The following is a 116,433-nucleotide window of genomic DNA, read 5'->3' as shown; positions in this document are numbered from 1 at the left end:
TTGGATAGCTGCACCTTTACTGATAATTACTGCTGCTGGATAGAAGTTGGCTGCTCTTGGTCTGATGATAGCTGCTACTTCAGTAGCTAATGACTGCAATTTGGAGGATATTTTCTGGTCAGAGTACCCACCTACTTTCTACCTTTTGTTTTTCCGTTTGCTAGACAATTTGCTACTCCTTGAGAGCCCCCAGGACATTGCCTAAATGAATTCTGTTAATTGGTGATGCACTGTAGTATAACCTAATCCCAGAACAGAGACCCCAAAATCAAGTGGGCACTCCCCTTTTAATTCATCCCACTTTGTCTGAGGGAGAATGAATGTCATTATTCTCTTTTACCCTGATAATATAACTTGCTGTCAATTGTAATGTTTCACAGATGACCACCAATCACACACAAAGCCAAGCAGTAATGACATAAATAAAAGATGAAACACATTAAATAAAACAGTCTGTAGGTGTACTGCCAGGTCATAGTATCTAACGTGCACAATATTTTGACAATCAGATGTGTTGTTATTGTCAGGTACAGTGATGAACAGAGCTCCTGGGTATATGTGGCTGACTTACACCCTGGCCCCGTGAGCCACCCTCTGCGTGTTCCGTGCCCAAGAGCACGTGTTGGCAGCTGTGGAGTTAGTAGCTTCACTGTCTGTGGTAACATATGTAGTTACTCTGTCAGATGGTTGTATGCCAAGTGTCTTCTTAAGTAGACCCAGTGTTAGTTCCCAAGTCTTGCCTAGATTATAGCCACAGTAGTGGTTGATTAGACTGTCCATGGTAAGAATTTAGATGGCTTCTCTAATAATGCTGTTCCTATATTTTGAAATCTGTGCTAAAAAGCCAGAATGTTTGTATTCCATCAGATGATTGTTGTACAAACATTGATTTGCAACTGCTGACTTGTTGGGATACATTAGTCGGTGTGCCACTGTTATTTTTAGCATCGCTCTTAAATGGTGTGCAATGTTTGTCCAATGTGTCTCACCACAATGGCACAGAATATGATATATCCTGGTTTTCTGCAGACTAGAGTTGCCCTTAGTGCTCCCCAATAACACTAGTGTTTTATTGGGTGGGAAAAACAGTTCTTACAAGGTGCTTCAGTGTGTGTGTGTGTGTGTGTGTGTGTGTGTGTGTGTGCGTGCGTGCGTGCGTGCGTGAGCGGTATAAATGCAGTGGCTTCCTCTTTCTCCACAACTTCTTCCATCCCCAAGTTGAACTGTACTGGTTGAGTGGAGAATGAGCCTAATCTGCCACTCTGAGTAAATTTTTTTGCACTGTTAGGAAGTTTACCATCTGAGACAGTGCACACTTTGTATCAGGGTTTTTAACCCCCCTTTTGCTGTGTAGGGTGGGGGCATCTGCATGCAAACACAGGTCAGTGTGAGTTCCAGTGCACACTGTGACCTAAGGTGCCATCAGCTCTTCTCTTAACTGTTATGTTCAGGAGTGATAGCCCTCTTCCTGCTTCATTCTCCATAATGAATTTGTTGTAGGGTTGTATGGAGTTCACATGTTTAAGCAATTCAAGGAGTTTGTCCCTTCCTTGATGCAGATGACAGACGTGTCATCCACATAAGGAAGAAGGGGGTAGGTTTCCAGTTGGATCACGTCACGGCTTCTTTCTTGATGTGATCCACATACAAATTTGCAACCACAGGTGTATTTGGGCCACCCATTGCTAATGCTTCCTTTGGTCATAGTATTATCCATTAAAAAGGTTATACGTGGGCAGAACATCCATGTATATGTTGTTAATCTTCCTGTTGAATTTCTGACCGGTGAGTTCTAATGGCTTGCATTGAGGTATCCTGGTGGACAACAAAATGTCGAAGCTCACCGGTATTTGTCAGATATTTTCCCACCAAATATATGGGAGCCCTGATGCGGAGTGTAGCAGCATCCATCTTTGTGGACTGTAGTGTGCCCACAAAATCTTGGCTGTACATGTCCTTGTGTAACACTCTCGACGACCCCTTCGGTAAATCAGAGACCTTGAGAAGCATCTTGGTCCTGTTTTCTACTTTCTTGACTGAGTCAGTTTTGATCTTCCCGTAAGAGTTGTTATGTAGCAGGCTCTGCAGTGCTTGTGGGAGAGAACAGCAACATTGCCTTTGTCAGCAAGAAACACAACAATCTAGGGACACTGTCTCAGGTCCCAAATGGTTGCCCTCTCTCTGGTGGTAACATTTGAATTTTTGGTGTTGGTTTCCATTAGACCACAAAAAGTTTCACAATGTACTTTTAAGCATTTTCAACTCTTCTGATATATGCAACTAGTTTAAAATTAGTGGTGGGAACAAAGCCTAATTTCTGATTGCAGACCTGAGACTTCATTGCCACTCACCTACATATTAGATTGATGACAATCTTGCACGTGGCCTCCAGTAATTGTTTGTCAGCGAGATATAAAAATTTTGATGTCCGGTAGCGTTTCTATGTGTGGAATTGGCTGCCACCAAAGTAACACTATCAATCCAGTCCCAGATCTAGATTTTAAAATGATTGGCCTGTTGTCTATGTAGTTTAAATTGTTCCTGGGTGCTGTACTCAAGGTTTGTACGGGTGAAGTACAGCGTCTCATATACCAAGGTAAGGCAGGTTCACTTCTCGAGTCTCCTGGCTGCCACTGAATCAAGGTGATGCATGACCTTAACAAAGATTGGCACAACATGCTCAGCATGATCTCTCTTCAGAAATGCAAGATCACTCAGCAGGTGGCATCTGCGGTAGTTCAATTTATTGAATTTCTTCATTCTGCGGTACATCTCCACCATAGAGGCTTGTTTGATTCTTCAGTTTCTCCTGGTGTATTTGTTAACAGTCTACGGGTGTACTAGAGAAATGAATCTACCTGAGCAGCACTTGCAGCCCATCAATTGTCACATGCATTGCAGAATCATAAGGCTGGCAGTTTCTGCACTCGGGTTAGCACACTGTGTACACTTGCTGGTTGGTGGGTACTCAGGGAGTGGCCCTGCCATTCAGCTAAGAAACAGGTCTCTGGTACAGCTTCATCACATTGTAACGACACTAATGGGACTGGTAAGTGTTGGAATGCATTGGAATTGTAATTGTTTTGTAGCTCTCAATTTCCCACGTTTTCTGCGAGAAAGTGGACGCTATATACTTAAGATTCATCAAATGTTATCATAGGTACTGAGTATGATTATGCATAATAAAAACTAGAAACAATCAAATATTGAATGTTACTGAAGGTCATTGATTTAGCTGTAGAACTGTAAATTGGCAGGAATGAACAGCTGATGAAATAATACTCCCATTGTTTGCAGGTAAAATCTGACACTGTGACATATTTTGTGAAGAACAAATGAAAAAGCTTTGTGTTGAGGTGGTGATACCTTTTGCAGTTGTCAACTTTGTTCATAATTAACATAAAACTTTGATAAAGCTACATTGGTGGATGGTTGTCATGAGTAAATCAAGAAAATGAACTAATAGAACTCTGCAGTTGATATTAACTGTACAACCAGAAAGTAGTAGTGCATACAAGAATTAGCAGGAAGCAGAGATGGGCATTATCCTTTGTAACTTAAATAAAGATTAACATAAAAGTCACTGTATTTTCTTTGTTTACTCTTTGTACAGAATACTGAAATTGCTAGACACAATCACAGGCATGTGTGGAGTATGCGGATAGGCCAAGGGCTCTAAGATTTACTGTCAGTTTATACCATCCAACAGGGAACAGTATTTCAGTAGAGAGAGGTGTTGCCATCATCAGGTTTGCTAATGAACTGAGGTCCTGTCCTCATTGTCTTCTAGAGGTTTCCTAACATCGGTGTTTTGCAGGTTGTAGCAGTATGACGGCTGTTCTTCTTTCTTGGTTTGATGTTTGTTTGTAATCTCTTGCATTGTCCTCTTCTCATTGCACTTGTGTGTTTTTCGGCTTTTGTTGTGTGATGTGTTCTTGGATACTTGTGCGGCAGGTTTCACAAACTTCAATGCTTTGGGGTTTTGAAAGTGTATGTGAGCTGGCTTCGTTGTTTTCGTACTTCTTTGGTATACTTAGATTCCGAGGAAGCGAAGGATCATCAACTTGTGAAGGTTTTTCTTTTAAACACAATTCCCAATTCTACTGGGTTCATAGCATGGCAGTAAAGACGTAACAAGAAATAAGTCTTGAATTGTAACATTGACTCATGGTAGTTTGCACATTTGTAGCCTGCCTCTGTTTTGTCCTCTGCAGAAAATGTTTTAAAAAAACTCTAGAAGTTCTTCAAAGTTTTTCAATATTTTCAAGATGATAGAAGCTCGCATAGTCCATCGAGCTGGGCAAAGGGGTCGTAGACCAGCTTGGTCGTTCACACTCTCACAGCGTACGCTTCTGAAAAGTCCCATCCTTTTGTTGGATTCCCTTATGGTGTTTATTAAGTCCTTGGCTAAAGCTTGGCAGATACTGTCTACAATTGCCAAGTTTAAATTGTGAACAGTGCAGTGCACATAATGTGCTTTTGGTTGTATATCCAAAACTAACTATTTTAGTCCTTTGAACTTACCTCTCATATTCGAGCCACAATCATAACACTGTCCTCTTTAAGTTATCAATTGACAAATCAGTATGAGCAAAAACATCTTTTAAAATACTAAACAGAGTTTATGATTCAGAGTTGGGGGTGACGTATAAGCCAATACAATCTTAGTTTATGATTAAGGAATCAACAGTACGAATACAAAAGACACTTGTTTCTGAATCAAAGAATCACTTGTTTCATCAACCATAATAGAAAAATATCCAGTCTTCTTGACTGAAGCCAATACCTTTCTCAACAGACTTCCCTAGTAGACCAATGATTTCGTTTTGAATATTGTGGAACGTCCACTTATACCCCGAATATCCAAACCAATCTTTAAGCTCAGGTATGTCATTGTTTTGGAGTTCCAAAAATTGAAAAAAAATTCAGTTTACATCTTTGTGCTCTCTAATTGCTAGTCCTTGTCAGCATAGAAATTGCATGGTAGTAAAAATTGTCTAGAGCTAAATGACCTTTCTTCATATCAGTATCTAACTGTTCATTCAATTGGGAGGCCACACTTTGGTTAGCGATAGAATTTAGTTTCAGAACACCTTCGTGTAAATGTATTTTCGTGAAGACAGAATTTTTCCGAAGCCTTTTTCCAGTTAGAAAACCCTATAGAAGTAAATGCATCTTCTTTTCTTGAAGAAAATTGTAATAGATTTTTAGCATCTGCCTCTTTGCAGATTTTACAAAAAAAAATTTCGGTAGATGCTCCATATTCTAGCCATGTATATTTGATCAACCAAGACTTCTGAAATTATCTTCCCTTACCAGACTGTCCAGGTTTTGACTGTGAACAGTTCTTGCATGAAGACGACAAAGTAATTGATGACACAATTGTAGGAGGTTGACTTGCAGTATCAACAATTTCCAAGCACGCCCTTTTGGCAACAAATTTATCCATTGCAAACTTAACTCACAATACACTAAGAGACTAAAGTAAACATATAAAATAGTCGTATAAAATAGTCCACTAGACAGTCAGAACACTAAACAAGTCTGCAGCATGCACTGAACGAAACTGTCCACACTGAATGACTGCGGCGGCAGGGTGGGCTTTATTTAGCTGCAGCATCGTAATGTCTCGAAGCGTTAAGGCAACATGAGGCAGAGGGTTCCAGTCGCTTCTGCTCCAGTCCTTTTGATGTCACCACGGCCACAGCACTGGCGCCCGACTTTACCTGAAAGTTCGCGCACCAGTACAAATTCTAGGTGTGCCCACAGCACCATAACACTATCATGATTGACACCACTGGTTTTTAATTAACCTGCTTACTACCGTAATTATTTGTTGTAATGCATTACTGAATGTATTTCAAAAAGTAACTATTGTCAAACAAGGAAAAAAATTCAAACATAATTTTGTGATTTTACGAAGCACAATATAACATAATTTTCTTAAAATAATTTGGCGTGGGGTTGGGGGTGGGGCGGGCCTTCCCCCCCCCCCCCCCCACAACCCCCACCCCCCGAAACGAATTTTTGCTGTGGCTCGGGCCCCCTCAGGTCCCATGGAGTCAATGCCTATGTGGGGCACGTACCTCTTCTCTGTAATCTCCTGGAGTCTGCTTTCAGCACTTGCTACAGCAACTTTCCAGATGGGTTTTTGAACCCTTCACCACCTTGCCTTCAAGAAGTGGCCCATGTTAAACTTGGCCCTCATTCGCTTCCTATGGATGCTACTCCAGCCTTGCTCTATTGCCTTCAGTTTCATGACCTTCGCATGGAACTTCGCAATAGTATCTTTGTATACACTGATGGCTCTTGGACTGACCATGTGGTCGGGTGTGCCTTCGTCATTGGCACACATGTCTTTCAATACTGCTTCCGGCACACTGCTCAGTATTTACAGCCAAGCTCTTCGCCCTGTATCAGACCATGGAGTACGTCCAGCGACACAGACTTTTCAATTGTGTTTTCTGCTCACTCGCTCAGCGCACTTCAAAGTCTATGTGCACTGTACACTGCCCGCTAGTTCCTCTATTCCCTCTGATTATCTCTGTGTTGCTGTCTGTCAGGAGGTGGTGTCCCTTTGGCATCACTGGTGGTCCTCCCTTTACGGGAATAAGCTCCAGCTTATTAAGCCTCTCCCAGCGGCTTGGACGACCTCTCTTTGGCCCTCCTGCTGGGAGGAGGTCATTTTAACTAGGCTGCGTATTGGGCACTGCCTTTTTAGCCAGTGCCATTTGATAAGTGGCGCCACCCCACCACTTTGTACACATTGCGCCCAAGTTTTAAATGTCTGATGGAACTTTTTTTTTAACTGTTGACGTTCCCGCTAGTGTTTGCCATTTTAGCAAATGAAGGCAGGCTGTTGACCGCGTTTTACTTTTTATCTGCCGAAGCAATAAGGCGAAGGTCATTTAATTTTTAGTTTTGGGTCTCCGTTTCTGTATGGTGTCTTTTTTAGCCCTTTCTCCACGTCACTTTTTAGCTGTCTTCTCTTGTGTCAATTGGGACTGACGTATAGTCGTTTTTTAACTCCTCCATGTTCGTGATCTATAGTTTTGAATTGAGTGCGCATGGACCCAGTTGTTTTTTGTGCCCTAAAGCAAACCAAAACCAGTGGACCTCTCACTCACCTGGCGCTCTGTCATTTATACACCACCAATGCCAAGTATCAGATAGTGAGAAACACCCCAGTCATGCCCTGCATTCCACCAACCACAGCACAGCTGGTCAAGTGCAGCTGCACATTCTCTCTATGATCAGTGACACCTGACAAGCATCACTACACTATGCACAGTGCTCCACATTGAGGGGGAAGGGGGGGGGGGGGGGTCTGTAAGATCATCGATGTTAGCAACACTGCTGATCAGGAGTGTGTCTGCAGCAGCATGGAATATCTGCAAGGAACAGAGCAAAGACAGTTTGATCTAGGACCTCATCTAATGCAGATGTGCTGTTTTGTGCTTTGTCATAATAAAGTGTTGTTAACTTAATATCGCCTTGTTTGCATTTTTGGTACTTATCCCTATACTGATTTGGAAAATCTGCCATCAGTTATGCCAGCCAGAGTCCCAGCCACACCTCTACAAAGTGCATCAATTGCAAGAGCTCTGAGATCCATACTGACTCCAGCTGGAACACAATAACTCTAGCTCTTCCTTCAAAGTGCCGTCACTGGTCTGGCAATCACTGACAATATGTACAGGTAAACGAGGAAGTGATCTTGTATTCTACTTGGAAACTGAAGACATTAACATGGAGCTACTTCTGGAGAAAGACTGCATCAACTGAGGGGACTGCAGATGTGATTCTTATGGCTACTGGATGTAAACATGAAACCATTTCTGAAATCAGTATTCTGGAACAGTGAGGTAATTCGTATGTAATGCTAGTATTGGCACAAGATGCACACAGAAAGGACTCAACAGAATTTCTCTTGATCTCAAAGTCGAGACTCCAGCCCCACAAGATGCATTCAGTGTTGCTCATCTATGCGAACATATAATTGCAGTGAGAACAAATACAAATGTTTTTGCCTGATTCTCAATGCAGTTCATGTGTTTCAGGAATAGTAGTTTTTAGATAACACTGTGAGCTGGAGTTTCGTTTTTTCATTTTTATTTTGGGCTCTGCTGTTTTATCTGGTCATACTGCATGATGTGCAGTGCACTAGTTTGCGGGACAGGACTGTGAGGTAGACTAGGAAAGAAGCTGCACAGTGGGTCAATGACTAGCTAGTGCACCTGCCAGACTGTGATAATTTTTTTTTTTTTTTTTTTTTTTTTTTTTTTTTTTTTTTTCAACACAATTCACAACTAGGTACCATAACTGACGATTGCAGTAATAGGAAACGCATCCAGCTGTGAAGTTAAATACAGATAAATTTGTCAAATTTTGAGTACAGTGGAGCTTGTAGCTAGACGGGGTAAACACACAAATAAAAAAACTCTGCCTTGTTATGCTACTGGGTTTTCAAGTATACCCCCTTCCAGACGTTTACCTACACTACCACTTAGAACAGTGGTGCTTGTATTTGGACTTCACTCAGTGATCACCACTTTCAATCATTTGAAGATGTTCAACTAATATGTGACAAATGGTTAAAACATCTACAACTGTGGATGATCGTTAAGATACCAGTTGTCCACAGCTCATAGAAACATGTGGCAGTATGGAAACACCTTCAATGAGCATTGCAAACAGCACAAGCCCAAAATAGTCACAGCTGCTTTTATGAAAGTTATTTATATGTATGCAAACCCAAAGACTGTCTCATTATGTGACGACATAGTGACACTGTACATGGAAAGTACAGGGGGGTGGGCCTCAATAAAATGAATGTTTTGTTTTTTGATAAGTCGCACTTTAGGGCTAGCACGCAACATTATTATAGCCACTGTTACAAAAAATTGAATAGGGCTAGCATGCAAAGTGATTTTTGTTACTGTGACAAAAAAAGTTTCACTGTCATGTCACATCTTCACAGTGGAATACACTCATGAAGGATGATGGTCACTAAACCTTTTTTTGAAACAAGTCATTTGTCGATATGGAGTTTTAACAGACTGTCATTATTTGCAACTACATGCAAGGTAGAAAAAATCACGAAAAAGAACAGTGGGCACATCCCCTCTGGAGTGACAGGCAGCTAAGTAGAAAGTTTTACAGTGTTTCATAAACTTCAACAAAATCCAAAGAAACATTTCCCATATTTTCACATGAGTGTTGATAGTTTTGACAAATTACTTCACATTTTACCTGCATTAACACACACAAATACAAATGTGAGATTGCTTGTCCCAGCTGAACCCAAATTGTCCAAAGCACCTGAAAATATTGTATTATTGAATGATTTATTCCAATTTTTTGTGAGATGACAGTTGGAAAGCAAATAGGGAGAAGAGACTGTATGGAGAGTAATGATTTTTGTCATCAGTGTGCACAGCTACCAGAACATAGTTGCACAGTGCAGTTTTGTCACAGGTCAGCAGACAAAAGTGTCATCTGGCTGTAACTTTGTAGCATGAGCACACATATGTAAAGACTGAACAAGAGTGCTGAAAGTCACGGTGCCAAAAGTCAACCATGCATGCTAGCCCGTAGTGTTGATCCTGACAACCGACATGTTTAAATATGCAGTTAGTGTGGAGTGCGAATTCACATTTGTGTGTGAAACATACCAGTGTACCAATTGCAAGCTACTGGTCTGACCTGGAGAAATGAATGGCAGCTAAACTATCCACATCTTCTGAAAAGATTCTTTGAAAACTTATCGATAAGGATCGATATTTTTCGATCCTTTGTTCTGCCGCATAATTGGAACTTAAATGTCTATAAATGGAAATTGTCTTGCCTAGTCTGCAGACAGTACTCAGTAATATAGCTGTATTTTTCCATTATCAAATACATGCAAACAGTAAATCAAAATAGATTTCATTTTTCACGTGAGTATGAACCAATATGTCTCTCTTCCTACTTCTCAAAGACAGTAACTTGCACACAACACAGGTCAATGTACTATTCTGTTTCTTGAACAAAATCAACTGCTTGGTACCAGTACAACATTTTACTTCCTCCTCAATGATCTGCAGCAGCAGCATTTATTAGATACCTACTTTTTCCAATCCAGTCTCAAATTTTCTTGCTGTTACGTAACTTTTCATTAAATTGAGGCCCATATTGATTTTAGATAGCAAAAACTTTGGCCCTCATACATTATCAAACTTGTTTGTCAAATTTGCTTTTTTCTATCCAGGGGTTTGTAAACCAATAAAGTTTGTCAGTACAGCCTCACTTTTTTGAAGCATATGCTGTTTGCGCAATGAAGTAAAAAAGAAGTGTGTGTTTAATGTCCTTTTGACAATGTCATTAGAGAAAGTGCAAAAGTAGCTAGGGGTATATCAAGGATGGGGAAGGAAATCGGCCACACCCTTTCAAAGGAACCATGCTGGCATTTGCTTTAGGCCGCATTCGCAGTGGCAGCCTATAACAAGTCTTTCACACTGTAGCCAGAGGTGATCCAATAACATCGGTCAATTGCTTGATCACAGTGCATCCGATCCGCATTATAGGTCATTGGCAGCCGTAGGCTGTGTTCAGTGGCATCAACAATGGGCATTAGAATTTGCCTGACAACATTGGCTGATAGCTTGGTCACAATGCATCTGACCCCCTTTGCCAGTTTTGGGTGTCAAGGTGATTACGTAATGCTGGGTTAGAATCAATTCTATGTATGTAATAAGTTAAGATTTTAAACTCCTAGGGTGAGACGGATACCATGAAGCCTCTCTGCTTGGAGACAAGTGCTATTAAAAAGACACTGAATGTGTGACAGCTATATCTGTCTTGAAAACGATGTTGCAAGTAGGCACACTTTTCCAAGTTTTGCAAATATGTGAGAGGAGGGGAGAAACATTCTTTTACATACTCAAGATAATTCTTGGTTACCTAGAAAAACAGGATTACAAACACACTGTTTTGCTGTATTTGTTTGAAGTTGTTAAGATGTACATGAATCAACCTAATGACTATCATTTGGTATATGTGTAAAAGAAAAGCATAAAGTTTAGAATAAGATGCTCTAAACATCTAAAACACTGAAAAGTGAGGGAAAGTGGAAACATGCTCACAAATTTGTCAAAACATTCATATAACACAATCACCACCCTACTGTCATAAAAACGCCTATAGTGGCAACAATAACTTGTAGACATTTAAAACCCACTTACAACAACCCAAAAATGAGATTCAGTACAGTAACTATACATAAGATACGCCACCATTCTCACTTGAACAGTTTATTGAGGTTATAATTTGCCTATATGCTCAGAATTTCCGGTAAAGATTTGTCTGCTCGCAGTTGCCAACAAACCTTACCCTCAAGACACTTTCTTGGACTAAACTTGGCAGTTCTCACGGTTCATATTTCATGTGTAAGAACGTTGGTTCATTCGACCGAAGAAAACAAATTTGAATTTCACCTACTGCTGACTGAAGTATTTAATAGCGCAGGGTAAGTTGACCTCAGCGTGCTGAGTAGTGTACGGTTGCTCATTCGATAAGAATTAAAGAGTTAGAATGTCATCTGTTTAGGCGGTAGGAAATGTGAGAGAGTTAATGGTTGCTTAAGAATAATATGTATTACTTGCTGAAATTTTCTTGGTACAAATTACTTATTGTAGTAGCCACAAAATATCTATATGGAAGTGTAATGAGGCAGATGCGGTACATACAACAGAGGTTTACTGTCGATTTTTACTTGCGTTAGAACTTCTTCATATAGAAACAACATACAATGTGTGAATCAAACAAGAAACTATATGAAGCCTACAAAACTTAGTCAACTTTAAAACAATAAAATTTATGTCGTCAATGGCTGCCTCAATTACACCATCACTCGTCCAATACCCTTTCTCCAATTGTACCACGTTCCGGCAGTAACCTACCCAGTGCTCTTAAATTACTGACGAGAGAATCGTCTGTGAGTTTATGGAGATTTTCCCCAGTGACTCTGTGTTCCCGGAAAACACTTTTTCTTCCACTCACACAAGTTCGACTGGACAGGTTTATGACGTAATGCGTGGACAAAGACTTCAAACATGCACTTGGTTGGTGTGGAGGGAGTAAATGAGCGGGGCTTGTGCCGTGTCCGGGGCTGTCGCTAACGTTTCCTGGTTTATGTAGCCAAGTTAACGAGCAAAGATGGTTCTTTCTCATGGTGTCCTCGCTATCCTTAGTATTTCTTTTTCTTCCGTATCCTCTTGAGGATATGTGGGAAATATGTCAATCTACCCACTGTGGTAAGGTACATTGTCTAAGGCTATAACTGAGTTAGGTGGAAGACTTGGTAAAACTTTTTCAAAGTTATTCGAGTTCATCTGACTATGGTAATCACTTTGGTACAATTTCACAGAGAAGTTAAGCTCAGCTGCCCTCACAAAATCGTTCTTTGAACTGACAGATGCTAGTATCAATCTTTTGCAAACTCTTCTGCAAGCTACATCTTTGTTTTGCCAACGTTTTCTCCAAGTGCAAGGTAGCTGAAATGGGAATTCCTAATAAGTACTTTTGGTACCGAACTTCACACTAATCACCCACTGCAGTCCACGCAGGTTCTTAGGTCTTGATTTGGCAGCAAATGGCATTCCCAACAAAAATCTAAGCAACTTTGAATGGTACTTAATTTGAGGATTAAGTCACGTCATGTAAGACTAGCACGATTCAAAACACTACTTCCTTCGCTTGTCTCTATTACACTAGCGCCAGTATACGCTGAATTGTGAAGGAAACTCTACTGGGAAAAGTCACAATTCTCTACCAGTGTCATAATGTAACTAGCTTTCCGCTCATGACGTGGCGATTCTCACTGTCAGAATCTGGCTGTCTTACAGTCTCACCTTCGATATATATGTCGTGCAATTGTTCTTCCAAACTATCAGGAAGACCTTCGCGGTCTGAAGATCATTTAAATGCATTAATCCCCAAAGATCCACTTCAGTGCACTGGAGAACTGGCAAATGTGATGAACTGTGATCATTCCACCATTATGCGACATTTGCGTCCAATGGAGAGGGTTGAAAAATCGGGTGTATAGGTACCGCATGTTCTAAATCAAACTCTCAGAAGTCAGCAGGTGCATCTCTGCTTACCATTCCTATCTTGTATTGTTACTGGTGATGACAAATGGTGTGTTTATGCTAATAAAAGGAAAAGAAAGGAAAGATTTACCCCAAACAAGCAGTAACCCCGCTTACAAAGACTTGCTTGGATCCACAAAAGATAATGTTATGCATTTTGTGGAACATTTGCGGTGTAGTGTACTACGAATTGCTAGCTTGAGATGTAACCATCACTGCTGACATTTATTGTCAACAACTGAGGCATCTTGCAGATGCATTCGAAGAACAACGACCAGAAAAACTCCATGAAGGACGCTACACCATGATAAAGCCCGCCCATATTCTGCTAGAGTGGCAAAAAACACTATACAGAAGTTGGGTAGGAAAGTCTTTCTGCACCCACCTTAATCACCTGATCTTGCGCCCTCAGTTTTTTCCACCCTCTATCGAACAGTCTTCAAGGACTTCCTTTCCAGATGAAAATGAGTCAGAACGTGACTTGACAAGTTCTTTGCCTCGAAACCATGTGATTTCTACAGTCGCAGAAACGAAAAGTTACCCCCATGTTGACAGACTGTTGTAAGTAGTGAAGGAGAATATATTATTGATGACTAAAGTCTTTTTTATGTGTACCTGTTGTGTTTATTAAAGTTATGGATAAACGCTACGCATTTATGCACCAACCCAATACAGTAAATGCTACACTACTGGCCATTAAAATTGCTACACCACGATGATGACGTGCTACAGACGCGAAATTTAACCGACAGGAAGAAGACGCTGTGATATGCAAATGATGAGCTTTTCAGAGCATTCACACAAGGTTGGCGCCTGTGGCGACACCTTCAACATGCTGACATGAGGAACGTTTCCAACCGATTAATCGTACACAAACAGCAGTTGACCGGCGTTGCCTGGTGAAACGTTGTTGTGATGCCTCGTGTAAGGAGGAGAAAAGCATACCATCACGTTTCCGACTTTGATAAAGGTCGGATTGTAGCCTATCGCGTTTGCGGTTTATTGTATCGCGACATTGCTGCTCGCGTTGGTCGAGATCCAATGACTGTTATCGGAATATGGAATCGGTGGGTTCAGGAGGGTAATACGGAAAGCCGTGCTGGATCCCAACGGCCTCGTAGCACTAGCAGTCGAGATGATAGGCATCTTATCCGCATGGCTGTAACGGATCGTGCAGCCACGTTTCGATCCCTGAGTCAACAGATGGGGACGTTTGTAAGACGACAACCATCTGCACGAACAGTTCGACGACGTTTGCAGCAGCATGGACTATCAGCTCGGAGACCGTGACTGCGGTTACCCTTGACGCTGCATCACAGACAGCAGCGCCTGAGATAGTGTACTCAAAGACGAACCTGGGTGCACGAATGGCAAAACGTCATTTTTTCGGATGAATCCAGGTTCTGTTTACAGCATCATGATGGTCGCATCCGAGCGCGAACGGACATTGGAAGCGTGTATTGGTCATTGCAATACTTGCGTATCACCAGGCGTGATGGTATGGGGTGCCATTGGTTACATGTTTCGGTCACCTCTTGTTCGCATTGACAGCACTTTGAACAGTGGACGTTACATTTCAGATGTGTTATGACCCGTGGCTCTACCCTTCATTCAATCCCTGTGAAACCCTACATTTCAGCAGGATAATGCACGACCGCATGTTGCAGGTCCTGTATGGGCCTTTTTGGATACAGAAAATGTTCGACTGCTGCCCTGGCCAGCACATTCTCCAGATGTCTCACCAATAGAAAACATCTGGTCAATGGTGGCCGAGCAACTGGCTCGTCACAATACACCAGTCACTACTCTTGGTGAACTGTGGTATTGTGTTGTTTGACTCAATGTCCAGGCATATCAAGGTCGTTATTACAGCCAGAGGTGTTGGTTCTGGGTACTGATTTCTCAGTATCTATGCACCCAAATTGTGTGAAAATGTAATCACATGTCAGTTCTAGTATAATATATGTGTCTAATGAATACCCATTTATCATCTGCATTTCTTCTTGGTGTAGCAATTTTAATGGCCAGTAGTGTATATTTTTCCCATTCAAGAAATATTTTGTAGAGACAAAATGTGCATGCAACTCTTTGGACAGCCCCTCTTAGTCTACAGCCCAACAGGTGCCACTAACCCTCAATGTGGAATTTTTCGTCAGTTTCTCACAGTCGATGTACCTTGTTTTGTTGGCCAACATCATTTGAACTTCACCTATTATCATCCAAAGCCCGTATGTTCGAGCAAGGAGATTGACTACATTGTGACTGCGCACATAGTGGCATACTGATTTGAAAAGTTCCAACATCTTCCGCTGATGTCGATCGTTGGCAGAATCCACCAGTATCGGTACTACTTAGGGAAATCATAGGAAACATAAATCAGGATAATCGGAAGGGTATTTGACGTAGTCCTCCCGAATGTGAGTCCAGTCTGCTAACCACTGCACTACCTCACTAGGTGTGTTGTGAAGCATTTTGATTATCTTGAATGCTAGTGATGAAGGAAACGAAGCCTTCCTTGCATTGACTTTAGCACTGTGTACAGAGAAGAAAAAGAAAATAAGACGCTTACCCAGGAAATGATTGAAATCGAGAGTGAAATATACCGATGAAAATCTGTTAACAGGAAATATTACATCCAGAACTTGATGATTACATCAACTTTTTCCGAATGGACAGTGAAATTTTTAATAACCGAGTTACCTAGTCCTCGCATTCGGAAAAGAAGACAAAGGTATATGAAAAATTGTTCTCTTCTACTTCGTCGTTTAACGGGAGTTCATTAAAATACCACAACATACGAACATACACATCGTGTGTGGATGAGCTGGAGGGCTCAGACTTTTTTTATTTTGTTTTATTGGACATCCACTTGCATGTTGTGTATAGAATGTTGATTTTCTTCCTAACCTCTTAATATATGGCCAGGAACAAAGAAATACCTCTACCATTTTGATAACTGCCAGAGCTATTTTGCTCTGAACAGTGTTCACTGTTTCCATATTTGTAGAGACCCGCATTACAGTGAGATAAGTTGTGACATAACATTTTTCCTTAAACATCAACCAAACAACACCTGACATCTTGTCAAATCTGCTGTCAATCAAATTTCCTCTCAAAGGCGCTCTATGATCGACAAACATGGTAAACAGTCAAGTTTCACAAACTGTTTGATCGTGAATGGGGTCTTTAATGAGTTAAGATCTCTTTAAACCGAAGCGAACGCGCAACAGCGAATGAGAACTGTCTCTGGTGTAAATGGTTGGCATGTGGTGTTCAGTCGCAAATGGGTCAGATTCACAAGTTTTGGGTGTCGGTTTTAGAGCGAAACATCAAAGGAAGTTCGCGTCCTCTCTGCTTCGGCGCTAACTCTGATGATAGACACAGTGCACTCGCTTTCCCGCAGAGTGCTGTCGTTAGTGTGCGAACAGTTATTAGTGTTGCTTATTGAAAGTCTTTTATTTGGTGATGGAGATGTCGTATTAGTGTGTAACCTACTTCTGTTGATAGAAGACTACAGATCCCATAGGCGCGTTTGGGATCCTAAAGATCCACACCACAAAATGACCAACAACAAAAAAGATGCTTGGCAAGAAATTGCCGAAGTGCCGGCAGTCCACAAAAGAAGTTTAAGTTGTTTCATGTAATTGATGCAAGAGAAATAAATGTCATCAAAATAAACAGATAACGTAGATTAATGTAAAATAAAAAAGCATGTAAGAGCTTATCATTCTCGTGGCTTACATTCAAGGTATCTGTCTTAATGTCATAGTTTAACTGTTATTTTACGGAATTTAAATACAGTAGCAGAAAACCTGAGAACTGTTTTCCCTCCAATAAAGATGTGGCTGGGCTTTCGTATTTTTTTTACATTACATTACTCATTTTAATTACTGTATCTCCTTTGAATTTACATTTATAAAATCCACAAGTGTTTCGCATATGACACTGCATACTTCAGTTATTTGGAAACGGATGATATACGAAACAGATATTTGAGGCTAGCGTAGTTGTCGCCCATTGCTAAGAATTGCAGCGTTAGTGCAAACCTCTCTCCTGCTGATATAGATCGTCGATAATTGGTGTCTTACTTTCAAATCTTGGGCTCCATCTGAGGCATAACAAGATGAAAATAGCTTTGGAATGAAGTAAGCGATGGTTGCAGCTGCAGAGCGCCATTCAGATCCAAGGCACCACTTCTTAAATGCCTGCAAAAAAATTTAAACACCCACATTTTTCTGTGTCAAGCCGTTTTGCTTTCATGACCAATAATACGCTCGCTACACAAAATAAACCAAATTGTATGTTTCGTTTCTTCTTCACGCTATAATGAAATGGGTTAAACAATTTTGCCACGACATTTTTGCGCCAAAAGGCAAAACGCATCATATGCTTCCTCTTCCTTTCGCTCTAGTGCAGATGCTTATATTCGCAATTATATGTGGACGCCCATACCGGTTCTCCCCCACGAGCTTTCAGGCCAAAAAAAAAAAAAAAAAAAAAGATGTAGTGTAGTCAGGTGTTCTTCTTTCAAAGAATTGATTTAAACGTCGATATTACGCAGGGTTTTAACAGGATCAGAACTAGAGCTTATTTATAGTTGCTTAATAGCCACTCGTATTCCAAAGTACTAAAAATACCCCATACCCCTCAGGTCTGTCCCCTCCACACACACACACACACACACACACACACACGAGCGCGCGCGCTTGTCCCATCAATGATGTCGTTACACTTACAAGTCACTAGAGCACGCAACAGAAACACCTGTTCATTGCGTGCCACTCCGCATTTGATTGTGTTCGCTCGTATTCGCGTTGGTGTAAAGGGGGCTTTACAGCTGCCTCTCACTGTATATATTCTTTTGTGGCCTATTACTATCGTTTGTGGGACGTACCCAAATCTCTATTTAGTTCCTCCAACGTATTGTCGGGTGAATCACCGAACTGTGGTGCCCTGTTATTCCCCAAAATCTATGGCCTGTGTCAAGCCCTTTCATGCACGAGAATACTAGAGTAATTTCTGAACACATTCAGTCTTGCGTGGACAAACGCCTTGGTGTTGTTAAGAGTTTCATGAAAACGATCCGCGAATTATCAATCATACCACATATTCGATATATGCTGTCGACTATTCGATTGTTAATACTTGTGGATACCTTGTTCGCGGGAAGTCGTCTGCTATTGAATAGGGTGAGAGTGTGCTGATGTTCTATGTTAATCCCCGAATTGTCAATCATACGACATATTCGATATATGTAGTCGATTATTCGCTCGTTAATACTTGTGAGTTGTGAATTGTGATACGTTGTTCGCAGGAAGTCTTCTGCTATTGAAGTGGGTGAGAGTGCCCTGATGTTATATATTAGTGACGTCTGTTGATTATTGTTGAAATTTGCGCACTTTATTTAGCGTCTGTTGTGAATCGTAACTGAGATGATAATTTCTCACTGCCTTTGATATATCGTACCTTTGCTGGGTGGTTGACAGAAGGGCAGACGTTCATGTTGCTACGTGAAACACGTCAGTTGAATGTGAACAGTTGTCATTCATTGCTACTGATTAAATTTGTTGATACTGAAAAACAGAAATTAATAACGTTATGTAAATGAATAGTTCGTGATCTAAAATGATTCACCTGCATCTATTTTCATCAACAATGAAATAACTTGTTTTTCCATGTCTCAGTAAACTTTATCTACTGAGATGGTATTAGTGATCTCGATAAAGTACTAGTACAGGAGCGAACATTGGGTGGTATTCAACTGTACACCTTCGGGAGTAACAAGATTTTGAGAATCACCCATTTGTTATGCAGAACTGTCGGTATAGATAGCAATTAAGTTGGCCAAGGATCATTTTACAATGATACAGATTTTGTTTATTACAATATTCCGTGAAGACGGCAATTTTAATTTCATAAATGACTAGCTTCCGCTGTTATCATCAAACTCAACTTTACATACTTAGATTCGGTTAAGTTATATCCTCCCAGATGCTGGCCTCCATACCATAGAGAAGTGTGACATTGATGACAATAAGTAGTTATTAATGAAATAAAATTGCATCTTGACAGAATGTAGAAATAAAAAATGATAATGGGCTCTTAATCAGTCTGTACATTTTTGTTTGTATTAAATTGATACACCCTGTGCGGTGAGTTTAATACAAGTAAAGCATGTCACATAAACACATATGTAAATATATACACAAGAATGCATTTGGAAGGATGACAGTTCAAAACCATGTCCGGCCAGCCTGATTTGGGTTTTCCTTGATTTCCCTAAATCGCTTCAGGCAAATGCCAGAATGGTTTCTTTAAAAGGGCACAGCCTGATTTCCTGCCCAATCCTTACGCCATCTGATGGGACCGATGATCTAGCTGTTTGGTCCCCTCCCCCTAATCGACCTACCAACCCAACATATTTATGTAACAGGAAGAGGACAGGTGATCTGCAATAGCCTTGTTGAAAGAACCATCACAGCATTTGCTTCAAGTGATTTATGTAAACCACAAAAAAACCTAAATCACCATAACCAGACAGAGAAGCAGCGTCCTTATATTATGCACTAAAAATCTTGGATGTATAATTTCTTGTAAAAAAAAAACAAAAAAAAAACCTTTTTTGAATTTATATGACAGTATCTGTCACTGTCACTTTTGTATTAATCCCGACTTTGAATACTGTTAATGATCTTGTGTAGTGTGTATTATTAAGAGGCATCAGTATGTTTAGGCTGCCTTTCCAAATAACTGTGTTGTTCTCATTTTCATCTCCTTGTATATTTTTTTTTTGCTAACTACTTCTTGTGGTTACTATTCTCATGACCATTTTCTGCTGTCGGAAAATTGCCTCTCTGTTTTGTAAATTGATCCTCAGAATAGAAACCCATAGCTAAGAACTGTGTGTGGCTGTTACACACAAACACCCTAACAGGTCATAACATGCTGATGAATTCAATTTGGTGGTATCTTGATGTGTTCAATCAATTGTCAGTCACTATTAATCACAAAAAACTTTGTGTTTGCTACACAGCATATAAATATGTTATTTATGTTTAAAATGCTTTAAGCTGACAGTCATGCTATTTGTTTTATTTATGTTCATGTAAGTGCTCAGCCAGTAACATTTCCCTGTGCTGTTATTTTATCTCCTCTGTCATTTTACCTATGTTTTAATCCCAGGTATGGCACCTTTCGCCCTTTCTCATGTGTCTTACAGTATAATACTCTCTCTCTCTCTCTCTCTCTCTCTCTCTCTCTCTCTCTCTCTCTCTATGTTCAGTATTAATTTATTAAATGTTGTCCAACTGTGAACATCCTTGGGGGTTTCATTTCATTTTCAACTAGCAGCTCTGGTTTTTAAATGTTTCTGCCTTCAGTAAAGAGAATTTATTCTCAATCTCTTATATTGTCTGGAAAAATATTGATTTACACCGGTCTGCAAAGCTTAAGAACGAAATTAACTCTCACATGATGTGCCACTGCCAGCTAACTGAAAGAAATACACAATGAGCTATCTACATTGTACTCCACAAGACACCTAACGGTGTGTGGTGGAGGGTACTTCTGGTAACACCAACTGATCCCCTCCTTCCCTGCTCAGCTTGCAAATGGTGCATGGGAAGAATGTTGATGAACATCAGTTTCAGCTCTTATTTCTCGAATTTTCTCATTGTGATTGTTTTGTGAGACATATGTGGGAGGAAGTAATATGTTGTCCTTCTCTCCTCCCTAAAGAACACTCTCGAAATTTCACTAGTAAGCACATCTGTGATGCGTGGCACCTATTGTAATGCCTGCTACTGGAGTTTCTTGAGCATCTCTGTAGCACTCTTACACGGACTAAATGACCTGCTTTTCATTGGATCTTCTCCAACTCTTCTGTCAGTTATACCTGGTAAGGGTCCCAGATTGATGAAACATTACTTGGGAATTGATCGAACAAGTCTCTTGTAAGCCTCTTCCATCATGGATGAGTTAAATTGTCTCCAGATTTTTCCTATGAATCTCAAGCTGGCGTCTGATTTTACTACTCTTTGTTTTGTATGGTCATCCCACTCGAGATCACTTAATGGATAGTTACTCCTAGATATTTTATGGCAGATACGGTTTGCACCAATTTGTCAACAGTAGTGTAGCTGTACAGTAGTGGATTTCTTTTCCCATGTAAGTGCAATATGTTACATTTATTTATGTCTAGGGTCAACTGCCAGAGACTACAGTGTTCATCAGTCCTCTGCGGGTGATACTGCAAATCAGTACTGTCTTCCGGCACTGCTACTTGTAGAAAATTGCATCATCCACAAACAGTCTTAATGAACTTCCAATGCCTTCTACTAGATCATTTATGTACATTGTAAACAGTAATGGTCTTATGACACTTCGTTGAGGTACTCTGGAAATTACTTTTATGTCTGTTGATTTTGTTCCATTAAGAACGACACTTTGAGTTCTGTTTGCATGGAATTATTGACTCAACCCACAAACCTGGTCTGGTACTTGGTAAATAAACAGCAAATGACACATTTATTCAAAGATAACAATTACACTGAAGTCACTGCAATTCACGGTGGTCCCCTGGGTGTTACAAAAGATGGGACATGCTTCTTAATAGCGTGTGTGATCACAACAAATGACAATGCATGCCGTGTAAGGTGCTCCCATATTGGCCACCTGTCTGTAAGGAGTAATTGGCGTAGGATGTTCCATTCCTCCACCAGCACAGTTTACAACTGCTAGATGGCCATTGGTGCATGTGGACATGCTGCAATACATCTCCTCAATGCATCCCACATACGCTCAGTGGGATTTTATCAGGGGAATGAATGGATGGGCCAGTACATTTGCCAAATATCATCTTATTCGAAGAGCTCCTCTACCTGCACTAGTTGATGCAGCTGTGCAGTGTCATCCATAAAAATGAAGTCTGGGCTGAATTCATCCGTGAAAAAAGATGTTCATTGGGAAGGAGTACAATATCACAATATCATTGACTGTCGAGTGTACTATCTTCAAAGATTTGAAGTTCAGTATCTCCATGCAACATTTTCCCTCCTCATATCATATAACATCTGGACCACCAAAACAATCATGTTCAGCATTGTTCCCGGGTGCATTAAGTGTTCTCACATCTTGCCAGATGAGGATACATCCAACATTGATGAACATGATCAAATGAAAGAAATATGACAGACTTCTGAATTTGGCTCCAGTGGCATGTGTAATGCTCCATAGAGAAAGGTGGTCACTGCAGAGAAAGGAGGTTAGTTTTTGATGACTACTACACTATCAGGCGTCAACTGTTGTGGTAGTTCTATTCACAGCAATCAGTTGCAGGTTATAGTTGATCTGTAAGGCAAAGCCCATTGCTGTACTCTGGTTGAGGTCACTCCCCGACAGACTGCAACCATTCCCTGTCACTGTACAGATGTACTAGCCACTTGTCTAGCTGCTGACTTAGGAAAACTAAGCGAGGCGACTATTCATTGAAGTGAGGCTGCCACACATGACTGTGGAAGGTAAGTGCTCCAGATTGACAAACCTGGAAGAAGCACTTAACAGATTGCTCTGGATAGTTCTTTGCCCGTGAAGATGTTGTTATCTTGCCCTCATTGAGTTAAGTTACACCTGGAAGCAATGCCGCAAGTTGTGGTGGGTGCAGTGTGCCGTGATGGTTGAATTTGCTGGCAGGTATACTGCAGATTGCCAGTTCAAAACTGACTACCAGTAATTATTTATTATTTATCATTTACAGAATAGCCTTGAAATATCTTAGGTTTTTAATGTTTGTTTATTCTGGAATATTTGATGTTTATATAAATACGATATATAAAATGCGTAATATTCAAAGATGTGTATATAACTGTGCTCTCTGTTGAGGAATTCGGTTCTGTTCTGGCTGTGCGGTGGTGTTTGTAATAGCTGTGTTTTCAGTGCTAAGTTTTGCATTTCATTGACAATCCTGTTTTCGAATTTGGACTTGTGTATGGTTACAGCATGTCAGTATGCATGTAACACAGTTGTCTCTGTTGAGGACTTAAAGGACCACTTGTGTAAACCCTGTTGTGATCAGTACTGTACCTTTGGTACCGTAGAAACCAAACTGTGCTGTGTTAAGAAGGTTGTGTTTATAACTTATTGGTCTGTCTTCCATAAACTTAAAGAATGGTGAGTCCAGGAAAATTGGCTTGTTGTTTACAATATTTTCTGTGTTCCTTTTGTTTGGTAGGAAAACTTGTGCATGCCTTAGAAACTCTGGAGAAAAAGCTTGAATTAACAGATTCTTATATTACATTTGCTCACTAGTTAGTCTTATGTTCCATGTATAATTAGTATGATTAATTGTAATAATGTGAAATGAACCATTTTGTGTTCTTATGTAAATATGGCTGCAAGCTGAGCATTTATAAGTTCTAGGCAGGCACAACAAAAAGGCTGTTACACACTGAGCTTTTGTCCAAAGCCTTCACCAGAAAGAAAAAGAAAAACACCCACACGTTCACACAAGCAAGCACATCTCATGCACACATGCCCACTCTCTCCGGCCATTACGGCCGGTTGCTGGCTATGACATAGCGGCTGGAGAGAACGTCCTTTCTGAAGAAAGATTTGGCTGAAAGCTCAATTTATAACAGATATGTTGTTGCGCCTCTTACAACACAATGTGTCATCTTAATGTTAAATAGCAATCTATTTGTTTCATAATATAGTTTATATTCCAATCTGGACTTTCTGTAGTTTCAATCCCTCACTCACTCACTCACTCACTCCCTCCCATAATTGCAGATTGCTTGAAAATGGCAATGTAACCAAAATAAGCTTATTGCCTACCTTAACAACTCCTGAATAAAGGTTGAAAAAATTACAGCGTCCGGGTTATAAAATACATAACGTGTCCTTGCAAGAGATCTCCTGTGCTGCAGACATTGAAGAACACAACAACTGTTGTAAGAGTTATGTACATATTCCTTTCCCCCGCTCCCCCTCCCTCCAGTTGAATTTTTCGTAGTTTATGTGTGTTGTATGTACATAATATACACTAAAACACCATTGAATTTCCGATCCATGGCCACATCGACGGAAGTGATCCATAGTGTCACTTCTACCATTGTTGCAGCAGCTGAATTGGCAATCACTCATTCCTCAGGTTGCCTGCAGCGGAAGTCAGTGCCTTGATGGTCACTGGAAATTGCTGTGGCCATTTAAGACCATAGGCAGGCCCTCTAACATCATAAGCACAACCTGTCCATGGAGAACCTCATTGCCTAGGTCCGCTTACTCATCAAACGATGGAAGCAGGAGTGTTGGGAACAATATGTCTCCATCACTGGAACGCGAACCACTCCTTCCTGGGTTTGGACCTAGCTCCATTGACTTTACGGCTATCAGACCCCTGCAGGTGTACCTGGAATTCCCACACATGGAGTTATGTCTTCTGATCCCAACATAATCACAGAGTGTCTTGCCGAGCATTATGCTCGGACCTCTGTGACTGAGAATTACCACCCCGCCTTTCGCATCCTCAAACAGCAGGTAGAACAACGACACCTGTCTTCTGCTCCATGCCCCACTGAGCCATATGATGATCCCTTCAGTGAGTGGGAATTTCTCAGTGCTCTTGCCGACTGTTCTGACACATCCCCTGACTCAGATCGTTTCCATTCTCAAATGATTAAGCATCTCTCAACAAGTAACCATTGCCACCTCCTTGCCGTCTTCAGCCGCATCTGGAGTGATGGCAAATTCCCATTGCAGTGGCAGGAAAGTATCGTCGTTCCTGTGGTAAAGCGTGGTAAGAACCTGCTAGATGTGGATAGCTATCATCCTATCGGCCTCACCAATGTTCTGTGCAAGATATTCAAACGTATGATGAGCCGGCAGTTTTGTTGGCTCCTTGAGTTTCGGGGCTTTCTGGCTCCATTCCAAGGCAGTTTTCAACACCACCACCACCAGCTTGGTCCACCTGGAGTCTGCCATTCAATCAACCTTTTCCTGGTGACAACACGTTATTGTCGTCTTTTTTGACCTGACAAATGCCTACGACACCAATTGACAACACCACATCCTCACTACTCTGCATGAATGGGGGTTGCTCCACACTTTCCAAATTCGTGTTGGTGCTTCCCGCAGTTCACCCCATATCCAAGAGAATGAGGTCTCGCAGGGCTCTGTCCTGAGTGTCCCACTCTTTTTAATTACTATTAATGGTCTCGCACTAGCAGTAGGGTCCTCAGTATCTCCTCCCTTATAAGCCGACAATTTTTGTATTTCCTTCTGTTCCTCTTCTATTGGTGTGCCTGAACACTGTTTTCAGGGAGCCATACAGAAGGTGCAGTCGTGGGCCCATACTCACAGAGTAGTGGTTCTGCCTGCTTTTATTTCTTCGTTTGTTGCCCTCTGTGTCAAAGTACTGCATTGCTACACTGGCTGAAAAATGTGTTGTCGATTCTGACACTGACTACTGTAAATCATGTAGCCAACAGGTGCACAGTTACATTTCACAGTACTTTAATTTTACTGCTTACAACCTCCTAATAATATACAGGTATATATGTATGGCCAGTACACTATTGTGTAAACTTTCGATAAGCCTCATTAATAGTTAGCTAGCAAACCATCCACATACTGCTACAATAGTTTACAGTTGAACATCTGTGAGCAGTAAAAGCTAACAACAAAGTTCAAAGTTCTTGAAGAATAATCAGGTACGTATGGAGCAGACACTGTCATTGTTTTTACGCATGGCCTAGTGGTGTATCACTTATTTCACTGTTAAGTTGATCATTGTTGTCATTCTAAGCAACACAGGTTCCTCATCTGAGACTCGGCCGTGGACGGACTGTCTTGTGACCAAAAGTCGGGCCCTTATATATCATCACAATAATATGTACTGAAACTACAAAGTGTTTAAAGTTAAATTTATGGAAATTGCAATTAAAAATTAGCCCATTAAATTAACTGAATACATCGAAAAATCGGTTCTTGTTAACAGTTTCTTCCACTACAAGAGTTAGGCCGAATTATCTGTTTAAATAGTGAAATTAACAAATATAGTTATGCAAACAATACTTTGGACAAAACTGTTAATTATTTTGGAACTAATGTGTTTTTGAAGAGAGCTAAATAGATACTTTAAGATTACTAGTATTTTGTCTTCCAAATGTTTATAATTAGTACAGAATTTATATTTGTTTATACGTCAACAATAGAATTTAAGTTACAAAACAATTACTGATTTCACCCCATAATGAAAGATACTAACAGGAATAGTCAAAATAAATTAGAAAATCAATTACATACATAAAACTAAGCACAAAATTAGATCTGGTGTTATATTCTTTAAAACTAAGGGCCAACATTTCTCTTTTATGTAAATGCAGATAATATTCATGTATGTTAATGGTAAATAGTTAAAAGTAACAAAATGAATTTAAGGAGGCAGATGGCAAAACAAGAGGGGAATTAAAATTATTCCAGCTTGCTTCGTCACAACGGCTTCCAGGTTTGGCCACCAATGCTTGTGTTATGTAGTTCTGTTGTCATATTACTGTCCACCCCCAACCAGAACTTTACCTAAATGACCAACTACTTGATGTAGTGGAGACTTAACACTTTTTGGGACTAGTCTTTGACACCCACTTAACTGGACTTCTGCATCTCCGTCAGATTACGGAAAAGTGCTGGTGGCTTCTTAATATTATTCGATGCCTGAGCCACACCGACTGGGATGCTGATTGCCCTACACTGCTACAGCTGTACAAAGCCCTCGTGCAGTCCCGTTTTGACTATGGGAGCCTGGTGTATGGTTCAGCATCGCCCTCCACGCTGCAGCTGTTAGGCCCTATCCACCACTGTGGAGTTCGGCTTGCGACGGGAGCTTTCCGAACAAGCGCAATGAACAGCCTCCTCTTGGAAGCTGGTGTTCCTCCATTGTGGCTACGGGACAAACTACTGCTTGCAAATCACACTGCCCACATTCACAGTCTGCTTCACTACCCCAGTTACTGTGTCATTTTTCCTCACTTCTTACTGAACTTGACACTTTCCCTCTCCCACCTTTCCTGCAGGCCCTCCGCTGACAAATATTCTCTATTCTCGGCGAGTTTCAGGGCTCAGAAATAGTCTACCCTGATGGATCAATGGTTGACGATCTTGTGGGCTTCGCATATGCTCACATTGGACATACTGAACAGTGCTCTTTGCCGGCTAGCTGCAGTGTTTTCACTGCAGAGTTGATAGCCATCTATCGTGCGCTCGAGCTTATCTGCTCCTGCACTAGGAAGTCCTTTATCATCTGTAGTGACTCCCTAGATAGCCTACGAGCTCTCGACCAGTGCTTCCCTCATCGTCCTTTGATACTGACTGTCTCAGAGTCTCTTTGTGCCCTCGACAACAGTGGACATTCAGTGACCCTAATTTGGGCCCCAGGACGTGTTGGGATCCCAAGCAATGAACTCTGTGTTTGCCTGGCCAAACAGGTTACCGGTAAACCAACTCTGGAGATAGGCCTGCTGGAGACTGATCTTGGATTGGTCTTCTCCCACAAAGTTTTCACGATCAGGGATACTGAATGGCACACCTTCAGTACACCAAATAAACTACGTGTTATTAAGGATACAACACATGCATGGTGGTCATCCATGCAAGCCACTCGCAGGGACTCCATTGTCCTTTGTCGGCTCCGCATCGGCCATACTTGGCTAACGATCACCACCTCTGTCGCGAGGACCCACCTCGGTATTGCTGTGGCTCTCATATCACTGTTGTCCACATCTTGTTGGATCTGTTGTAGCCACTCTGCAGTGGCCTTTTAACCTTCCCAGCACCTTGCCTCCAGTGTTGGGTGACAATGCCTCAATGGCAGGTAGTGTTTAACATTTTATTTGTAAGGAGGATTTTTATCACAGGGAGCCTGGCCTTCTCTCCCAGGCCCACACCCTCCCTCCATTTTAACTCTTCCTCACTCTTTCTTTGCTGTTTGTTTGCCTTGGTGTTCTTCTTGTCCCTATGTGTGTTCATCTCACCTTCTCTTTTAGGCTGGAGATTTTAGTGTGTTGCAGAGTGGGTGGCTCATTCTTTTTTATTCTTGTAATCAGCCAGCCTCAGCCATCTGCTATATTATTTTAATACCTTCCACTACTTTTCCTTTTAGTGTATGTTTTCCCCTTTTGGTTAGCTTCTTTCATTTTTGCTCTCCATGTGGTTCCCCATTAGTTTTCTGCTCTTTTCCTTTCCCTGACTCCTTGTGGGAACTGTTTTAACTTGAGCCCTGTTTGCATGAGGAAAAAGGGACTAATGGCCTTGTAGTTTGGTCCCTTTATACCCCAAACAAACCAATCGACCAACTCATTGGAACTAGTCTGTTATGCAACCAACATTTTCTGTATTTACCATACACTTTCCGTTTTATAACAATAACTGTGTTGAATATGAAAAAGAGTGCTAAAAAGTCGTGTACAAAATACGTTGGGCTATGCTACAGATCAGTCTGTTTCCACAACCTTTATTTCACATTCACATGTATTGGATTCACCAACTAACAACCAAACTGTCGTCCTCCACCTAATGTAGACAGTGGTAATGAAGCATTCTAAACTAGTCAGTGGGTTATGTTACAGAACAATCGTGCACAACAACTAGATTTGAACGGGGACACACTATCCCACTCTATGTACTCTGTAATAGGCCTTATTTAAAAAGTAGTCATTCCTCCACCTAATCTAGACAGTGGTAATGTAGCAGTCTAAACTAGTCAGTGGGTTATGTTACAGATCAGTCTTGCACAACTAGATTGAAGGGGGACACACTATCCCACACTATGTACTCTGTAATTAGCCTTATTTTAAAAGTAGTCGTTTACAAAATTTGCTAGGTCCTGCGAATTTTGCATTAATCTATGTCCATCTTTTATTTTTATGTTATCCTTGTTTTTTTCTTAGCTACTGCTGTTGATGTGGCCAATTTTATAAATGTATCCCCAAAAATTAATGTGAAGAATGTAGAAAATATTGCATCATCTGTTTTTTCTTAATATGCTTCACCCTAAGTTTAGTTTGCCACTGCATTTGGGGGAAAGAAGTGTATTTCTATTTTTAGAGACAATCTTTATTAGGGATGCAGTTTTGTAGCCAGTCATGACTAATATTCAGGTGAAATGCTCCCGTGACACTTAGTCATAGAAACAGCCTATGCTTTAGGACACTTATTGCACAGACATCATTGTGAAAACATGATGTAAATTATAATTTTAACAGAAACTTTCATAGTTACTTTCTATTGGAAAAACTTTTGAAAAATGTAGGGAATACTTCTAGGGGAAAAAAATTATTCATATTACATTTGATATGAGAAAATACTGACAATAGTATGACCCGAAACTTTTATATTCCCAAACTTGCATTTTCATTCATTAATGTTGTTTATTCTAGTCAAATACAGCATAGGTAATTTTCCCACCACTTTTCATTTGTGAATGAAATGAGACGTTTAGGGTAGTTGTGATATGATGATGATGATAAATCCATGCTGCTGTTTCGCACACACTGCTATAAGTGCAGCTTCAAAGAAAAATAATAGTTAATATTTATTTCTTCAAGTCACAGTCAAGATTTTTTGTTGTCCTGGTCACTAATTTATAATACGAGGTTAGTCAAAAAGGGCTTTCCAACTGTGGAATGATACAGAATTGTTTTGAGATTACTTACAGAATCAGTAGGCATGTCATTTTCTATCAGACAACCTTAAGTTTAATTCATTATTGCATCAGTACCCAATTCCACCACCAGGACTGCCAGCATAGTGCACAGTTGAAATTTTAATTCCGCAGATCAGTGAAGATGCCTGAGATGGGATAGTTTACTACCAGAAAGATTGTGCATCACCTCATTTTCTCATGGAAATTCGATTTCCTTGACAATTGCTTCCCAAGTCAGTGAACTGGCTGTGGAGGGCAAATTGCATGGCCACCTTGCTCCCCAGACGTGGCACCATTGGATTTCTTTCTCTGAGGTTTCATTAAGGACCTTGTGTATGTTCCTCCCTGACAAACAATTTACCCAATCTGAAAAATCGAATTTACACTTCCATTGCACAAGTTATGCCCAATTTGCTGCAACGAGTGTGGGAAGAAAACGGCACCTATTTCTACTCGGCTGTGCGGCCCTATTTTGCTAATGCGCCACTCCGAGTGACCTACACATAACACCTAGGTTGGCCAGTGGCCCCCTTCTGCCTGTGACTTGCGCCGTGAAAACAGCTGTGTGCCCTCTCCGGCAGTTCTATGCCCCCGTGGCCTCTATTTGCCTTCGCAACTGCTGTGGGATGTTTGCCGCATCACAAATGGTAGTCACATTTAACCAAAATGACACTTGAGACTTGTATGTGAAACTTGAGGTTGTTTGCTACAAAATGATACATCTAACAATTCTGTAAGTTATCTCAGTAAATTTCCATGTCATTCTAAAGTTGTAAAGTCCTTTTTGATTCAATCTGCACATGGCTGTATGAGTCAGAATTTTTATAAGCAGTAGAGTTGATTTTTGTTTAATGCTTCTACTAATAATGACAATAGTTCATATAATGTAATACTGTATCTCGTAGTCAATGTGCCGCACTACTGTTGAGTGATCTGCTGTAGGATGACTGAGAGATACGATGTGAGACAGAACGATGAATCATACGGGGATGTGCAGAGATACACAGGCAAGTTTGTCATTGACTTTATACATGCAAAGGCTACACAGTGCCACTACTGATCCAGGAGACAGTGGCGCAGCATGTGTATGTTTGTCAGTGCAAATGCCAGCACTGGAATCTGCTGCTACACCACCAGGCTGCTCTGTCCTTGCAGACATAATGACCCCTGTCCTCAGCTGGTGGCATGGCCAGCAGGGTGTGTCAACCAAGCTGGAAGTCCGCTCTTGCCCTCTGAAGTGCAGCTGGCTATTCCCTCAAGCACTGCTCTCTTGGTCACCATGTAGAGGGCAAAGGAAAACAAACCAGAAGCTGTCATTGTAGTAGAGCCACAGCAGCTCCAGTCACTCACCCAGGGCAGCTCAGTTGGTGATTGAGTACAGCCTTGTACCCGGGAGGCTGCAGGATCACACCCATCCTTGCAGACAGCAGCTTGCAGTCTGTCAGAATATGTAACACAGAGAGCAGAGACAGGCCTCTCCCTGCTCTCTGCAACTGTGCAGTGCCAAATTTCAGACCCACCTTGCCACGGCTGGCTGCTGAAATTCATCACCAGTTGGTCGTCATGGCTGGCCTACAGCTGAAACAATCATTATTCTCTCTGGTTCGAGACTCATACAGAATGTGGCAACATGACTGCTTGCCTTGAATCTCTGGGTTCCCTTATTTATACTCCTGTTCCTATGCCTCTGACTTAGTCCCTCTAGAAGAGACGAGTGGAGTGTTCCTTAATAATTATAACATCAGCTTTTTCTGACTCACTTTGGCCCCCACATAACAGGTTGCTACGTTCTATTGTAATTGCAACATACACTTTTTTCGTAATGTGTTAGTGCCCCGTGCTGCACCTGATTACTCCGCACCCATCTCCTCACTTGTTTATAGTGCCTGCCAGGTCGTTCTTCCTGACCTATGAGTGATGTCGTAAACCTGCCTCACGGAACCATTTGCTTAATGTCAAAATCACCAGCGCTTACTATCCAATGTGCCCATCAGTCCCTTCACTTCTACCTTCTGGTCATAGCTGTGCAAAATTTTCAAGAATTCTCCAAATCTATGTATATACTTGTTTGTGACGCAGCAGTAATTTAGGAAAACTATGCAAAACTGAATGGTTAGAAAGGTTTTTGAAGTTTGGTCCTCCCCCATGTGAAAGCCCTGTCAGGATTAGTTAACACCGGAAATACCATACCAATAGACCAATGACTTCATTAACGTGGCAGAGAGATGACTCTTAGAAACAATGAATGGTTGAGTTACTAACAATACAAAAATATTAGGAAAATAAAATCTGACAAACTAATGAGACTTACATGGGAATATGGACTTTTGGGTAGGGTATTTTCTTGTTATTAATGCTGTTAAACATATTAAAAACTAGAAAATATCGGACTGCAGTGGGAAAATAGGGATTCTCAATCAGTGACATAAATGTAAATATGGAATGGGCAATGTACATATAAAAAAACATAGAAACATTTGTTGACAACCCATCACCTTTCAACCTAATTTGGACCTGAAGCTACACTGCAGTTCAGTTTCTCACAGGACAGGAGGGGGGGGGGGGGGGGGGGGGGTTAATCACCACTGCATAAACAATTACTGTAAAGGACTCGATCATGGCATGTATTTTCGAAGAGTTTGTTTCACAATATATCTAGTGGTCTACGGAGTATATTTTTCTTCTAAGAAGTCAGATGCCGCCCCACTAAATCTATCTCATAGCTGTGAGAGGGTTGTTGTTTTTCAGAGTCACTGATTTTTCCAGTAATTTTTAGGTAGTAATACCATCCGTTTGAGTTGCCCCTGAAGAATGTGATGGAGAGTTCATATTGTCGTAATTAATGACAAAAAAAACCCTGCACAAGCCCTGTCCGCTGTGGTATTGGATCACATAAGGCAGAACTGCATCTGCTACTATATTCACAATCTCAAACAATAGAAACTCACAAGTAGGAATATCAACAATGTAAGGAAAGACAGATTGCTACTTACCATAAAGAAGACGCATTAAGTTGCATACAGGCCTCGAGATACTGGAGTTGGTGGTTGTGTAAGCTTTATATAAGTGTTTGTCTACAACTTAACATGTCTTCTTTATGGTAAGTAGAATCTGTGTTTTCCTACTTTGTTGATATTCACAATCTCAAAATTCATATACCTACAAGAAAGAAAACTGCAGACTCAAGGCCAATTAGACCTTCAACATTTCATCCCTGTGTGCTTCGCTCTACCTCCTCAGGAGAGGACTCCAGCTCAGGAAAGTGTAATGATGCTCAACAGAGAAATTTCCCATGACATACCCACACTACTCGTCCTTCCCGGAGCAGACATATTACAACTTATTGCCCAGCTTACAGTTCCTCTATTGCTGCTCGGCAACTGCAGTGCACACCATCCAATTTGGGGATCTCCCAGTGCCTGTGCAATGGGCACATTCCGATCAGATATTCTGGAGCAGCTTAACATTGTTTCCCTTAACACAGGCAGTGCACCGTTCCCCACCATCTAGAATGGTCCATTGTCTCAAACACACACTCAAGCGGCCATTTCCTGTGCATACTTCACTTGCTGAACCTTGTACAATCCATGCGTAAGATGACTTGGCAATTTTCTAGAGCTGCAGGAAACTCTACTTCTTATTGGCAACCTTTGACAAATAATTCTACTGCAGTGAGCACCAGAAAGAGTACTGTATGGACATCATCCTCTCCCTGAATGTACCATACCCCGAATGTCTTCTCTCGTGCAATAAACTCCAGTCCTCTAGTGGACTGAGGAATGCAAAGAAGCAGTTCACATGCTGAGAGATGCTCTATGTGTCCTTAAATACCACCACATAGTGGAGAACTCTCCGATTAAAACAGATGTGTGTAAAGAGCTGTTGAATTATCAGAGCTCGCAAAAAAGCTTCTTGGACCTGTTAACTCTCTCAATTATTTTGCACCCTCTTCCATCATTTAGGATAAACATCTTCATGTTGCTGGCAGAAAGATCTGTCTTTTAATACCTAGTCTGACCATTGCAAATAATATTGTAGTGGATCCCATTGACATCTCCAGTATCTTGGACTGGCACTTTGCAGAGATCTTGATCTTGGTTCCCATTACCATTCCGCCTTCCTATTTCGGAAGTGAGTGTCTCATTTTCATGAAGGCTACAATACTGTTTTTACTGTGAAGAAGCTGAAGCACGCCCTTCCATTACTACATTTCTCTGTTCTGGGACTGGATGACATTTACATTTAGATATTGCAGCACCTTTCTCATAATGACAAGTATTTTCTCCTCTATACATAAAACCGTACCTGGAAGAATGACACACTTCCTACATGGTGCCAGAAAACCACCATAACCCCTATACTTAAGCCTGGTAAAGGCAGAGAGTTTCCTTCCAGCTACCATTCAGTTTCCCTCACCAGTATATTTAAAAGGTGATGGAATGAATGAGCAAAATACAGCTAGTAAGGTGCCTCAAGTCATAAAAACTGTTAACAAATGTTCAGTGTGGATTTTGTTGGTGTTACTCTGCAGTCAACCATCTTATCATCCTGTTGACCCACATCATGGACAACTTTCTGCGTAAGAGCCATATTATGGCCATATTTTTTGATTTAGAGAAGGCATATGACACTTCTAGAGGACGGGAATCCTCCATAAGTTGCAAAGATGGAGCTTCTGAGGCCACCTGCCCCAATTTATTGTAGAATTTTTGAACGACTTGGTTTCTAATATACACATCAGTCCGACTTTATTGAACCTTTCCATTCAGGTGAATGGGTTACCTCAGGGCTCCTGTGTTCAGCATGACCTATTTGCTATAGCATTCAAACATGTTATTTTTGTCTCCAACCGGGCATCTTAGGTGCCTCTCTTTGTTGATAATTTTGCAGTCTGTTGCAGCTCTCGGCAAACTCAAGTGGCAATCTCAGTGTTGCCTCAACAATGTCTTTCCGTGGAGCATAGACAGTGCCTTCCAATTTTCCACTGGGTATGGGGGAGGGAATCATCCATTTTACTTTACTTTAACACTATTCACCATTGCAGAATCTGTTTAGCTACTGGTGTACTCCCCACCAATCCAGTTATGAGCCCCTGTGTGACGTACTCTGCAAATATGCTTGCCAATGGTCCTCTGTGCCTAGCCACCTATCTGATACTTCCTCTTTTGTTTATTCCATCCTCCGCCAGTATGAGGCAAGCTCTGCTTCCTGGTTGCCTCGTGGAGATTGCTTTCATATTCTACTTTGAAAGCTTAATCTCATGTTATCTGCTTTGTTCCCAGGATTGAGAGTCTTTTCCTCATTTGATCTGTGCCCATCTACTTTGCTTCCAAGGAACACTACTCTGGGCTTATATCATTTGCTCGACATTTCTGGAGCTTTGTATGAGTTTGGGGACAGCAACTCCATTTACACTGATGGGTCTAAGGATGACCATGGCATGGGATGTGCCTCTGTTGTCAGTGAAGAGGTTTTTACGAAATGCCTTTCAGACCAATGCTCAATTTTTATTGTAGAGTTGCTTGGCCTTTATCAAGCCTTGTTGCACATCTGGCGATACTTAATCTCTCAATCTCTTGTATGCTCTGATTCCTTCAGTGTCCTCCAGAACCTCTGTGCAATGTACACATACCACCCTGTAGTTTAATGTATTCAAAAAGGCTGACACTCACTCTTCAATGCAGGCACTAATGTGTTGTTTATATGGATTCCTGGACATGTCGGCGTATGGGGGGAATGAAGCTGCTGATGCCGGTGCCAAGGTTGCATTTTTACTATCCAGCCTTATAGCAGTTCTGTCCCCCTGGATGATCTCAGCGTTGCTGCATGTCATCATTCTGGCACGAACAGAGTTCATCTCTCCATGGGAACGAATTCTGGGAGAATAAACCCCTCTCTATGGCTTGTGCAACTACATCTTGTCCATATTGTGCGTGGAGGTAATTTAACCAGATTACTTATTGGGCACTGTCTTCTCAGCCATTGTTACCTGCTAAGCAGTGACCGTGCACTACTTTGCTGTCACTGTAACAAACCACTGGCAGCACACCACATTCTAATCCAATGTCAGTTTTTTAACACCTTACACTTTCATGTACATTTGACATCTGAGCTATCTAAAGTTTTAGCAGGCACAGCACAGGCTGTAGAACATGTTCTACTCTTTACTCACTGTAGCAATTTGCAAAGATTTAATTTTCGATTGTGGACTACAGTTATTCTAGAGACTTATACTGAGTGGATTCTTAAAGGATGGTCATTGTAGTAGTTCATTTTACGTTTGTGCTTTGTTGCAAAGAAAGGATATGGTACATCAGGATCAAAGGTAAATACAGAAACATCTCATTAGTAAGTGTCCATGCCCCAACCGAGGACAAGGAGGAAGACATAAAAGATGAATTCTATGACACCTTAGACCATATGGACTCCATATCACCACAGTGTGACATAGAAATTGTGCGGGAGACTTAAATGCCAAAATAGGACAAGAATGCCAATGGCAATCATATACAGGCATGTTCAGCTTGCACTCTGAATAAAATTATAGTGGTATAAAAGGCTCATCAACTTTGCCACAGCTAGAGATATGAACGTAGTCTGTATAAAGAGACATACACAAAGCAACGTGGACATTACGAGATGGGCTAACTAGGAACCAAATAGACCATGTGTTCATAGAGAAAAAACATAAAAAGACAGTAACAGATGTTAGGACAATGAGAGGGGCTGTGATAGGAATGGATAATTCTCTCATGCTAAAAACGATGAAACAATCATTACCAAAAAAACCAAGTAAGAGCAACACTGGCAAAATAACCCAAAGAGTATGTGAGTAGGCTAAAAGAAGAGGAGGTGAATAGGCATTTAAGATTAAGCTTAGAAATAGATTCACAGAATTAGAGAACAAAAGCGGTAGGAAAGAAGTTGAAGATATCAATACAAAATGGAACAATAACAACAGTTATAAAGATGACAGCACAGGTGCTATTAGGAGATAACAATAATGGCAATATCAAGTGCAAACCATGGTTCAATGAAACATGTAGAAAAGCTGTTCAGGCCAGGAAGACAGCCAGACTGGCTATGATGAGCAATAACAAACATGAAAATCAAATAAAATACAGGACAGCCATGAGATAAATGAAGAGAACAGTTAGGCGAGAGAAAAGATCATTTATAAATAAACAGATGAGAAGGCAGAGGAGGACTGGACCCAGAACAATAGTAAATAGTTTCACAGAACAATGAGAAGCTATAGAAAGGAGTATAGAGCTAATCCTGTGGTAATGAAGGATGAGAATGGAAAACGGATCTCTACAAATGAAGGGAATCTAGAGAACTGGAGGAGATACTTAGAGAACTGCTGTACAACCCGGTAGCCACCTATAGGAATGAAAACGGAGTAGAAAACAACAAAAACGTTCAACCATTAGTCAAAGAACCAACTCTGATGAAGGTGAAGGAGGCAGTGAGAAGACTGAAAAATGGGAAGGCCCCAGGCATAGATGCGATATCAGCAGAGCTCATCAAAGAAGGGGGAGACAAGACATATGAATGCTTAGCCAAATTGATAAAAGAGGTGTGGAAGAAAGAAATAGTGCAGAGGAATGGAAAACTGCTGCTGTATGTCCCATGTACAAGAACGAGACAAAATGTTGACACAGAACCGTAGAGAAATATCTCTACTATGGGTGTGCCATAAACTAACATCAAAAATTATACTGAAAAGCCTCAACCCATACCCTGAAGAAATATTAGACACAGCGCCACAAGCAGGTTTCAGAATGGATAAGTCAACAACCAACCAAATGTTCAAACTAATACAAATACTAGATTAGAACTGGGAGCATAGTCAGGCTACCTTTGGTATGTTTATAGACTTCAGCAAAGCATAGGACAGCATAGTGAGAGAGGAGATGTGGAGGGGTAATGGCAGAGGGTGCAATACTGGACAAGCTGATAAAGCTAATTAAAATGTGTGTGGTGGAATCAAAATGTACAGAGAAAGTACAGGGGGTGTACATTTAAGGCAAAAACAGGAGTGAGGCAGGGAGACATTATATCGCAAACCGTTTTCAATTTGGCACTCAACAACACGCTGAGGCGAGTAACACAAGAATGTGCAGGAGTCACAATAGAGAAAAAGATATGTGTTCTGGCTTTCACAAATAATATTGTGGTGATAGGAAAGAGCATGGAAGACCTGGAGAACTGATGGAAGAAGCTAAGACCATAGATCTAAGTATCAATAAAAATAAAACAAAGTTCATGATATAGGAAGAAGAGCTCAGGTAGGACCAAACCATCTGACAATCCGGAACCTAACAATACTGAAGACAGACACATTCGTATACCTCATGTCAACATCAACCAGCAAAATCTTATAGAACAAGAGATTATAATGAAAATTCAAGCCAAGGGAAGATGTCTAGTAGCTATACATAACATCCTAAGATTGAAGTTACTATCCAGGCAGGCAAAAATAAGAATATAACAAACTATTGTCAAACAAAAAGTGTGCTTCACAAGTGAGACATGGACCCTGACAAAAAAGTAGAAAATGAACAGTGGAGAATAAGGAAAGACAGGGAACTCAGACAATAATACACTATTTTACATAGCAACGTGTGGAAACTAAAAGACTCATGTGGTACAGACCTGTGAGGAGGAGAGGGGAAAACACGGTAATAAAGGCAATGATGGGTGGAGAAGCTGCAGGTACAGGACCACTAAGATGGCTGAGAACAAAAAATACCATGGGAGGCATACTGATACTGGGTCTGGGAGATAAAGATGCAGCTGACAGGAAGGCTGGCATGAATGGGGCCAAGGGATGGATGCAGTTTGTGTGGCCAGTATAAGTAAGTAAGTTGCTGCTTTTTAACAAGTGTTCCACATTCATTGTCTATATATTTTATCCACCTACTAATGCTGTTTAGGCTTCTATGTGTCATTTAACTTCGAGACTCACTAAGTGCTTTCCCTAGAAAATGGCCCATATTAAATCCTTATCTGGGCAATTTTAACCTCAGCTGTTTAGTGGCCTTTAAAATAAGTGCCATTGTTGCATCATTAGCATGACAGAGCACATATTCCTGTTGTAGTCTGTACTGCAGTTATTACCATTTCAATGACACACTTGAGCTTTTCATTCACTTGAGATTTTCCCTATGGGGTCACAACTCTTGGTGGCCAGACAGTAGATCTGCTGAGGTGATAACATGCTTTGCGTCTCCATGTTACTATTATCACATTTGTAGCATTGTTTACAAGACTTTGTCTAAGTGTGGAACACTATTCTTTGACTGTGGGCTAGGTTTAAAACAAAGTCCAAATGATAATGTTAGGGGCATTTACTTTCAGTATTAATACAGTGTTTCTTAAAAGATAAGACATTGAGAACTATTCCCAGGTATTTGCAGTTAGCACTGAGGTGTTTAAATTCAACTTTTGGATTGATAATAGCTTTACTTTTATTATAGGGTAGCTTGATAACATGACTGTCAGTTTTCTTTTGGGTATGTGCTGATACAGATGATTAACATGAACTTCATTGTGCCTGTAGCACTTGGCGAGGTGTTGGAGTAATGTTTCCATTAATTTGTTTTCTGATAGTTCGAATCTTCAGCTGAGAGCAGCTAAAATTAGATTTTTAGCACAAATGAGAGGTCTGAGTTACTTGTTGAACAGATGATCATTTGTAGACATGAAAATTGTCAAGTTTTACAGAACTGCAGGTATTACAAAACCGACAGACCAGAGCAGGAGGAGTGAACCACATTTCTTATGGGCTGGTCTTTTGTAACACTGTAGTCTTCAAACTAACTTTCATCGTGAAGAGCGTTTTATGGCACGAAGGACTATGTCCAGAAGCTGCTTATTTTTTTAGAGAATTGTTTTTCCATTGTGATATGTTGGTCAAGAGAACTCTTTTTTTCATACAGTTTGCAGTTGTGTTTTGGTTCTGCCTCCAGTATTTTATTTGACAAGGATGTTCACAGTTAGGTGAAATGATGAGGCTGTAGTATTTCTACAAAAGAGTGAGCTGATCCTAAGGAATATTCCACACGGATTTTCAGTTAAAGCTTTTAGGTAGTATAAATAATGGAAGGAGTAATCATAAACCATCAATGTATAATTGAGTCATTGGGCAGTTGGCAGACACATAAATTGTTTCCAAGTTTTTGGACAAAATGCACATCTTTGGAGCTGCACACACACACACACACACACACACACACACACACACACACACAGAGAGAGAGAGAGAGAGAGAGAGAGAGAGAGAGAGAGAGGTTGCACTGTCAATGCTTTGAGGGGTTGGGCTATATGTTTGTTTCAGAACGTTACCGTAAGTATTGATATCTCCTCATTTACATTATATTTAGAATTGTTGCTAATGTAATTTGCTTTTATGCTGTGATTTATACCACTTTTATATTCTCATTTCTTTAAAAGTTTACCATGTACCAACAGTGTGGAGTTTCATTACTGAAGGTCATATTTTTTTATTTGTTGAAGGATTACTCTTAATTTTTTGCTGGAAATATAGGTGTGAAAATTAACAAAATTTATTAAATACATCCTGCTTGTAGAGATATAGAGCATTTACAACAGTTTCTTGATCAGTATTTCACTAATTTGCGTTGTTTGCAGTTAAAAAAAAAAATTCATGTAAATTTCAGGAGAGAAACAATGTACGAAGAGAATACAGTCAACCACTCTGTTTTAGGTGAAATGGTTTATACAGGCAGTTGCATGTACATACACATATAACTAGGTTTTCAGCCCCACCACCATCATGGGAACATTTACAGTTGTAACATGGATTTCAAACCATGATATGTCTTAGCATACGCAAAACTTTGCCAGAGGTACTTATTTTAGTAGAGCTCATAATCTGGTAAAAGCATTTGATAGGATATTTCGTAAAGTGGCATGTGTTCACCTTGTCAAATGGCCAGCTGTATATTATCTGTGACTGTGATGAGTTCTTGTACTGTGTAATAGGAGAAGTCAGTAAATTAAAGTCAAAACCCAGTGCTGGCATTCAGCATTTCCCTCTCAAATATCAAAAGAGGGTGTTCAAGCTAAACATTGCCACCCAAGTAAAAGGCCCACCATTGAGAGCATCTTATGCTCTCACTCCTCTAGGCACTGTAGAACTCTTGAAATTTACTGTTGGAGACAGTCAGTGTTGTTAAGAAGAACTACTTGCAACCATATGTTCATCTCTGCTGATGAATTCTTCCACCACCAGCAGTCAGATGAGCTAGCGGAGGGACATTTTACTATCCATTTATGTGCTTAGCCATTGGTTTGGATTTATCTAAAAATGATAGCCTTTTTTAAGTTTTTGGGATAATGTCTTAGAGGGATTTGCGAATATTAAATATTAGCAGATGATGATGGGGGGGGGGGGGGGGGACACAAAGAGGTAAGAGAAGGACATTAAAATTGGACTGTTGTCTGTTGTCAGATTTTAACTATTTTATTGATCTTTGCAAAAATAAACCATGGCTGGATGTGATCAGATTGCGGTCTAGTCTTCTGTGAAAAATTTTTGTGTGTGTTCTAAAAATTTGCAATGAATCTAAGTTCATAGCTTGTAGAGATAGTAACCAGTCCATGTTGATTTCATAGGCCTTTTATTTGTTGTCCTAATAACCTGCAACGGCAGTGCATATTTCCAATTTCAGGATAGTAATGGAGAGCCTTGAAGAGATGGGAAAGAAAGCATACCAGAAACAAGTTTTTGAATTGTATCGCGAAGCCATAGATATCTATTCTGTGGCTATAAAGAAACATGGGGAAGATAAACGGTTTTTAAATAACAGATGCATGTGCTACATCAAACTTAAGGACTATGCAAAGTGAGTAAGAATTCTTTTAAAATATTGTTGGTAAGTTCCATGCATTTTCCTTTTGAAATTCTGTTCATATTCCGTGGGAAAAAGGCAAAAATGAAATATGTGGGAATGTGATGGGCCAAGACATTCACAACTTGACATTGTTGCTGTATTTGGAAATACTTTCTGTGGTGACACGGCACTATGCTTCAATTTCAGTGCAATGAAGGATGCTGAGAAATTAGTTAAATATCATCCCAAATACAAAAAATCGTTTTATCGCCAAGGTGAAATTATGAAATTGTTGAAGGTGAGTTGCATAATACTAAGTTCAGAATGTAGAATATTTTGTAACTATGGCAAGGGTGGCATAATGAATCTTATAATATAGTGTCTAAGTTAACAGCAGTATATACAATAATTTTGATGATATTTTAGTAAAGTAATGTAACTGTTTGTTTTACACAAGGCTGAATGTTGGTGGTACCTACAACATAAGATGCATGCTTGTGTAGGATATATTTGTGAATGTTTTTCAGTTTATAAAGAAATTATCTTTTCTAACTGATCTCTATATTTTTAATATGTGGAGAAATTGCAGAGAAAGTAAGTTCAGAAACAGAAATATCGTGAAAGTAAATGATATATGATTGATTTAATGGAAGTAATCTGTGGCAGAGCAGTACTGATGCAGGGGGGGGAAAAAAAAAACAGCCCATGGGCATAGAGCTTGATAAGAAATGAGCAGATCAGGATTTCCAGTGAAACTTTGTGTTATTTCAATTTTAATTGGACACAACTGCTAAACCTAAGAAATTACAAAGAATGCAAAATGATAGTTCATAAACTATGGGAGACTGAAAAGATATTTCTCTACAGTTTCATTAATTTATTGTTCTGTAGGGGCAAATGGCGAAAAATGCTTACTATTTCTGTAATGCATTAAGCCAGAGCCCCCATCCTGGTGGTTTCAAACAGCGAGTACTTCAGGGAATTCTGACATTGATGGTGGATTGTGAGTTCGCTGGACAGGATCCCCCCTGAACATTTAACACCTGAAGTGCCTTACACTGTAAAGGCCCCACACATCAAGAGCACTCAGGAATGGTCTCTGCCATGGCTCAGAGCCTGTGTGGAGGGTGCAGTCAGTAGGAAAGGTGTACTTACTGCCCCCCCCCCCTTTCCCCTGACCCTGTGAAGCTGAAACTGTCATAGCAACCACTTTTCCTATTAGTGTTCTGAAATTAATAACAATAGATATGATTAGTCATGGAAATCCGATTTCTCTGTTTTGGGAGGAGTAATTTTTGTTTATCCATATGGATTGACATCCACAGTGTCTCGTACGTCACAAAATATCCAATCAGTTCTACTAAGAAGTATAACATCCAGTTTTATTAATAATGTTTTATTATACACTCTTTACGCAGCTCATTAAAAGTAGATAGAAACAAAGCATACAGAGAGCTGTTAAGCTGGGATTAAAAACAATGTACAAAGTTGTGTAAGTTTAAAAAGTTTTAGAAATATTCAGCAATAGTTCATGTACTATAACATGTTTTTACTGTGAAGGTGAGTGACAGTGCAAAGAAGGAAGCACTTTGAGCAAATTGTTAAGTTACTCACATTATAGTGTATATGCCAAGCTATTTTCATGTGAACCTCTCATAAAATCGTGTATGTTTACACTTGCACAAAATTTATTTCCAAGGGGGAATTGTGTAGTCAAGAGAAGAAGTTTGCCTTTGAAACAAAATGAATTATCGAATCCTGGGTATGGCGGGATATTTAGAGAGACAGTTCAGGAAAATGGGTCAGAACTTTGTTACTTTTTCACGCGCACTTGACAAAAATACACACATGTGAGACTGTGCTCAGCTTTCAATATTTGGGTGTGGTGTTGATGATGTGAAGCTGCTTGTAACCAATACACATTAATAGCTCTGGTCAGGCATACTGGCAGATGCCTGCAGTGGTGCTGATGCCGCACTTGTGCCTAGCCTTGTGTAGCACTCTCACTCTTAACATGAAAGAAATAGCAATGCTGAGCGTCTGTAGTTGCCTAGATTGAGTGCCAGTGAGCATCAATATCGAGACGGTGTGTTGATTTGTGCCATTCTTGTTTTCCATTCCTTATTTGACAATTTGACTCGAAGTGAAGAGTCTACTTTATGTTATTATTAGTGCAATTTATTTACTGAGTGGAAGTGTTTGTGTTAAGTTGAAAATGAAAAAGCCTGTAAGTCGGGTTTACAAACAAATCGGACAAGACAGACTTTGACAACAGAAAGAATGCAGTTGAGAAAGGCAACTGTGTTTTGGCGGTGAAGCAAATCCATAAACAGTGATGGCGAAGTGTCAGTATTCACATGCACACTCATTAGGAAATATTTGCAGAATGTAGACATAATCAGTAGTGGCATATTAACAAATACAGTGATATCTTACCAATAAAAGCAACCACTGTAAGAAAAAAAAATGTGGGTAACATACAGGCTATCTGTGCTGCAGCTTGTGGCATTGGATTAAGAACTATCCAGAGCATGTGCCATGAGGAGAAAATCCCCAACATTTGATTCTCTTCGGAAAAATATTCTACAACACAACTTTTTAACCAAACTAAACTAGTTTGAGAAAGACATTTTCAGGCGTACGATCTATGAATTTTATGATACTGGCAAGTGCACATCAGAAAAACTGAAAAAAAGCCCATTGAACAAATAAATTTTACTGGATCTGTTAAATCTGTGAGACACATGTTAAATGATACAGGATTTAAATATAAGTGTCCAAATGATGGTAGGTTAAAGTGTAGTTGAACACAGCAACATAGTGTCTTCCAGAATCAAGCTTTTGTGGATGATGAATTCACTGCATACTTAAAGGTGTCATGCAACCTATATTCTGTTTGGATGAAACTGGTTACTCACACCCACTCACTAAAGCATATGTGGCAGTTTTTGAGCCAAACTGGGGGCATGTAAGGTACCTGTTTGGAAATGTGCCAGGCTGATTATTATGCAAAGGGGGTCAGTGATTATTATGCAAAGGGGGTCAGTGAAGACTGGTTTCCTTAATGAAGAAAATTAGTTTTCAGATAAAGAAAAACTAAAACTTAGGTGCTCGTCGTTCTAAAACTAACACAGGAACACAGATAAGTGTATAAATCAGTTTGAGGCCAATTTTTTGTATTTAGTGGATGAAGGTTCCATCACCACCATCAACAACACTATATGTCATTTGGTAGTCATGAACCGAGCTCCAACAGCAGGAGCTGAAATGTTGGATTACTTATTTATGGGTTAGAAGTACTGGTAAATGAAAAGGGTCACCAAGTAGTACACTTAACAGCCTTATCATTGCCACTACAATTCGACTGATCTCATATGGGCCCAAATCAAGAGAGAAGTAACCACAAGAAACAAGTTTCAAATCGAAGATGTTGGGTGCTTACTTTATGAGGCCTTGGAAAATTCAGAAATGAACAGTGTCATAAATGTGTTCAGCATGCAGAAAATGTACAGAAAGAACTTATGAGAGACACTGTAAGGAAGCTTATAATCATCAACTGCAATGATCACTCAACAACCATGGGTGATGAGAACAGCAAGGAAGAAGAATAAGAAAAATGCCATTGAGGAGAACTTGAGCGAAGACAATTGAGGTGGGACATCTGTTAGATTTTACACTTTTCTCTCAATTTACTGTGCAGTTACAATGTTAATATTTTGTGAGTAATAACATAATAAATTATTGTATTGTAAACAAATTAAATCATTAGTGTTTTGTATTCCTTCACAACTAAAACCCATTTATATGACACTGGATTCCAAAGTGAACTGGTGTGCTCAGTGCCTGTACAACAATTTACAATTTGGAAAACAAGGTGGGTGTTTACAACAACCAGTTTGTTAGTAGACTGGAAATAAGGAACTGAATGAGAAGGCGTTAATTTTTTTTTTTTTTTTTTTTTTTAAATTAAAATATTATACACTTACATTGCTCTGAAAATGATGTGACTGACAAATCCTAAATCAATATTTCGCTGCAAAAAATGTAATTATATAATTACATTGATTTTTACATTTGAAGAAACCTTTACAGTGAGTAACAGAGGCGCATGTGACTATCAAGTACATGTGAATCACAATCTGGCAACAGCATGTCAACAGCCACCTGTTAGTACACCTGGCCAGAGCTATATACTACTCAGTTACATTCAGTATTACTTTATATTTTTGAAACTGTTCGTAAATTGGTGGATAACAGGGAACACTTCATGCTGTAGCTCCAGATGGTGCACTGAGAATAAAAAAAAGAAAAACTCAGAAGTGAGTTTTGAAAGATGGTTTGAGCCATTATTGCTTCATTCATCGACAGTCATTGTGTGCTGTAACAGAGGATCTCAGCTGTTGTTCTACTTTACAATAATGGACGTAGACACAACAAAAATTCTACAGATTTGTCAGCCTCCTCTGTAATGTACAAGATGTTCACTGAACTTATCACCGACTATATAGGATGAATTACCACTTCACCCGGGATTCCTAGATTTTGAGAAAGCTTTTGATTCAATTTCTACAAAATCTGTGTTGACAGTCTTTGACAGACAAGGCACTGACTCAGTTTGTCTTTGTATACTTGCTAACATGTAAATTAATGCTATAGCTTCCATCAGACTTTATCGGAGCAGAGCAGTTCATAATTGAAAGTGATGTGAGACAAGCAGATTTTATATCACCAATACTCTTCTCGGTAGCCCTGAAGGAAGCCTCCAGGTTCATGTACTGGAATAAAAGACACACAGTACTTATTAAGAAGTGCATATGTATTTAATTTTATCAAAAGGAAAATCACTTGAGAAAGCTGTAAAACTACACACACACACACACACGCACAGAGAGAGAGAGAGAGAGAGAGAGAGAGAGAGAGAGAGAGAGAATGGTTGGCCAGTGCTTTCCTCCAGGAGGTAAACTTCTGGTACTGCTGATAGACACATTTAAAAGTGAAGACTCTAATCCCAGTTTTCTAAACTATTAATTGGTCCCAAACTATTAATTCCTCCCAGACTATTAATTCTTCCCAAACTATTAGTTCTTTCCTCAGGGAGGAAAGAGAGAGATGTTGGGGAAGGTTAAAAAGAAGTAGTAAATCATCCAGACTCCAGGATGAATGGGCCTACACATTGTGAGCAGGAAAAGAAACAAAGTTCCAACAGTGGGGATTAGTTTTTTGTGTTCAAAATGTGTCAGTACCGGAATTTTGCCTCCTGGAGTAAATGTTGGCCAGACATTTTGCCTCTTTGTAATTTTATATCTAATTTTGTACTTTCCCATTCGTTCTTGAATAGGCCTACATACTGTACAAATAAAATGTTACTCAACTACATTTTAAACATTGCTTCTTTCTTCCTTCACAGCGGTACCCATTAGCAGAGAAAGCATTTCTTGAGGTTTTAAAACTAGACCCTTCTTGTGAAGAGGCTCGCCAACAGTTACTGGAAACACAAATTTTAGAGATATGTTCAAACCATCCGTTTACGGAGCTTCAAGCTGCTGATGCACTTAATGCAACAGGGACAGTTGAGGTACTGTAGTACGTAGGAAATCAATCTCTAATTAATTATAATACATGAGTACCTAACTTTAGGCTATAGTGTCTGTGTAATATTTCATGTCTTAAATGAAGGCAGTTTTAAATGAAGATAATGACGTAATTTGATTCTACTTGTAGAGTAAAACATTCGTACAGAATTTGGTGTTGCAAGAATTAATTTGAGGGAAGTATAGTACTTCTCTAACAAAAGTGAAATTTTTGTGTACTACTACATTGATACAAAAGCAATGAGTGCTCATTTTAGAAAGGAACAATTTGACTTGGCATATAACAAGTTTCACCAAGATTGATCAACTCATTGGCAGTAGGTGAACAGTGTACTACAGACTTGAAGTTGCTCTCTGTCATAAAAATTTAGTGTAAGAGGTTTGACACAAAAGTTATTAAACTCAAGTTGCTAATTTGTGTACCTTCCAAATATGTTAAATTAATGATGTCTTTCTACAAAGCAGAATCTATTCCAGACCACACACATCTGTGTTAATTCCTTTGATGGCCTAAAACATTTCTTTTAGTCATTTTTCTGTAAGCTTACTTATGAATTCCACCATTTTCCAGCTCCAGAGGATACAAAAACATATATGTGGTAAACTGCTTGTCCACTGCCTGAATTTGGTGAAACGTCCCGCAGTTAAAGAGGGGGGGGGGGGGGGGGAGACTGAACATCTATTGTTATATTGATTACTGGTTTTTCTCTATTGAATGATTATGTTGATATTGAAAAATAGTTTGCAAAGTGCAGTGTGAAAGAACACCGACCGAAGTCACAGAAGACATATTATCTTCGATTATGAAACTTGAACACCATTTAAAACACTTGTACACCAATAAGCCATGACAAATAGCTGTTCAGTATTTTGAGCAGTCTCATTTGTTTAAGTTGAAGTAGTGTATTCTGTTGCCTGCAAAATGAACTTCTGTAGAAATGGTGATAAACCAAAGTGTCTGCTGCAAACTGTTGAGATTTTAGTCAGGAGAGAATAGCAAGAATCACGTAAGATTGAATGCTTTCACAGCTGTTGTCAGTTACCATTAAATTTTGAGCACCTATTAGTTCATTGCTTCTATCATTGTATTCTCCCAATGTTTCAAATCTGTGGTGAAGTCATTTTCCAGAATTGGGTAAGGCATATGGTAATTAGAACACTTGGACAAAAACAGAAAAATGGCGAAAATTATTATTTAACGAGTAGTTGCTTCCTATGCAACAGGAGGAGAGATACAAGAAAGGGAAGGGTTTTGTAAACAGATAAAGTTGTAGCAATGAGAATTCTACTCTCAGACATTTTCACAAAGTACAAGGGGGTATAAAAAAAGGAATTATTTTTTAAAAGCTATATATTTTCAAATTGTTTACAAAATAACCTTGTCTGCTTCAAAATACTCTCAATTACAACTAATGGATTTGTCTCACCTGTGCTTCCACTGTTCGAAAAATTTTTTTGTAATCATCTTTAGAAATGGCTGACAGCTCCTGCCTCATTTTTTCCCCCTTGACTTCTTCAGTATTGTCAAATCATTGTCGTTTCACGCCCCTTTTCATACTAGGAAATAAGAAAAAGTCACATGGAGTAGGTCGGGCAAGTAAGGTGTGTGAGCAGAACCCTGCCATTTTTAGCGAAAAACTGTCCAACAGAGATGGCTGTGTGAGCAGGTGTGTTGTCGTGGTGGAAGAAACAGTCTCCTGTCTGCCACAAATTTGCTGAACCGAACTCCAAGATAAACCACTAATCTCTGACTGTTGATCATTTGTCTGTTGACTGTCTGTGAGCACAAGCTCTCAAATTTTTTCCATATTTCCATTGATTTGGCAGTAAATTGGCAGCAAGGGGGATGTTTTCTGTCAGCTACTTGATGAAAATTAAAGTGAACATAACCTCTTTTGTTCATTTCTAAATGTCAATTCTTGAAATGTGTATACCAGAAGAGCAACATTTATTGATAATATTTTTGTTATTTGAAGATGTGAACCCGCCCAAAATAAGCTCAAGAATGTTGGAACAGTCAGAATTGTATATGCTAAGAAGATGTGTATAACTGATTAAGGCTTAGCAGTTCATTGGCAAAAGTGCAAGAGTGTGAAACGTAACCAGCTTTTGTTCTGTATTTAAATTATTAACTTGCTGATTGTTGTAGAGATGATTGAGGTGTGTAACTAAGATTTAATGTAGTTATTCCACTTAAAATGGCATCTGGGTTCAGTTTTGTATAATGTAAGGCAGTTTGCAACGGGTTTGCCAAAAACGGTAGTTGAAACATACAAAATGCTTTTAAAATATGTTTCTTGCATGACAACACAGATAAAAGTGACATGGGTTTATTGCAAAAAAACTGACATTAGACTGATTCTCCACGGCTACTGCTGTAGCTGCTTGTATAAGAGGCAACAATTACCTGATCATGTTATGTATTGTTTAAACTGAACACAGTTGAATTTACAATTGCTATTTATATGTTTTCATAGAACTGGTTATGGATTTTTAACTTTACAAATCATGACAATATCTGTAATAGTTAGTTTAGTTAAATATTCACTAGTAACAATGCCTTAATTATTTCTGTTAATTACTTTACAATTACAGCACAAATTTTGTTCCTAATATGAATATTGCATCTATACAGTGTCTCTATTGTAATTACTATTTCTCTTCTGTGCATTAATTTTACAAAGAATAATTTAGGGCTTTGTTTACATTATGTTTGACATATTTTTGGCTTGTAATAGAATCTTTTTATAAATAGGTCAGAATTGGATATTACTTGTTTAATTGCATGATAAGTCTACTAGTTTTCATAGATACAGTAAGCTGTAAATGTTACAGCTTAAACTTCTGCACATATACAATTTCCCGTAAACATCATGTGATAGTGTCACAATCTCCAGTATGTGTGAAACCACACTTCTTGTTTGATATTGTTCTATTCTGCTACATTACAAATCCCCCACTAAATGTATCACATTTAAGGATTATTAGCGAGACTTTGTCATGGCCTACATGCACCAGAATGGGAATTTTGCTTTTCAAAGTGACTGTAGCGTCTGTATCTGTTTGTGAAATAAAATATTGAAAAATTCTAACCTATTGCTTACATTACATTGACATTTTATTCAAAGTTCAGATTTAACATTACAAGGGTGGTTTGATAAATCTGGTAAAATAGCAAGAAAACTGTTTCTTCAGTAAACAACTCATATTACTTCTCAACAACTCCCTTTGAGGTATATACACTTGGTCTAGTGAGCCTCCATCTTTTTCATCCCATCAGAAAAATAGGTTCTGTCAAACTCTGCAAATACTCCTTGAATGCAACTAACACTTCCTCATTTGATGAAAATTTAATCCTGACAAATCAAAGTTTCAAATTAGGGAACAGGAAGAAGTGCTTGGGGGTTAAGTCTGTTGAACTGCGTGGATGAGGAACCAATTCAAAGCCCAGTCATGCATTTTCACCATTGTTGTCACTGATGTGTTGGATAGTGCATTATTCTAGTGAAAGAGCACTTTTTGCATGCTAGCCTTGGTCTTTTTTAGGCCAACGTAATTTTCAAATGATACAACAATAAAGTGTAACGGGGTACTGTTATGGTTCTGTCTTTTTCGAATAATCTTTGAAGATTATTCTTAGAGAATCCCAAAACACAGTGGTTATCAACTTAGCAGCTGACAAAATGGTCTTTGTCCTCTTCGGTGCACTTTCACTGGCTTTTATTTTGACTGTGGTGTGTAATCATGAATCCAAGTTTCACAAATGGGCACAAAAAGTCTAGCACATTATGATTAAACATTGCCAGACACTGTGTTGAAATGTTATGCTGGAAGCACATTTGGTCAACTGTGAGCAGTTGTGGCACCCACTTCACAAACAGCTTCTTCGTAGCCAATTCCCCATGCAGGATGTTACGCACTCACTCATTTGAGATGCCTACACCTTCAGAAATCTCACAAATTTTTATTCGGTGATCTTGCATTATCATATCAAATATTTCGTCAGTGGTTTCCTTTGTGGGGACCTCAACTGGATGGCTGAGGCACACTTCATATTCAGTGCTTGTCCAACCATGTTTAAATTCATTAATCCAAAAGTGACCTTGGGGAAGATCAGTTTGGATTCCGTAGAAATGTTGGAACACGTGAGGCAATACTGACCCTGAGACATATCTTAGAAGCTAGATTAAGGAAGGGCAAACCTACGTTTCTAGCATTTGTAGACTTAGAGAAAGCTTTTGACAATGTTGACTGGAATACTCTCTTTCAAATTCTGAAGGTGGCAGATGTAAAATACAGGGAGCGAAAGGCTATTTACAATTTGTACAGAAACCAGATGGCAGTTATAAGAGACGAGGGGCATGAAAGGGAAGCAGTGGTTGGGAAAGGAGTGAGACAGGGTTGTAGCCCCTCCCCAATGCTATTCAATCTGTATATTGAGCAAGCTATAAAGGAAACAAAAGAAAAGTTCAGAGTAGGTATTAAAATCCATGGAGAAGAAATAAAAACTTTGAGGATCGCCGATGGCATTGTAATTCTGTCAGAGACAGCAAAGGACTTGGAAGAGCAGTTGAACGGAATGGATAGGGTCTTGAAAGGAGGATATAAGATGAACATCAACAAAAGCAAAACGAGGATAATGGAATGTAGTCAAATTAAGTCGGGTGATGCTGAGGGAATTAGACTAGGAAATTAGACACTTAAAGTAGTAAATGAGTTTTGCTATTTGGGAAGCAAAATAACTGATGATGGCTAGGAAAGCGTTTTTGAAGAAGAGAAATTTGTTAACACCGAGTATTGATTTGAGTGTCAGGAAGTCGTTTCTGAAAGTATGGATAGTGTCTTGAAAGGAGGATATAAGATGAACATCAACAAAAGCAAAACGAGGATAATGGAATGTAGTCAAATTAAGTCGGGTGATGCTGAGGGAATTAGATTAGGAAATTAGACACTTAAAGTAGTAAAGGAGTTTTGCTATTTGGGAAGCAAAATAACTGATGATGGTCGAAGTAGAGAGGATATAAAATGTAGACTGGCAATGCCAAGGAAAGCGTTTCTGAAGAAGAAAAATTTGTTAATATCGAGTATAGATTTAAATGTCGGAAGTCGCTTCTTAAAGTATTTGTTTGGAGTGTAGCCATGTATGGAAATGAAACATGGATGATAAATAATTTGGACAAGAAGAGAATAGAAGCTTTTGAAATGTGGTGCTACAGAAGAATGTTGAAGATTAGATGGGTAGATCACATAACTAATGAGGAGGTATTGAATAGGATTGGGGAGAAGAGAAGTTTGTGGCACAACTTGACTAGAAGAAGGGATCGGTTGGTAGGACATGTTCTGAGGCATCAAGGGATCACCAATTTAGTATTGGAGGGCAGTGTGGAGGGTAAAAATCGTAGAGGGAGACCAAGAGACTGAATACACTAAGCAGATTCAGAAGGATGTAGGTTGCAGTAGGTACTGGGAGATGAAGAAGCTTTCACAGGATAGAATAGCATGGAGAGCTGCATCAAACCAGTCTCACGACTGAAGACCACAACAACAACAATCCAAAAGTAAATTGTCTTCAGTTGGTGCAGTGTCAGCATGAACTTCATCCATTTCCATTTTGATTTGTGCGACAGTCCAACCCTTCAAATGAAAATGTTTAATAACAATATCAAACTTGGTTTTCTCCATTTTCAATTGCAATCGACACATTGACCAATTCCAGACTGTCGTCAATAATGAACTGTATACTGTACATTTTTGAAATTCATTGTATGATCTTTGGAACAATCAGGCTTATCAGCCATGAAAACACAACAAAAATGTTCCATTCTTTCATGGAAATTAACCAGACTTATCAAACCCCTCTCATCAATGTAAAAATTATTAACGTATATTTTTCTTTTATAAATTCCTTGTGAACGCCCTTCCTCCACATCCTGAACTCATAAGCACATTCAAAACTTGTATTTGAAGAATCATCACTCAGTATCCCACTTATTCTGAACTTCATTCAGGTATTGGTCTTTCTCTTAAATAACACACAAGTCTCTTTCGTTGACAGTTGAGTCAGAGCTCAACTGCAGTAAAATACAATTCTGAATGATCAGTACACATAGTTAAGCTTTGCTGTTTCTAATACTATCCAGTTAAAAGTTAAAGAAGAGTTCTCAAGCGCATGATCTCCAGTGTTTTGATAGATATTTACAATTTCGTTTTTGCTGTGTGTAGCTAGAGTCAGCCCAAACAAATGCTGTCCACTTTCCTATGACATCTAGTGACAATGGAAAACCTCTGTTTGTTTCTTCTTATAATTAAAATTATTTTCAAAGTGAAATTTAACAAGCCCATTTGATAGAGTGGTCACAAATTGGTCTAGTCTGATATTCGGTTTGTGCCTGTCTGCAGGTTAATGTGTCTCTTTACAGTAAGTACCAATCTATCTTTTCCTTGCATTGTTGACATTCCAACCTAGAGTTTCCCTTGTTTTATTCTCTTCATTAGTCTAGACTTGTTACAAGAGGCACTTAGTTGGTACTGAATATTAGGCTGCAATATCAGTTTATTCCAAACATTTCCCACAAAATGAGCACTTGCCCGTGAAAGGCAAAGGTCCCGAGTTCGAGTCTCGGTCTGCCACACAGTTTTAATCTGCCAGGAAGTTTCATATCAGCACACACTCTGCTGCAGAGTGAAAATTTCACTCTGGAAACATCCCCCAGCCTTTGGCAAAGCCATGTCTCTGAAATGTCCTTTCCTTCAGAAGTGCTAGTTCTACAAGTTTCGCAGGAGAGCTTCTGTGAAGTTTGGAAGGTAGGAGATGAGGTTCTGGCATAAGTAAGGCTGTGAGTATGGGTCGTGAGTTGTGCTTGGGTATCTCAGATGGTAGAGCACTTGCCCGCAAAAGGCAAAGATCCCGAGTTCAAGTCTTGGTCCGGCACACAGTTTTAATCTGCCAGGAAGTTTCATTTTCTACAAATAACTATTCTACTATTTTCTTAATTTCAAGATGTACCATTATGAACTCATCAGATATTGTCAGCATAGTTCTTCGTATTGTCATCACACACACACACACACACACACACACACACACACACACACACACACTAAATTCATTAAAGACATTCATGATTTTCCCAGGTACACACACATACTACATGACACAACTGATCATCACACATATCACAGTGCAGAATAAACTTCCGTAATACATAGCAACCTTACCTTATTCATCATCTCCAAAATACTATAATACAACCTATACTTCATCAGCATCTCATTAAAATGTGAATGAAGTCCCTTGTCCATTCAAAACTAGACTATGGGTGTTTCGTTTATGCATCTACACATCTGTCCCTCTTACACCGTCTCAATACTGTCTACAATCGTGGCATCCATTTGGTCACTGGCGCCTTTTACACTAGCCCAGTTGAGAGTTTATGCAGAAGCTGCCAAACTACCTCTGTCCTACTGCCGTGACTTTCTCCTCACCAGATATGCATGCCATTTGTCTGCCTACCAATCCTATGCCTCCTTCTTAGATGACTCCTTTGATCACCAGTATGGGGTGCATCCCTCTTCTCTGTTACCTCCTGGTTTTCGCTTTCGGCTCTTGCTCCAGCAGCTTAACTTCGCGCTACCTGCAACTTTACCGGTGGGTGTGAACCTTTCACCACCTTGGCTTTGTGTGGCTGCTTGGCCTTCCTTCACTTCCTAAGGACACTCCTCCAGCCTTGCTGTATTGCCTTCAGTTTCATGACTACGCATGGAACTTCATGACTTTGCGTATGCCGATGGCTCTTGGAGTCACCGTGGTATTGAGTGTGCCTTCATTATTGGTTCCGACGTTTTTCGGTATCGGCTTCTGGAACACTGCTCAGTATTTATAGCAGAGCTCTTTGCCATGTATCAGGCCACGCAATACATCTGGCAACACAGGTTTCTCAACTGCATCATCTACTCAGACTCTCTTAGTGCCCTTAAAAGCCTCTGTGTGCTGTACACCATTCACTCCTTAGTGCAATGGGTCCAGGAAAGCTGTCACTTGCTCACTCTTGATGGAGCCACTGTGATGTTTATGTGGCTCCTGGTCACGTCAGTCTGACAGGAAACGAGGCCACTGACACTGCTGCCAAGGCTGCAGTCCTCATACCTGAGCCTACTAGGTCTTACATTCCCTCCAACGATCTCTGTGTTGCAGTCTGTCAGCAAGTGGTGTCACTTTGGCATCACCACTGGTCCTCTCTTCATGGAAACAAGCTCCGGGTTATTAAGCCTCTCCCAGCGACTTGGATGACCTCTTCTTAGTCCTCACGCCGCAAGGAGATCATTTTAACTAGGTTGCGTATTGGGCACTGTCTTTTTAGCCATTGCCATTTGTTAAGTGGTGCTCCCGCACCACTCTGCAACTGACGTGTGGGCTGTCGACTTCGTTTTACTTTTTATCTGTCATAGCAATATGACAAATGCCATTTAATTTTTATTTCTGGACCTCCCATCTCTCTATGACGTATTTTATAGACCTTTCTTCACATCCCTGTTTTTAGCTGTCTTCTCTTCAGTTGACTGAGATTGATGTGTAGTCGTTTTCAACTCCTCTCTTTGTCTTCCTGTTCTATGGTTTTGACATGGGCGTGTATGACCATAGTTGTTTTTGTGCCCTAAAACAAAACAAAACAAATCTGCCATTACCCTTAGCAAACCATCACATAGAGGTATTGATGCGGCTGTCCAGAGCACGACTGCAGCGATTCTGTCACCAACAAACTTAGCGATACCCTACTCTTTGGGATACCCCCGTCAGAAGACAGTACCTAGGTGGACCTCCACAATCACTGTGGCCATTTGAGATGACAAATGGTCTCTCCAATGCCATAAGCAACATCCATCAATAGAACACCTTACCACCTTTATAAATGACTCTGTGCCTAGGTCCATCACCTATTAGAACAACAGAAACATGAATGCTGGGAATGGTGTGGGACTGCCATTGGACTGCATATCCTCCTTGTCACATTTGGGAAAAGATTTGATGCCTCTGTGGACACCAGTCCCCCACAGGTGTACCTAGAATCTCCCTGAATGATGTTGTCTACACTGACCCAGATGCTGTCACCTAACATTTTGCTCTGTGTTTTGCCTGCATTTCGTGTCCTGAAATAGCGCGTGGAGAGAATTCACTACACGCACCTGGAGCCATTTAATGCTCCATTCAGTGTGTGTGTGAATTCCTCAGTGCCCTAGCTCTTTGCCCTGACACGTCTCCACTGCTACATTGCGTCCCTAGGCAAATGCTTGAATACCTGTTTGTGGATTGCTAACATTGCACGCTAGCAATTTTCACCGTATCTGGAGCGAGGGTGACTCCCCGTCTCAGTGGCAAGAAAACATGATCGTTCCAGTGCTGCAAGCAGGTAAACACCACCTTGAGATTGAGGTCTATTGCCCAGCTACTTTCACTAATATTCTCTGCAAGTTGTTCAGACATATGGTGGAGCTGGTGGCTGTGTTCGTATGTTGAATCTCGGAGCCTTTTTGTTCCGACCCAAGGCAGTTTTCACCACGGCAGGTCTACCACTGACAGTTTGGTCTGTCTGGAGTTTGCTATCCAGATTACTTTCACCTGCCGACATCTTATCACTGTCTTCTGTGACTGGCCAAGGGTTTAAGGTATAGCATGGTGTTATCACATCCTCGTTATCCTACGTGAGGGGGTCTCTGGCACCCACTCCAGATTTTTGTCTGGAAATGCTTATCACACCTTACTTTCCTGATTCAGGTTGTCGCTTCCTATAGTAACTCCTCCCCTCCCCTCCCTCCCTTGCTCCTTCCAAAACAAGAGAAGGTGGTTCTACAGGGCTCCCAATTGGGTGTGCCCTTTTCCTAGTGGTTATCAATGATCTAGCTACAGCTGGGGGGCCTACAGTGTCATCCTCTTCATATGCTGATGATTTTGCTTTTACCATTGCTCCTCAACTGGATATTGCTGAATGCTGACTGCAGGCTGCCATGTGAAGGGCCCAGTCTTAGGCTCTCACCTATCGGCCACTAAGACACAAGTCATGCACTTTTGTCACCATTGTACTGTACATCCACAACCAGAACTATCTCGATGATCGGTTGCTCAATGTGGTGGAATCTTACCAATTTTTGGGACTGGTTGCTGATGCCCAGTTGATGTGGCTGCCCCATCTTCACCAACATGAGCAAAAGTGTTGGTCACATCTTAATATTCTTCGCTGCCTCAGTAATGCCTTCTGGGATGCAGATTGTGCAACCCTTCTGTGGCTTCACCAAGCTCTGATCCTGCCGCTTCTTAACTATGGGAGTCTGACACAAGGCCTGACATCGCTTTCAGTGTTGCAGGTGCTGTACCCGTTACGCCATTGTGGGGTGCAACTTACAACAGGTACCTTTCAGCCCAGCCATGTGACTAGCATACTGGTGAAGGCTGGGATCCCTCTGCTACATCTCAGATGCCAACAAATGCTGCTCAAACAAATGATACCATTCGCTGCTCCCCTGAGCGTCTGAATTACTGTGTTTTTTTCCTGGTAGGGAATTCCATCCCCTGCAACAGAGAACCCCGGACTGGAGTCTCAATCACAGTTTGTGATCAGTGTATCTGCTCTGAACTACACCTACCCCCACTGTTTCCTCTTGTCAGGGAGTGACCACATATGCCCCATGGTGTGTACCCCATCCTTGGATCTGTCTTGACATACCCTTTGGACTGAAAGACTTTGCTGACCCCATGGTGTTTTACCACCCATTCCCAGCCATCCTTGATGCATTTACGGATTTAAAGTGTAATACACTGGTGACTTAACGGTTGACGGATGAACCAGTTTTGCTTACAAGGTACACAGATGCAAGGTGCTGTGCTTTATGCTCCCTGTTGAACAGATGCAGTGTATTCACTGCTGAATTGGTGGCCACCAATAAAGCCCTCAGTCACATTAGTTCTTGCACTGGAGAAATGTTATTGATGAGCAGTAACACATCGAGTAGTCTTCGTCCACGGCTACTGTTAACACCCATTGGTTGACAATATCCAGGATCTCATTTCCGATCTCTGCCAAGCTGGATGACCAGTCATCTTCATCTTGGCGGTTGGTCATCTTCATCTGGACCCCTGGTCACATTGGATCCCAGGTAATGAATATGCTGACCCTTTGGCCAAGTTGGCTACCAGGATGCCGACTTACGAGATTGGGGTACAGGAAGTGCACCTTCGGTTGACTCTATGCCATCAGTTTTTGGAAGCTTGGAACACAGAATGGTGTGCCCTGGTTTCTCAGAACAAATTGCAATAAAGGGGGCCATGATCATATGACAGTCTCCAGCCTTCCTTTTGTGCTCTCCACATGAATCCACCACTCTGTTGGATTTGCATTAAAAGCACTAGGCCAACCAATGGCTACATCCTACAACATGAGGATCCCCTCCACTGTCAGTGTGATGCCCATCTGATGGTGGCCCACATTCAAGTGGATTGCCCTAATTTGGCTTCTTTATGACAAAATCATAAAATTGCTGACATGCTGCCTCCGGTGCTAGTGGACAATGTCAAAGCAACTGATCTTGTTACAGGTTTTGCTCATGAAGGCGATTTCTACCTTTCAGTGAGGTAGGGCACTTTGGCCTCGCTGACTTCTTAAGGAATTGGACGGGTGCCCATTACCTGCTCTAACTTAGTGGGCCCTATATTTGCCTCTTTTCAGTGACCTGGCATGGCTTTTGCCCTTCCCATCTTTGCATTTTTCTTATTCTTTTACATTTGTCATTGTTTTAATTTCTTCTTCTTCTTCTTCTTCTTCTTCTTCTTCTTCTCTTTCCTGATATTTTATCAGCTTGTCTGCATTGCTAGTCTTTCTTTTATTAATGGAGGGTGAGGAAACACTGGTCAGATGCAGAGGATTCCTCTCCCCCTGTGTAACATGTCCTGGTGGCTTCAATCTGCTTTCTGGATGGAGTAACTCACCCACCTTACTTCTTCTCACACCTCCCTCACTTCTACTTGCTTCAGTCTCTTGGTTCTATTGCTTCTCGGATCAGGTTCTTCAAAATTTATCTTCTGTATCCTTCATCTCGGAGGACTCATTGCAGCTTGATGCATGTAGGATGGAGGGATCAGTGACCTTGTAGTTTGGTCCATTTAACCCATCAATCCAATCCAGACCAACCCAATCCAAATCCCCACATTTCATTGTCACAGCATATATAGACCTACCTCGACATAACATCGCTATACTCATAGACAACTTCTCTTATTTTAACATAAACGTTAAACCTTACTGTCTCTTCATTATAGAATGTTCCTATATGAGTTAAAAAAAAAGAGATCAGAACCAAGGGCTGGTGCAAAAGATGAGCACAAGGTGATAACACTGGTGCAGGAATACCATCAGAAGAAACTCCGAGCAAAGAGAGTAGTAAAAGAAGGAAAGGAGAAGAGTTGCGAAATATTCACACAGAAAGTAGACGAAGACAGCAAGGGAAACCAAAAACTGGTGTTGAAAAGTAAAAGATGTGATGACAGAGAAGATATACAACTGATTGAAGCAGATGACTGGAATATTGTATGGCATGTGGAAGACATCAGGGAAGTGATGAAGAATTATTTTGAGACCTTACTGTTTGGGGACAATGAACAAGAAAGTGACATCAAAGTCAAGTAGAGGAAGAGCAGCATCCAATTTTCTGGGCAGAAACTGAAAATGCCCCAAAATAAGATGAAAGAGGGGAAGGCAACAATAATAGATTAGTTGATTAAGGCAGCTGGAACCCAAGGAATACAGTGGTTACATCAGATGCTGGAGGTGATAGGGAAAGAGAAAAAAGTGTGAGATGATTGGAAAAAGGGAATTACAATACCATTGTTTAAGAAAGGAAGCAAAAATAATTGCACCAACTACTGACAAATCACACCGCTGTCACATTACCTTAAAATAATGGAAGAGATCATAGAAAAGAGACCGGGAAAAATCCTAGAACATTAGTTTGAGGAACAACAGCATGGTTTCAGGAATTCTAGACCTTGTTTTTTCCATGAATCAGTTGACGGGGAAGTACTGGAAAAAAGCAAAGGATCTGATGATAGTGTACCTGGATTTGGAAAAAGCATATGACAATGTACCAAGCGGTAAAATGCGGAAGTGGTTGAGAATATACAATGTTCCTGAATCAGTAATTTGAAAGGTTCAGATAGTATATGAAGGTTATGAAAAACAGTGTACAAGTAGGGAGTGGACGATCAAAATGATTTAACACAAAGAGAGATGTTCAGCAAGGCAGTTCATGTTCCCCATTACTCTTCATTACACTTATGAACACAATCATGTAAGCAATCAAGGAAGTAGAAAATGAACATCTCAGTGCTTTTGATTTTGCTGATTACATTGTCGTTTGGAGAGGGATGTAAATGGATGGTTCAGAGGAGGCTAGATAATTGGAATAAAAAATTTAAAGAATTCAAGTTTGATTGTGAGTAAGAGCAAGACAGTGGCAATGATGGTTGGTATGAGACCTACACCGTGAAAGATACTGGAAAGAGAGAAGGTCGAATCTGTGAAAAGTTTCAGTTATCTGGGTAGTGCCAAACAGGAAGTTTTAAACAGAGTAGCAAAAGGGTCCAGTTTCTTCCACCAAGTATGAAACCTAATCTGGAACAAAGGAGCCCCTTTAAGTGCTGAACAGACCCCATATAAAATGTTCCTCCTGCCAATCAAGACATATAGTCTGGAGAACTGTATCATAAATGAGAGAGAAGAGAGAAGAGAGTCGATACAGGCATGTGAAATGAAGTTTCCTAGGGCAGCTCTTAAAAATGGGAGAGACACAGTCAGGAACAGATATGTAAGGAGAGACCTGCAGGTGACCTTGACCTTGGAGGAAAGAATGAGTGCTGCAAGATTGAAGGAATTAGGTCATCTGAAACAGATGCACCTGACTTGAACATCATGTCAGAATTTGGTGATGGAGGTACCAGGAAAAAGACTGATTGGGCAGCCTAGGAAGACATGGACAGACCAGATTAATGAAGATCTCAAGAGGAGAGGAGTAATGTGGGATGCAGTGGAGAGAAATCAATGGAGGCATATAGTTCACAAAGTTCGTACCCGGCTCGCTGGAAAAATATCCTGATGATGATGTTGATGAAGAATAATGCATCAACTCTTAAATCATAATCATCCAGCACATATACTTTTAAAAATGACAAAACCTCTTCTCCAAGATATTTTAAACATTAATCCAGTCCACTTATAAAATTACTCATATAAGACATAGATCTCACCTGTTACAGTTTTCAGAAATGACATATATGGTCTGAAAAATAATCTCCTCAGTCTGAGCATCATCTACAGTAAGATGTACTGAGATAATGCACAAAAGTTGTCATAGTTTGAAATCGCCATTTAGTATAATCATCTGATAACAAAATCCTTATCAATGCTTTCATTATAGTAACCACATTCAAATGCTGACTACAGATATTGAAAATGACAATAGCAAACCAACAAGTCTAACTTTCTATTTTTCAGTTACAAATATAGTAAAGAAATTTCCCAAATAGATCCAAAATTTGTTTATGCAGTTTCCATAAAATTATAGTACAACAGCCCAAAGCATATCTAATGTCATCAAATACAAAAATATTTCTACTTAAAAAAAAAGATCCTTGTCAAAATGCAAGACTATTCGCCACTCTACAGGTGTAAATATGAATATCTTTCAGCCACAGCAGTGTGAAGTACCATTAGTGTAACCATGTTGCAAAATTTCTCTAATTTAACCAATTGCACACAAACTTCATTAAAAAATTGCTGTTGGAGGACTTACCATTAATTCTGTAGTGAAACTTCATTTGAAAAATTCTACAATATCCACATCTAACATCTAATGAATAAGGACAGCATGATAGTAGGAGATAACTTGAACGATTTACAGAATAATCTGAGTGTGAATGTGGCTTTGGAAACCAAAATTTTTAAAGTAAGTTCCACATTAGCTCAGTCACATAATTTACAATTGGGCGTACATCCCTTTCATTATTTGAAGTTTTAGTGTGCATAATTTGCTGTTATTTTCAAAATCATCTGCATCAATTTTTCAAGTGAATTTTTTTTGAAAGCACTCACTTCGACAATACATTACAAATGATCATAAAAAAACACAAATGCGGCTTGGAATATACTTTTGACTTCAAATATTTCTTAGTATAATGATACACTACATAGCTACTATTCAGTTTTGCACTACACAAATCCGAGACACTTTTAGATTCTCTCGGCTCAGTAATATTATTTCATTTACAAATGCTACAGCATCTTCTTGCAAAAATTGTTAAATACACATTTGCAAATATCTCACATTTGTTTAAATATTCTCATTTCATTTTAATTCTATAATATTTTAACTTCTTTTCATTGCTTTTACTTCAACTTTTGCACCAATCTGTGTAAATTTTGGGTGCAACATCAGGACAAAAAATTTCATTTTTGACGTACGTAACATTTTGTTAACAAATAACATCCACTACGAATGTTTTCAGTTATATATATGTAATTATACATTTACAGTATTATTTCCTACTAGACCGAGCCCTGCATCCAATTGTTTATGCTCTCATTCCACTTCAAGTTCTTTTTATAGTTCTGTGGCCTTTTTACTAAAGTTTGATACCTCGTTTCTCAAATTTTTTACTTCATTGTTCATAATATCAAATTGACCACCAGTCATGTTGTAGTCCACTAAATGACTGTCCTAAACTATTACTTGCCTTGATTGTACCATGCAAGACTCTATTTTGACCAATTCTTTTGTTTGACAATCAGATTGTTCCAGCATAAAATGTTTTAGCTGTTCAACAAAATAGTAATGAAGTCCTACACATTGTTTAGCTCCCTTGTTTTACTATTCTATGTTGAACAGTTTTTCACTATGCACAAAAAAAAAGTTCATATTTCACACAACCTAACCACCGTTATTTGCAACGGCATAATAAAAATGTAATTATTACAGTATTAATTTTTTGTTGTCCATGACGTGATGCTCCATGTAATCGATTTCCTTTTGCCACATTTCCTTGTTTATCCATTTGTTTCAATTTTAGTCAATAATGCTGTCGACACTGTCCATGTCCATAATTTAGAATTTTCTTTTTGTGATGCATAGGTACGTGAAAGTCAAAAGATTGGTTAACACATCTGTGCTGACTTTGTCAGCGTATCCCAGCTCCAAACACCAGGGTGATCCTCATTACCAACAAACACTGTCTGCCTGTGTCCATTCATGCGAATGGACAGTTTGTTGCTGGTCATTCCCACATAGAAAGCGTCACAGTGTAGGCAGGTCAGTTGGTAAATCACGTGGGTGCTTTCACACGTGGCTCTGCCTTTGATTGTGTACACCTTCCGGGTTACAGGACTGGAGTAGGTGGTGGTGGGAGGGCGCATGGGACAGGTTTTACACCGGGGGCGGTTACAAGGGTAGGAGCCAGAGGGTAGGGAAGGTGGTTTGGGGATTTCATAGGGATGAACTAAGAGGTTTCGAAGGTTAGGTGGACGGCGGAAAGACACTCTTGGTGGAGTGGGGAGGATTTCATGAAGGATGGATCTCATTTCAGGGCAGGATTTGAGGAAGTCCTATCCCTGCTGGAGAGCCACATTCAGAGTCTGATCCCCGGAAAGTATCCTGTCACAAGTGGGGCACTTTTGTGGTTCTTCTGTGGGAGGTTCTGGGCTTGAGGGTATGAGGAAGTGGCGCTGGTTATTTGCTTCTGTACCAGGTCGGGAGGGTAGCTGCGGGATGCGAAAGCTGTTTTCAGATTGTTGGTGTAATGGTTCAGGGATTCCGGACTGGAGCAGATTCGTTTGCCACGAAGACCTAGGCTTTAGGGAAGGGGCCGTTTGATGTGGAATGGGTGGCAGCTGTCATAATGGAGGTACTGTTGCCTGTTGGTGGGTTTGATGTGGACGGACGTGTGAAGCTGGCCATTGGACAGATGGAGGTCAACGTCAAGGAAAGTAGCATGGGATCTGGAGTAGGACCAGGTGAATCTGATGGAACCAAAGGAGTCGAGGTTGGAGAGGAAATTCTGGAGTTCTTCTTCACTTTGAGTCCAGATCATGAAGATGTCATCAGTAGATCTGTACCAAACTTTGGGTTGGCAGGCCTGGGTAACCAAGAAGGCTTCCTCTAAGCGACCCATGAATAGGTTGGCGTACGAGGGGGCCATCCTGGTACCCATGGCTGTTCCCTTTAATTGTTGGTATGTCTGGCCTTCAAAAGTGAAGAAGTTGTAGGTCAGGATGAAGCTGGCTATGGTAAGGAGGAAAGAGGTTTTAGGTAGGGTGGCAGATGATCGGCGTGAAAGGAAGTGCTTCATCGCAGTGAGGCCCTGGACGTGCAGAATATTTGTCTATAAGGAAGTGGCATCAATGGTTACAAGGATGGTTTCTGGGGGTAACAGATTGGGTAAGGATTCCAGGTGTTCGAGAAAGTGGTTGGTGTCTTTGATGAAGGTTGGGAGACTGCATGTAATGGGTTGAAGGTGTTGATCTTGAAGGTGTTGATCTACGAAGGCAGAGATACGTTCTGTGGGGGCTTGGTAACCAGCTACAATGGGGCGGCCGGGATGCTTGGGTTTGTGAATTTTAGGAAGAAGGTAGAAGGTAGGGGTGCGGGGTGTCGGTGGGGTCAGGAGGTTGATGGAGTCAGGTGAGAGGTTTTATATGCGGCTTAAGGTTCTGAGGATTCCTTGAAGCTCCGCCTGGACATTAGGAATGGTATTACCTTGGCAAACTTTATATATATATATAATAGAGGGAAACATTCCACATGGGAAAAATATATCTAAAAACAAAGATGATGAGACTTACAAAAACAAAAGCGCTGGCAGGTCGATAGACACACAAACAAACACAAACATACACACAAAAATCTAGCTTTCGCAACCAACGGCTGCTTCGTCAGGAAAGAGGGAAGGAGAGGGAAAGACGAAAGGATGTGGGTTTTAAGGGAAAGGGTAAGGAGTCATTCCAATCCCGGGAGCGGAAAGACTTACCTTAGGGGGAAAAGAGGACAGGTATACACTCGCGCGCGCGCCCACACACACACACACACACACACACACACACACACACACACACACAAAATCCATCCGCACATACACAGACACAAGCAGACATAAGAAACTAAAACTATGAGTTAAGGAAAACCCTGGCAGTGAAAGACTGTTGTTGGATATTAAGCTCGAGAATTGGATACATATTCCACCACCGTGAAATATATTCCAAACAGTTGAAACAGTAAATCGTCTTTGGCACCAGATGGTGGTGTGCAAATTCCACAATATTTCCTCAGAGCAACTATCCGACATCTTCAGGTGGTTCAATCTTGCTGGTGGCTAAGTACGACTGACGGTATCCGCATGTCAGTGCCCTGTTTATAGAACACGGTCACGAAGAAAGTGCAGGGGCAGAAATCACGCTTGCACAGTGATTAGCAGATTGGTTGTGCCATACTAAAATGCCATCTACTGAAAATCACAGAGCGACCCTTCTGTTTGTAAACATAGCGTAGAGTGCACGTGCAGGAGGGTCATTCTCTGATTTTTGGCAGAGGACAAATCATTGTGCACACGTGATTTCCGTTCCTGTGCATTCCATATACAGGGCATAAAAGTGTGGATACCATCAGTTGTACCTAGTCCCCAGTAAGGTTGAACTACATCAAGATGTCGGACAGTTGCTCCGAGGAAATATTGTGGAATTTGCACGGCGTCATCAGGTGGAAAAACCGTGGAGACTATTTACAACATATCTGCTGGGAAAGCTTGAAGAGTCAAATCAAAACATTTTATGACAGCACAAGCAGGGCCAGTGTTAGGGGGGAGGGGATAAGTGGGGCAAAGGTACCCCGGGCGCAGGTCCACAAATGGGGCTCATTGGCCCAAGTGCCCAAATCAATATGCAAGAAACGCAAGTTTAGTATCTGCACTATGATTTTCAACCAAAATCTGGGGGAAGAGGCCCTCACTGAGCCTGCTGGATTGTTTAAAATACACATATACATGCATAACTTGTGATTAAATTGATGTAAAATACTGTTGAATTTATGTAAACTGTGAGCATTAAGAAGGACGTTGTTTGATTTTTTTGCATTGAAATTTGCCGAGTTTATCCAAAAAACCAAAGTTTAAAATGAAAAATTTTGGGAAGGGGCCCAAGAACACTTTCCCAGGGCCCGTAGGTCCTAGCGGCCCCCCTGAGCACAAGATGGTCACCAGCCAATATGTTAGGGGAGTAGTGTGAGAAAGAGGATGAAGAGATGAATAAATTCTTGTGTAATGATTCAAGTAGGAAATTGTTTATTACCAGTTAATATTACTAAAAAATAAAATGAATATCTTAAATGACTTAAATTTAAGGGAAATTAGTAAAAACATAATCTTCACAGACTTTTTGTAAATTTCTGCTACATTTTGTCAATGAAAACTTCTTTATTGTCAAAAATTAATATTCTGCAGATGCCCATCATTGCTGGGCCATTGAGATGACTTTCTACCATCATGCTTCTCAACGAAGTTTTCATTCGTCTTAAACTGCTAATAGACTGTTCGGCAGTGCATGTTGTACAAGGGAGAGTAATCAAAATTTTCAAAGCTGTTTATGTTTCTGGAAAGAAGTTTTTCGTTTCTATAATTATATCACAAATAGTTAGCTCCTCTTGGTTCTGTGTATTCCACCATGTTTTTTTCCAGTTTCACTTCTAATGTTTGACAAATCATAAAATTGGGCAAAGGTTTCACAGGCTCCTATAATTTCATCAACTGATATGGTTTTAATTTGTGTTGGATGTAATTTTGGTAAAGTGAATTATGGAGTGTTTTCATTAGCAAAACGCACTTCGAGAGAGGTAATAATGGAGTGCAAATAAGGTATTATAAATGACCTTCTCCAAAACTCCAATCAATTTTTTGCAGGAGGGTTGCTTTGATGTTGCTGACTTCCAGCAATGCGTGGCATTGGTTTTATGTTTTCAAGACCGATTTTTTCTGCAGTGCCCATAGCTTCTTTCAAAATCTTGTCTGTTACTTTTTCTGCATTGTCACAGTGAATTTTCAGCAACTGTAAAATTAATTTTGTGTGTTGCGAGGCCTTGACTGTGTCTAAAGTTATGGACTGCAGGATATGAACCACAGTTTCCATCAAAGCAGAATATTTGGCAATTAAAATTATGCTAACAATAAACGGTAAGCCAGAAGCAACCGCATGGCACTGAAAAGCGTATTTTCAGGTCAAACTGTTTCCTTCACTTGATAAGATTTCTAAGGCTTCTGTTATAGTAGGAAAATACTCCTTGAAAGTCTGATGTTTTTGTGCTTTTCACTCCATCTTGTTTCACACAACAATGAAATATTGGATATAAGCTTCCTCCTGGGCACTGATTCATGAAAAAAATTAATAATGTCTTTGATGGTTCCCATGGCGTTCCAAATACCAGGAAATTTGTTGAGATCATTGATCACTAGATTAAGTTTGTACGAAGAGCAGTGAAAGAATAAAGCTTTCGCATATTTTTTGCATAAGATTGCTTGAACCGCTGTGTGTTTACTGGCCATTGTTGAACAGTCATCAAATCCCAAACCAACACATTTTGACGGGTCAAGATTTACTTTTGACACAAATTTGTCGATGATCTGTGCAATGGATTTAGCATCTAGAGCTTTCAGCTTGACAAAGTCAAAAACATTTCTTCAACTTTGTTTGATTCTTCATTGAAATACCGAACACCAATAGATAACTGTTGGCTTCCAGAAATATCAGCTGTTTCATATTGTAATATACTGAACAATTCAGCCTTTTTTCACATTCACTTTAATATTAGCCTAGAACATCCCCACATATTCCGATAATTTCATTTTGGATATGGACTGATCGATAGCTTGAATTTTTTTCCCTGTTCTCAATATGGTATTTCAGAACTATGTCTCCTGCTTCAGTCTGTTCCTTATATAACCCTTCAATAACTCCTTCACCATAGTACTTACCTCTAAGAGCAGTGGAACATTTCCAGACTGGCTAAAATATGCTGAAGTTAAGCCTCTTTACAAGAAGGGGGATAAAGAGATACCATCAAACCATTGATCAATTTCACTTTTGCCGGCTTTCTCAAAAATATTTGAAAAGGTTGTCTTCAAGTGTCTCCTTAAGCATCCGACTGCAAATAATGTATCGTCCAAGTCACAGTGTGGACTTCTTAAGGGTTCTGATATAGAGAAAGCTATTTACACTTACAGTGAGAATGTACTTAATTCATTAGATAATAAATTAGAGGCTACTGGCATTTTCTGTGACCTGTCAAAAGCCTTTGATTGTGTGAACCACAGCATTCTCTTGAGTAAATTAGAATATTATAGTGTCACTGGCAATGCTGTGAAATGGTTTGAGTCTTATCTATCTAACAGGAAACAAAGGGTGTCATTGTGACATACCTGTGCAGTAAACAGTCAGTCTTCATCTGACTGGGAGTTAATTACATGTGGCGTTCCTCAGGGTTCCATCTCGGGTCCATTGCTTTTTCTTGTGTACATTAATGACCTCTCATCTGTTACATTGCCAGATGCTAAGTTTGTTTTGTTTGCAGGTGATACAAACATTGCAATAAGTAGCAAGTCAAGTACAGATTTAGAAACAGCTGCTAATCAAATTTTCACCAACATTAGTAACTGATTCAAAGGTAAGTCACTGTCACTAAACTTTGAGAAGATCCACTATATGCAGTTCAGAAACTGCAAGAGATTTTCTTCCAGCATGTGTATAACACATGAAGACATGCAGATCGAAGAGGTTGACAGTGTTAAATTTCTGGGATTACAACTTGATAATAAATTCAGTTGGGAAGGGCATATCACAGAATTGCTTAAGTACCTAAACAAGTCTGTATTTGCAGTGATAATGATGTCAGATGTAGGAGATATAAATATAAAAAAACCAACATATGTTGCTTACTTTCATTCTATTGTGTCATGTGGGATCATATTCTGGGGCAACTCATCAAACCGAGCAAAAGTTTTTAGGGTGCAAAATCATATGATAAGAATCATTTGTGGTTTAAATTCAAGAACATCATGTAGAAACCTGTTCAAGGAAATTTTGTATTCTAGTCACTGCTTCTCAGTATATTTATTCCTTAATGAAATTTGTTGCAAGTAATACATCTCTATTTCCAACCACTAGTTCAATACATAGCTTCAATACTAGGAATAAGAACAATCTACACTCCTGGAAATGGAAAACAGAACACATTGACACCGGTGTGTCAGACCCACCATACTTGCTCCGGACACTGCGAGAGGGCTGTACAAGCAATGATCACACGCACGGCACAGCGGACACACCAGGAACCGCGGTGTTGGCCGTCGAATGGCGCTAGCTGCGCAGCATTTGTGCACCGCCGCCGTCAGTGTCAGCCAGTTTGCCGTGGCATACGGAGCTCCATCGCAGTCTTTAACACTGGTAGCATGCCGCGACAGCGTGGACGTGAACCGTATGTGCAGTTGACGGACTTTGAGCGAGGGCGTATAGAGGGCATGCGGGAGGCCGGGTGGACGTACCGCCGAATTGCTCAACACGTGGGGCGTGAGGTCTCCACAGTACATCGATGTTGTCGCCAGTGGTCGGCGGAAGGTGCACGTGCCCGTCGACCTGGGACCGGACCGCAGCGACGCACGGATGCACGCCAAGACCGTAGGATCCTACGCAGTGCCGTAGGGGACCGCACCGCCACTTCCCAGCAAATTAGGGACACTGTTGCTCCTGGGGTATCGGCGAGGACCATTCGCAACCGTCTCCATGAAGCTGGGCTACGGTCCCGCACACCGTTGGGCCGTCTTTCGCTCACGCCCCAACATCGTGCAGCCCGCCTCCAGTGGTGTCGCGACAGGCGTGAATGGAGGGACGAATGGAGACGTGTCGTCTTCAGCGATGAGAGTCGCTTCTGCCTTGGTGCCAATGATGGTCGTATGCGTGTTTGGCGCCGTGCAGGTGAGCGCCACAATCAGGACTGCATACGACCGAGGCACACAGGGCCAACACCCGGCATCATGGTGTGGGGAGCGATCTCCTACACTGGCCGTACACCACTGGTGATCGTCGAGGGGACACTGAATAGTGCACGGTACATCCAAACCGTCATCGAACCCATCGTTCTACCATTCCTAGACCGGCAAGGGAACTTGCTGTTCCAACAGGGCAATGCACGTCCGCATGTATCCCGTGCCACCCAACGTGCTCTAGAAGGTGTAAGTCAACTACCCTGGCCAGCAAGATCTCCGGATCTGTCCCCCATTGAGCATGTTTGGGACTGGATGAAGCGTCGTCTCACGCGGTCTGCACGTCCAGCACGAACGCTGGTCCAACTGAGGCGCCAGGTGGAAATGGCATGGCAAGCCGTTCCACAGGACTACATCCAGCATCTCTACGATCGTCTCCATGGGAGAATAGCAGCCTGCATTGCTGCGAAAGGTGGATATATACTGTACTAGTGCCAACATTGTGCATGCTCTGTTGCCTGTGTCTATGTGCCTGTGGTTCTGTCAGTGTGATCGTGTGATGTATCTGACCCCAGGAATGTGTCAATAAAGTTTCCCCTTCCTGGGACAATGAATTCACGGTGTTCTTATTTCAATTTCCAGGAGTGTACATAAAGACCTAAAATCACTTACCGTGGTCCAAAAAAGGGTCCAATATTCAGAAACACACATTTTTAATAAATTGCCAGCAACCACCAAACACTTTGTTTCAGATGAACCACGGTTCAAACAGAGTTTGAAAGACTTTTTGATAGGCAGCTCCTTCTACTCTATAGATGAATATCTTAACAGAGACTGTTAAGCCAGCTTAAGTAAAAATGTCTGTTAGATTTCAGTTTTGACAGCACTTGGTCACAACATTCAAGATTAGGTATTTTGTGTATGTTAAATTTATTAATAGTGTATAACAGTGTTAATCGGGCAGGTAGGTTAGAAAATTTAAAAAGGGAAATGGATAGGTTAAAGTTAGATATAGTGGGAATTAGTGAAGTTCGGTGGCAGGAGGAACAAGACTTCTGATCAGGTGACTATAGGGCTATAAACACAAAATCAAATAGGGGTAATGCAGGAGTAGCTTTAATAATGAATAGGAAAATAGGAATGCGGGTAAGCTACTACAAACAGCATAGTGAACGCATTATTGTGGCCAAGATAGATACGAAGCCCACGCCTACCGCAGTAGTACAAGTGTATATGCCAACTAGCTCTGCAGATGACGAAGAAATTGAAGAAATGTATGACGAAATAAAAGAAATTATTCAGATAGCGAAGGGAGACGAAAATTTAATAGTCATGGGTGACTGGAATTCGTCAGTAGGAAAAGGGTGAGAAGGAAATTTAGTAGGTGAATGTGGATTGGGGGTAAGAAACGAAAGAGGAAGCTGCCTGGTAGAATTTTGCGCCGAGCACAACTTAATCATAGCTAACACTTGCTTCAAGAATCATAAAAGAAGACTGTGTACATCGAAGAAGCCTGGAGATACTGACAGGTTTCAGATAGGTTATATAATGGTAAGATAGAGATTTAGGAACCAGGTTTTAAATTGTAAGACATTTCCAGGGGCAGACGTGGACTCTGACCACAATCTATTGGTTATGAACTGTAGATTAAAACTGAAGAAACTGCGAAAAGGTGGGAATTTAAGGAGATGGGACCTGGATAAACTGAAAGAACCAGAGGTTGTAGAGTGTTTCAGGGAGAGCATAAGGGAACAATTGACAGGAATGGGGGAGAGAAATATAGTAGAAGAAGAATGGGTAGCTTTAAGGGATGAAATAGTGAAGGCAGCAGAGGATCAAGTAGGTAAAAAGACAAGGGCTAGTAGAAATCCTGGGTAACAGAAGAAATATTGAATTTAGTTGATGAAAGGAGAAAATATAAAAATGCAGTAAATGAAGCAGCCAAAAAGGAATACAAACATCTCAAAAATGAGATCGACAGGAAGTGCAAAATGGCTAAGCAGGGATGGCTAGAGGACAAATGTAAGGATGTAGAGCCTTATCTCACTTGGGGTAAGATAGATACTGCCTACAGGAAAATTAGAGAGACCATTGGAGAAAGGAGAACCACTTGCATGAATATCAAGAGCTTTGATGGAAACCCAGTTCTAAGAAAAGAAGGGAAAGCAGAAAGGTGGAAGGAGTATATAGAGGGTCTATACAAGGGCGATGTACTTGAGGACAATATTTTGGAAATGGAAGAGGATGTAGATGAAGATGAAATGGGAGATATGATACTGCGTGAAGAGTTCGACAGAGCACTGAAAGACCTGAGTCGAAACAAAGCCCCAATAGTAGACAACTTTCCATTAGAACTACTGACAGCCTTGGGAGAGCCAGTCCTGACAAAACTCTACCATCTGGTGAACAAATGTATGAGACAGGCGAAATATCCTCAGACTTCAAGAAGAATATAATAATTCCAATCCCAAAGAAAGCAGGTGTTGACAGATGTGAAAATTACCGAACTATCAGTTTAATAAGTCACGGCTGCAAAATACTAATGCGAATTCTTTACAGACGAATGGAAAAACTAGTAGAAGCCGACCTCGGGGAAGATCAGTTTGGATTCTGTAGAAATATCAGAACACGTGAGGCAATACTGAACCTATGACTTATCTTAGAAGCTAGATTAAGGAAAGGCAAACCTACATTTCTAGCATTTGTAGACTTAGAGAAAGCTTTTGACAATGTTGACTGGAATACTCTCTTTCAAATTCTGAAGGTGGCAGGGGTAAAATACAGGGAGCAAAAAGCTATTTACAATTTGTACAGAAACCAGATGGCAGTTATAAGAGTTGAGGGACATGAAAGGGAAGCAGTGGGTGGGAAGGGACTGAGACAGGGTTGTAGCCTCTCCCCGGTGTTATTCAATCTATATATTGAGCAAGCAGTGAAGGAAACAAAAGAAAAATTCGGAGTAGGTATTAAAATCCATGGAGAAGAAATAAAAACTTTGAGGTTTGCCAATGACATTGTAATTCTGTGAGAAACAGCAAAGGACTTGGAAGAGCAGTTGAACGGAATGGATAGTGTGTTGAAAGGAGGATATAAGATGAACATCAACAAAAGCAAAACGAGGATAATGGAATGTAGTCGAATTAAGTCAGGTGATGGTGAGGGAATTAAATTAGGAAATGAGACACTTAAAGTAGTAAAGGAGTTTTGCTATTTGGGGAGCAAAATAACTGATGATGATGGTTGAAGTAGAGAGGATATAAAATGTAGATTGGCAATGGCAAGGAAAGCATTTCTGAAGAAGAGAAATTTGTTAACATCGAGTATAGATTTAAATGTCAGGAAGTCGTTTCTGAAAGTATTTGTATGGAGTGTAGCCATGTATGGAAGTGAAACATGGACAATAAATAGTTTGGACAAGAAGAGAATAGAAGCTTTCGAAATGTGGTGCTACAGAAGAATGTTGAAGATAAGGTGGGTAGATCACGTAACTAATGAGGAGGTATTAAATATGATTGGGGAGAAGAGAAGTTTGTGGCACAACTTGACTAGAACAAGGGATCGGTTGGTAGGACATGTTTTCAGGCATCAAGGGATCACAAATTTAGCATTGGAGGGCAGCGTGGAGGGTAAAAATCGTAGAGGGACACCAAGAGACGAATACACTAAGCAGATTCAGGAGGGTGTAGGTTGCAGTAGGTACTGGGAGATGAAGAATCTAGCACAGAATAGAGTAGCATGGAGAGCTGCATCAAACCACTCTCAGGACTGAAGACCACAACAACAACAACAACAATAACAACAACAATGTTTCATTCTGACGGCGTGTTAATTCTGTAAATATAAGCTGTTGCAGTTTACCGCGTTGTATTCACCATTGTATTCTCCTTGACAAATGATCAGGGTAGTAAGTATTATATTCAAATGTTTTATGTTTTTATGTTATACTTTCTGACATGTTCCACACCCACGAGAATTATCTCATATTTTGGGTGGGCCTATGGAACAAAAACTGAATCTAACCTAATCTATGTTGTAAGTCCCACAAAATGTAATGCAAGAAATAATGGATTTAATAATTTTCCTGTTTTCTTCAAATGTTTTCTGAGAATGTGTGTGGATTTGCACATTCACTGGCACACTTGCAACAAATGCCCTAACAGCTTCCAAAGCCAATTTTTGGGAAGTGAGTTTCTATGTGCTTTTTGCACCGCTCATGTACATCTTTAAACTTACAGAATGGGCTAACAATGAAATGATCCCTATACACCCCTGACACATTTAGGATTTGGAGGAAACAATACACAGTATTTGTAGGAGGTTCCTTTTTTGAACAGGAATGTACAAGCCATGGCGAGTAAGTCTCCAACCGAGAATAACTGAATTTCCGTTTTAAATACGTTGCGTCTTTCATAAAGTCATAAGACACTGGAGGGTCCAACAATTATCAAGCAGTTCTCTCTTCAGTTTGGTCGTTATAATTGACGCTCAATTGACATATTGGCCAATGTCATTTTGGTTGCAGTCGTTCATTCCAAAATTGGCATCTGGGTCCATTTCCAGATCTGTAGAAAAGGATTTATATTAAGGATTGGCATTGAGTACCGTAGGAAAAGTACATAAGGCTAGTTACTTTGTGCACTTTGGAGATGCTGTTGAATTGTATCTGACTATCAGATTGTGGGGAAACCAGAAAAGTCAACAGTTTCCAAAGTTTTCCCCCTGACTCCATGAAAAACATACATCTTGAAGTGCTGGATTTTGACATAACGACACCCACATAATCATTACAAGGTAGAGCATCACTTTCAGGCTTTTGAAATAGTTTCCTAGATTGAGAATCTCAGACTGCGAAATCCAGTTCTTTCTCGTTCTTTATCCCTTCATCCTACTGATTGCAATCTTTATCTGGCTTCTCACTATCAATGTTTCTGTCTTCTGCCCTTTTTCTCTTTAAACTTACTGCAGAATTATTGTAGAAACATACTATAGCATTGAAATTTTATTTATCTATTGATAAAATTTGTTGATTTGCTTACCATAGAGACGATACATTTTCTTAGTAAGTTTGCAAGGAAGTTTGTTGTACTACATTATAGCAACCGGTATGTTGAGGAAGTTTAATGAAATAAATTCACCAGTCAGAACTCATAAATTGATAACTAAGCCCAAGTGAAATTCAGAAAGGAAAAAACGGGAAGAAGCAAATACCAGCATTAAATTTATCATTATATAGGTCGCCAAGAAGTTATTTTTAGATTAGTTGCTGAAAAGCATGCTGGTTACCGAATCAGAATCAATTATTGTTTTTTTCTCCAAATCTATGAGAATTTTCAGAAGTCTCTTTTATTCTATTTTTTAAAATTAATATTTATTTATTTATTTATTTTTATATGAGCAAATGAAGTGAGATAGTAACAAAAGGCGCCGTTGACCCAATTATTGAAGACCCTAGTTCATCCAAAGGGGTGGCCTTCAGATTTGTGCATCCTTAGCTGTTGATCCAAGAGCAACTCCATCAAAGCAAGATAAGCATTTCCTTAACTGACAATTTTCAAACAGCTGTTGAAATATGGAATTGTTAGCAATAAATATGCAAATTCTCTTTCATGATATGTCATCTACATGTATAACTAAAATTGTAATTGGCAATGTCTATACATAGGAGATATTTAAGAAAACTTAAAATGAGCGGTCATTGTAACAGAAATAGGCAACAAAACAATTACTTTAGACTTTTTGTCTGTCTGTTAGTATGTTAATAGGTGCTTGATGCAAAAACTAAATAATCTGGTACATGTTTCATCTTGGTACATGTTCCATCTTGCTACACAGCCTAGAAGTTGAGTTATCACATTTTTGCCATAAAAGCGTGCGTAGTTGCACACCGTAGGGCATTGTCTCCTTACGTGAACAATGAAATGTGCCTGCATGCAAAGCTTTGATTATTGTAGGTCGCACCAGCTCTTCACTCGCGTGGAAGGTCACAATAAAAAGCTAGTTAATAATAAATAGCAAGATGCTTGAATGAAACCTTCCATCTACAGTAATAGTAAAGACTCTATTTATTACACACTTTTTGATAGGAAGAAGTTTGTATTAGAAACAATAGAAACATATCTAAATACAAAGATGATGTAACTTACCAACCGAAAGCGCTGGCATGTTGATAGACACACAAACATACACACAAAATTAAAGCTTTTGCAACCAATGGTTGCTTCATCAAGAAAGAGGGAAGGAGAGGGAAAGACGAAAGGATGGACGAAAGGATGTGGGTTTTTTCCTCCTAAGGTAAGTCTTTCCGCTCCCGGGATTGGAATGACTCCTTACCCTCTCCCTTTAAACCCACTTCCTTTCGTCTTTCCCTCTCCTTCCCTCTTTCCTGATGAAGCAACCATGGGTTGCGAAAGCTTGAATTTTGTGTGTATGTTTGTGTTTGTTCGTGTGTCTATCAACATGCCAGCACTTTCGGTTGGTAAGTTACATCATCTTTGTTTTTTGATATATTTTTCCCATGTGGAATGTTTTCCTCTATTATAAACAATAGAAACAATCACTTAAAAACAATCATTTAGGCCTACTGAGGACCAGTGAGGTGCGACATTGCAGCTCTAATTTTAATTAATGTTGAGATCAGGTATCGTCAGTATGTTTTGCTGTGGGTCTAAGTCAAGTAAAATGCATTGAGAAATTGGTTAGAATGTCTTAGTAACAGTACTTATTTTTCGAACAAAGAATTAGGTTTTATTAATTTTAATTACCACAGAAATTGTGTTGGTTCTGTGCCAAAACACATTACTTTCAATTTGAGCTCTATTGTATTGCACCGCAGCAATGTCCTACTATCCATATAGTTGTCATTGCAAGTATTCTACAGTCTCACGTATTCGTAGAATATAGAATTCCAATCCAGCAGAAAAATTAAGTCACTGTGTAGATGCATAATGGGCAAGTTCCTGTTAAATCAAGAGGTTCCCTCTGATTCTGGCCATTCTGTATGCATGGATTCGGGTATTGGCTTAACCACAATAATAAGAGGTTTACTTTGGACACATCTGACATGTTTGTGAGCTGTGAGATACTCTCAGTCCTCACCCATTTGTTCTTTTATTCACTGCTTTTATAGCCGATCCTTAGTTAGAGAGTGAAACTGCGAATTCGTATGACTATTGTTTAGAGCAAAAAATTGAATTAGATGTATCATTACATGAAGTCAGCAGGGATCACACCTATTTTCTATACCTGCTCCTTCCAGATGGTTTAATGCTGCTCTGCTTGTGAGCAACTTAAAGGGCTTAATCAAAGCCCCAATTTCGAACAGAATTATAAATATGGTCTCAAAATATTAATGACTATTTTCTCAAATTAACAGTACACAAAAACTGACGTTTATATCAACACTAATAAGTAATAATAAATAGATGTATATAAAAACTGAAAGCAGTCACTCACCAAAAAAGTTTCTGATATCCATGTTGTGTGGCTGTACGTCTGTCTGCAGCTCTGTACTTCCATCAAGCTGTTGCTGTCCTAGGTGTGGTCTCATGGCCCACTAGCATTTATTGCTAGTCTGTTGCCAATACTTAGTGTTAGGGTAAGGTTTAGAGCATTTTCTGGTCTTTCTTCCCAAACAAATATTCATTTTCTTCGCCAGTAGCCACTTAAAGGGATTTAGAGCACTACCTGCCTCAGACCTGGGCCCTGCCTAACGGTTTCAGTGTCCTGTTGTTCACTTGCCGTTTGTCTCACCGGGTACAGACTTGAAGGGTACTATTTACAAATGGTTCGATAGCATTTCAGAATGCAATGTCGCATCAGATAGTGCATCCATTTATTGGGTATTCGGTGTAACAGAGCAAAGCCTGTCGGTTGTGACAATGCAAAATCTACGCAAGAGGGATATGCTGTGTGTTGAATGCTCTACTGCATGAGTCATGACAACTTTTATTGAATATATATAGAGCTCAGTCACTCAATCACAGATAGAGGCTAGAGTGTCTGTGTGTATCACATGGATGTTGTAATGACTGTATACACTTCATGGTTTTCAATGTCCTGTTGAGTCTTGAATTAAACACATTTTTAATTTATTATTCTTAAATCTCGTATTGCTTGCTGCACATCAAATGGTCATTTTCTACACCGAGCCTCACTCCAATCAATGGTTTGGTTTTTACGTTTTTGAGGTGTTACTATATTGTGAAACATATGTTCAAAAATATGAAACGTTACTTGCATTTGTGCTAGATCTATAGCACCTTGACAAACAACATTCAATGGGCAAAATTAGTGTAATTTAGAGCTACAAAAATCAAGTAAAAGCGAACAAACCACACTACACAGTTCAACAGTGCATCTTGCCAGTTGTGTCCTTTTTCAGATACAGAATTAATTAATTTTCAGCTGTTCTTCAAATGAAGGCAGCCATGACCAGGATGTCTGACTTTTGTCACCAACTGGGCGAACAGTACGAATTGAAAAAAAATCTTCGGATCTATAGGGGAGGCAGCTGTCCCTCCTGGTGATGCCCTTGTCTGTAATCATAAACATAGTTGATGAAAATGGTCTAACACATGAGAACAGACATGTATATATATTATAAAGTCCTCCCCCAATGCTCCATCCAATCCCAACGCCCTTGTTTTTCTGTTTGTATGGAAGGTTAATTTCAGGAACTACTGTAGCAATTCTGATAGAATTCAAGAGGAAGGTTTGTGTATATACTTTATTACTGCTATGCTAGCAAGTCATCCAGCTGTAGATGCTTAGTAGTACTGAGTAAAAATAAGTACTGAAATGGCTCATTGTGAAATTCTTGAAAGTGTGGTAATCTTTTCCATTTCAAGAAAATAAAATGCTTTTCACAGAAACATACATAGGTCCTATTCCTGACACCATGTTATTATTTGTCATGTTTTTTGTATCTATTCATTATTATGCTGTCATCCTCATTGTCAGTTACTGTAATTGGCATAAATTTCTTCATTTTCCATTCCAAATTAAAGGTTTAATCTCTTTTTGTTTCCCTCTTTTTCAGGATGCTGTAGCATTGCTGAAGTTAGGGGAATTTGATATTTCCTGCTACGACACTGACTTACAGGATGATGATGTGTACCACTCTGATGATGAAACTCCAGTGTCCACTGTCACCGAGAATAAGGCATATGATCCACTGACAGAGTAAGCAGAAGTTTTGACCATTTTTGTGTAGCTGTGATTTTTTGGAAGCACTTGACAAAGTTGTAACAGATACTAAAGAATTTGGTTTATTTTGTTGATGGTACTTTCACCAATTTTTCAGTTCATACTACCTCCATTCACTAATGTACCATTTCAGATTTCGATTTTCTATGTGTTTTCCTTCTTTTAATCCCCCCCCCCTCCCCTGCCCCCCCCCCTCTCTCTCTCTCTCTCTCTCTCTCTCTCTCTCTCTCTCTCTCTCTCTCTCTCTCTCTGTCCCCCTCCCTCCCCCCCTCTCTTTGCCCTCCCCTTTCTTTATTGTCCGTTGAAAAGTTGAATGCCTCCACTGCATAGAATTTTGCAGCATGTTTGTTTATTCCTTACTGTATCTCTGTATACTATTGTGATACCCCATACACTTGATCTATTTTATCTCAGTTCTATGACATTGTGCTGTTAGCTTTGAAGATAGCTTGCTTACATATAGAATTGTATGGGATCCTATATCCTCACAAGTCATACTATTTTACTGCATGACTTTGTGACCCATCGATATGCAGCATGTGTTTGAATTGTGTTATAACTTCAATGCTTCAATGCTGTGTAGTTTTGTTATTGTGCTTTTAGTTTGGTCGCATGCTTTCATTTGGAAGTAAGCAGCAATTAATTTGTGTGTGTGTGTGTGTGTGTGTGTGTGTGTGTGTGTGTGTGTGTGTGTGTGCACGCGTGCATCTCACTTTTTTGCATTTCTACATTGGTGTTTCTTTTATTCACCAGAGGCAGGTTCTCGTGCATTGACATAGTAGTATAAATGAATGCTGCTGTTATTGCTACTATTGTCTGATATAATTTGAGTCAGTAACTATTAAATAACAGTGGTGCCTCAGATCTTGTGATATCAGCATTAGGTGCAGCAGCTCTTGCAGCACCTTGCATTGCTCTTGCTTTCGTTTTTATGCGAGCACAACCTAGGCTTGAAATTAATTCCTCTGTTTATTTCTGACTTGTTGAAAGAAGTGTGTTCACATATAGATATGTCTGTGGATTGTGCCCAAAGCAGGATTGTGATGAAGGAGGTGACTGCCATTCACAAACAGCTGAAGCTGCATTGGTCACTGTTGATTGACTTCATATGGCCTGTAAGCTCTCACCCTGTAATTTCCAACAGTCTCACTGTGATCCTAATGGTTGGCTCTTGGATTATAGGGAGATAGACTTACGTCAGCCTTGATCACATAGAAAACTGAACTGCAGCCTAACCGTGCTGGATGTGATTGTTGTCATGTACAACAAAATTGATTGTAAAAGATACAATGTTCATCGGAAATAAAAGTTGATGCTCTTTAACATAGTTTATTCAACTTACAGGCAATAAAAAATATGCATAACTTTGTTGCACCCATTCACTTTGATTAACGTGACAAAGTCCAAGAATCGTTCATCCGTAAAAAAAACCACAGACAACTCGACATTCCTGTTTCAATGAAATACTCTACTCATTCCACTATTAATCACTTTTATCTTAATTCTACATATTTCTGACCCTCTTCTCTTTCCATAAGTGTTCACTCGAATGAGTCTGCCCCTCTCTACTGCCTTCGTGAGCTCGCTACTGAAGTACATTGTCAATGTGACATGACAGTGCCCTGTCTACCAGGAAATTACAGAACATTCTAGAAGCTAAGGCTCACCAGATAGCACCTGCTACTAGATAGTTCACTGGCAAGGATCCTGATCATGGTATCCTTACAGGCTACTGCAGATTACATTGGTGGCAGGTGGCATGGGGTCTCCCATTGCAAGGACTCTGCAGAGCTTGCCAGCTATTCCTTTTGCCAATTCTGATCCACAGAGGATCCCCATCTGTCACCTGATGGTGGCTGGCAGGATGTGTCCTGATGTGGAGCTGTTTCACAAGGAATGTTGTATGTAGCTAATGGTGAGAAGGCTAGTCTCATAACTAAGCAGTTTTAAGGCATTGCCTCCCACTAATCATGAGACGCAACCAGTGGCCCTTCACCCCATTGCTTGTTCAGCAGTCACTCCCTGGTCATACTCAGGGAACCCATAGAGGCTAAAGGAGGAGCTTTTACCGTATTTACTCGAATCTAAGCCGCACTTTTTTCCGGTTTTTGTAATCCAAAAAATCGCCTGCGGCTTAGAATCAAGTGCAAAGCAAGCGGAAGTTCTGAAAAATGTTGGTAGGTGCCGCCACAACTGACTTCTGCCGTCGAATATATGTAGCGCTACACAGGCATGCTTTGTAGGCACAAAGATAAATACTGGCGCCAAAACCTCTGCATCAGTAAATAAATTTTTTAAAAAAAGGTGGAAGACTAGCTTTTTTTCTCCGCCCCGAGTTTCGACCACTGCATTTTCATACATTATCCAACAAAGTAAATACAAATTCCGTACTGTTCATCTTCGAATGTAGCAGAATTTCAATGTACTACGAAAAACTGACTGGCAAGATTGTTTGGGATGTTTGTCAGTGTGGCCAACTCGACGTTCTGAATTTTTTTCCTACCTGTGAGAAGAGATGGTTGCTAATAGGAACCTGATGAAATGTGTCTCACATGCAGTATTCTCTTCACCATAAGAATAATACGAATATAAACATTTTGCCATGTATTCTTTCGTGTTTGCTGCTATCTCATTTAAATCCTGTCTGCCTAATAAACTACGAAACTAGAGTGAGACAACAGCAAACGCGGAAGAATATACGTATCGTGTCATGTTTATATTCGTATTATTCTTATGCCTAATAGTGATACAGTCAGAAATGAAGCACGGCAACTGACTAGATTTTTAAATCTAAGATGACTCTAATTTCTGTACAGAATTTGATGTACTAAAGAAGCGGCCGCAAAGATTTTCAAACGGAGAAAAATTTTCGCCTAACTCTCATTCAGAACATGTTCTATCATATGCAGTCTATTATTTGGTTCTTGTTGATCATTATGAAAGAAAGCAGCAGTGTAAGTAACAACAAATAGCAGTCTCTTGCCATTGTTTCACTAATGAGACGATTCCTCTCTCTCTCTCTCTCTCTCTCTCTCTCTCTCTCTCTCTCTCTCTCTCTCTCTTTTTTTTTTTTTTTTTTTTTTTTTTTTTTTTTTTTTTTTTCTTTTTTTTTAATTGTAGGCGGCAGTAGCGCGTACAAAAGCAAGCCATGCCGCGAGCGGTGACAGGTCGTAAACATGCACTATCAGAATGTGACGAACAATGCATGACACAGTACAGTAATGCATTTTCAGCTTAGAGTGACGTAAACACCTATAACAAAAAAAACAGCACTTATCAGATCAAAGCAAAATAAGCAATCGATTCAAACCAGACGAAGCACGTGAAAAAGGAAGGGTACCCGTATAAATAAGGACGGAGCACCTGACGCGTAGCAATGGCTACCTGGTAAAGCTTAACTGCTAAGATTACGACTCGAACCAAACTACTGTAGCTGTATCGTCGTTCATTCGACCTAAATTGTCTCATATTACAATGGACGAACTTTGTTTCGATTTGGAGGTGCGGCCTAAAACATTTCTCTCCCCATGAATTTCGAGTCTCAAATTTCAGGTGCGGCTTAGATTCGGGAAATTTTTTTTTCCTTTATTTCGAGTCTCATTTTTCGGGTGCGGCTTAGATTCGAGTGCTGCTTAGATTTGAGTAAATACGGTAGTTGTGTGCAGTTCCAGTGTTAAGAGTGTGATGGCCCTTCTTTGGGAAATAGAGTCACAGGAGGAAAACTATACAAATGCACTTTCGGTGTGCTTCCTAGTGGAAATTTTCTGTGAGGGGGAATAGGCAATCCTAGATTGTGAGTAGCTGCGGATTGTCAATCAAGTCAGCATAAACTGTTTGTCACTTGTTTTCTGAGAGGCTTACATTTGTAAACTGCAGTTGTTTTGAAGATAGCTAGCCTCACCTAGTGATGTCTCTACATGGCTTTTGATTTTAAGCATCATTCTGAGGTCTGATCGTGGCACTCTGGTGTGGAGCCGAGTGCAGGTTCTTAACCAGAGACCTCGTCATGTGTCACAAGCTTGGATGAAGATTCCTTGGCTTATGCTATGCAGTGGAAACTTGTTATGTTGCCCTGCCTAGGTTAGATGTGCCCTGTTCACTTGAAACAGTCACTAGGCAGAGAATATGTGGAATTCAGAGTAAGTTTTTTTGATTAGGCAAAAATTTGTCATGTCCAGTAGAGAAACCAGCATCATTTAAGCAACTATTTCAGCAGATTAGATATCAAGTTGTAACGCGCACGCGTGGTACACAATACTCATTAAAGCCTGTACTATGGTAAGTTGACGGGCTTCACCTTATGAGAAAGGATTTTTGTATAGATATTGACCGCGTGTACCTGAATGGAGGCAAATCAGACTTACACCCATTCTGTAATAACAATGATACGTCAAGCAAGTCCGAAATGCAACTACACGTCAGGACGGACAAAAAGCAACACAGCAGATGCTACCAATTTGTTAATAATATGGTTGCCAGCCTAATTAGGCATTAACTGAGTTTCTTCTCTGTACAAGTTGGCAGATATTCGTGCAAAGCAACAAGTAGTAACACTGCATAATATGGTAAATTTTAGAACTAGAAAATCTATTGAACTGATAGTTTCACTTTCTGTACTGATAGGGAAAAACCATAAATACATAACACTACACTATAATGTTTACTACAAAACTTCGTACTGTCTATTGATCTGATTAAAATCGGGCATAGGTTACCCTAGAAATAGCAATTTCGAGCCACAAACAAAATGTCAATTTTAATAAAGATAAAACACTGATAAATTTTGGTTTTTATGTTGACTTTAGCTTTGCTGGTCAAATCAGTTTGGAACACTTCAGAATTCAAATGAATAAAAAGGGGGGCGGGGACCATGAAACTGTTATGATCACTGTATTAAAAAATTTGATTACTGAAATCATTATGTGCTCAAGATTTCCAATATATGAGTCACTACTCTTTTTATCTTATTTCCTGCTCATTTAAATACTATTATATCTGTCTCGAAATAATTAAACTTCATTACTAGATCAATATCAAAGTTATCTTCCAACTTTGTCAGACCTTCGTTATTCCTCTATTGGTTCATTAACAAAACAGTTCTTTAAACATCATTCTAACATAGCTAGGTCTGCAGGTAATTATTATTAACACAAACTTTAATTTTTCATTTCGGAACACTCGGATTGCACAACATGTGGAAAGGACCCTATCTAGGTTAGTTGTGAGGATAATTAAATGATAGGACAGTTCTGGTAAAATTTAAGTTGTTATTGAACAGTATGGAACAAAAGTAACACTGGTCCACACAAATACAGTACTAAAAGTTTCAACCTGTTCGTATCGATGCGGCGGTTGGCGAGCGGCGAGATGGCGAGGCACAGAGCACACATACATCCACAGCAATGGCTCTTGACGTATCGGCACTTTATTTCTTCATAGCGTCGCAATACTTTTCCATTTAGTACCTATGGAATTTTACCATGCTGTATGGACGTAGGAACGGCATATCCGAGGCTCAATGAAACTGCGTCTTCCGGGAGAGCCTCCTCGCTCCAGAACGTGTTGCTCAGCCCAATGCCCAACTCCGACTACTTCTGCTGAGCCCGTTGTACCGTGCCACCCGTGTGTATTTTCCCGCGCTCGCCTGCCATCCACCTTTTACCGCTCCCGTATAAGCCGGGTATTCACCCGAGGTTTTACATTCTACATATTCTAATACATTGCCTATGTATGGACCAGACGCACAGTTACAATTGTAAACATGTTACAACAGTTTCAACATTTCTTACACTTCAATTCTATTACAATATTGCTTGAAATTTGACATAAACATTAATATTCACATCGAAATTTGTTTACAGTTTTCTTAACACAATGACATGAAACAAAAAAAAGGAAATGAAATCAGAACATCGATTACACAAATTTATCGAAAAATCAGAAGAAAAAATTATTATATTTACAATAGTACAGCGTTGTTGTTGTTGTTACAAAGTCCAAAGAGTCAATCATAAAAAATTTGTCAGTAAATGCTGGACTATTCACAGAAAAGTGATAACAGTTCTTGTCCCTTGTAGAAAGCAGTTCCCTTCATATCATACTAGAAACTGAGAGGTGGTTGAAATCTGAAACAGAGAATAGAGAAATTTATTACACTGCAGGGAACGTGTAATGGAATGATAGATTCTCTAGTGGAGTTCAAAATAAAGGACTGCAAATAACAGTGGAAAAAAGTAATCCAGGGTGGTGGACTTAGTCACCAGATTATGACACATTGGTTATATAGGATGATCAATCATTAACGCTACCGGTTTCGCGGCGTGTGGCTGACCAACGAGGCTGTCTGTTGTGCGTGCGCGCAGGTGACAGGAGGTCCACAGTAAAAATAGTATAGTTTGTTGCGTAAGTTATTTCTAACAAACATAATGAAAACACTTACCAAGAAAAGTAAATTATGCACATATATTAAGCAAGGAGATGCTGGAACTGCCTCCCTTCGTTGTTCAAGCATTTCTGACATCTGCGTAGGAAATTGCTCATTACCCTCTGCAGTTTCCTCTGAGAGACAGCAGCAATTTCTTGATGAATGTTTGTTTTAAGTTCATGTAAAGTTTGTGGATTTGATTTGTACATTTTCTTCTTTAATGTGCCCCAGATATAAAAGTGGCAGGGGTTTAAAACAGGGAATGAGAGGGTCATATGATTTTACTGAGTATTTAGAAACACACCATGAATTTCCTGTAATGAGAAGTTGGCTACATGTGCTGTCACTGAGATTAGCTGAAAGGCAGCAAAAGCATGTTCTTGTTTCCTGGAAAAATATGGAGCCTATTATTCTCTCACCACTAATAGCACACCTCACTTGTAGTTTTTGGTCATATACGGGTGCCTCGTGTATTACAGCAGACTTTTCAGTACTTGAGTAACAGTTACTTTGTGAATTAATGTAGGCACTTACGTGGAAGCACAATTTGTCTGAGAAGAAAGTTAGATGAGGGTCAATTTCTCCATCGTCAACCCTGTTCAAAATCCATTCACAAAACTGCAACATTTTTGCAGGGTCACCCAGTTTAAGTTAGTGCCCAACAGTTATTTTGTATGGTTGTCACTTCAATAAATATGTAGCCACTTGAACAGAGACATAAGAAATTCCCATTTGCTGAGAAAGAAAGCAATGTGATTTCCTAGGAGACCTTTCCCAGTGTTATCCATAATTTCTTCTTTGAATTCTGTATGTGGTTGTCTGTGTTTTTTGCCAAGAACATTTCTTATTTCACAAAATTTATTGACCAATCGATGAATTGTACTCCAATTAGGAAAGAGAACATCAAGAAATTCTTCATGAAATAATCTCCTTACTGCATGTGCTTATTCTGAATGCATGAATGAATCATACATGAATACTCTTTGGTGAGTAGAATACTTGCATTCCATCATTTCACATGAAATGCTTTGTCAATAAACTGCATTGTGTCACCTAACAAATACATGCTACCTGGGTAATATTTCTACACAAAGGCCTTGCAGTGGAGGGGAAATATACTCCCCGTCAGTGCTGCTGCCAGCTTGCTACCATCAGGGCCAAGAACTCCATGCCAGGTGGTTGTGTTAAGGACTGATCATCCTGTAGTTTCATTCAAAGATTACTTAAACTTGTTAGCATGGCATTATCCTATGCATATGGTAGTAGTAGGTAGTGGCTTTAACCTGCCCAGTATCAACTGGGAAAACTACACTTTATTAATGATATGAACAGTCTTTCAAAATAATACATTGCCTGAAAACTGCATCGAACAAGTAGTTCTAAATTCACATACAAAGAAAATATTTTAGAACTTCTGGTTGTAAACAAACCTAGTCTTTTTGAGAATTTCACCAGAGAGAGAAGGTTAGGCAACCATGATGCTGTACATAAACAGTGGTCACCAAAGGCAAAAAGGACATCACAAACACTTGGAGATTATTTGTATTTAGTGATTCTAATAGGCAGACAGTTGCCATCAACTTATTTAAAGGATGAACTAAGATCATTCATTTCAAATTTGGCAAATGCAGGACAATTGTCTTTAAAGCTGAAATATATTGTAAATGAGAGCCTAGATAATTCATCTTAGGTTGAAGTTTTTGTGTCTGTGTTTGCTTCCAAATAAAAATAAAGGGATTTTTTGTATTGATTGACCCAGACATGTTTCTGTAAAGTTACATTGTCAGTGGTTTTTTTTATTTTCTTTCAGTATAAAAAAATAAATAAAACACTTTGCCATCAGTACACACACACACACACACACACACACACACACACACACACACACACAAGCTGGAGTTTTTAAGAAAGTATTAACAAATATGAAAACATACAAGATTTCATATCCTGTGGTTTTTGGGGTTTCCTGTGTTTTGCATTACAGTTGTCATTCTTTCACAGGTTGTCATCTGCAGCCATAGAGAACTTAATGTAGAAAATTATTTGCATCAAAAATTTATGACTGGAAACGTTATGTGGAAGGTGTGTGTGTGTGTGTGTGTGTGTGTGTGTGTGTGTGTTGGTAATGATCTGTTTATGTGCTAGGTGTCCCTTGCATTTTTGTTTTAATTTTGTGATTCAGTTTATCTGTAATGTTTGTGTTGCTTCCATTGTCCACAGCTATTTGTTTTATTATTTGCAGTTGTCTTCACTATGTGGAATTTTATTCAGTCTCTGCTGCATGTATTAGAAACCATCATTTTTATGTGTAATCAGGTGGTTTGAATTTTTGTGTATGGTTGTGCTGGCAGTCGTGACTTTCCTGAATGTGGAGAATTGATGTTGGTTTTATGCATCTAGGTCTTGTGAGAGCACAGAAGTTTTAATGTTTTGTCATTTTCTGTTTCTATGATACATATGACACATACATCTATAATCTGCAAACCACCATGAGATGTATGGCAGAGGGTATGTCCTATGGTACTTTGATTTGATTTTATCAGGGAAGCAAAGACAACATTGGTCAAGCCCGCTGCTGCCTTCCCCGAAACAAAGTTTATTGTGCGGTACCATTCCCTGTGTCTATAGTAAAGCCAACCAATGCCCTTGAACAGTGCAAGGAGATCCTTTACCAGTGCTTTGCTAGACACAATTTATTCAGATCTAGTTGGTCCAAATATTCTGTCTTTTAATTTCCAATGCCTCGCATTCGAAGATCAAATGGGATGCAGTTTCTTCGCTGATACCACACGTCCTACATTTGGAGTCATCTTCTATTATCCCCATTGTATATGTAGGTGTTTTTTGAAATTCCCACGGCCTGTCAATAGTCCAACCATAAGTTTCATTTCTCTCCTGTTCAAGCCCAGGATTGAGAGACTTCTCTTAGAACATAGCTTTGGCATCAATACCTTGCCATATTTTTCTTTTGGACCATAGCCCAATGTTCTACAGGCTGTCTCCTCGTCCAGTCTCGTAGTTTTATTTTGATCATCGCCTTGGTGATTGTCAGGACAGGTTCTGGCCCAATAAATGGTGTCATCGCCCCTATTGTGGCCAAGCCAATCTATCAGCTTGCTCATTACCACTAATCCCTGAGTGACCAGGGTCCCACAGTAGGTTTACCCTATTGCTTTCCCCTAGCTGCACAAGGACTCTGCATTCTGCCACGATCTTTGATCTTGTTGCAGAGGCTGCCAGTGCTTTCAGGGCTGCTTGGCTGTCAGAATAAATGAAAATCCGATGACCTCAGTAGCACCTCTGTAAATTCTTCTCCATGCACGCCCAGATAGCAGAAATTTCTGCTTGAAACACAGTGGCCACCTCCCCTAGAGAGATTGCACTCTCCAGTCTTGGTTGCATTTTGTATACCCCACCTCTAACACCTTGGTCTATTTTTGAACCGTCAGTGACCAGACTATGTCCCCAGTATGGTGTCGAAATTTGTCTCCCAAAGCTCTCTACTTCCAGTTATTACATTCAAAGGCTTGTCGAAGCAGTGTTATTATACAGTATTTTGGTGTGAGATCCTGGATACCCCAGTGAGTTCCAGTTTTTGCCAGTCTTTAATGTGTGTCCTCCAGCTGCTGCCTCCGTCTTTACCAACAGATGTAATGGGGGCATGTTCAGCATGGTTCCCATCCCAGCAGTGGGCATGCTGCTAATTCCACCTGTAATGGCTAAGCAGGCCAATCTCTGTGCTTTAGAAAGCTCCTTAGCAGCTACCTGCTGCTCTACCTTTTTCCACCACACTGTAGCCTCATAATTGATTATAGGTCTTACTACTGTGGTGTATATCCAGTTTTTACCACAAACTGTCCTGCTACTCGTTAGAGTACCTTTCGCCTTGGAACAGGTGCTCCTTATGTGAGGGTTCCACAATAGTTTCTCATCGAGGGTTACCCCTAGATATTTCACTAACCCCTTCACTGGTAGAATTTCATCGAGAAGCTTGAGATTCCAATGTGTGTGTTGGATCTGCTTCCTCATAAATGGTATTACAATAGTCTTCTTAGACTTAGATCCTGTTTTCTGCACCAGTTTTGCACAATGTTCAATGCTCCTTGTGCCGTAGTTCTGACTATACTTGAAAATTTGCCAAGTATTACTATGACAAGACTGTCAGTGTATCCCTGACAAAAGTGCTGTCTAGAGTTTAATTTTACAATGAGTTCATTCACCACAAGGTTCCACAGTAGAAGATACAGGACCCCTCCTTGTGGACAGCCTCTGGTGGTGTTGATTACAATTTTTTCTTGCATCATGGTGGCTTCTACCTTTCTACCACTAAGCATGGCTCTAACACACCTGCAAATGGTGGTCTCCGAGCTGTGCACCTCTGCTGCTTTAACCATGTATTCGAAGGTCGTGTTGCCAAAAGCCTCTTTGATGTCCAAGAAGATGCAGAGGGCTATTTGCTGAAAGTGTAGTGCTTTCTCCACCTTCCCAACAAGTTCGTGGAGTGCAGTTTCACGCGATTGTCCTGGTTGGTATGCATGTTGGTTTATGTGTAGAGGGACCTAGTTAACCTCCCTTCCCAAATGTATACGTTGAGCAGTTTTTCTAATGCTTTAAGAAGAAAGGAGGACAGACTGATTTGTCTCATATCCTTGGCCTTGGTATCTACATCTACATTGATACTCCGCAAGCCACCCAACGGTGTGTGGCGGAGGGCACTTTACGTGCCACTGTCATTACCTCCCTTTCCTGTTCCAGTCGCGTATGGTTCGCGGGAAGAACGACTGTCTGAAAGCCTCCGTGCACGCTCTAATCTCTCTAATTTTACATTCGTGATCTCCTCGGGAGGTATAAGTAGGGGGAAGCAATATATTCAATACCTCATCCAGAAACGCACCCTCTCGAAACCTGGCGAGCAAGTTACACCGCGATGCAGAGCGCCTCTCTTGCAGAGTCTGCCACTTGAGTTTATTAAACATCTCCGTAACGCTATCACGGTTACCAAATAACCCGGTAACGAAACGCGCCGCTCTTCTTTGGATCTTCTCAATCTCTTCCGTCAACCCGACCTGGTACGGATCCCACACTGATGAGCAATACTCAAGTATAGGTCGAACGAGTGTTTCGTAAGCCACCTCCTTTGTTGATGGACTTCATTTTCTAAGGACTTTCCCAATGAATCTCAACCTGGTACCCGCCTTACCAACAATTAATTTTATATGATCATTCCACTTCAAATCGTTCCGCACGCATACTCCCAGATATTTTACAGAAGTAACTGCTACCAGTGTTTGTTCCGCTATCATATAATCATACAATAAAGGATCCTTCTTTCTATGTATTCGCAATACATTACATTTGTCTATGTTAAGGGTCAGTTGCCACTCCCTGCACCAAGTGCCTATCCGCTGCAGATCTTCCTGCATTTCGCTACAATTTTCTAATGCTGCAACTTCTCTGTATACTACAGCATCATCCGCGAAAAGCCGGATGGAACTTCCGACACTATCTACTAAGTCATTTATATATATTGTGAAATGCAGTGGTCCCATAACACTCCCCTGTGGCACGCCAGAGGTTACTTTAACGTCTGTAGACGTCTCTCCATTGATAACAACATGCTGTGTTCTGTTTGCTAAAAACTCTTCAATCCAGCCACACAGCTGGTCTGATATTCCGTAGGCTCTTACTTTGTTTATCAGGCGACAGTGCGGAACTGTATCGAACGCCTTCCGGAAGTCAAGAAAAATAGCATCTACCTGGGAGCCTGTATCTAATATTTTCTGGGTCTCATGAACAAATAAGGCGAGTTGGGTCTCACACGATCGCTGTTTCCGGAATCCATGTTGATTCCTACATAGTAGATTCTGGGTTTCCAGAAATGACATGATACGCGAGCAAAAAACATGTTCTAAAATTCTACAAGAGATCGGCGTAAGAGATATAGGTCTATAGTTTTGCGCATGTGCTCGACGACCCTTCTTGAAGACTGGGACTATCTGTGCTCTTTTCCAATCATTTGGAACCCTCCGTTCCTCTAGAGACTTGCGGTACACGGCTGTTAGAAGGGGGGCAAGTTCTTTCGCGTACTCTGTGTAGAATCGAATTGGTATCCCGTCAGGTCCATTGGACTTTCCTCTATTGAGTTATTCCAGTTGCTTTTCTATTCCTTGGACACTTAATTCGATGTCAGCCATTTTTTCGTTTGTGCGAGGATTTAGAGAAGGAACTGCAGTGCGGTCTTCCTCTGTGAAACAGCTTTGGAAAAAGGTGTTTAGTATTTCAGCTTTACGCGTGTCATCCTCTGTTTCAATGCCATCGTCATTCCGTAGTGTCTGCATATGCTGTTTCGAGCCACTTACTGATTTAACGTAAGACCAGAACTTCCTAGGATTTTCTGTCAAGTCGGTACATAGAATTTTACTTTCGAATTCAATGAACGCTTCACGCATAGCCCTCCTTACGCTAACTTTGACATCGTTTAGCTTCTGTTTGTCTGAGAGGTTTTGGCTGCGTTTAAACTTGGAGTGGAGCTCTCTTTGCTTTCGCAGTAGTTTCCTAACTTTGTTGTTGTACCACGGTGGGTTTTTCCCGTCCCTCACAGTTTTACTCGGCACTTACCTGTCTAAAACGCATTTTACGATTGCCTTGAACTTTTTCCATAAACACTCAACATTGTCAGTGTCGGAACAGAAATTTTCGTTTTGATCTGTTAGGTAGTCTGAAATCTGCCTTCTATTACTCTTGCTAAACAGATAAACCTTCCTCCCTTTTTTTATATTCCTATTAACTTCCATATTCAGGGATGCTGCAACGGCCTTACGATCACTGATTCCCTGTTCTGTACATACAGAGTCGAAAAGTTCGGGTCTGTTTGTTATCAGTAGGTCCAAGATGTTATCTCCACGAGTCGGTTCTCTGTTTAATTGCTCGAGGTAATTTTCGGATAGTGCACTCAGTATAATGTCACTCGATGCTCTGTCCCTACCACCCGTCCTAAACATCTGAGTGTCCCAGTCTATATTTGGTAAATTGAAATCTCCACCTAAGACTATAACATGCTGAGAAAATTTATGTGAAATGTATTCCAAACTTTCTCTCAGTTGTTCTGCCACTAATGCTGCTGAGTCGGGAGGTCGGTAAAAGGAGCCAATTATTAACCTAGTTCGGTTGTTTAGTGTAACCTCCACCCATAATAATTCACAGGAACTATCCACTTCTACTTCACTACAGGATAAACTACTACTAACAGCGACGAACACTCCACCACCGGTTGCATGCAATCTATCCTTTCTAAACACCGTCTGTACCTTTGTAAAAATTTCGGCAGAATTTATCTCTGGCTTAAGCCAACTTTCTGTACCTATAACGATTTCAGCTTCGGTGCTTTCTATCAGCGCTTGAAGTCCCGGTACTTTACGAACACAGCTTCGACAGTTGACAATTACAATACCGATTGCTGCTTGGTCCCTGCATGTCCTGACTTTGCCCCGCACCCGTTGAGGCTGTTGCCCTTTCTGTACTTGCCCAAGGCCATCTAACCTAAAAAACCGCCCAGCCCACGCCACACAACCCCTGCTACCCGTGTAGCCGCTTGTTGCGTGTAGTGGACTCCTGACCTATCCAGCGGAACCCGAAACCCCACCACCCTATGGCGCAAGTCGAGGAATCTGCAGCCCACATGGTCGCAGAACCGTCTCAGCCTCTGATTCAGACCCTCCACTCGGCTCTGTACCAAAGGTCCGCAGTCAGTCCTGTCGACGATGCTGCAGATGGTGAGCTCTGCTTTCATCCCGCTAGCGAGACTGGCAGTCTTCACCAAATCAGATAGCCGCCGGAAGCCAGAGAGGATTTCCTCCGATCCATAGCGACACACATCATTGGTGCCGACATGAGCGACCACCTGCAGATGGGTGCACCCTGTACCCTTCATGGCATCCGGAAGGACCCTTTCCACATCTGCAATGACTCCCCCCCGGTATGCACACGGAGTGCACATTGGTTTTCTTCCCCTCTCTTGCTGCCATTTCCCTAAGGGGCCCCATTACGCGCCTGACGTTGGAGCTCCCAACTACCAGTAAGCCCACCCTCTGCAACTGCCCGGATCTTGCAGACTGAGGGGCAACCTCTGGAACAGGACAAGCAGCCATGTCAGGCCGAAGATCAGTATCAGCCTGAGACAGAGCCTGATCAATTCTCCCTGGCTTTGGAATGAAGACATCCTTCACTGCCCTCCAGACATTAGGAATGATTCCTGCTGCTAGGCTAACGCTAAATAATGTGCATAGAAAGCTTATATAGTTCACTCCTGCTTCTTGCAGGACCGCTCGAAAAATTCCATTTGGGCCAGGTAACTTGAATGGTTGGAATGTTCCCACCGTGCATTGGATTTTACTATGGTCAACACATTCTCTGACAGCTTCCCAGTTCTCCCTTCGAATAGCTGAAACCAATATCTCACAGGGATCTTGTCTTGGTCTATGTTGCCTGTCAGAGTACAGTGAGGAAAATGACCCTTGAGTAGTAGTTCCAGCATTCCATGTGCTGTCCTTGTATACTCTCCATCCCCTTTCCTTCAAGTTGCTCCAGGATTAATTGGTATCCTAGTGAGTATTTTGTGAAGTCTGGCCTGACTAGCCATATCCTCTATCTCCTCACAGAATACCTTCCAGGACACCTGCTGTGCTTGCTTAATTGCAAGATTGTATTTGACAAGGGTCTCCCGATAGTCTGCCCATTGTCCTTTCCTTCTCAGAAGGTTAAACAGTCTTCGTACCTGTTTCTTTTGTGATTGCAGGTTGTTGCTCCACCAAGATACATTCCTATTCGTGCCCTTCTTGGTGACTGAGCAGTTGTTGTGGCATGAGGTCATGATGGCCTAGGTCACTGCTTCTGTTACCTCCTCAAACTCTACTGGATTCCTTATCGAAGTACTGACTTAGGCTTGAGTCAAGGTCCCTGCTGTACGCCTCCCAGTCCATTTTCCTGGGAGTCCTATAGGACATAGTCTGTCTAATGCCCATTTCAACCTCGAACTTAATACACATGTGATCTGATGAGGATGGCTCTAAAGCCACATGCCATTGTTTGACGTAACTACCCATCAAAGTGGAACCAAAGGTTATGTCAGTTACCTCTTCCCTTCTTATATTCCTAAATGTAGTTTCCTTGCCCCTATTGAGGATCTCTAAGTTATTAGTTTGAAGAAATTCTAAAAGGTTGTCTCCTCTAATGTTGGTGTCTGTGCTGCCCCACACTTAAGTTGTGGGCATTAACATCGCACCCAACCAGTAGTTGATCGCTGTGTTGTACACAGGCATCCATCAGTCTCCTCACCTCCTGAGGAGGAGGAGCACTGTCCTAGTAAGGAAGATATTCCAAGGCCATTATAAACTCCTTCGTGATACCTTCCTCATGTTGCCGCATCCTGATTGTCACTAAGTCCCTAGAACAAAAGCCCACCATCAATATGAAGGGGAGTCCATTTTTTACATAAATGCACTTTCTGGAGTTTCTTAAATTTCTAGCATAAACCAGCTTACCTCCAGTGCTGCCAAGGCCTGGTACACCCCTTTATATAAATAGGGTTCCTGAATCGGGCCACGTCCACTTCTTGTCTTCCCAGAAGACGACTCAGGGCAGCAGTGACCCCTTTACTGTGATACAGATTTAAATACAGCACCTTCAGTCTTCATTATGCCGCCATTGTTGTTTCTGATGTCTTTGATTACCCTGACGGTAGTCTGCGAGAATCCCAAGAATAGTCTCAGGTCCTGTTCCCGCATTGCCTTCAGGGTCTTATCTCCGACTTCCGCCACAAGGGTTTTGTACTAGTTATTAGGGTTTCTTTCCGTTCCTTTCACTTATGGAGCACGGGAAGAATGATTGTTTGAATGCCACTGTGCATGCAGCTATTATTCTAATCTTATCCTTATGAACCCTGTGTGAGCAATATGTAGGGGGTTGTGTATATTCCTAGAGTCATCATTTAAAGCCGTTCCTTGAAACGTTCTTAATAGATTTTCTTGGGATAGTTTACATCTGTCTTCAAGAGCCTTCCTGTTCAGTTTCTTCTGTATTTCTGTGACACTCTCCCACAAATCAAACGAAACTCTGACCATTCCTGCTGCTCTTCTCTGAATACATTCAGTATTCCCTGTTAGCCCTACTTGGTATGGGTCCACACACTTGGACATTAGTCTAGAACCGGTCGCACCAGTGATTTTTAAGCAACTCCTTTGCAGACTGATTTCACTTCCTCAGCATTCTACCAATAAACTGAGGTCTCCTTTAGCTACAACTGAGCCTATGCTTTGGTTCCCTTTCATATCCCTACAAAGTGTTACAACCAGGTATTGGATGAGTTTTCTGATTCCAATAATGACTCATTGATGTTATAGTAACAGGATACTACATTTTTTAGTTTTGTGAATTGCACAATTTTACATCATCCCTGTCAAAAAGTCTTCAGTCGAGTCACAAATTTCACTTGATACCCCATATGATTGCACTATTGACTATAAGCGTAGGTGTGGTGCTGAGTCAAATGCTTTGTGGAAGTCAAGAAGTACTGCATTTACCTGACTGCCTTGATCCAAAGCTTCAAGTATGCCATGTGAGAAAAGTGTGAGTTAGGTTTCACATGATTCATGTTTTTGAAATTTTTAGATGACACTGTTTGTCATTATGGAATTGTTGGACGCTTCTGGCTGTTTCATCTACAAGGCATATGTTATCATGTAGTGATGCCAATATACTACTCTGTAATGCTTGAGTCTTACTATGCATTCAAATATTTTGTTCTCAGTTTGGCTAAGGAAGATATTGACTAGGAGTCCACTGGTTGGTGACCCTGTGTGAAGCCCATCTTGTTATGAGTAAAATTGGCTGTCAAATGAGAAATAGTTTTTCTCTGTGATTAGTGTTAGAATGTTTGTTATTTCTTTTATGTGGGGCATGGGAATGTCCCAATATTGTTCTGATTGCTATTTGATGATGTTGATGGTTTCTGTGGTGAGGATGTCAGTGTACATGGATTTGATGGTGAATGATGAGAGTGTAACTGTTGTTGGTATGTGAACGGCGAAACATATCTGGGAAAAAAAGACAAAATTTTGTTTGCTCAAGGCAACCCCATCCAGAAACAAATTTGCAGTTTAGATAAGTACAGCAGTATCCCAATTGTCCAGATGTGGATTATTCACACATAGTTCGGTGATTTCTAAAAAAGAAATAATAATAAAAAACCAAGCCTGATGTTTTCATTTAGAATGCATCATTATGTATGTGACTGTGTTTTACTGCCAAAAGACAATGTGAGCCTCAATTTCACCTCAGATATCCCTGGAATATTTTTCCATCGTTTCCCACTTCATCGTCAGGTAAATAAGAGGAGTCGACCTTTTCAACTTGTTAGTGGCCAATTCCCCATTTATATTTGTGTAGATGTTTCCCTAGGAACTAAAGTTTGAATGAATATTTCCAGTGTCTTTCAGAATTCTTACTTCATGTTGATAAAAAATGAGAGCATACTGTTAAAGATCAACAGGAGGAATGCATCATTGATCACACTTTTCTATGTATGTACAGGTCTCAATAATATTGTAGCTTCTGAAACTGACTGTTGACAATTAGTGTTCATTCATATCAGATTTCTTGATGTTGCTTAAGTTACAGATGATTCATGTGTGCTAGAAAAATGAGAAATAAATGCAGGCATGTTATTATAATGATAAAAAATAAATTAGAAAAGAATAAACCTGCATTAAAACATTCTCAGGATATTGAGAGAAGCATATAATTAGTGAGAAACTTAATGAAAAATAAAGAAAAGTTTGCAACCAAAGCTGATAGGCAAGCTGGATCATCACTGGGTGATTGTCTGAAAATTGTACGTGGATTTCTCTTAACAGGCAACAAAACTCAGGAAATGGAAGGGAAATTTAATGCTTGACTTGATTTAAGTATCGCTAAGGGATTTAAGAAGTTGTTGTTCAGGGTGAGCAACTTAACACTAATAAAGAGGCAGCTGACATTTAGAATGCTGATAAAATTGTACTGTGTTGGAAGGGTACACCCACACGAACATTAGCCTCTTGGACTGATGTGCAGGCTACTGGGCATAAGCCTAGTTAAGAAAGGCTGACTGTTCTGTTCTGCTCAAATTCCAGATGTGAACTAATTGAAGCTACTCATTATTGGCAAATCAAAAGAATTTTAGTACCTTATATCATGAATTGGAGAACAGTATGGGTGGACAGTGCTACCTTCAGAGATTAATTCTGTTCATTGTTTGCTCCTGCTTGTGTGTTCATTTTGGGATGGTAATGGTTCACCTGAAAGAGGTGTGCTTGTTTCAGATGATGAAACAATTTTTGTGAGATATCTTCTGCTTTGTGCTACCACTAACACGGCTAGTGGATCAAGGTATGGTCACGGCTGTGAAACAGCATTCTTGATCAAATATCATGAAACACTTGTGCAAGAAGGGGACAGTGTGAAGGTACCAATAATACCACTGCTACGTGTCTCATCATTCTTGTGAAACAAATTAATCGTTATGAAGACATAAATGACAAAAACATCCACAATTAGTTAAATACTGACGCCTGTGAACCAGGATATGAGCAGCTACGTGACACAGATATAGTGAAAAAAATGTCTTTAGTAGAGGAAAAGAATAAAGACCATCTATTGTTAGAGTATGAAGGACAAAATTTGTTTGTGCTACTGTTTTGATTCTGGAAAATGAGAACTATTATCAGGAAAAAAAGTGAATGAGAAACAGGAGCAGGAATTGTTGGATGATTATTTCCCAGAAGTGAACTAAAAAAAAGTGATACGAACCAGAGTGTTGTAGGTGAAATTTAATGAATAAGTAGTCAGTTTCTAGCAAGTAACACATACTGTATTTACTTGAATCTAAGTCGTACTTTTTTTCCGGTTTTTGTAATCCAAAAAACCACGTGCAGCTTAGAATCGAGTGCAAAGTAAGCAGAAGTTCTGAAAAATGCTGGTAGGTGCCGCCACAACTAACTTCTGCCGTCTAATATGTGTAGCACTAAACAGGCATGCTTTGCAGGCACAAACATAAATACTGGTGCCAAAACCTGTGTGTCAGTAAATAAATTAAAAGAAAAGGTAGAAAAATGTAAACATTATGCCATGTATTCTTTCATGCTTGCTGCTATCTCATTTAAATCCTGTCTGCCTAAGACACTACGAAACTAGAGTGAGACAACAGCAAGCGCGGAAGAATATACATATAATGTCATGTTTATATTCGTATTATTCTTATGCTGAATAGTGATACAATCAGAAGTGAAGCACGAATCTAAGATGACTCTAATTTCTGTGCAGAATGTAATGTACTAAAGAGGCGTCTGCAGTGATTTTCAAACGGAGAAAAATTTTCGCTAAACTCTCGTTCGGAACAAATTCTATAATACGCAGTCTATTATTTGGTTCTTGTTGATCATTTTAAAAGAAAGCAGCAGTGTAAGTAACAACAAATAGCAGTCTCTTGCTGATGTTTCGGTTATGAGACAATTCCTCTCTTTTATTTTATTGTAAGCCGCGGTAGCGCGCACAAAAGCAAGCCATGCCGCGAGCGGCAACAGGGCTGTAAACACTCATTATCAGAATGCAACAAACAATGCATGACACAGTAAAATTTTGCATTTTCAGCTTAGAGTGACATAAACACCTATAACAAAGAGAATGGCACGTATCAGATAAAATCAAAATAAGCAATTGATTCAAACCAGACGAAGCACGTGAAAAAGGAAGGGTACCCGAATAAATACGGACGGAGCGCCTGACACATAGCAATGGCTACTTGGTAAAGCTTAACTGTTAAGCTTACGACTCGAACCAAACTACTGTAGCTGTATCTTCATCCATTCGACCTCAATTGTATCTCATGTTACAATGGACCAACTTTGTTTCTATTTGGAGGGGCAGTCTAAAACTTTTCTCTCCCCTTGAATTTCGAGTCTCAAATTTCAGGTGCGGCTTAGATTCGGGAAAATTGTTTTCTTTAATTTCGAGTCTCATTTTTCAGGTGCGGCTTAGATTCGAGAGCGGCTTAGATTCGAGTAAATATGGTAAATAATACAGTGGGCTTTCAAACGTGACATGTAAGCATAATGTGTTGTGTAAACATAGTAAATAGCAGCCTCTGGTAAAAATATGTGTATTTTTGATTATCCATGTTTTTTTATTATTATTATTAAAAATAATTTCTGCAGTATTGTGTCAGCATTAATTCAGATAATTGGGAGCTTTCTATACATATCAAGAGTAGTGATAAAATTCCTACGTTGATATATTGATACCTTTCAGATAAACTTATGAAAACAGAAACTACTGTACTTTCACCACAAGAGACTCCAGGGTTACTGATAGAGAAAAGTTGATAGCAGCTCACCCATCCTTAAGAAGTTCCATATGTGAAGACTACAGTAGTTGTCTCTGTCAGATCCTGGTGAAGTATCTACCAGAAAATGCTAGGAAGTTTTGATTGTTCATGAAGACAGTAAACAGGTCCAAACCTTCCATTCAATCTCTTGTTGATCTTTCTGGTGTTGAAACTGAAGGCGGCAGAAAGAAAGCATAAATATTTAATACTACATTTAAAAATGTACTTTCACATGAGGATATCACCATACCAATGTTTGACTGCCACACAGACTAACAAATGAGAGATATTGACAACAGCAGTGATGGTATTGAAAAACAAAGAAGACTACACAAAGCAAACAAGACATCAGACCTTGACAGAATTCCAGTTAGATTTTACATTGAATAATATGCGGAATTAAGTGTTTTCTCAGCTCATATTTATCAATAATTTCTTGGGCAGTGAGTACTTCTGCATGACTGGAAAGTACTCTGCACTTTTTCAAAGAAGTGGCAAAAGATCAGTTGCACAAAATTATGGAATAATATTGTTGACATTCATCTGTTGTGAGACATTAGATCTTGAACATCATGACATTCCTGATGGAAACAAGCTTTCTTCAAAACATCAGTGTGATTTCAGGAAAAAACACCCATGTGAGATGCAGTTTGCTGTATTCGAACATGACATTTTGCAAACAACAGATGGAGGTGAAGAGCTAGATTCTATTTTCCTGGATTTCCTAAACATATTTTGCACTGTACCATGTTGTTGACTACTACTCAAGATATGACCATATAGAGCAGGGGCGGGCAAACGTTGCACGCGGCTCATGAGCGCACAGCGCTGCACGTGTGCTGCTCGCATGCAATCGTCGACTGGGGTAGTGGCGACAGCCAGCAGGTTGCGGCAGTGTACGAGGGCAGTTCAATAAGTAATGCAACACAATTTTTTTCTCGGCCAATTTTGGTTGAAAAAAACCGGAAATTTCTTGTGGAATATTTTCAAACATTCCCGCTTCGTCTCGTATAGTTTCATTGACTTCCGACAGGTGGCAGCGCTGTACGGAGCTGTTAAAATGGCGTCTGTAACGGATGTGCGTTGCAAACAACGGGCAGTGATCGAGTTTCTTTTGGCGGAAAACCAGGGCATCTCAGATATTCATAGGGGCTTGCAGAATGTCTACGGTGATCTGGCAGTGGACAAAAGCACGGTGAGTTGTTGGGCAAAGCATGTGTCATCATCGCCGCAAGGTCAAGCAAGACTGTCTGATCTCTCGCGTGCGGGCCGGCCGTGCACAGCTGTGACTCCTGCAAAAGGTGGAGCGTGCGAACACACTCGTTCGAGATGATCGACGGATCACCATCAAACAACTCAGTGCTCAACTTGACATCTCTGTTGGTAGTGCTGTCACAATTGTTCACCAGTTGGGATATTCAAAGGTTTGTTCCCGCTGGGTCCCTCGTTGTCTAACCGAACACCATAAAGAGCAAAGGAGAACCATCTGTGCGGAACTGCTTGCTCGTCATGTGGCTGAGGGTGGCAATTTCTTGTCAAAGATTGTTACAGGCGATGAAACATGGGTTCATCACTTCGAACCTGAAACAAAACGGCAATTAATGGAGTGGCGCCACACCCACTCCCCTACCAAGAAAAAGTTTAAAGCCATACCCTCAGCTGGTAAAGTCATGGTTACAGTCTTCTGGGACGCTGAAGGGGTTATTCTGTTCGATGTCCTTCCCCATGGTCAAATGATCAACTCTGAAGTGTATTGTGCTACTCTTCAGAAATTGAAGAAACGACTTCAGCGTGTTCGTAGCCACAAAAATCTGAAGAACTTCTCCTTCTTCATGACAACGCAAGACGTCACACAAGTCTTCGCACCTGAGAGGAGCTCACAAAACTTCAGTGGACTGTTCTTCCTCATGCACCCTACAGCCCCGATCTCGCACCGTCGGATTTCCATATGTTTGGCCCAATGAAGGACGCAATCCGTGGGAGGCACTACGCGGATGATGAAGAAGTTATTGATGCAGTACGACGTTGGCTCCGACATCGACCAGTGGAATGGTACCGTGCAGGCATACAGGCCCTCATTTCAAGGTGGCGTAAGGCCGTAGCATTGAATGGAGATTACGTTGAAAAATAGTGTTGTGTAGCTAAAAGATTGGGGAATAACCTGGTGTATTTCAATGCTGAATAAAACAACCCCTGTTTCAGAAAAAAATGTGTTGCATTACTTATTGAACTGCCCTCGTAGTACCAGGCTAAGCTGCGGACGTTGATGCGTAGCGACCACTACGTAGTCGACGTTGTATTTCAAGAACCGGAAAATGTAGAGTGAAACAAGGAAACGGAGAAGTGGAGATTTGCTATCTTTTAAAAAGTAATGGGAGAATCATTTTTTCTTTGTGCAAAAACGTGAAAATTCAAAATGTTTAATATGTGGCAGTATTCTCGATGGTCAGCGGAAGTTTAGTATTGAAGGCCATTATAACAAATTTCACAAGGACGAGTACAATTTATTGTCTGATTCTGAGCGGATGGGGAAATTGACTGAGCTTAAGAAGAGCGATCTGACGATACTAGATGAATCTGTCGTAGTTGCTGTGGTCACGAGGGATCTGCGACTTCCTTTCGTCATGTCTCTCATGTAACTGATTTAACATTTTATGGAGCACCGTTTTCAATTTTTCAGGACGGCAACAATAATAGCCCAGCGGTACGAGCTTAATATAGCGAGAGCTGGAAAACCATTTGCTGAATTAGTAAGTGTCGGTTAAGAGCAAACATCAGTGATGAAAATTTAAGTAACTGCTTGCGTTTGTCTATATGTAGAAATTTTGTTCCACTCCACCTGTGATAATTAAATAAAACGTATCGTAGGTAATAGGTACTCTTTCAAAACACGACATCTTTCAAGCACTCCTACTAACCTTATTTTGTTCCACTCCACCTGTGATAATTAAATAAAACGTATCGTAGGTAATAGGTATTCTTTCAAAACACGACATCTTTCAAGCACTCCTACTAACCTTATTTTGTTCTATTCCAACTGTGATAATTAAATAAATCGTATCTTAGGTAATAGGTACTCTTTCAAACCACGATATCTTTCAAGCACTACTACTACTAATCTTATTCCTACATTCAATAAAGCAAGCTAGGAAACAAAACACATTGCACAGGAAGGAGCGGATAGAAGGTATGGTGGCGAGGGGAGATAAGCGGATGACCAGCTTGCCCCTGTGTGCACGCAGAACACCTGTTAACTGCACGCGTGCAAGTGCACCGCACACGTGCAGGATTCCTGCCCGCCCCTGATATAGAGCATGTTCACAAGTATGTAATTGGCTCGGTGAATATTTGACTAATAGTGTGTTACACTGGACGGTTAATATTCTACAGAAACTAAAATAACGTAGTGTGTCCACAAGGAAGTTTGTTGGGATATTTGATGTTCTCAATATTATTTATCATATAGGATGAGTAGAACTATATGATTGCTTACAGTGGTGTTGTCTACAGGAAAGAATCACTATTGGCTGATTGTAAGGAAATGCAGAAAGATTTGACAAAATTTCCATTCTTGTTGTGAATACCAGCTCTCTTTAAAAGTGGATGAGTGCAAGATAAAGCTTATAACATAAAGAGATTTTGTAACAAGATTAGTGGTGACAGTATTAAGCACACCTCATCATGTTAAGTATTTAGTGGTAAATGGTTGCAAAACATACTTGACCTTTTAGTATCAAATAACCCTGAGCAAATAGGGAAATCCAGGAAGGAATGTAACAATATTAGAGAAGGAAAGTTGCAACTCACCATATAGCAGAGATGCTGAGCCGCAGACAGGCACAACAAAAAGATTCTTACAATTGTAGCTTTCAGCCCTTATGGTCTTTGTCAATAAAACACACACACACACACACACACACACACACACACACACACACACCTGTTGTCTCAGACAATTGAAACCACACTGTGAGCAGTTGCACCAGTGCATGATGGGAGTGGTGACTGAACAGGGATAGGTGGAGGCTGGGGCGGGGAGAGGGGGGGATAGTATGGTGGGGGTGGCGGACAGTGAAGTACTTAAACAGAGGAAGGGGAGAAGGGGATGGGGGGGAAATAGTGGAAAAGGAGAGAAATAAAAAGACTGGGTATGGTAGTGAAATGATGGCTGTGTAGTGCTGGAATGGAAACAGGGAGAGGGCTGGGTGGGTGAGGACAGTGACTAACGAAGTTCAGGCCAGGAGGGTTACGGGAACGTAGGATGTATTGCAGGGAAAGTTCCCACCTGTGCAATTCAGAAAACCTGGTGTTGGTGGGAAGGATCCGTATGGCACAGGCTGTGAAGCAGGCATTGAAATGAAGGATATCATGTTTGACAGTGTGTTCAACAACTGGGTGTTCCACTTGTTTCTTGGCCACAGTTTGTCGGTGGCCATCCATGTGGACAGACAGCTTGTTTGTTGTCATGCTTACATAGAATGCAGCACAGTGGTTGCAGCTTAGCTTGTAAATCACTTGACTGGTTTCACAGGTACCCCTGCCTTTGTGGGATAAGTGATGTTAGTGACCAGACTGGAGTAGGTGGTAGTATGAGGATGTATAGTGCAGGTCTTGTAGTATGAGGATGTATAGTGCAGGTCTTGCATCTAGATCTATTATAGGGGTATGAGCCATGAGGTAAGGGATTGGGAGCAGGGGTTGTGTAAGGATGGACGAGTAGATTGTGTAGGTTCGGTGGATGACGGAATACCAGTGTAAGAGAAGTGGGAAGGATAGTGGGCAGGACATTTCTCAATTCAGGGCATACAAGAGGTAATCAAAATCCTGGTGGAGAATGTAATTCAATTACTCCAGTCTTGTGTGGTACTGAGTTATTAAGGGAATGCTCCTCTGTGGCCGGACGGTGGGACTTTGGGAGGTGGTGGGAGACTGGAAAGATAAGGCACGGGAGTCTCCCACCACCTTCCAGAGTCCCACCGTCCAGCTACAGAGGAGCATTCCCCTAGTAACTCAGTACCACACAGGACTGGAGCAACTGAATTACATTCGCCACCAGGATTTCAATTACCTCTCGTCGTGCCCTGACATGAGAAATGTCCTGCCCAATATCCTTCCCACCCCTCCTACAGTGGTATTCCGTCATCTACTGAACCTACACAATATACTTGTCCATCCTTAAACAACCCCTGCTCCCAATCCCTTACCTCATGGCTCATACCCCTGTAATAGACCTAGATGCAAGACCTGTACCATACATCCTCATACCACCACCTACTCCAGTCCAGTCACTAACATCACTTACTCCATCAAAGGCAGGGGTACCTGTGAAAGCAGTCAAGTGATTTACAAGCTAAGCTGCAACCACTGTGCTGCATTATATGTAGGCATGACAACCAACAAGCTGTCTGTCCACATGAATGGCCACCGACAAACTGTGGCCAAGAAACAAGTGGAACACCCTGTTGCTGAACACGCTGCCAAACATGATATCCATCAGTTCAATGACTGCTTCACAGCTTGTGCCATATGGACTCTTCCCACCAAAACCAGGTTTTCTGAATTGCACAGGTGGGAACTTTCCATGCAATACATCCTATGTTCCCATTACCCTCCTGGCCTGAACTTCGTTAGTCAGTGTCCTCACCCACCCAGCCCCCTCTCTGTTTCCATTCCAGCACTACACAGCCGTCATTTCACCATCACACCTAGTCTTTTTAATTCTCTCCTTTTCTGCCACTCCCCCCCACCCCTCTCCTCACCTCTCCCCTGCCCCTGTCTAAACTGCAGCACTTCATTGTCTGCCACCGCCACCATACTATCCCTCTCTCTCCCCACCCCAGCCTCCTCCTATCCCCACTCAGTTGCCACTCCCGTCATGCATTGGTGCTGCTGCTCGCAGTGTGGTTTCCGTTGCCTGAGACACCAGTCGTTTGTGTGTGTGTGTGTGTGTGTGTGTGTGTGTGTGTGTGTGTATTATTGACAAAGACCTTAATGGCCGAAAGCTATAATTGTAAGAATCTTTTTGTTGTGCCTATCTGCGACTCAACATCTCTGCTATATGGTGAATTGCAACTTTCCTTCTCTAATATTGAGCAAATAGGGAGCATCATGACTGATACAGGGATTAGTGACCACAAGGCAATATTAGTGAAACTGAATACTGTTACATCCAAACTCACCAAAAATAAACACAAAAGTACATCCATTTAAAAAACCAGATACAAATTCGCTTGACACTTTTCTTTCTGATTTGACTGTGTAGCATAGACCAGCTGTGAGTTGAATTCAAAGAAATAGTATCGATGGCAGTCAAGAGATCACATAAAATAGTAAGAAATGGTACTGATCCCCCATGGTACACAAAACAGGTCAGAACACTGTTACAGAAGCAAAGAAAAATTTAAAAGAATGCAAAGTCTCAATGATTGGCGAAGTTTTACAGAAGCTGGTTTTAATAGTTTCCACAATGAAGCCCTTTTCTTGAAATCTGTAGGAAACCTATAGAGATTCTGATTATATCTAAAGTACACCAGCAGCAAGACACAATCAATACCTTCACTGCGCAATAATAGTGGTGATGTCGCGAAACATGATTTTCCAATATTTCTTCACCAAAGATGACAAAGTAAATATTCCAGGATTTGAATCTAGAACAACTGCCACATGAGTAACTTAGAACCCCTCAGTGCAGCGAAGCAGCTTAAATCAACAAAGGCGAGGCCATCAGTCCAGATTGTATACCAGTCAGATTCCTTACAGAGTATGCTGATACAGGAGGTCCATACTTAGCAGTCATATACAACCACTCGCTCTTTGGGAGATCTGTATCGAAAGACTGGCAAGCTGCCCAACTCAAACCAATGCCCAAAAAAGGGAATAAGGAGTTATTTGCTGAATTACATACCCATATCACTAATATCAATTTGCAGTAGGATTTTCTTATATTCTGTATACTGTGTTCAAATATTATGAATTACCTGGAAGAAAAAGATTTGTTGACAAGTTGTCAGCACAGATTCAGAAAATATTGTTCTTGTGAAACGCAACTAGCTTTTTATTCTCACAAAGTAATGATACTGTCAACAGATGATGTCAAATTGATGCCATGTTTTTAGATTTACAGAAGAGTTTCAACACTTCCTCGCAAGCATTCTCTAATCAAATTGTGTACCTGTGGAGTATCACCTCACTTGTGCGACTAGATTCGTGATTTCCCATCAGAAAGGCGACAGTTCATATAATTGATGGAATGTCATCAAGTAAAACAAAAGGAATATCAGGCATTCCATAAGAGAGTGTTATAGGTCCTCTGCTGTTCCTGATCTACATAAACAAAGTAGGACACAATCTGAGCAGCCCTCATAGTTTGTTAGCAGATGATGCAGTCATTTACTATCTTGTAAAGTCATCAGATGATCAAAACCCAATTGCAAAATAATATAGACAAGCTATCTCTATTGTACAAAAAGTGACAGTTGACTCTAAGTAATGAAAAGTGTGAAGTCATCCACATCAGTACTAAAAGAAATCCGTAAATTTAAGTTTAAAGATAAATCACACAAATCTAAAGGCTGTAAATTCAACTACATACTTAGGGATTATGATTATGAATAACTTAAGTTTGAATAATCACATAGATAATGTTGTGGGTAAACCAAACCAGAACACTTAGATAGTCCAACAAGTCTACTAAAGAGACTGCTTACAACATGTTTGTCCGCTCTCTTCTGGAGTATTGCAGTGCAGTGTGGGATCCACATCAGATGGGACTGACAGAGGATATCAAAAAAGTTCAAAGATGGACAGCTTGTTTTGTAATACCTCGAAATAGGAGAGAGTGCCATGGACATGATATTTGAATTGAGGGGGGACTATCATTAAAACAAAGGCATTTTTCATTGTGGCAGGATCTTCTCATGAAATTTCAATCATCAAATTTCTCCTCCGATTGCAAAAACATTCATTTGGTGCCCACTGCATAGGGAGAAATGATCATCATGACAAAATAAGAGAAATCAGAGCTCACACAGAAAGACTTAAGTGCTCGTTTTTCCCATGCCACGTTCAAGAGTAGAATGATAGAAAAGGTGGTTGGATGAACCCTCCGGCAGGCACTTAATTGTGAAATGCATAGTAGTCACATAGATATAGACGTATACCAAGAAGTGATATTAAACGAGGCAATCATGTAAAATCAGCGTCTATAACAGAATTCACATACAAGACACTAGTTTGGCCAATTCTTGAGTATTGTACCAGTGTTTGCTATCATGGCTCCAGTGATATGGACTCCAGACATAGAACGAATTGAGAAACACGCTGCTTGGATCCTAATGGGTTATTATAGCCCATACAAAAATGTAATTGAAATGCTTGGGGAACTTATATGTAAATTCTTAGCAAAATGCAGTTCTCAAGATCTGCTGTTGACTAAATTTAGAGAAGCTGTATTCGAAGTCTAAGTGACTGTTATGCTGTCACCATTGTATGTCTGGTGTGGGCATAATGAGACCAAGATAAGGGACACTGATTATGTACAGAGGAATATGAACAGTCGATTTCCTCTCACTTAAGAAATAAATGGCATAGGACATGAAACTGATAATGTAGATATGAATTACCCTCCTCTCACAGCGTACAGTAAATTGCAGAATTTATAGTAGATGTAGTAACAAGGTATTGCTTGCAGTAAGTGTGCTGCAGACTTTGACTTTTACAGGTATTTACACATCTTACCGTGTTGCAAATAAAATATGATAATTCTTATCTATTCTTGGTAATTTGTCGTAAAATGACTCACTACATAGCCTGGGGTGATCATAAATGATTCAATCACATACTTATTTACAGACAAATTCTGACACTAAATGCTTTATTAAGAAAGACCTTGGCAGAATATATGTAATGGAGCTCATTTTTGTTGGCTAGGGAAAAACAATGCACCCTGAAAGTTATTCAACAGTCTGTGCTCATTATACAAACATAACATTTTCTTTTTTAGCCCTTCTAACCCATTCGGGAGCTGTACAATATGGATTGGCAACATAACTGCAGCAGTAACTGAAAAGATGCTAAAGGAATTATTTTCTAAGTAAGTATCACTTAAGTATGCTATTTTTTCGAAGCACAATGTAACAGATATTTACATGTAAACGTAATTGTATGTGAGGAACTAGGAGTTGCCAGATTGGAAGATATCACCACCCTGAACATGAGAACTGGAGGATGGGAAGGAAAGATCTCTTATCAAAGTTGGAACAGGTGCATATCCAGGAAGCTGTAATCAAATGTCAGATTTGGTTTTTAACTGTTCTCTGCCATATACTCCCTCTGTGAAGTTTATAAGAATAGGAGTGTTGTGAAAATAAACCTTAAATATCTATAGTGATAATCGTATCAAAATTATGAGTAAGATATAATTTAAAAGGACAATGAATGCTTTGCAGTTGAATGGATAAAAGCAATCACAAATGTTGATATTTATCTTTTATTAAGTACACTTCTGAAGTTTGTTATTGCCATGGTTATGTAATTGTAATGTACAGATTTTTAATGTCACCACCCATTAATTGGGATTTAATTATTTTATTTGCAATTAATATGGAAGGCAATTTCAGGTTGTGGACTATTTTTATATTAAAATAGAAAGCAATGGAGGCAATGTTAAATGAAACAGGGGCCTCCTTAATTAAATGACTGACTTAATTCTGAACTTTTACGACAGTTTATACAGCTTCTTCTGATAGTAGTAACAGCTCACAGTTTTGGCTTGGAGAGCAAATCTTTTGATAAAATTTGTTGCTGATTGTGAATTTAAATCTTTTGCCTTGTGGTAATTAGTATTAAATTGATTATCAGACTTTGTAATATTAAACTGATTGCAGGTTCTGTGGTATTTCACAAACAAAAGACAATGGTGCATGAAATGGTGCACGCAAACTATAATAACCAAAAGAAATGCTTCCGTATTTAAGAAAACACACAAAGTTATGAATTTGTAAAGGAAAGATAGCTTTGTAAATGAAATATGGTTAAACTTTGACTGTATTATTTTAAGGAAATAAAAGTCTACTTAATTTATTTCACACATTTGATGCCAGATATTTAAAACAACAGATCCTCTACGTGGAACATACGACATTCAAATGCACGCACTTGATATTCTGATTTATAATAATAGATGCAGTTCAAATAATTAAGTATTAAGTAATAGTCCAAGAACGATTTCTTGAGCAACAGAACAGAGGAATAGGGAGCAGTGCCCTTGTTTCACTGCTATTTATACTAATTACACATTATGATCTTTGTATGATTGTCAATATATTATCCAGAGGCATCTGGCATAGATGCATTACTTTGGGTAAATTTCTTGTAAAAGTTGGGGCCGTTATAAAATATATATCCACTTATGTTATGCTTCTAATAAAGCAGATAACCAATTTTTTTTTTTTTAATTTCTCTTTCAGGTATGGAACTATACTCAGTGTCCACGTGTACCCAGAAAGAACTTGTGCGTTTATTAACTACAAAGACAGCAGTTCTCCTGGGAAAGCTATGAAGGCTATGCAGGGGCGTACAATTGCTGGAAAGGAAATACTTATAAAATTTCCAGACAGGGTAGCCAATAATGCAGCAGAAGCAGCCACTCACAAGAAGAAACGTTAATTAAGTTCTCCAAGTTCTGTGAATACAAACATTGTAAGTCAATGTTGTGAACTGTACTGTAGGGAGATTGAAACTTTCTTGATATGTCAACAGATCCTGTTTTGGAGAAGTAACATAATTGAGTGTTAATCTCCTTATTTGAGGACAGTAATGGAGATAACAGTGAAGTGGGTAATGTAATTGAAATGGGACCAAGAAAACTCAGATTTGAGGTTTGAGGTGTGAAGTGACAAAGTCCCATGTTGCAGGAGATTGTAATATATATGGATTGTTGAATTTTTTTCGTGGAATAAGTATATTACAAAGCTGTAAAAATCAATCTCAGGACACCAGTCTCCACTTATGAAGGCTGGGGAAGGAAGTGTCATTCTGATGGATACTGGACTGCATGAGACTACATGGAAAGGAATTAGCAGATACAGCTGTGAAGAAGGCGTGTAGCGATAATCAGGTTGTTCATTGTGCCATCTGTTTCCATACTATCACATCACTCTTGAGGTACAAAGGCAAGTGTAGATGGAAAGAAGAAGGGCTGGAAGTGACAGACAGTAAATTGTGACCAGTAAAGTCAGTAAAAGTGGCTATGGCATACCTCCTTCCAGCCACAAAGAGATGAGACTCTTCTCACTCATCTACACATTCATAGAAACATTATTCAGACCTAAATTATCTACTACTGACAAAAGTCTGAATGTCTGCTGTTTTAATTAGTTCATTAAAGAAATATCCTTATTAATTTTTCCTGCCTAAATTTTTTACTATGTTCTGAAAAGTTCTTGTTGCTGAATGAACTTTGTTTTCCTTGAAAATACATACATTTTGATTCTCAGATGACTTTTCTTAGAATTTTACAGTGCATTTTGTAATGTAATTTAAGACACCTCCCCCCTAGTTTTGCATGGTATTTGGATTCCATTTATAACCCTCTATTTGCACATGTTAATATTTTAGGACAACAGCTTTCAAAGTAAAAGATTATGTTATATTTTTCAATTAATACTGAAGATATTGTGTTCATTTTTAATTTGTTTTACAAGCTCTGTTCCAGCCCCGAGGACCATGCAACGGCATACAGCCACTGTGTCATCCTTTGCTATTGGTGTCATTTGGATGCAATACGGAGGAGCATGGGCTCCAGCCCACTGCCTTCCCCCCCCCCCCCCCCCCCTACCCCACTGTTGTCATTTTTTCCAAACCTTGGAGGCACTATTTCTCTTTCAAGTTGGCACCACAGGGATGAATTCACCCCATCCCATTCCTCTCACCAAGAAAAAAATTCTGGCATGTCCTCTGCATGTCAGTAAGTCCTTCTGGCCACTCAGCTATAACAGATGCAGACATGTTTTATTTGTTACTCTTGTAGTTTTCCAATTCTTTTTATTTGTATCATGTGCCCACATATAAAATGTTAGATTATACGAAATAGCAAGGGATTGAAAAACAGATGTAGAATATGTATGTTCAAAAAATTAAAATTAAAATCTTCATTTAATTTTGCCTTATAATGATTAGAAATTTAATAATCCATTCAAGTTGTTTCATAAATAAATCAAAATTGCCAGGTAGATCCCTGTCTATTGACTGTTACTATCAATTATCCCTGAATTTCTTCTTCCTCAGCAAGCTACAGAATGCTGATAAGTGCAAAATCTCAGTAAATTGCATTTGGTGACACCAAAATAAGTGGACAGCTTAAGAGACCTAGATATTCAGTTATAAAATTTTTGAGTCCTTGTTTCTAATATTATGTTTGTTTTTATACTATGTAATTTACATTATGTGTAACGATTTACAGTATATAAGAGTGTAAAAGGCTTATGCAAACCATGAAAAATAATAATAGTGCAAAATTTAAGTGTGTCATTTTTACTATATTTGTATCCCTGTATGTATGTCTAACTCACCATTGTTATGTCAGTCATATAAAATTGTTCAGTAGACACATTGTATGTCATCAATATTCTCACTCATGAGACAAATTCAAACTGCTATTAAGGAACAAATTGAAAACCAAGTGGACTAGATTGCTAGGTGGTGCTGGATACATGGTACATGCTGCATTTGTTTGTTCACAACTACATTTTCATCATTACATTGTATAAAACAATTTTGTCAGTAAAATAATCAAGTAATTGTGAATAGCCGACATGTTAGTATTTAATTGAAACAGGTAAAATATGGAAAAGTGCATAATTCTTCTCTCGTCACTGTGCCTATTTCAATGCCTAATTTTATACATGAGAAGCATTCATAAATCGTCACATGATTTTGTATTTCTGGCCACTCAGCTATAACAGATGCAGACATGTTTTATTTGTTACTCTTGTAGTTTTCCAATTCTTTTTATTTGTATCATGTGCCCACATATAAAATGTTAGATTATACGAAATAGCAAGGGATTGAAAAACAGATGTAGAATATGTATGTTCAAAAAATTAAAATTAAAAGCCGCTCATCCATGTGTGATAAGAGCTGCTGATGTTCTAAGCCAGTTAAAATGGAATGTTTAGGGAAAATTGTCGATGTGGTTTCATTGGGCATGCAGTGAGGAAGATGCTGAGGCACTCAATAAGGTTCTTCTTTGGAATTGTAGATTATGCCAGAAAGCTCAGAAAATCGTAGAATAAGAGTTAGATGTCTCTTAGCTGGTCTGATATTTCTTTTGAATATTTATTAAAATGATTACTAGAAATGTTCAATTATAGTTCAGTATAGTATGCATACAAAGTGAGATCGTCACTTTGACAGAGATCCTTTCTCTCTTGACAAATGAACTGCTGACAATCTTCCCTGTATGTGCTTGGTGTGTGTAGCCAATAGGGATTGTGGGAGAGGAGATACGTGTTGACTGCTGTCTGCCACCAAATACTTGGGCTCTAAGCACACTCTCTCTCTGGTACCAACTTCCAGCTGGCTAGGGCATGTTTCCTTCCTAACTATTTTTACAGACTTCAGTTCAAAAATGCCCAACTTATGTTTTCAACACATCACCTCTCAGCCTGCCATAATTGGCGGGTGCCTTGCGAACCAACCTTTTTTACTTAAAAGGAATAAACTTCCATTTTGTTCATAAAAATGTACGTCTTACGGTTTAACATCCCCTAAAGATCTCCACACTTTGACTATCCTGACGAGGCTCACTCTGCTTTTTAACCACCGTGTGGGCAGAATTACAACTTGTGAAATGTGGGTATGGTAGTCAAAGGAGTAAAAGAGAAGTGGTGCTGAAAGATGGTGGCAAGCAAAGAGAAGACAAGCAATAACTTTGGTGGCAAATTCAAAATTCAGTTAACCAATAGTATTTGCTGATTAATAACAAGGGAACCTCCCCATCGCACCCCCCTCAGATTTAGTTGTAAGTTGGCACAGTGGATAGGCCTTGAAAAACTGAACACAGATCAATCGAGAAAACAGGAAGAAGTTGTGTGGAACTATGAAAAAAATAATCAAAATATACAAACTGAGTAGTCCATGCACAAGATAGGCAAAATCAAAGAGAGTGTGAGTACACGAGCGCCGTGGTCCCATGCTTAGCGTAAGCAGATGGGGTTCTTGGTTCAAGTCCTCCCTTGAGTAAAAATTTTATTTTCGCAAAGTTATGATCTGTCCCTTCGTTCATTGATGTCTCTGCTCACTGTAATAAGTTTAGTGTCTGTGGTTTGCGACCGCACAGCAAAACCGTGCGATTAGTAGACGAAAGGACGTGCCTCTCCAATGGGAACCGAAAACATTTGATCGCAAGGTCATAGGTCAACCGATCCCTCCACAGGAAAACACGTCTGATATATTCTATACGACACTGGTGACGGCATATGCGTCACATGACAGGAATATGTTGTCGACCCACCTAACGTGTACACTTGGCAAATGGGTAAAAAGATTCTTCTACCTTGCCAGATTTAGTTTTTCTTGTGGATGTGATAATCACTCCCAAAAAGGTGATGAAAACATAAGACTTTGTCACATAAACTGAAAATAAAAAATTAAAATTTTCAGTCCAGGGTAGACTTGAACCAAGAACCTTTTCTTTCGCAGCTGCGCACGCTAACCCTGAGACCACGGCGCTCCTTCATTTTTTCTCCTTTCTGTTGCCTATTTTACGCTTGGACTATTCAGTTTGTATATTTTGCTTATTTTTTTCGTAGTTCCATACAATTTCTTCCTGTTTTCTAGATTGATCTGTGTTCAGATTTTCAAGGCCTATTCACTGTGCCACCTTATAACTAAATCTGAGGGGGGTGCGATGGGGAGGTTCCCTTGTAAGCAAAATCATGAGATGTAAGAGCCATGTGCATCTGTAGATTAATATACTGTGAACTATAACAGTGTTAGCAACATTTCAGAGATGCCAAAGAAAAACAAAACAGGAAAAGAATTCTGTTGCTATGCAGCAGCCATGAGAGAGTATAGACCACCAGCTACAAGGAAACATTAGGTTCAGGATACCAGTTCACAAGTTTTGTAAAACCAAGTGCTGGTCTTAGCCAGGTAACAGAAAACATGAAATAGATGTGTATGGATTTCAGCAAGGATGATCAGATGCTTGTAATAGGGGAGCTGAAAACAACACGGTCAGAATAGGAGGTCTGGGTTTTGTTTGAGGTCCTGTGATGCGATTAGCAGCCTTGGGTTAATTCTGCTGTGATGTGAGTGAAGCACAGATTGGGGCTAGCTCCTTGGAATGGGTGCAAGATCTCATGTTGGTGCTGTTCCAGTGGGTTCTATAGGAAGATTGGTATGTACGTCTCATGGCCTGCTCCTACATAGAATGGCTAAAGACAAGTCAGCAGATCTAGAAGAAGAAAGCTTAGGGGATCTACCAGCACACAAAAACATATCCCTGTGGTTACTGGATTCAGGTGAGATGAATGTTTTCGGTTAAATTCAGGCAGACAGCAATGAAAAAAATTCAGCTGATCAAGACTCCCACTTTGTCACAAAAAGAGTAGGGAGAAAGTGAATTTGCATTAGAATATAAGGGGGATGAAAAGTAAAGAACATGATTTGTTTAGATCTCAGAAGTTGGAATGAAATTGATTACATTTGTATGAACACCATGTAACAACTGGGATAGAAAGTCTTACAAATGTACAAAGTGGTTACAAATGTAGATCCAGTATCTTAAAGGAGGATTTCTGATGTTAATAAAAAATGAATGTAAATTCAAAAATACAAAAGTAAGTAAATTTGAATAGCTCAAAATATAGAAATGTGCTTGTGAGTTAATATTCAATGCTGTAACATTTGTTATTGTTGCAGTACTCAGGTTACCATTGGGTAGTTGTGATAAAAAGGAATTATATGGAAAAAATGATCTAGAGATGTTATTAACCACATATCGTTTAATGTCATCCACTCGAGTCACTCATGATAGGGTACACTGATATATAATGTAT

The 116,433-nt window shown here is 40.1% G+C and overlaps 1 protein-coding gene across 5 annotated transcripts; it reads left to right on the top strand.

Annotated features, from left to right (window-relative positions):
- Positions 1–18,274: 18,274 nt before the first annotated feature.
- LOC124606788 lies at positions 18,275–111,868 on the top strand. 5 transcript variants are annotated; one of them, XM_047138855.1, is made up of 7 exons: positions 18,275–18,319; positions 41,523–41,696; positions 41,892–41,982; positions 47,092–47,259; positions 79,366–79,508; positions 109,374–109,463; positions 110,839–111,868. In XM_047138855.1, the coding sequence occupies exons 2-7, from the start codon at positions 41,530–41,532 to the stop codon at positions 111,035–111,037; spliced, it is 858 nt and encodes a 285-aa protein (XP_046994811.1). In that variant the 5' UTR covers positions 18,275–18,319; positions 41,523–41,529; the 3' UTR covers positions 111,038–111,868. The 5 variants fall into 5 exon arrangements, with proteins under 5 accessions (XP_046994811.1, XP_046994809.1, XP_046994810.1 ...); XM_047138853.1 differs by lacking the exon at positions 18,275–18,319 and adding an exon at positions 18,326–18,463; XM_047138854.1 differs by lacking the exon at positions 18,275–18,319 and adding an exon at positions 18,331–18,467.
- Positions 111,869–116,433: the final 4,565 nt, after the last annotated feature.

Source organism: Schistocerca americana, chromosome 3, assembly GCF_021461395.2.
Source record: "Schistocerca americana isolate TAMUIC-IGC-003095 chromosome 3, iqSchAmer2.1, whole genome shotgun sequence".
NCBI lineage: Eukaryota > Metazoa > Arthropoda > Insecta > Orthoptera > Acrididae > Schistocerca > Schistocerca americana.
The sequence above is the reverse complement of the archived record's forward strand: the minus strand, read 5'-3'. Positions and strand labels throughout refer to the sequence as shown.

What these genes read in the sequence shown, in the direction of transcription:
- LOC124606788 (XM_047138852.1), top strand. Translation starts at nt 23,116, where the DNA reads ATGGTTACAGCATGTCAGTATGCATGTAACACAGTTGTCTCTGTTGAG. An exon ending in AAACTTAAGGACTATGCAAA is followed by an intron (nt 41,697 to 41,891) that starts GTGAGTAAGAAT and finishes CTTCAATTTCAG; the next exon opens with TGCAATGAAGGATGCTGAGA. An exon ending in GCATATGATCCACTGACAGA is followed by an intron (nt 79,509 to 109,373) that starts GTAAGCAGAAGT and finishes TTTCTTTTTTAG; the next exon opens with CCCTTCTAACCCATTCGGGA.